At 40.8% G+C, this 144179-nt stretch overlaps 1 protein-coding gene across 1 annotated transcript; it reads left to right on the top strand.

Moving 5' to 3' along the window:
* The first annotated feature begins 29981 nt into the window (after positions 1–29981).
* On the top strand, positions 29982–132816 carry LOC119646404 (ras-related and estrogen-regulated growth inhibitor-like protein). Its single transcript, XM_038046848.1, has 5 exons — positions 29982–30947; positions 82347–82427; positions 116005–116162; positions 116375–116530; positions 129907–132816. The coding sequence occupies exons 2-5, from the start codon at positions 82352–82354 to the stop codon at positions 130216–130218; spliced, it is 702 nt and encodes a 233-aa protein (XP_037902776.1). The 5' UTR covers positions 29982–30947; positions 82347–82351; the 3' UTR covers positions 130219–132816.
* The last annotated feature ends 11363 nt before the right edge of the window (positions 132817–144179 follow it).

Genomic DNA, 144179 nt, shown 5'->3' with positions numbered 1-144179 from the left:
TCGGACTTCTGGTCTTATTTTGGCTTATACTCCCTACTTCACCAGGTCTCTATTAAGTAAGTCTTTATTAAGTAACTACCCTAACGGAGCAAGTGGCCTCAGACGCGTGAATGATGACTTTTTTGAGGTCTTCTGCCCCTGTTTCCAGTTCCGCCTCGTTGTCACATAGAAATGACATAGATTTACCTATTCCCCTAGGATTCCATGCATTCGCCTCTATTCAAAAGTTGTCTTCAACGTCGCATCTTATCGTAGGTCAGTGACCCGTGCCGCCTGATGTATGAAATCCTTCTTGATTTAGCGCTATCTGAAGTCAGCGGCTGTTAAGAAGATTCTACCCTTGTCCTCAGTGAGTTCCAACCTGCGTCCGTCGAGGAGCTGCTAAGAGCAGAGCCCCACCTTGGCCACCTTGGCAACTCAGGCGGCTTGCCCATTCTCCTCTAAGTTCCAATGACCCAGGACTCAGAGGAGGATGACCTTAAGCGTACTATTGTACTGCTCCGCCAGCCTGGAGGATATCGCCAATAAGTACGCATTCTTTCTTACGCTTGGGGTTGGGGTCTCCCCTGCTCAGCAAATTTCGTGTCTATCTGTATGGTCGTTTCTAAGAAAAGTGTGTGTGATAGACAGACAGACAGACATTGAACCGATTTTAATAAGGCTTTGTTTTACAAGGAAGGAAAGAGAGCTGGAAACTAGCAAAAGAGGTATGCTCAGAAGCTAGGCTAAGATGGGCAGCGGGAACTTTTCATCCAATGAAATCTCCCGGAGTAGATGGCATTTTCCCAGCACTTATCCAGAGAGGCCTAGGAATTATCTTAGAGTCTCTTCTGAGGGTGGTAAGGGGAAGCATAGCACTGGGTTACATACCAAGGGCATGGAGGCGGGCAAAAGTGGTCTTTATTCCGAAGGCGGGTAAAAAGGATCCTTTTCACCCTAAATCTTTCAGACCAATCTGCCTAACATCGTTCGTACTCAAAACGGTGGAGAAGCTCATAGACAACTATATTAGAACTAACGTTCTAAAGCGCAATCCCCTACATCACTGTCAACACGCTTACCGGGCAGGAAGGTCAACTGAAACTGCTCTGTATCAGCTGACAGAGGTACTACGGGACGCCATAGAAACAAAAGAACTGTGCGCGTTTTTGGATATCGAAGGAGCATTCGACAACACATCGCACACAGAGATACAGGATGCCCTGAGCCGCAAAGGAGTGGGAAACACCCTTGCACTCTGGATGGGCAAAATCCTAGAAAGCAGACAAATAGAGGTACAAACAGGTACAAATCCCATTATAATGAACACCACTCAAGGCTGTCCACAGGGTGGAGTACTATCGCCGCTGATGTGGAGTATGGTAGTGGATGAACTCCTGGACGTGTTAACTAATACTGGAATACAAGTCTAGGGCTACGCGGACGACATTGTTCTAATCTGTAAGGGCAAATATGAAGATACCCTATGTGATAGAACCCAAACTGGATCAAGGGTTACTAGTGCCTGGTGCAGGAAGGTGGGACTGCGGATCAACCCAACCAAAACCACCATAGTACCATTCACTAGGAGGCGTAAGCTGGATCACCTGAAAACCATAACATTACATGATATGGAGGTGAAACGAGAAACAGAGGTCAAATATTTGGGAATCACCCTAGACCAAAAATTATTCTGGAAAACACATGTCGGAAACACATGTCGAAAAGCCACGAGGGCTCTGATGACTTGCAGATCCATAGCAGGAAAAAAATGGGGTTGCAGCCCGAAGATACTACTTTGGATATATACTGCAATAGTAAGACCAATGATTACCTATGGAGCGGTAATCTGGGCAGAAAGAACCCAACTCAGCACACAAGCCAGGGAATTACATAAGCTCCAAAGGCTTGCGTGTGTATCAGTGGGACAATGAGGACATGCCCAACGGCATCCCAGGAGGTCCTTCTGGGATTAACCCCTCTCCATCTGCACATACAGATGCAGACAAGGAGATCAATATTCAGGATGGCCAGTAGTATGAGTGAGGCGGGAAGCTGCCTAAATCGAAGGAGGATTGATATCCTTTCTAGGTGGTATCCCGAATTACTGATACCGAGGGACAACATGACAACGAGGTTTCACTTCGATAAGAAGTTTGAAACACGTTGGAGTAACAAGGCAAACTGGGAGAGCGTGGCTGCGACATACGGCTTAAACCAGCAACTGATTACTTGGTACACTGATGGATCCCTCACAGCAGAGGGAGCGGGTGCCGGTGTCATTGGTCCAAGGAAAATGTACATTGAGCCAATGGGCAGGTACACTAGCATATTCGAGGCGGAAATTTACGCCATAGACAAATGTGCCTCCTTTAATCTGCAAAGGAACTACAGGGGGCAGAACATAGCTATTCTCACCGATAGCCAAGCAGCGATCAAGGCACTTAGGTCCAACCAGATGAACTCTAAACTGGTATGGGAATGCCTTGAGAGACTGAATACACTCGGCTCGTCCAACAAGGTCTGGATACTTTGGGTTCCAGGCCATGCTGGGTTGGAAGGCAATGAGGCAGCGGATGACCTGGCCAAGAAGGGAGCAGGGATGCCTTTACACGGGCCAGAACCCTTCTGTGGAATCGGAAACGGTTTCATGGCTATGAATCTAAGAAACGAAGAGAAACGGTTGAGAGAACTATATTGGGGGGACGTACCAGGGATGGAGCAGTCCAGGGTGCTTATTGGGGGATACGAACCCATGCGCACAAAGCATTGCTTAAACCTCACCAAAAAGAACCTCCGAATCATAGTGGGAATTCTCACTGGTCATTGTCGGCTGAACTATGACCTAGGGAAGCTAGGGATATCTACGGACACTGCCTGCAGGTTCTGTGAGGAGGAGGACGAAACCTCTATGCACGTCCTGGGACAGTGTCCGGCACTTGTGTAAAGTAGGTCGATACATCTGGGAGAACACTTAATACCAGATGCAAAGCTGAAACTTCTGGAAGTGGGGAACATACTAAAGTTCCTAACGGTTACAGGCCTGCTTGAGATACTATGATCAACAGGTACACTATAACCAGTAAAAGGGGCACAATAGTTCTTCAAGGACGCGGTGCGACTTTCCCTTAACAGAATAATAATAATAATACAAAACCTTAGAAACTGGTTTATCCTGGATACATACATATTTATATATGGTTCTTTTATTACGTGGATTCATATCTAGAATGCATCTCAAACGCTAAAGGTCACTGTTCGTGACTGTAAATCTGCATATATTCTCATCATTCCCAATGACTCATTAAAAGGGGGCTTGAATTATCGCTAAAGAATACACATACTACACATTTGTGTCCCAGGAAAGTTCGACGACTGCCATTAGCCAATTGTTGCTATAAATGCCACTCACCCACCACAATCATAACGCCACAATGTGTCCAAATTTAAATTGTAATTTATCAGCCATCCATCTTGAATGGTACGCATCATACTTAATGAACGAGTTCCCCGAAAAGATTTGAGCACTTAGCGCTCGTCACCTCGGATTGTCCAATTAATTAAGAAAGAAATATTACGGCTGAAGTAAGACAATACCAAAACAGAAAATTCCACGCATCCCCTGCAGAGCCAGATACATATAAAATGCTTATTTACCCCAACAATTTCGATCAATGCATATATCAATCGCCAAACTTTTCATCGACTGCCTCCAATAAGTGCATCCCGAACGAGGTTTTCGTGGTAAGCATTTCGCTTAAATATCATAATATGGAGCACTTGACGGCGCCCACCACTCGGAGAAATTGATTCAGATTCTCGCCCGTGAAAGTATCTGCGAGAAATGCAACGAAAATATTGAGGAACGTCGAGAAGGAAGTAATGCTCGTATCGTGACCTATTCAATGCTATCAACACTATTTGAAGGACATATTTTTACCGGGAACCATGCTATTTTTTCGAAAGCCCTGAAAATGTAAATTAAACGTGACAATTTCCCTGATTGGATTTATTATCAACTATGACTAATGATGGGACTAAAATGTCGACGGAAATTCCGAAGACTGCTCCTCTCAGCACTTTGACGAAAATATTCCGTGATGCCTTTTATAAAAACGGTGAAAGGGCGTGACGACGAGGAAAGCGATTTAATGTTTTTATTTATTCTGATTGGGACTCACAACAGATTTCGCATGTTTTGTAAACACAGAGTGAGTAGCTCCTCCAAGAGGACTAACTTAAGGGGCTGGCTAATGGTCCAATTCCAATGTACACAAATGAATATCGAAAAGAAGGAGGTCACTTTCTACGGGGAAATGGGTACAAACACCCAAAGTTAATCATGGCAATCTTCCGGTCGAAGATCCTTCGAGTTCACCCACAAACGAAATCAATTCAACTTTTTTATTGGGGTAGCACAAAAAGCCAAATATGCGTGAAATAGAAGAAGCTACCCCGACCCGATCTACCCTTTGTTTGGCATTATTACTTCCTTTTCGTTGAGACAATCGATTGGAAAATTTACTACAGCAAATAATATTTCGCTGTTTCCTCATGTTTCACTCGAATTGTATCCTAGTTTTTTAATGACATTCTGTACAGGATTGGCGACCCAGTTTCGAACTGTTTTGTGCAAGGAGCAGCTTTATTGTTGGCGCGTGAAGTATTGCAGTGGATAAACAAAGCCTGGGAGTGGAGGAGGTCAGTGGATACAGAAAAGGATGAGAGAAAATGTCAATTCAGGGTTGTTGGTAAATTGCTCATGAATTGTTAGGGAGTTTTTGCTAAGGTCAATGGATTCTATGTCGGAATTTTTTGGTTCTTTGTTGGGTGTAGAAACCAGTAAATTCCCAAACGCGAATGTCCTTTTGGTCGTTTTATTCTTTTTCGCAAGGAATTGAGAAATGCAACTTCTTTACTTTGGTATTTTTATTTTTTTCTTGGACTCCTGGATTCGGTACGTCGTCGGACTACCAAATTGCAAAACACACAATCCGGAGAACGCACCTTTCCAATCTTGTGCAGGTAAGACTGAAAACTTCCATGCCCACTTAAAAATTGGGTAAGGAAATAGTCATTCTCATCGTGCTTCCGATTCAGCCACGCACCTAAGTTGCCGATGAGCCGCGCAGTCCATCTGCCTCTAGTTTCATTTTGCCAAGAGAGCTGCCACTCGTCCCTTGGCTTATCTCCCTTGCGCTTGTATATGGCCTGACGCTCCTTAGCAAGAAGGGCAACGGGGATAACTCCCGCGATCATCATCACGGCCGGTTCAAAGACAGTGCGGTACGCAGACGCCACCCGTAAAGCTCCCCGTCTCTGTACTTGCGCGAGGCGTTTACGATATACCTCCTTGTTAAGAGCGCCAGCCCACACCTCTGCGCCGTAGAGCAGGACAGACTGCGTTGAGCTCATCAGGAGACGTCGCCTACTAGACGTAGGACCCCCAATGTTTGCCATTAGCCTACTTAATGCCGAAACTCCAGCCGCAGCCTTGTTCGCTGCTGCTTGGATTTACTCAGAAAAGGTCATCTTTGAGTCAACAGTCAACCCGAGGTACTTTACCGCTGATTTTCACTCGATTATCGACTCGCCGAACGATATGGGACGCAGGGTCGGAATTCTCTTTTTAGTCAGGATGACTACTTCGGTTTTTTCCAGTGCAATGTTAAAACCAAGAGTAGTCATCCATCCGCTTACCCGTCGCATCAATATGCCGAATCTGCTTTGCGCCTGTTCGACAGTGCGTCCAGCAAAAAGCGCTGCGACATCATCTGCGTAGCCGACCAGGCGTGACTCTTCTGGCATGTCGAGTTTAAGTAGACTGTTATAGGTAGCGTTCCAGAGGTCCGGCCCTAGGATGGATCCCTGTGCTACCCCCGACGTGACCTCCATCCACCTTTGACCCTCTAGTGTTTCATAGAGCAGGGAGCGGTTCCTCAGATAGTAGATATTGTCTAGTGTGCCTAGAATGTCTTTCCATCTTACGGGATTGAAGGCGTTTCTGACGTCAAGCGTTACGAGGAGCACCACCCGTCGAGTTCAGCGGCTATGTGCCTCTGCTTGTCGAACGGCGTCCACGACCTGCATGACAGCATCAATTGTCGATCTCCCTGCTCTAAAACCAAACTGCCGGGGAGATAAATTTCCGGCAGCGCGTATCGCTTCAGCTAGTCTACTTCTGATGAGCTTTTCGAGCACTTTCCCAGCAGTATCAAACATACATAGTGGGCGGTATGAAGATGGCAATTCGGGATCGCCTTTCCCTTTAGGGATCAGCGCAAGCCTCGCAACTTTCCAACGAGCAGGGAAAATGCCCTCTTTCAGGCAAGCGTTGAATGCGCCGAGCAATAGGTCTGGCCGGTGTTGGAATACCAGTTTGTATACCTCTGCTGGAATACCATCGGGTCCTGGCGCCTTCTTGTTTTTCATAGAGAGGAATGCCTGTTCCAACTCTTTTATAGAGAAAAGTGGACAGTCCTCTGCGCTCTCCGCGCCGACGTCACCATCCCATACGGGGTGTGCAGGGAAGAGTGCCCTCACAATGCGGTCCATCTGCTCGGCCTTAAGTCAACAGGGTTTCCGCAGAGCCCCGATTTTTCGGGTTACAAGTTTGTAACCGAGTCCTCACGGATCCCCATTCACCTCATCGACCAGATCTTGCCAGCAGCGAGCTATGCTCTTATTTATTGCGCTGCGGAGTCTCCTTTTGGCTGATTTGTACATGACTCCCCCCGGTCGCCTAGACGTTGTGTTAAGCGGCAGAGCCTGTGACACTCCTTCCGGAGCTCTGCGATTTCCACTGTCGACCAATACATGGAAGGTTTGCCGCGCCTCGATGTCTTCCTGGGCATGGAGGTTCCGCAGACCGTCGTTATCAGGTTCATAACTGAATTTACGACAATGTCAGCTGCGGGGCCACCGCCCCCAGAAATACCCTTTAGCGTGGCCCCACCTGTTCCCAGACTTTCGACAAACTTCCCGGTGTTCACTTTCGCGACGTTCCATGCACAGAAAGATCGCTGGTGTGGCGCACACCGAGAGTTTATGTCCACCACTTCGAAAGCAATGTATTGGTAGTCACTTGCCGAAAAGTCTTCCAGAACTCGCCACTCGTCCACCAGCGACACCAGTGATTCCGACGCAAAGGTTACGTCTGGAATGCTTCCTTCCGGTGTTTGGAACTACCAGTCCTGTTCTCGCCGCCATTTCCAGAATTCGTTTCCCTCTGGAATCTGTGTAAGGCATGCCCCATTCAAGTGCTATAGCATTGAAGTCACCCCCGACCAGGATCCGCCCATCCGTGCTTAAGATAGCGTCCTCCAAACCATCAAGCCTTCGACGAAAGTCCGACATGGTCTCATTCGGCGTAAGATAGACACTAAAAAACGTTATCCCTGAACACCGAATCCAGACAAAGCCGTCCCCTCGACCTTGGGCAAGAACCCCCAGGAGGGTGCCGTCCCGAACCCAGATGGACTTTACAAGGACTGAGGAGAACGAGACGGCTTGCCATATCATGTAGGAATGTCTTACACTTGCGCGTATCAGAGCAATATCAAACCCAGAAAAGAAGATTGAGCATGTGCACTTTGTCTTCGCGAATTATTTTACAGCAAACCAACCAATGTCTCAAAGTTATTTCATCTTATTTTTAAAGTTTCGGTGCAACTCGTTTCTCTCTCTTCTCACTCAGAAGTTGCATCATCATATCCAATTAAATTATTTCCAATTCCCAACTGAATCAGGTCCTGAAGTTTATATTTTGGTAAATTATCTAACAAGCCTTCACGTCCCGGTTCCTTTATTTTCGGAAAAGCTTTTTTCAATTGGGTTCAGTATTGGAGAGTATGGAGGCAAACGTAAGATCAACAAGCCGGCAGTACGCATAACTTCAGCGACTTCTCGGATTGTTGTGGATTGGACCAAGCTTTTCCATCAATCATCATCCCTTTTGAAGCAGTAGAGTCTTTCGACATTGCAGGTTTCCTTCGTTGATATTTTGTGCTGAATAATTTGGGTGTACCACTATTTCCAAAAAATCTCTGTTTCTATTTATTGAAACTCGGAAATCCATTGCCTGGTCTGCAATAATAAATAGTCCTGAATATATAGTATTAATTGTATTAATTGTTCTCTTGAACGACAACTTAAACCAGAAGAGAAAACCTATCAGACAACATGCTCATGACAGAATATGTTGACCCAGCATATTCACAATGTATATTCCAAGGAGTCCTACCACCAGACCTAGCATCCCCTTGTGACTGATGCAGATTCGCCGATTTACTTCAGAAGACGAAATACCGAGTTTTCGAATAGATAACAGTATGGAAGAAAAGCAATTTACAGGGGGATGGAAGGCTACAAATACTCAAGTGAATTGAGGAACAATGAGCGAAACGGATAGCTGAAACGCCACGTTTGTCAAGGCAACCTAATAAAATTGAGCAGAACATTCTATTCTCCCTCCCCACTAGCTAACTTGCCAATATTAGAAATTATCAGAACAAGCTAGAAATAATAACTAGCAACTTCGGAAAAATTCAGATAGAATTCCTCCTACCGAGGAAAATTTTCCTAGGGGATGAAACTGAATCAAGGACATTATTAAGGTGAATGCTTGTTTAGCCGCATTTACGTAATGCTGCTCTAGGCAGTTCATTTACGTAATTGTCATTCGATGGCGCATTTTCTATCTCAAACTCAGGAGGGAAATGCTTATCAAAGATTGATTGCTTTTCATTGAAATATGAAAGAAATGTTAGGAACAATAATTTCTCGGTTACCGCCAACAATAGTATCTTTTGCTCCTTCAATTTTCCTATAAATATGACCTTTTTCATTTCCTTATTTTCTCTCTCGTGCTTTTAATTCACGTGTAAATAAAACTAGTGCAGGCATTTATAAGAAATTAATTTTTCAATCCCCAAGAAATTGTTCTGTTATTAGTTGTTACTATTTCCAACCATAATTGCTTGCGACCTTCGACTAAAGTGGGTTCATTCATTTTTACGAAAATTAATTAAATAGGGGTATTTGTGGGGAAAATTGACACTGAGTCTCAGATATATCGTTGACTATAATGTATTTCGGGTAAACCTATTGGGGCTGATATATTATCAGAATTTCAGCTTAGACGATTTTCCATGGCTGACAATAAAAAAATTTAAAGCTTGAACGAAAAATATGTCTTTTGTGGATTGAATCTCAGAATGCGAATTTCAAGAGATTATCAAATTCATCCATGCGAGAAAAGGGAATAGGGTATTGATAAAAATGTGCATATTCACAAGGAATGGGTCCATGAATGTCCTCAATCAACTTGACCATCTGCAAAAAGGCCGAATGCGAACCATCTTCGATTGAAAAAAAAGGATGAAAGAATCAGCGTCACCACTCTTTATTTCCTTGCACATTCCCGTATGTCAAAACTGATGCTCATCACCCCGCGGTTGAATTTGAAGCGGAGCTCCCTCGTTCAAAACCCAAAACCAAGCGTAAACCCACTAAGTTCAACTTCCGCAAAGCCAATTTTGACGGTCTGAACTCAGGTTTAGCGTCTTTTAACTGGGTACATATATTAAGCAACTCATCGTGTGATCAAGCTCTTAACACCTTTTAGAATATCCTCTCTGATCTCCTCTTCCCTTCTTCCCCTCCCTATCTACGTCCGTACCCAACTTGCTTCACAACGGAAATTCTTATTAGCATTCGCTTGAAACATACACTGCAGAAGAAGTTTCGGGCTTCTATGAATGACGTCGACCTTGCTCGCTATACGCTCTACTGTGAAGTCAATGGTCAGAAAAGCGCGTAAAAGGTACCTATTGAGCGTCGAAGCCGCCCTTGCCCGCGGTAATTACAAACCCTTTTGATCTCGCGCTCGCAATTCTCGTACTCCAGCTCAATCTCGCTCTTCTTCTATCAGCTTCACTGACTCCACTGCCAATTCCCCACAACAATCCCGCGACCTTCTCTGCACCTACTTCTCTTCAGTGTTTCTTCCCTCGAGCCCTCCACCCTCTACACCTTTCATAACTACAGACTCCTCCGAATCTCTAGCCATTCCTCTCCTTCCGCCTTCCTTGGTTGAGTTCCCCATTGGTAATCTTGACCTTAATGTCGGACCTGGTCCCGATGGGCTTCCTAATCTCTTTCTCCTTAACAGAAGAAAATACATTTCCCTCACCCTGAGTATAATCTTCAACAAAAGTCTAGATGAATGCTACTTTCCCCGTCTCTGGAAAGAGGCCCTTATCATTCCTATCCTCAAAAGCGGAGACCCTTCTCTTGCTGTGAACTACCGCCCCATTTCTCGTCTCTCCTCTTACTCCAAAATCCTAGAAAGATACCTCAACGACTGGTTGACCGCGCACTTCGGTCACCTCATTGTCAAAGAGCAGCATGGTTTCGTGAAACATAGATCAACGGCTTCAAATCTTCTGGTCTTTACCAACTTTGTTGCAAATGCTTGAATTCACGACAGGAGGTACATGATATTTATACGGATTTCTCCAAAGCCTTTGATACCGTTGACAATAACATTCTCCTCTCCAAACTTTCATTACTAGACTTCCTTCCCTCAGTCATCTCCTGGCTTTCCTCCTATCTTTCATACCATTCCTGCCAAGTTTTTTTTCATAGTCACTCATCTGGTTCCTTCTCTCCATCCTCTGGTGTTCCCCAAGGCTCTATGCTTGACCCCCTACTCTTCCTGTTTTTTATCAATGACCTCGCCTCCATCCTCACCTGCCCGTAGTTGCTTTACGCAGACGACCTTAAATTATTTGCCTCTGTTTCGTCTCCGTTGGACTGTGCTCTCTTACAGTCCAACCTTGATAATTTAGTCCGTTGGTGTTCGGTCAACAAGCTAATACTGAATGTCAACAAGTGTCACTGGATGCGCTATTCCCTTAAACCCTCCCCAACATCCTTTTCGTATTCTCTCAGTGGACAACCCCTTTCACTACTAACCTCCTTCAAAGACCTGGTTGTAATATTCGACGATAAACTTCGTTTCAATTCCCGCTTCGTTGACATCATCAATAGAGCTTCCAAAATGTCTGGTTTTATCCTACGTTCCTCCTCCGACTTTACTTCAATCCAGCCCTCCTTAACACTCTTCAATTCCCTTGTCAGAAACATCCTTGGATATTGCTGTGTAGTCTGGTCCCCCTACCTCATCCGTGACTGCCGCGCTCTTGAAGCTGTACAACGCAAATTCACCCGGATCCTCCTTTACAAAAAGAACCTCCCACGGGTCGATTATCCGTCCCGACTCCGCACCCTCAATCTCCCCTCCCTACAGCAACGCCGTATCTTCCTTGATATGTGTACTCTTTTCAAACTTTGCAATTGTCTGATGGACTGTTCCGCCAACTCGGATATTACTTCCCGTATCGCCTCGTCTTATAACACACGTAATGCGGACATTTTTGATGTACCCTTCGCGGAGCTCGAGATTTACTTTCACTCTCCGATCCCGAGGTTTTGCCGGTCCTACAATGCCCTACAGCTTGGGTCCTTTGACTCTATTTCCCTCTCTAGCTTTAAGCGTAAAATAAGCCATTCACTTGCTCCTCCCTCTGAGGACAATATGTAATAAGGAATTTGCTTTCTGTGTATTGTCCTCATTAAATAAATAAATAAATCATTTGTCCAGTAAAAAATGTACTGGATCCATGCTCAAGCATGCTGTAAGTTTAAGATACATTATCGATTAAAGATAAAAAATAGTTTTTCAAATATATCTTAGTTAGTCCCCTAATTAAGGTCCTCAAACTTATTGCTTTTCCTACTAGACCTAAAATTAAGGGGTTAAGGTTAGCGCTCTGAGGTTAAGCAAACTGAAGCGATGAGATCCTTAAGAGCAGTCTTCTGAGAAAGTGTTGTACTCTGACAATGGATCGAATATCGAAGCACTACTAACTGCATCTGCAGCCGATATACTAACGTCAAGATTCACGGGTATCTATTATAACAGAGTGATTCCTCTTGCGAAAAACCAAGAGCTTGCATCATTCTTAAATGTAATTTCATTAAGACATGTCTTTTAGAGTTCCTGACTGGCGACCTTGTGCCTAGCCACGTCTCACTGGAAGCCAGGGGGGAGCACTTGAGAGACAGTTGTGGCATCGGGCTATTTCCCAGGAGACGATATCCGGATCCTACCGGATCGCTGGACTCGTGAAATACTGTGAGCAGAGCGCTTTATCACTTCTTCTCGGCTGCAATGCCAACGTCTATCACGAAGTCTGGGGAAGCAACGACACCAATCGAAGAGGTGAGTGCCTTCTTGAATTTATTCTTAGCAATAAGGCTCATATATATAACATAGAGGACACTCCAACGTTCGTGACCACCTTTAGACAAGAGGTACTAGATACAACTCTAGAAAATATTCTGATGAAGGGACTATTCAGGAATTGGGGATATATCAGATTCGACATTTTGGGCAACCCTGAAATAAAAGGAATAATAAGACATCCTAGGAGAACGGATTGGGATTCCTATGCAACGGACCTAAGCAAAAACATGGCTAATCTTTAAAGGGGCGGTGACATCAGGAGCGAACTGGAACAATCATAGAAACAATGGTGGAAAACCTGAACAAAGTCGTCATTGACGCATATGGAGCTAGCTGTCCGGCTAAGACAGTGAAGTCATCAACGGATGTACCCTGGTGGAATAGGAACCTAGCCAAAATGTCCGGCTAAGATAGTGAAGTCATCAGCGGATGTACCCTAGTGGAATAGGAACCTAGCAAGAATGAGAACAGAAGTACGAAAACTCTTCAACCGGGTAACACGAACCGGGGCTGGCCGAGGTACAAAAAAAAAACTGAATGCGTATACCAATCTGATCAGGAAAGCAAAACGGAACAGCAGCGGGGAATTTTGTGAAGGGATCGAACAGATCACAGAAGCAACCAGGCTATACAAGCCATAGTCTGTTTTAAGACAAGGATGGGACATTTGCGGAGAATGGGGAGTACAGAGTATACTTGCTTCTCAGAACTCATTTCTTGGGATCCTACTCCACGGCAGAAGGCTACAATATTCTGCCTGACACCCCAACAAAGAATAAAAGGGAAAGAAGCAAGACCTGAAAACTAGCAAAACAGGTATACTCGGAAGCTAATGTGAGGGAGGCGGTGGGAAATTTTAAGCCACTAAAATCACCCGGAGTAGATGGCATCTACTCTCCACTAATCCAGAGAGGCTTAACGATCACCTTAGAGTCTCTTTTGAGGGTGGTAAGGGGGAGCATTACCCTGGGATAAATACCAAGGGCATGGAAGCGGACAAAAGTGGTCTTTATTCCGAAAGTGGATAAATAGGATGCTTTCCACCCTTAATCTTTCATAGGAATTTGCCTAAGATCGTTCGTACTCAAAACAGTGGAGAAGGTTGTAGACAACTATATTAAGAGCTAACGTTCTAATGCGTAATCCCCTACGTCAGTGTCAACACGCTAACCGGGCAGGACGGGCAACCAAAACTGGTCTGTACCAGAGTGACGGATGCATTACGGGAAATAGAAACGAAAGAAATAGCACTGTATGCGTTTTTTGGATATTGGAGGAGCATTCAATAACACATCGCACACAGAGATACAAGATGCTGTTCTGATCTGCAAGGGAGCGGGAATCACCCTGGCTTTCTGGATGGGTTAACATTTGCCCAGTAGTTTATTGAAGTACCGACAGGTACAAATTCAATTGTCATGAGTACTACACAAGGTTACCCACAATCACAGCTTAAGTGGAGTATGGTAGTGGACGAACTCCTGGACGTGCTGACAAATACTGGAATACAGGTCCAACGTTACGTGGACAACATTGTTTTAATCTGTAGGAGCAAATATGAGGATACCATATGTGGTAGAATCCAAGCTGAATTAAGGGTTACTGGTGCCTGGTAAACGAAGGCAAGGCTGCGTATCATTCCAGCCACAACCACCATAGTACCATTCACCAGGAAACATAAGCTTAACCCTCTGAAGCCCATAAGGTAACATGGCCAAGAAAGTTACGAAGATACTACTTTGGATATACACTTCAAGAGTAAGACCAAAGTTTACTTATGGGAATGTAATCTGAGGAGAAAGAACTGAATTCAGCACACAAGACCCCTGGCTTGTATTACGCAAATTTTCACAAATTCCAATGACTGGCTTGTGTGTACATCAATGGGACAATGAAGATATACCTAACAGCATCCCTGGAAGTCGTTCTGCGATTAACTATTTTCCATCTGCACATACAGATGCAGGCGGGCAGGGCAATATTCAATATGGCCGAGAGTATCAGTGAGGCGAGAAGCTGCCTAAATCGAAGGAACATTGATATTCTCTCTAGGCTGTACCCCGAATTATTAAAACCAACGAAATATACGCAATAGACAGATGTGCCCCCTTTAATCTTCAAAGAAAGTATATGGGGCCGAACATTGTTATCCTGACTGACTGAACTCCAAACTGGTATGAGAATGCATTGAGAGACTGAATACGCTCGATTCGCACAGTAAGGTCTGGATACTCTGCGTCGCAGGCCATGTTGGCTTGGAAGGCAATGAGGCAGCGGACGAACTAGCCAAGAAGGGAGTAGGGATCCTTTTACATTTTTAACTCTTTTGGCGAATCGGGAACGGGTCCATGGCTGTAACACTAAAAAATGTAGAGGAATGGCTTAGGGGACTATGCTGGGCGATCCTACCAGGAACGGAGCAACCCTGGGGTTTATTGGGAGATACGAACCCAAGCGTTCAAAGGACTGTTTAAACCTCTCTAAGAGATTAGATTTTCGTCTGATATTTGTAGTATAGCCTAAAATTAATAGACAAGGGGTAGCTTTCTCCAAAAGGCAATTTTCCGTTTTAAATGTACATATTTTTGGAAACGACTTACCCCCATCTTCAGTAGAGAAAGCTACCCCCTGTCTATCAATGTTTAAATCTCACCAAAAAAGAACCTCCGAATCGGAGTATTAATTCTCACTGGTCACTGCCGACTAAACTATCTCCCAGGGAGACTAGGGATATCTAGGGACACTGTCTGCAGGTTCTGTGCGAAGGGGAATGAAACCTTTATATATGTTCGGGGACAGTGGTTGGCACTTATGCAAAGTAGATCGAGGCACCTGAGAGAATATTTAACACTCTATGCAAAGTTGAAAAATTTGGAAGTTGGGAATATATTAAAAATCCCAACGGTTATAGGCTTGCTTGACATACTATAGTTAATAGGTACACTATGGCCAATAAAACGGGCACAATGGTTCTTTAAGGAAGCAATGTAATTTCCCTTAACTGAATGAAAATAATAAAGCAAAGAAAGAGAGTTATCACATGATTCTAGGAATTAGCTTGAGAACATTCTATTCCTTCTTTAAGGGCTGGTTATAGATTTTTCTGAAATGATCAGGCAATCAACACGTATGTCTTCCAAACTTCCAAGGATATCGCAAGTAGTATAATAGTTCCTCATTATAACTAACCCTAACTAAGTAACTTCCTGGGATACTATTTTATCTTGGTGGAGGAACTTACAGTATTTCATTACTATACTGAGAACTTCCTAAATGGCAAAAAGTCACAGACTTCGAATCTATCCATGACTTTGAAGAATCAAATCACGACCAAAGTACGGATTTAGAAGGCTTCAACCGGTTAATGTTCCCCCCACGGAGAAATTTATGGAAGGCATGCATGGTGGGAAGCCTGTATTCAAGGTCAACGGCACGATCAGCCAGAAAGAAGAGTACAGAAACTCCCACAACGAGAGAAACTGGAAGGCTCTCATCCGACGACAGTAGAAAGCATTGCGAAATAAGGGGGAGCATTTTGGGAATGAAAACTTGGACACTGTCAGTGTAGTAATGTCCAACCACCAAGTCTGGCAATATCGAGAGGAACTGGATTCAAGTTTGCGAAATTAGTAACACCGGTGAGACCCACACTAGATGCAACAGGCTCTTAAGTTAGCAATGGTTTTCACATTGGACTGCACCTTTGTCTGCAACCATTAAAGTTAGCCAAATTAACTTATAGCATGACAATTGCAGGACTACCCTTATATATTATTGCTAGAGGAGCCATGGGTTCGTTTTGACGAAATCTGTGGAATTGAATTTTTCGACTAGACATCCTCAAGACCGAGAACCTATGCCCTGATGTAAAAATTTTGATAGACAATCATGCTGACGACCTAGTTGCGGTCATCTTACAATACTTGATTAGCGGCGGGAGGAAAAATGTTATAGATGTCTCTGCTTACTTACCATAAAATTGTTAGTACCCTCTGCTGACGCAAAAACTAAGGGATCTGGTGGTATGCGCAGAATCAAGTTGTCATGAACTCTTAATAGCTTGAGATGCGAACGCTCAACAAATTTGTGGGAGTGGTAGCAAATGCAATCCTAGAAGAGGGAAGCTATTTGATTTTACCACTTCAACTGGAAGGTTGAACCCTAAGTTCCTGACTCCAAGAAGAAGTGAAGTAATTCAGCTGACAATCTGCACTTGGAAGTTATCATAGTTCATTAGATACTGGCGGGTGCTAGAGAAGGTGTCACCCTTAGATCATCATAACTTAGAATGTAGTCTGATTATTGCAAGCGAGCAGACCACCGGAATCCTAGGCAAATGGATCGGACAAAGTTTAATAGACTTCATTGGAAACAAAGTGCAAGGTGCAAAAGACTAGCTTGTAGAGGTGCAGATGGAAGTTGCGGATTTTGAGACAAGAAGCGCGTGGTCACTCAGAGATCCTGGCAGAGGGAGAAAGGATCGGGATGTACCTGAAGCGCTCGCGATTAAAAGGATTTTCATTTTTTTGGGGTTTATACGAGCATTCTTCCAATCAGTGGGAAAATAGATGTCGAAGAGGTGGTGGTTGATCATTCAGGTCGAGGTACCTGGGAGAATATTTATTAGATGCAAAGTTGAAAGATTTGGAAGTAGAGAATAAAGAAATTCCTAACGATTACAGGCTTGCTTGACATACTATAGTTAATGGGTGCACTATAACCAGTAAAAGGGACACAATAGTTCTTTAAGGATGTAATGCGACTTGCCCTTAACAGAATAATAATATACTAGTTTCAGAGAGCAATAATTTAAGTCATATTTTTCTAGAATCAGAGCCAGTAACGTATCAACTGATGTCCCACTGTTAGTTGTGACTGAAGGGCTTACAAGATAGCGATTTAGTCTGACCACGGTGTGGGTTACATCATGGGCAATGCAAGGAAAATACGTTAATTTTCTTTGGCTGTCGTTCCCCGATAATGCACTGGAGCTCTTTTTGCTAGGATAAAGGATTTTATGTGCACCATCTATGAAAGTTAGAAATGTTGGACCATCCCGTTTTTGGCTGCATTGTGATGGGGTCGGAGTAATATATGAGTATAAGGCTGTGTATAGGGTGGTTTATTAGGATCATGAGGGCGGAAATCGCTATATTGCGATATGGACCACAAGAAGAGCTTCATATTTCTACTTACGACATGTATGTAAACCGGGAAGTTTTAACGGATCGCTATATTTAAGACAATAAGCCTGTCGTTCTGTTAGTTAAGAAGTCACTCTAGGTACGCTATTGGCGTTGTCATCCCCCATAATGTCAACATTAAGCGGGATTACACAGAACAAGTCGGGAAACCGGAAGATAGACGCTTCAGGTATGAAAGGCTTTGTGTATTTCTTTTATAAAGAGATTTGAGTGTGCATTTGTCCCATCAACATGTAGCACATAAAATATGCATATATTATGTGAAAATTTCCACTTTCAAGTGATATTGACATTCATAGTCTTGAATTTGCAGAGAAGCGACAGTTTTGACCTAGTGTAACCTTGTTAGTAATAGTGCGATTTTTACCAAATTTGGCAAGATCATGCTCTATGCTATAGTCTATATTGCTACAAAATTTTGTGATTCTAGGGTTAACTTATGGGGGGTTTTCCTGTCAATTACTAAAAATTATAGTAATGTACTATTATTAACTTTATTTGAATAGGTATCGGTATGGAGTGTATTTCGGAGCCTAGACACCATATAGTGGCAGCCCCCTGATTTTTTTCAGATTTTTCGGTTGAGTAGTGTCTGAGAATGGGTTGGTTAAAAGAATGATCACTTTCAACCCCTTGCACTCCCCACTTTTACAACAAATGTCAAAACTAAGACCGGCTTCTAAAAGTACTAACTGAGACCTTTCATATATTTGATGAAAAAAAAAATTACACCCCCCCCTTCTGCATGTATGGGGACCCTCCCTTTAATTCGACGTAAAAGGATGTAACTCACTAAATGCGTGAACGTTCACAGTTCCCACATTTCTACCAAATTTGGTGTCAACCGCTATAACCATCTCCGAGAAAAATGCATGCGACGGACAGACAGACAGACAGACAGACAGACAGACAGACAGACAGACGGACAGACAGATACCTTGACATTTCGCCAAGGTATGTACCAGTAGCATTGATCGATTCGATCGATGCAGAAGGTGTGACGAGAAGGGCCATATTGCCAGCGAGTGCAATAGGGATCCCAAATGTCTATTGTACGAGGTGAAAGAGGGACAGGATACCCGGCATATTGCCGGAAGTAGTAAGTGTCCGGAATTTAGGAAGGCGCTCACTGTAATAAGAAAATGAGGTTTATTCAAATAAACCCCAATCATTGCAGGGTCGCTCAGGATTTACTTGAGCAGACCACGTTCGAATCTAAGATGGAAATCGCCATCCTAAATGAGCAGTACAGAAACCGTCACGATGGTGTATGGGTCACAGATTCGACTGGTGGAGCGGTGATATGGGCTTGTGGTCGACAGGCCATACAATGTACTGCAAGTCAGGCAGCCAGTGGCTTTGTGTGGGCGAAAATAAGTGGTGTATATGTATACAGCTGCTACGCCCCACCGAGTTTGACACTGTCTGAATTCGAGCAAATGCTTGATAATCTTCTTCTCGACGCAAGGCGACGAAGTCCAAAGGTGGTGATGTCAATGCTTGGGCCCTAGATTGGGGGAGAATCAAATGCTAGAGGGCGCAGTTTAATAGAAGCTTTCGCGCAGATGGATATGGTTTTGGCTAACGTAGGTGCTGTAAACACCTTCCAGAAAGGGGGGTCAGGCTCGGTTGTAGACCTGACCTTTGTCAGCCCTTCGCTAGCGCGTGGTATGTCCTGGTGCGTCAGCGAACGCTACACACACAGCGATCACCAGGCAATCTTCTTTGAGACATGTGTCGAGCCTCAGGGCAAAGAGTTATCATGCCCGAAGCCGAAAAAGATTTCAGGCTTGTCTGCAAAATCTTTGGATGAGCAGACCTTCATAGAGGTGTGGTTAGATCAACCTAATAAAGCAGGCACCTCTACGGAAACAGCCGTCCATCTGGCTCAATGCATCTCCAAAGCGTGTGACGCGTCCATGCCTAGGAGGTGCTCATTCCCTCGTAGAAGACCAAACTACTGGTGGAATGATGAACTGACCGGTCTTCGATCAGCCTGCCATCAAGCCAGAAGAGCGGCTCAGAGGGCGGTAGGTAGAGTCGAACAAGGGCAGAAAGAGTGCGCCTGTAAGGCAGCCCGCAAAACCCTCAAGCTCGCCATCCAGCGAAGCAAGAGAAAATGCTTTAAGGAACTCTGCTCAGAAGCGGACGTAAGCCCTTGGGGGAGAGCTTATGGAATCGTAATGGGACGCTTCAGAGGCCGTTCCTCTCCGCAGATCACGTGCCCCACCCTCTTGCTGAAAAATCATCCAGGGGTTATTCCCCCATCAAGAGGAGAGCACCGACACATTTCAACCACCTCTGAATGTGACGGCAATCCCGCCAGTCACCAGAGACGAGCTGCTGGAGATCTGCGGTAGAATAGGAAACAATAAAGCGCCAGGCCTGGACGGAGTACCGAATAAGGCCCTTAAGCTTGCAGTGAAATCCAGGCCGGACATGTTCGCTGAGTTGCTCGAAGCGTGCATGTCCAAGGGAATATTTCCAGCGGCTCTGATCTGACGCTTGCGGAGGAAAAAACAGAAGCGGTCCTCATTACGAAGCGCCGGAGGAGAAATTGCGCCTGTGTTAGAATCGGGAATCATATCATCACATCCAAGCCAACCATCAAATACTTGGGGGTGATGATAAACAGGAAGCTCAGCTTTAAGCAACACGTACAGTATGTTTGTGATAAATCATCCATTGCTAGTATGGCCCTGGCGAGGATGATGCCGAACGTGGGAGGGCCACGGCATACCTCTAGGTTGCTTATAGCCAGGGTGGTGACCTCAATCATGCTCTATGCGACCCCAGTTTGGAGCGAGGCATTGCGGATGTCAGTTAATACTAGCAAACTGAATGCAGTCTACAGGAGGACAGCTCTGAGGGTATACTCTGCCTTCAGGACTGTCTCAGATGATGCAGCATTCGTCATCTCTGGAATGATGCCGATTGACATCTTGCCAGATGAGATGACGAATATATACCATGCGAAGTCAATCTCTCCCTTATTGCAAACGAAGAACGCTGAGAGGGAGAGATCCATAAATAGATGGCAAGAGCGGTCGAAACGCTCGGGAAAGGGTCGGTGGACTCACAGGCTCATTTCTGCCATCAACGAGTGGTTGGAGAGACGACACGGTGAGATTAACTATAATCTCACCCAGTTTCTCACGGGACATGGAGCATATCTCCAATACCTTCACAGGTTTAAATTGGAGGCCTCACCCGACTGCCCAAATTGTGATAGAGTCCCAGAGGACCCAGAGCATGTATTCTTCCACTGTCCGAGATTTGTGGAAGAAAGGAGGAATCTAGACGAGACTCTAGGAGAGGTGCTGGTACCAGAAAATCTGGTGCCGAAAATGCTAGCAGATCAAGAGAATTGGGATGCGGTCAACTCAATCGCATCTATTCAAGATAAATTGCGAAAGGTAGAGGAAAGGAGAAAAGCGCGGTCACGTGCGCATAGAAGAAATGGGATTAAGCTGGAGTGAGCTGACTCCACCCCGTGATGTAATACCTTATGGTGGTTCCGCGGGGCAGGGAGGGAGTCGAGGGTGGTTTTAGTGGGTAAAAATCCCACACGCTGGTGTGTCCAGACCAGTGTCTTTTGAAGATTTACACCTCCCCAAAAAAAAAAAAAAAAGACAGACAGTAAACCAATTTTAATAAGGTAATACCAATTATCAGCCTCGGACTCAATTCTTCTCAGTTCGTCAAGTCCGTCGTAAGGTGGGTGCGGACTTTTGACTTCCTAAATCAAAAACAAACTTAGCTTTACAAACAGTTCCGCATCTTTCTTTCTGTCCGTAGGAATAAGTCTATTGAAAAAAAAAACATATATGTGCGGAAAATCCTACCAATTTCGGTATCAGTATAACGTAACATACATTTCTTCCTAGAGTTGCACTAAATACGAAGCGGATTACGTTCCACACGTAAACAGAGCTAACTCAAGCAATAAAGTCATCAAGCTCAACATTCCTTTCCAGAGAGTATGATCCTATTGCCCTGAATGTGCTCTAACATAGCTTTCGCTATTATCTAGCATAATAAATTCATTAAAATATTTCTCTATTATAATTGTGAGGAGAATACTCAATAATACTAAATATACCATACACAATGGGACCGCAATACGAGTGAAACTATCTCAGAACTCGGAATATGGCCGCAGAGAATGGGAAAGTTCCAAAACTCCTCAGAGAAAATTTGCACAAGTATAAACTTTATTATTGGGGTAGATTTGGACTTATGTCCTTGTTGAAAATTTTCCCATTGCTCATGCACAGACGAAACGGCTGCTTATCAGCATAAGTCTTATCACTTGTTGGGATTTTTATCTAAAACGCTACAACGGGGAACATTTATTCACGTAAATTTTGCGGGTGAATAATAATAAATGTTGATAAGCGTAAGGTCACGACAAGTGTATGCAAACGACGTGTTTTCACGAAGTCCTCAGATAAAAGATATTTCAAGAGACACTTTACTTGTCTGAATGTTTATTTTGAAAAAAGAAACATCTAAAAGTGAAACATAGACAATCTGTCGACTATGAATACACGTAAGAAACGTTGATACATTGTTGCTTTGTGGAGAAATTATCAGTTTCCCAATAGCTCTGCAATTGTGTCACTGATTTAAAAATGGATTGCACACAATGAACCTTCCTCTTTCGTTTTCGTTGAACTTATCTCCTTGTGGAATTTGGATGGCAAACTGCATTATTCAGATCTATTCAACTCTGTAACGGAAAAATGCCATACCATCACGTGTACTAAGAACAATCGACTAACAAGACAGTAAATCATTGCAGTAGCTCAAGATAAGAAAGTGGAAATTCAAAAATTCCCGTAAAATATCTGCAGATTCTTTTGAAAAATAGACTCATTAAAGATGATATTTGCCTAAGAAATTCCTTACTAATCTAATCTCATAATTATTCAGCTTGGCTAACATAAAATCTTATAAATTTATCGTGTTTTTAGATAATTAGCTGGAGATATCAGCGGGGATTCAATTTTCCTTTGCGCGCAAAAGTAATGCGTAGAAAGATGCATCATGTTTTATTTTTTACGAAAAATAACTGCCATCAAAATGCTAATCCACTTTTGCTGGGGAAACTAGTCTAAAGATTTAATATTGACGATTAATTTTATCTATTATGCATTTCATATAACACTTCCTAGTAAATTGGAATTTTGCCATAATTTGAACTGATTTGCACAACAGGAAAATGCCTACATTAATTGCCTCTTTACTCATCCGATAAGAACATGGTGTAGATAAATGGGGCACAGCGCATCAACCTCGCCTAACCTCTTTGCTATAATACTATTAATTATCTTGCAGCCGGTCTATCAGAAAATCAATATGGGTTCGAAATGGTACAGTTCAAAGTCAAAGCAATCCGAACGATCGAAAATCTTGACAAAAATATCTTTATGAAGGTTCTGAAGAAATGGCACGCTCAGCAATTCAACCAGTTGGAACCAAGCAATGAAAATACTACATCAAATAATTATTATTATTCTGTTAAGGGAAAGTCGCACCGCGTCCTTGAAGAACTACTGTGCCCCTTTTACTGGTTATAGTGTATCTGTTGATCATAGTATCTCAAGCAGGCCTGTATCCCTTAGGAACTTTAGTATGTTCCCCACTTCCAGAAGTTTCAGCTTTGCATCTGGTATTAAGTGTTTTCCCAGATGTATCGACCTACTTTGCACAAGTGCCGGACACTGTCCCAGGACGTCCATAGAGGTTTCGTCCTCCTCCTCCTCACAGAACCTGCAGGCAGTGTCCGTAGATATCCCTACCTTCCCTAGGTGATAGTTCAGCCGACAATGACCAGTGAGAATTTCCACTATGATTCGGAGGTTCTTTTTGGTGAGGTTTAAGCAATGCTTTGTGCGCATGGGTTCGTATCCCCTAATAAGCACCCTGGACTGCTCCATCCCTGGTAGGCCCGCCCAATATAGTTCCCTCAACCGTTTTTCTTCGTTTCTTAGATTCATAGCCATGAAACCGTTTCCAATTCCACAGAAGGGTTCTGGCCCGTGTAAAGGCATCCCTGCTCCCTTCTTGGCTAGTTCATCCGCTGCCTCATTGCCTTCCAACTCAGCATGGCCTGGAACTCAAAGTATCCAGACCTTGTTGGACGAGCCGAGTGTATTCAGTCTCTCAAGGCATTCCCATACCAGTTTAGAGTTCATCTGGTTGGACCTAAGTGCCTTGATCGCTGCTTGGCTATCGGTGAGGATAGCTATGTTCTGCCCCCTGTAGTTCCTTTGCAGAGTAAAGGAGGCCTGCTAGTGTACCTGCCCATTGGCTCAAAGTACATTTTCCTTGGACCAATGACACCGGCACCCGCTCCCTCTGCTGTGAGGGATCTGTCAGTGTACCAAGTAATCAGTTGCTGGTTTAAGCCGTATGTCGCAGCCACGCTCTCCCAGTTTACCTTGTTACTCCAACGTGTTTCAAACTTCTTATTGAAGTAAAACCTCGTTGAGCCAGCACTATTCCAATGTTCTCCTTGGAACTTGCCCTTGTAATCACTGCAGATGCAGCTCTCGCATGGTGGAGGTTTATCTGGGCTATTTTAGTGCTGGCCATTGGCTCCGTTATTGTTTGGAGCTCTTCTCTACTGTCGGAGTGTCACCCTCCTCCTCCGACATGGCGCTTTCCTGCGCGTCGCTGTCCACCCCGAGCCCTAGGAGTACTAGGTCTAGGTCGTCCAGCTTCTGCTCTTCACTGGGCAGCAGGTCTATTTCCCTGGTTGATCCAGTTCTTTTCGCCTCTATGGCTTCCGCGACTTCTTCAGGGACCTCGGTAAGTTTTTCACCCGATGCCTCCTCCGAGGTCTCTTTCCTTGGATTTTCCTTGTGCACATGCACGGGTATGTTGCCAAATCGGTAGTTGATATGACAACTCCGACGTTTAATTGCCTCCAGGGATCGATCATCTACTCCGATCGTGAGGAGTTTACGCTTTCCCTCCACCTTGCTTCTAAAGACTCTCCGTAGTCGAGTATGGAGATCTTCATTCTGAGCAATTAGGAGTCTCATAAGGTCTTCCGTTTCTATTGCCGCGGCCTTTGGCAGAAAAGCTGTCACCATGTGGGCTCCTGGTATATCATCCCCAGCACATATTGACAGTTCTACCCCTTCCCAGCCTGGCAATCTAGGAGTTATGGTTCTAACTCATTCTGCGGTGCCTTCCGTCGCATAGTCCACCACTATAAGGCCTGGTCGAAAGCGTATCCCGGTGAACGCCAATTTCGACGTCCAACCCTTGATCATCTGCTTGATGACAAGTTCCTCAATGATTTCCTGTTCCTTCCGTGTGAGTATTTGCTCGGGAAACCTTTTTGGCAGTATGGCCAGTCAAATGCCCTTGACCGCACTAGCATAGCTAATGCCGGGCTTCCTGGGTCCTGCCTTCACTCCTGACCTGCCCGGGTTTTCTCCTTCCGTGGGTTCAGGTCTGGATTTTTTGGGAGCATTCCCTTCTTGCGGGCTGATCTCTGCTGCTCCCCGCTTCCTCGGCTCCGGTAGAGATGGCTTAGGTCTGTCCTGAGCCTTCTTAAGGGCCTCTTCTGGTTTCAGGCCTTCCTTCAGATAGCGCAGGTACCATTTAACCCCGGCGCCACTGAGACCTGTCTCCTTCCTGACGTCTGTTATATTTATCTCAGACGTGCTTTTGCTGGTCCCTGCTCTTTGAGCAGTGGTGTTCATTGGCTGTAGTCTACGCAGTATACCAATGCTCACCTTGGATCCACTGCTTGACGTCCCAACTTCTCCCTTCTTGGGTGTAGTCACCTGGCTCTAAGTAATTCGGAGACGTGCCTCCACCTGATGAACCAGTTTTGGTGCGGTACGGGGCCCCGCTTTTTTGGTTTTTGTTTTCTTTTCTAGTTTTGTACTCATTTGATTCTCACGAGTCTGGGGGTTAAGAGGTCCGCCGTGCCATAGCCCTCCGTAGCACGGTAACGTCTAACTTACTCACTGAGGCGACCAGGTATCAGTGAGGCTCCGTTCGAATACAGTCAGTTACCCCCGACTGCAAACTATCCAATGGGCACGGTTCGCATGACACTGTGGCGCGGCAGGATTCGCAGCATTCGAAATTTATTTCGAATGTTGCGAGTGCGAGCAAATAGATGGCGCGGATCTATCCACTTTGCGTGGCACGCCAAGGGAGTGGAAGATCTCAAAAAAGTGTGCGATGAATGATTTTGTTTTAGGAGACCTGTCACAAATTATAGATATCAAGTTGGGAATTGAACAGAGAAGTCTTTTTGAGTTCGTTGAATTAAAAAGTAATGTTAAGTGTACATTAATGAAAATAACATATGAATTGTTAATTTAAAAATATCTTAAATATTTATAAGGATTGTTGAAATGAGAAGTGGTGTTAATTACTTAACGGTAAAGAAATTATTAAAATAAAAAGTAATTGGATTACTTAATTGGTGACCCCGGAACTTCCCAAAAACACAACCACCAGTTCAGCTACCTCAAGTTCATCTAGCACTTCGACCACCTCAACTTCAACAACGCCAATTCCAAGAACCCCAACGACGCTTTGAAACAGAAGCCCGACAAAGCGTCCCCTCGTCAGCTTCGACACCTGAGCTTCATAAGCCAGTTTACGTCGGACATCCAGCACGTGTCCGGGAAGGACAACATTGTTGCTGACGCTTTGTCTCGTGTCTCCGAAGTTAACATCCCCGCCTCACTCGATTTCTCGGCTATTGCCAAGGCGCAAGTGGATGACGCAGCACTTCAGAGCCTCAAGTCCAACCCCAAATACAAATTTCGGGAGTTGCCCATCTTCGGCTCAAGCCTCTCGCTCTGCTGCGAAGACTCGGAAAAGGGACCTCGGCCATACATTCCGGCCACATTTCGCAAGGAAGTGTTCCACGCAGTTCACGACTTGGCGCACCCCGGCATCAGGACAACAAACCGGTTAGTCACCGGAAAATACTTCTGGCCCTCCATGAACAAGGATATTAATTCCTGGGCCAGAGAGTGCATCGCATGCCAAAAATGTAAGGTCTCCAGGCATGTTAGGAAAGAAGTGGGCTCATTCCCCCGCACTACCAAGCGTTTCCACACCATACACCTCGACATAATAGGGCCTTTGCGAGACTCGCACGGTTATAAGTATTGCCTCACAATCATCGACAGGTTCACGCGGTGGCCTGAGGCAATACCTCTGAAAGACATCACGGCGCAATCATGTGCTGAAGCCCTCTGTCGAGAGTGGATACCTCGCTTTGGCGTCCCTGCAGTGGTCATCACTGACCAGGGAATGCAATTTGAGTCCACCCTTTTCTCCGAGTTAGGCAAACTCCTTGGTTTTAAACGCCAGCGGACTACGGCATACCACCCACAATCCAATGGGATGTTGGAACGTTGGCACCGGACGCTGAAAGCCGCCATTATGGCACGCGACGACCCGTCCTGGACGCAAGTCTTGCCTCTCGTCCTACTCGGCCTTCGAACAACCCGCCGAGAGGAGTTTGCTGCCAGCCCCGCGGAGCTGGTTTACGGGGAGAACCCGAGACTCCCAAGCGATCCGGTCTTCGACAAGAGATCGGGTCTCACGGAGTCGGGGTTGGTGCGTCTGCTGAGAGACAATCTCCGACGCATCAAAGCGCCACCACCCACTCGACACTCATCCATACCTGCCTGTTCGCCCAAGGAGCTGGACACTTGCACGCACGTGCTGATCAGGACGGATGCCGTCCGGAAGCCGCTGCAGCCTCCATATGAGGGCCCGTACCGCGTTCTCGAGCGGGGAGAACATTTCTTCCAGCTCGAGATCAGTGGTCACAAAAAGGCGGTCTCTTTGTCCAGACTGAAACCCGCGTGCGCCCCGAAGCAACGTCGTGTCCGCTTTGTGGATTAACGGCGAACGAAGTTCGGGGATCAGTCGCTGAAACCCCTAGGTTTCATCTGGGGGCGGAGTGATGTGGCGCGGCAGGATTCGCAGCATTCGAAATTTATTTCGAATGTTGCGAGTGCGAGCAAATAGATGGCGCGGATCTATCCACTTTGCGTGGCACGCCAAGGGAGTGGAAGATCTCAAAAAAGTGTGCGATGAATGATTTTGTTTTAGGAGACCTGTCACAAATTATAGATATCAAGTTGGGAATTGAACAGAGAAGTCTTTTTGAGTTCGTTGAATTAAAAAGTAATGTTAAGTGTACATTAATGAAAATAACATATGAATTGTTAATTTAAAAATATCTTAAATATTTATAAGGATTGTTGAAATGAGAAGTGGTGTTAATTACTTAACGGTAAAGAAATTATTAAAATAAAAAGTAATTGGATTACTTAAACACCCTGGATTGGAGGCGGTGTTTTTTGACTCCCCAGTCCGTAGCGTTTTGTTAATAGTAGGGTCACCTCGTACAGGATGTGGCTATCACCACTCACTAACGGTCTTGGTAGACGAGAGGCTTGGCCCCTGAAAAGGCACACACCGTCCCAGAGGAGAGACAACTCATCCTTAGAGAGAGATAGGTTGGCCTCAGGGAGCTATGTTCCGCATCAGTCTATCCTGCAGTGCACTGCTTGACCCCTACATCAAATAAACAGGCCGCTCTCTTTGCTGTGAATCGAGCTAAGTTCAGACCTTCGAAGTTCGCCTTACGAAAGTTGAACTTGGTAGGCTTGCGAGCAACAGGAGGGTGAAGTCAGGATATCTGGACATCGAACTCGAGAGCAGGATGATAGGCGTCAGAAGCAACGTAAGACGGAGCAAGTAGGGATTGGGAAAGATAACGTACAGGAAGGTTAGAGAGGACAAGGTCAAGAGTGGGATCTAAGTGGTGTCTAGAAAGGTTAAACTGGAGGGCGCCACAGGTATACATGAAAGTGGATAGAGGAATGGAAGGGTGGGTGGAGTTATTAGGGTGGGAGAGAAGACCAGGAGTAATGGGCCAGAAGAGCATAGGAAGATTAAAGTCACCACAGAGGATGAAAGGAAGGACACGTATGGTAGCAGAATCGTAGGAGGAGGAAAAGATGATTTCGGCACGGAGAGGGGACTTAACAGCTATTAGAGCACCTCCGCCAGTTGTCTTGCCAAGCGCAACGCAGTCTCTGTCAGAACGAAAGACAGAGTAACCTTCGAGGAGCTCAGAATCTAAAATCCTGTCATCCAGCCAGGTTTCAGAAATGCAGATGACAGGATGTTGGAATGCTAAGGCAGACAGTTTGAAATCCGACAGCTTGGTCCTTTGATCCCTTACATTTTGATAAAATACCGTATAGTTATTGAAATCATTCAAGTTCGGCGAGGCAGGCGGGCGGCCCGGAAATTTTCACGAAGCTTAAACCTCTGATAAGGCTTAACGAAGACCCCCTGTGGCCAAAAGGAAGATTGGACGATAGCATCGAAGTCATGGGGATATGTCACTTTGAAGGAAGCTATCACTCGGTCAGGAGAGCCATCCTTCGTCAGCTTCACACAGAAAAATGAGGTGATAATTCACAGCACGAGAAGGATCACCACTCTTGAGGATAGTGATCATAAGGGCCTCATTCCAGAGACTTCTAAACTTTTGTTGTAGATTATACTTAAGGTGAGGGAAATGTGTTTTTTACAGTTGAAACAGAAGAGGTTAATGGGCCTATTGGGGTCAAGATTACCAATGAGAAACTCAACCAAAGAGGACGTAAGGAGAGGAATGACCAGGGATTCGGAGCAGTCAGCAGTAGAGAGTGGATGGGTCGAGGGAGAAAACACTGAAGGGAAGTAGGTGCAGAGAAAGTTTCAGGATTGTTGTGGGGAGTTCGCAGTGGAGCATAGAATAGAGATGAGTGGAATTACGAGAATTGTGGGTGTGAGACCAAAAGGGCTTCAAGGTATCCCGGAAGATGAGATGAGGTTAACCAGCATAGTCACCACTAAGATGACCTGACACATGATTTCTTCTATTCTTCCATAACTCCGGTGGATCTGCTTATAGGGTCTCGAAATTGATAAGGGCTGGATTCAATTAGGTTGTCAAGCTTTGCTGAATGACGGAAGTAGCAATTAGATCAAAGCATGGTTTCGTGGTCAAACTCCGTCAATGTCATTCCTCCTTACTCTGTCAAAAACAGAAAAATTCAACTTTAATACTGACTATATGCGAAAGGATGTGGTACTTTATCGCTGAAAATGTTGTGCATTTTCAGCCTACATTTCTTGGCTCCTTTTATGAACTTGACAAAATTTGGCTAAAGTGCTTAACTGCAGCAGAAAAGCAGATTTATCTAGGTACCCTGAATGACAAGAAACTTTCGCAAATATTCATAAAAAACACACCCTGTTCTGATTACAGTACTATTCATTGAATTACATATTATGATAGAACCGTGATAAAGCGACATTCCAACCTAGGTATAATCATTGAGCAAATACAGGCTGAAAACTCCCATTTGAAAATGATCAACGCAAAGCTTGAATTGAAAAATTCACCTTCAGTAAAGCGTGGAATTCTGAATAGATAATATCGCGTATTTTCCTCTTGAAGCAAATTTTTTGGAAAGTATCTGTTCAAAAATTTCCTTCCTAACTGAAAACTGCTTTTTTCGAAACAGACTGCTCTCTCCCACATACATCTCTTAAGGGGGGTTGTTTCTCTTCGTCCGAAACGTTCTAGTTCGCAGGCGCTAAATTATTTCCTACTCGGAAGCTCGGTTACGTAGCTGTTTTGTACTCAAAATATCCAAAGTTCGAGTAGAATTTTTTGAGATAAAATTTTACGTTTCCAACTCAATCTCTATGGTAACGGACGAAAATCTTTTTTCGGCCACGGGATATATATGAATTGGCCGGTAAATGTTTGCCATTCAGTCTGAAAACAGTATTCGTCCGGTAGATTTCGCTTTCACTGAAAAAGTGCCGAGAATCAGGTGGCCTATTAGTACAGGATCCCCGCTAAACGGTTTCCCTAGTTAAATCTTTTTTTTAAAAAAAAAGTAAAGTAGTCGTAAAAGATATATATCCAATTGTGAAGCGTCGCTTATCAGAGCATCGGTTCAGATAAAGTGCAGAGAAATTGCCTGTTGGAAGATACCGAGTTCATTTGGTTGATTCGTTTTTTACGTGCGAGACCTAGTTTAGTCTGCGATAGTGACGCGGGATTAGAAGAGGAGCTCCATCTTTTATAGATACATGGGATATCTACGCTTAGTGTGTAGAAAGATGCATTTCGAATGATGCAGTTTTTAGTGTGATTTCTCTGAATTTTCAAGTTGAACGAACTGTGCGTGTGCAATAAATTTAGTGCAACCATTCGGGACGAACTATACTGAAATTCGTGTGAACTGAAAGACTGACTGTACTGAATCTATTCGAGGTCGATTTGATAGTGTATTTTTTTTCTTGTTATTCGTTCGTTGGGCTTCAATTAAATTTTGAAGCAAGCTCTTTCAAAATAGGTCAATACAGGAATTTTATAAAAGGTGAGTAAGCAAATTGCATTCATAATGAATATTTGGTAGTTCAGGTTTTTCAATTAGTTGAACCCTTGATTTGGGTCAATTTCAAGACATGTGCAAGAAGATTCATCCCTAAACCTCGAAAAAAAACCCAAGTCAAAAAAGACAACTGGAAGTCACTCTTATCCTTGAAGATATAACCAGATTCTCACCTAATTACAAATGACACAGTTCATGCTCTCTGCCTCCAAACCGTTTTTTGTCAATGGCGAAAACAGGATTCCCGGCATTGGAGATTTTTTCTTCTTAGTAACAGAGCATGTACTGTAAATCTCTGAACAAGGAAATGCCGATGAAATTTCATGGCCTTATGTTCTAACATCCCCAAAAGAACTTTGACATTAACTTTCCAAGAAGGAAAGCGATTTCATGCCATTGTACAACCCACGTAAGGTAACTTTTTGGTAAGCTCCCTACAGGCCCACGGAAGCATGGTAGCGTGGATGCCAGCTCAGAGGAGTTCTTGGCACCAGGTTATATTAGCTATGAAGAGCAGTTTCCAGCTTGTGTGGAAAAAGCTAACCCCAGACAGGATAAGATGATACTTTGGCAATTTGTTTTGAGGGATTTGTAATTTTAATGGTGTTTCCCACCTATTCGCACGTCATTCAATTTTTCATATTCAGGAATGCTGGAGTTATTCTTGTTATTCTTGATATAATGAGTGTACCTTTGAAAGTTAACATAGAGAATGTCGTGCGTGGCTGATTCCCCTTTCGTATAACTAATCGGTTGAGTCAAGGTCGGAATCACCACGTGTTTGAAAATAGTAAATGAAGTTGGTAAGCTGGGTAGGCAGAAAACGAGCACAATTTTAACATACCTCGTTTGATTCAATGGAAAGTCGAAATTCAAGAAAAAGCGTACAAAAAAAAATTTTCATTGGCAAGGCTCACTAGTTTTGAAAAGGGATGGGTCTTAGAAATATAGAGGAAACAATTATTCGCTTAAGAACTACATGTTGTGTGATATCTTTGGAATAATGCCACAAACGGAACATTTGCCAAAGCGCAACTCGTGTAGGGAATTATTATATAAATTAGATGCGACGTTTTTCGTGGGAGACATTTTACAGGAAGTTCTTAGAAAAAAATATATTTTTCCAGACATTCCTTGGCATGTCCTCAAGGGAAGATTTATGGAAATATTTTTCTTAGAACTGTTACTGGAGGTAGTCAAATTATATCCAAATCAAGTTAAGAAGACTGCAAAGGGGAGGCAGTAAATAGGATATTAATTGGAATCAAATGGGAAGAAAAAAATACAATCAAATTAATTTAATTTCTGCACGATGGTCGAGGTGGTTGAACCCCAGCCTCTTGACCAAATGCCCCGGGTTCGAGTCCCGATGTTAGGAACTTGCATAGCTACAGTACCGTGATAATGTTGCAAATAAAATAGGAAAAAATGGCAAAAGCTAATGGAATGCATCACTTATATTCTACAAAAAAACTGAACGAAACTCATATACTCGCCATTTAACAATCTTTCTGCTCCATGATTACTTTGGAGGTTATATGTAAAAAGGAAGGAATGTGATTGTTTTGTCAAAACGTGAGATATCAGGATTTAGGCGCCTTAAAGTGTAACAGGTCTCGTTCTGTGAATTTGTCTAACCTAGCAGTCTGGAAAAAATTATAATATTATGCCTTTATTTAATCTAAATTTGCTATAGGTTATATATATAAGTTAAATATAGCTTGTTCTTGACTAATCACTCCAAAGTCTCACTCCAGTAAAATTTATTTATTGGGCAATGTTACGTACACTCAACATTACACTGCATTAACAATGAGATGAGGAAGCTCTACCTTGTCCAACTTGAAGGGTGGTCATCCAGGGTAAGCATCATAGAAAGTGGTTAGTTTTTGGATGGGGGCACTTTGTTTTTTTTTTTTTTTTTCAGTCGCAAAAGTTCTCACGTAGCACTTACTTTTCTGAAATGTTGGGGAATTTTTTGGAAAAAAAAACTCTATACATTTGTAATTAAAAACAGTTCATTACTGGACGATTTTTTCTCCCATTTTTCGAACTCCGTATTTATTGATTTTCCCATTTGAGAATTCAATTTAATTTTTAACTTCTTAATAAGACTCGAAGTTATGGTCATCTAGGATGTGTGTTGTTGGTCGGTACAACTGGTAGTCGTAGAGAACAATGTTCGGAGAATACACAGAGTGGGGTAGGACTTTCTATTTCAACCTTTCCAAGTTTGCCATGGTCTGTCCAATATGACACCTTACTGTATCCTTCATTGTATTATTTGTCTTTCAACGCTCTGTGTAAATATATCCATGGCATTCAAAACCGATGGTCTGTGATTGTTGAACTGGCGCCACCAATTACAGAGCATGGCATTGAAACTGCCAATATTCGGTTTTACCTCGCTCAAAGTCATTGGATTTAAACTTTCAACCACGAAGCCAAATTTCTTTGCTTCTTCTGCCCATTTTTTCTGCTGCTAAATCGTTTGTATTTAATGCGTGTGTAAATCACTTGCTAAATAATTTTTAATGGTCGTGCCAATTCTTATTGCTCCGTAGGAAGAAAAACAAGGCCGAGGGTGAAAATTATCCATGTCTCAATTGTTCCTTTTTCGTTGAAATTTATATTTCTGGTCCGGGGAACTTCCAGCTCTAGCTTGACTGCCAGAGTATATCCTCGAAAACAGCCAACGGGTTAAACCAAGAAACAATAAAAACAAGTTATAACCCGCATTACTGATAACCCCCACTGCTACCACTGCAGACAAGCCAACTGCACGTCTCACTCGAAATTATGGAATCAACGATTAAATCTAAATCAACCAAATCATCCTTAAGAACCCGAAAGAAAGCAGGGGTCCTTTCCTGTCAGAGCTTCCACTGCTGTCAACAATTTGAGGAGAAGAAATGGTGAATTTGTGATCGAATACTTTGCTCGATCGTTGGGGTCATATTCAGATTTTCCAGAAATTGCTTATTAATTTCAACTATGGCTAAGCTTTTCTAATAGCTCAGTGAAATATCTTTTTGAAACGTTCATTTCGCACATAGTTCCTAATCTATTATCTATCCTTGACGAGAAAGGGTCACACTGTCCCTTCACTCATCTTTTCTAGCTCTAAGCTTCTAAAAAATATTCAAAGGACCTGCTCTCATTGCAATGGTGCCCGGTTTTGTATTGTAATTTTCTGGGGATGAAGAAGGAATACAAGTGGGGGTGATTATTACGCCTATGTTTAAGTATATTACAGTGCATTTTCGTCAAGATATATGGGGTATTTTTTTAGCCAATAAAAAAATCGATTCCTGGGAAATTCTGCAATGGTGTTATCCCTTAAGACTAACCTATTATTTTAGCTCAATAAATATTCGCAATATTTTCAAGCAAACACGAGTTTTCTCATGCGACAGTTTCAAAAAAAAACGTTTTTTTTAACATTTTTTTTTAAGTTTAGGTATCTAAAAAAATAAGATACTGAGAGGATTTTGCTGGATTCAAAATGAAAAACTAGTTTTAAGGCAAGTTTTGGGACGCTCTTCACTAGGTTCCCACGAAACTTAAAACTTTGAACAAGTTTTTCTCAAAATCACGTTTTTCAAACTGGTTGGCGTCACTTCTACAGAACTGACAAACAGATTTGAGTCCACTTTAAAAAAAATATGTTTTATTGTTGTGGCTATCGTCTGGCAGCAATTTAGCCCCTTATTATAAATATTTATCCAATTTTTTGAACTCGTAAAAACGGCTAAAATTTTTTTTTTCTTTAAACCGCCATTTTAAAAATTGTCATGGTAATCATCTATAAAGTGATCGATATGATAATCACAAAAGTATACATAGATAGAAAAAAAATCTCTACTTGTGTTTCAGACCAACCGTATTTGCCATTTCAAGCGATTCAACATCGATCCACCTTTTTTTTGGAAGGGGATTTCTCGCAAGGATGCAGTGCCTAAATTGAGAATTTTTTTCCAACAAAATATTACTATTATTGGGGTTAATACAACAAAATACCGCATTGAAAAATATTGTATACTTGTCTCACAGTGAAATTCCAAAAAACGCCTCGAAAACGGCCATTATGAGAACACCCCCTTAAAACAGTATCCGGAAACTTCTGAAATTTTATAATGAGTCATTAAGAAAATCCTTCGTATGCTTTCAGAAAAGATAGATCTAGAATAAAATAAAGAGTTTATTTAGTTCCTATTTTTAACGGATTCTATTGTTCTATTAGCGACTAAGGTGAGGGGGGAACTTGCTCTAGGAGGTCCCAAAAAAAGCGTTTTTTCTAGATTTTTTGGTAAAGAAAAAAATAATTCAGCTTAGGAATTTTTTTTTGTGTTTTAACATATATTTGAAGCGATCAAAAAAATTTGTTTTCAATTAAAATATCTCATGATATTTGGTTGGCATGGAAAATTGTAGAACAGCGCATCGCTGAGGTTTCCCAATGACGTGAAAGATACAGCTGGCAACTTTTCTATGAAACGAAAAAAGCAGAACTAGATTTTCATTATTACCTTTCCTTCTTCTGGATGAACTAAAGAAACGAAAGAAATTCAAAAATTTCAAGTATTTGGCGGTTTGAAAGGAAAAATGTTTTTCTTTTTTAAAAAAAAGACTTCAACTTTGTGAAAAAATAAAAGAAAAATGTTATTTCAACAATCAACGTAATTAACATTTGTTTCAACAATTTTTTAGTACAAATTGAAGATAATTTAGTAGTGAAGAGAACATGCTATAAATCATTCCAAAGGTTGAATTAGCTTTTTTCCTATTACGCTCGCCAATTTAAAAAAATCATAAAAGTGAAAAGTTTAAAAACGAGCTGCAAAGGTTTCGGGTAGAAAAAAATTTCTAATAATTTCAGCATCCTTGATAAGCATATTTTGGTATAGCCTTGAGCTCTTCCAGCGATGAGTCCTTATCTCGTCAATCGTTGAAAATCTCCGCCTTGTCATAGGTCCCATCCCATACCCATGATTCATCACCAGATATGAACCTTTTGAGCATATCTGGATCGTCATTGACGTTATTCAGCAGCTCCTGAGCAATGTTTATGCGACGGTTCTTTACGGCAAAATTTAGCAGTTTTGGAGCAAACTTTGTTATTACAAAACTCATGACCAAATTATCAGAAAAAAATTGAATGGCAGGAGTCGACTGATATGCCAACATCCTCTTATGGTAATTCGAAGATTTTCTATAACAATTTTCTTCATATTTTCTTCGATGTTATCATCTGTTGTTGATGTGCTAGGGCGTCCATAGTGAGGTTTGTCATTGACATCTTTCCGGCCAACTTGAAGGAGCTTGTACCATTTGTAAACATTTTTTGTAGTTAGAGCGGACTCACTGTATGCCACTGTCAACATCTTAAATGTTTCAGAGCACTTGATTCCATTTCGAAGAATGGATTTTTGGACCTCTTAAATCAGCCTCCCACCTTAAGCCTATCTTTTTTTTTTCAAAAAATGGCATGTTACTTCACAATTGCTATTGAACTTAATCAGATAAAGTTTGGAGGGAGTACCAAAACCATGGAATGCTGTAAATGTAGTACCCTTGCGGGAAATATCTAATCTGAAGTTACCGGGATAGTCGAGTCATAAGAGGTTCGATTGGTATCCAATCAGGAGTTTGAGCTAGAACGATGAGAAAGGGGGGTAGTAAGTACCCTTGCAAATGTCCTTCTAGCGAAATTGAAATGTAGAATGCTTCTTGAAACATAACATTTTGAATAAGTGGAAAAACTAACATAAAACGCAGCTTGTATCCCCAGCAGGACTTCATATTCATGAATAAAAATTTATTTGCATTTAGATACAAATGAATGGTAATTAGGGAGCTCTTTAACCAACTGTTTTAACCAGTTCTCGATATTTAACATTCCTTGCATGCGCATGATTCTAATTTAAATCTATCTGTCTTTACTCCTTCATGCTTTTTTTTTTGTTAGATTCGGAACAAATTGTTACCTGAGAATGATTAATTCATTCACATTTTCCCATTGCGATATCATATTATTTTCCCAGTGTGATTTCAGATGCAAAATATCCAAATACCATTTCACTCAATTTATATTTCACAATTGCAATAGATCTTGAACTTGAGCGTGATCCTTACATTTGTTTATTTAGAATGTGCGAAGACTAAATAAACTACTTGAATTTTTTGAAAATTCTTTTATAATGGACTTCGAAAATAGTTGCTTAGAAGATATAAATTTTCGCAATCAAATATATAATTTTTTTTTGTTTAGAACTAACATTTTTTGTTTTTTTGCTTTTTAATAAAATTTCCTCACTTTTTATTAACAAAATGATGTAATAAATCAATCGAATCCAAAAAAAATATTGGCCGCCATCCCATTTTCATGAGCGCTGAGTGTTCTATGATATGTTTGCACTAGGGTGTAGCTTTTTATTTTCATAATACTTTCTCACATGCTATTTCCAATTACACTTTCCTGGGCAACATATGTTCGTACACACGTTCATTGTACTACAGACTAAATGGAAAATGCCAGACAACTACCGCCTACAACTATCTCAACATACAAGAATAACAATAGGTTCCATTACGCGGTGGAAAATTCAAATTCATTCATATAATTTTAAATCAAAGCGAATTTTGATTACCGGAGAAAATAGATGTATGTAATTGGATAGCTTTACTGGCTGGGTTCGAATTGGACTATTTCGTATGCAAGATTATTTTAATAGATTTTTATTTATTAGTTTGCTCAATCGAATTGAGCTTAATTACTCAAATCACCGCTTTGAAGAGCGAAGTGGAAATTTTTGGAAATCGTTCAGGCATCTGATATTTATTTTAATCCAATCCATCGAAGCAGAACAAAAAAATAAAGAGTTTGAAGGAGTAACGTCAGTTGAACAATTCAAAGTAATTAGAATCCATACCAGCATACAATTAGCAACTGAAATACCGTCAATCATAGCCAGCTTATCACGTTCCTCTACCAACCCTTTAATAATATATTTCGTTCCTTGCCACAAGCAAAAAAACACTTGAAAATTTATAATGTCAACCGCAGAACTCTCACCCCTATCCGACCTTGTCAGCAATTTAATCGTTTGACCTATTCAACTTGTTTTCGATGAAGGAAACCACGTTGTCTTTCCACATCAATTGCTCACCGTCATCACGTGGGTGGAAAATATCAACATTTGTCCCTCTACCTAAGAAGATTTTAAATAAAATTCAATAAGATTAAAACATCTTTGAAATTGGTCCTATCATTGATTGCTAGTGGTATTTATCCGTAGTCAAGTACTTGTTCTAGTCTTATGAAAACGTTTCAGTTAAATGAGGGACTTGTTGACTTTATTACGGACATAATTTAATACGAGAGGATATTCTCCTTGGGAAAGTTGTGTGTAGGCTGAGAATTCATACGTTTTTAAATGCCAATTGCTATTTCACAGTTTATCTGAAAAATCGCAAACAGGAATCGCATTGAAAATAGATGTGAACCCTAACCTTTAACCAAGACATTGCATTTGATAGTGATGTGATGTGATGTGATGTTTATAAATAATAAGTTCGGGTCAAAACCCACTATAATCCTGATACTATCGATACATTTTAAAAACATTTTTAACTTGCTGCACCTACGTATGTATATAACTTAGACTCAATTCCACTTCGACGCATCCTGAGAGACAAAGAATTGCAAGGAGAATGCACCATACTACAACGGGCATTCCCTTGCATTCAGCCAAGGAAGACCATCAAAAGAATATTGCACTCAGGTTCACGGGTTCACACAATTACCACCTCTCCGGCGTTCATTCCTTCCTTCCTGCATCTACTTGAATTGGTATTTTTCCCTGCAACGCAAAAGTGCATTGTACCATGGACAATTGAATGGAAACCATGGAAAATAGTACATCAACAATTGCTATACTTTCCCCCCCACAATTGAACTCTGTCGAAATGTTGACTTTACACTTGTCCGCATTAGTGTTGCTCACCTGCCATACTCGTATCTCATGCGATTTCGATAAAAATGGAAACCAGGGATTCAGACGCAATAAAATGGAAAATATAAATTGACCGTTGCATGGTTTTTCGGCACGTATACAAGTTTATTGTGAAATTCTAGAAATTACTTCGATTGCAGGGAGTGAAAGCTTTTTTTGATTGCCGAAATCTAAAGATGCGTACATTTCGGGCAATGAAAGTGAAAATGAGATTGCAAATGGGGCGATTAACAGCCTTTCAATTTTATGATCTATCTTTATGGGAGTATTTGGCGGGCATCAGATTTATAACTTTTATGCAAGCCAATTGCATTATTTGAAGCCATTTGTTTCATCATCAAGTACGAATACCTACGTCTTTTATGTATTTTCATTGAGAAATAATAAGAGAGAAAATCGTCCTGAATGGACCGCACGATGTCGGAAAATTAAATCATTTTAATGCTTCGAAATCAGTTATGGAAGCTGTTTTCCGCTTTGGATTCCTTTATTTCATCATAGGTATTATCTACTACGCAATTATGATGAATAAATTGGAATATTTCACCGTTAAATCACTCACATATAACACTTTCATAATCGTTTTCATCCTTAAATTGCCGTAGAGCGTGTTACACATCAATTATGGGCGCACACGTAACTATTCAGAAAAATATTATAAAATCACATGAAAATGGAAGACGGCAAAATGTATGTATGTAATCCCCCATTACCATTGGGACGAAATGCCACCCACATTACAAAAACATTTTATGCGTGAAATTAAATTGATTGAAATTTGATTGAAATCAATCAATTTCAAGGAAAGTAAGGATAATAAAAGATAATTTGAAACTATTTCTGCATATTCTGAAATCAACATGATTCCTACTGTTTTTCCATATGTTTTTTTAAACAATTCCTTCCGGTCTGTGTTTTCGACAAATATAATAGAGTCCTAAGCAGAATCTTTTGTTTTTTTTATGGGACTTCCTTTTGTAATAAAGTAAGCATTGTAAACTATAAACAACTCTTTAGCAATTAAGATAATCATAAATCAATTTTATTCTTTCGAGAGTGTTTTCGACGAGATATTGATACTGTTCTTGTCTTCATCCGTCCATTCATATAGAGGCAAAATTTTATTATCAAATCAGGAAGAGAAAATAGGAGGAAAGCAAAAGGAAGCATGTGAAATGAATTTCCTGTTTGTGTTGTGTAAAGTGAATTATGAAGATACAAAATGAAAATTCTAACCCCCTTTCTGAATTTTAAATGTTTGGTGGTTCGTACACAGCCAATAATATGGAAAGCGTATGACTTAGACAGATAGCTCTTACCCTGTCCGGCTCATCTAGATCGAATTCGTCTCTTCGTAGACTTCGTCGCTGGAAGGCGGAATCTTTTTACTAAACCAATTTTGGTTTCTGCAACGAATTTGATAGTCAGAAAACCATTCTGGGCTAGCACTACACTATGAGCGTAAATTTAAAACTCACATTTGCAAAGTGATGCAGAAGTGCCCATTGACACGCCTTTATACATTACTATGTTGACTAGTCCAGGTAAATGGCCCCCATCGTTCTTATACAAAGTTCCACAAATGTAGCGCTGTGTGTATGAGATCTGCAGAAAAGCGTCTTGAAGCTGACAACAAGCGAAACTGGATTTGACAAAATCCCCTCCATCGTCCTCAAGAAATGCGCCCCAAGCATTGCTCCCATTATGTCCTCCGTTCCTTCAGCTTCAGTTCCTTCTTCTGGTCCGACTCTTCCCCCTACCAAATCGAACGACTCCGTCTCAAAGAGCGCAGAACCCTACTTCACTATTCCAATATCTTCAAGAACGAAGACCACTCCAAGCACATCTCAACCAGATCCTCTACAACTTCTGTCAAACGCCCGCATTGGCGCCGTCCTAGCCCGTCATGCCCTCAAATTCCTAGAAAAAAGCATATCCCATCCAAATCCACTTATCTTCCAGGCCATGCAGATCGAGATCGTTGAAGAGAATCTTCTACGAATTCATCTGTTCCCTCAAATCCCCCTATCTCTCTAGTCCCGTAGCCTCCTTTTCGACCCCGGCGGTAGAGTAATCTTCTATAATACAACGGCATTTACTCCTCATCCAAGTTTTCAAAACCCACCCATCCTCAGCGCCACTCCTAGCTTCCTTTGCCAAACCCCTCCCGCATGCCCTCCTTCCCAACCCACATCCTAGCTCCTTCCCCCGCCCGCCCGCTTTTATAAAAAATTAACGAGTGGAGGTTTTTTCGACTTTTCCTCTAAAACACTTTCAAAATTTTTGTAATTTCTTCTCTAGTAATAAGTTAGTATAAGCCTTAGTTTTTACCTTAGATTAAGCTAGACTGTTAAGGTAGTGCATAAGTTAGGTTAATTTAGGTATGTAGTGTTATAGGTGAAATAAAAAATGTTGTTTTCGACAACAAACGAAACCTCGATTGCGCACTCAGTAGAACTGCAAGTTTCTGAAAATATGCGATCACGTAAATAAATCGGGATCACTCCAAAATCCTGGAACATTCAACTAATAGAGAAGTAACAACTACGAAAATCTGCCTGATTCACCCTATCTGCCTTAAATCACTTACCCATTCTAGCACCTGAAATATTCCTTTCTAAAAATTCTTCTTAAATGGCTAGGATGTAAGGGGTGGGTCCTTACTTTTAAATAGAATTTAGTGTTTGCAATTTCACGGGAGTTCCTTATTAAGACAGGACCAGACCACTAGTTCTTGTGATGTTGACGATGATCAAAAAATAATAAAGAAATAACAAAGATTGAAATGGGAATAACATATTCCCTTTATCAAGTTCCCCCCGAAATATCGAAATTTTCACCAAACTTAAATTTTCCTTAATGGGGTAAACTATCGAGAAGTAAATTTCCGATCGATGAAGTCAAAGATAATTTCGTCAAATTTTTTGACGTAAAATCCATGAACACCAACATTTGGAGAGATCTACTAAAAATCAAGCTCCTTTACAGCCTGCCCCTAACCTCCATAATTTTTCATGTACCATATGATCCCGCAACATATTACGTGATACCGAACCACTCACCTTTAAAATTGTTGAAAAAACCGCACTCGCTTCCGGGAACAGTAAGACACTATCTATCAAACTCCACTCCACCAAATTTGACGAGCCTAGCGATTGTTTATTTCCAAAGAAGAGAGAAATAGAAATAAATTTTGCAGTTTTAACCCCAATTCAGTTTCAAAAGGAGCAAACAAGTTGAAAAGGCTGAATACATCGAAATTGACGCCTCGCCTAATTACATGCAACAACCACGCGCAAAAACCCAGATTAAAGGGGAAGATCACATCTAGATTACCAGCTTTGACGGAAAAGTAAGAACAAGATTACGCTGGACATCGCACTTTTTCTCCCAGATCTGAGAGTGAATCAGATGCAAATTGCTAAAATCGACGACGAAGATCACCAGGTGCCCTTCATTAAACGGCGGATCTGGTTCATAGACAATAAGGGCAACCTCAGAACAGCTGAGGCCAGGACAGATTTTGTATTGCTTCGGGAGTCACATCCTTAAGCGTATGTTGTCTCGGTCAGTAAACACACTTAAACCCGGATTTGGAATGACTATTGGGCCAAGGGTGAAATTCTCTGCTTTTCACCCTGGGCCCAATAGTTCATCGCATATCAAACTTAAAAGAATTGCCCCGTAAAATTTGAGTCCTTTGGCAAGTGTTCAGTAGTCTGAAGAGGTGTTTCAACTGAACTGGGCACATGGATCTCTGCGGGCCATTCAGGGAAGGCTCAGAGAGCGAAGGTGGAGCAATCCAATCCTTCCCAGAAGCATATGTGAGACTAACGTATTCAGAATTTTCTCAAAATTCAAATTAGGAGAAAAATGAAAGTCCTGCAATCCGACAGCAGTAAAGAGTACGTAAATTCTGAGATACAGAAAATCTCCAAAGGATCATCCAACAATGCCTCACGGCTGATACACTCCACGGCAAAACTGCATTGCTAAGCAGAAGAACAGAACTCCGATCGTGGCAACTTAAGGTGCGCTCGTGCAGTCGGACTGGGGCAGTCCTTATGAGTGAAAACAGTTGCGATCGCGAGGTATGTTGGAAATCAAAACGGGCGTGTATATTCCGCCATCCTCCAATTACGCTTGAAGAGTCCGCATTTGACCGGCGGCCGTAACGTGGATGGTCTCCAGTTTTGACTGTTCAGGTGGATGGTGATTGAATGAGAAATTATTCGGCCAACCAGCCAAACATGTTTGTTTAGGCTGTGAGCGAGGATTTCATGTTTATTTAGGCTGTAATTGAAAATTTCATGGGCATCTTCCGGTGTAACTGGCGAGCCGAACTGAACGTGGATGACAGATTTAGGCCTCGAAAAAGGAATCCCTCATGAAGAGTCGATCGGAACGTCGGCTGCCTAGAAAGTGTTATCGAACTCGTTTTCCAGAAGCAAAGAAAATCGTCGGAAGATATTGAGGGTAATGAGGATACCCTGTTGGGAGTACTTAAAACAGGAATGATTCTCTTCTCATCAAAGATATTTCTCTACCACTCTTGGGAAAGGAGAAATTTGAAATAATCCAAACTTCATTCGATCACCAGCCGTCTGAATAGTTCAAACTGACAGATAACCCGCAACCCATCCACGTTCCGACCGTCGATCAAGTGCGGACTATTCAGGCCAAACTGAACGTCGATAGGGGCTTTAAGGAGTTGAGACCTTGTCGCAGACGATACTTGGGAAATCGTCAAACTTCTCGAAAGCTGGATGCCAAGACATTCTTAGGAACAAATATAAAACTAACTGAACCATCGAATTCCAAAAATCTCCATTGGTTGTAAAAGGATTCGGCCAGCGACTAGCGATAGGATTTTATGACACGTGCACGCCTACCATATAGTTTAGCTCATTAAGGTTTTCAATTGCTTTTTAACGAATTTGGCTAGTAATCACCACCATAGCCTTCCCCAATCAACTTCTAGACATGATCTTATGTGAGGAAATGCACAAATTGCTTGAAGAGATAATCATAAATCTTGCCGAACAAGAACGAGTCTCCACGGTAGGAGCACATGGAAAGAAAAGGACCGTGGATCTTTTGACTGCATATGCCTTGTCTCATCAAGGTCATTCTGAGTAGTGCGAAGTATGGCATCAATAATATGAGAGACTAAATCAAGCTCTCTGAGTCAGTGTTAGCTCATATTTCTATGAAATTCTTAGTAGTCCTAGGACTATTCTGGTCATCTAGATGAACGGCTTCATAACCATCTACATGAGTCTCTCGGAAATTGAGGACCCGATGCGCACAAGAACGCTCAATGGCTAGTGGCGGATTCGAAGATATTTACAGGGAGCCGCAACAGCAGGCTTCATTTTATCCAAAACGGAACAACAAATTCACTGATACATGAATGCAGACTGAGGGAATTACAAAAAGGACAAACGGTCGTGAATTTTCCCACAAATTAATTTATGATACCTGCTTGAAACACATCAATACCGTTCACCATTCCATTCGGTAGACATTATAGGATTATCATATAGTTTGTTTTCACGCCGATAGATTCATTGATAGCATAGAATCTTATGGATATAACGAATAGTTGGTTCCCGAAACACTGATCTACTTTTTCAACCTTTCATCAAACTGATTAGCTTTCCGATGAAATAACTTCAAGAGAAAAAAAAAACAAATGATTTCCCGGAGACGAGTCAAATGAAAAGGATGCATGTTAGTCGAACGTAATTCAAGCTATTAGATACAAGATACTCGTACATTATTCAATAAGTTTCTTAGGGTAATCGTCCTAGAAAATTTACAAGAAGTCAATGGAACTTAGCCCCGTTTTTACTGGACACGAGAATTTATCCTTAATGTGAGATATACCAGGACCTTTACTTTCATATTTTATTCATATTTGAGTTACTATACCGAATTAAGAAATATTTTATACGAATTCCCTACTTTTCGGGAGAAAAAGTTCTCTATGATTCTTCTTATCTGTAATATCTAACTAAGAATCGTCATTGCAGGCGGGAATTTTTCCGATTCTTCTAATTGTTAATAGCACTCTTAACTTTCCACTTGACAACAAGCACAATATTTGTACTAAGAAAGGCACATCCTTTCCTGCTAATTATATCGTAGTCTCCAAGCCCAACCAATCCTCCTCCATTCTTGGTAAGCGAACATCTATCTATCCGACATCACGCCTTTCACAATGGGACTTACTGCGGGCTACATTATCCTAGCTCCGGGTGGAGGGACAACTCTAGGAAAAACTGCTTGGAAGGAAGATTTCTAATTAATATCATTCTTCCATAGCTTTCTAAATTATCCTTATTAAATGTCCGTAATGACTTCCTACCCTAGATAATATTCCCGGCATGGATTTCCTCCTCTTTGTATTCCAATTATCAATCTCTTAAGAAAACGGATGTACAATTGATTGTTCTCGTATGTCTAGATGTATCTCAATTCTTGTAATTGTATTCCAATTTCATGATTAATGACTTCACTTAGTATATCGATTTATCATTTGACTTAAAATGGAAACGACGACCAGCGGTTCAAGCCATTATTCTGAATTTAAATTCAAACCAAATCGTATCTTCCACTGCCATTTTTATCCTAATTTCATTAGCTGAAAAGGGCATCGTTTCATCTAAATAAAATTCACTTTGTCTCGTGAGGAATTTCCACGTTTTATAGAGTAGTTGCGTAGAATAAGATACAATTTTAGATAAATCCTCTGAACAGAGTGTTCAGATGCATGTCTGTTGAGTGTATTGCATTTCACTATCTCACTATTTCGGAAACAGAGAAAATGCAGACGTGCATAAGCTTGTGTTGATCATTCTGCATTTATTTCTAGGTGAGATAGATATTTATCTTCGGAATTAAGTGATATCTTTATGGCTCTGCTAGTCATCATGATGGGGCCGCTTGTTTGTCTTGCCCTATTTGTCCCAGATTGCATGAACTGAATGCCAACAATTTATATGAAAAATGAAGAAATATTTGTTCGTTTTGCTTAGTGTGGATGTTGAGGAATTCCGTGGCGCTTCAGAACAAATTTAGGTAAACAAAAATTCCAATTAGGAAGGGAAAACTTTAAGGTTACAGAATAACCTGCCTTTGATGTTTGGGTCAAAATTTGATGATATTCTGCGATCAAAGAAATTTTAAATATAAGTGATGCAGTTGCTCTCATACAAAAATACTCATTTCGTGCTAACCTATCAAAAGATACATCCGTTTATAGTTTGGTATTTTATGTAAAAGATTTCGTAGATCACAATGTTGAAGAACAAGTACTCGTACCCAAGTTTTTCAATAAAGTTGAGTGACGGTTTCGTCCAGGGCAGAAGCAACTCATCAGATGCTGCCTCACCTTTGTCCGGGGAGCAGCGTAACCGAAAGTAGCGACAGGAAAAATGACGACCATATTCCAGGCGGAGACGAATGTCTTCGATAAAAATGAAGGGGTCGCACCATTCAAATTTGTTTCGACAGTCGGGCAGCATTATCAGCACTAAACAGCAACGACATATCAAGCCAGTTGGTGTGGAGTTGTCATCAGGTGCTGCTGAAACTTGGCCGACTGAACGAAACATTCCTAATTAGGGTGCCGGGGCACTCTAACATCGCTGGTAATGAGGAGGCTGACAGACTGCCTCTCCCAGTGCCTGGATCCACAATGGTCGGGCCAGAATCAGCTCTTGGAATCCGACCATCTACTGTCAAGTGTACTCTGAAGGGTGAAATTGCAAAGATTCACGCAGCCGAGTGGAGAAATTTGAACTCTTGCCGGCAAGCGAAAATCCTTGTAAAAGAGTCTAGGATCACTAGAGCGGCATTTTTGTTGTTTCTTAAGAAGTGGGACATGAAAACCCTAGCAGGGCTTTTAACAAGACACTGCCCCTTAAACTACCATATGGAAAAGACGGGGGTGGTGGTTTCGGCTATATGCAGTCACTGTGAGGAGGAGGAGGAGACGGCTCTGCACTTTTTATGCAGCTGCCCGGCTTCCTCAGATCTCAGACGAAGACACCTTGGCAAGGTTTTCTTCAATAAAGAATCTGCACACTCTCTGCCTCTAGAGAATATTCTCAAATTCACTAAAGCCCGCGAACGCCGTAGGCGAGAAACAATTGAATAGGCGATTTACGGGAAAAGTACAATGGGCCTAACAATGGTCTGAGTGTTCCCCCAGTAAACTAAACTAACTAACTTGTACAAGTGCCGAACATTATCCCATAATATGTTGGTTCTCATCAAGTAAACACCCTTTTCCCATTCCTCTTTATTTTATTACGGACACTGTCAGCTGAAACAACTAACGTCCAGCGCTCTACACATTGCTCTACGTAGATGTTATTTTCCTAGCGTCTCCTAATTAACCTGATCTCAAGCAACTTGCCTAAAGGTTGAATGATAATCTCATGCAGCATAATCTGCGAGTGGATGTGAATAAAACAGCTTTAAATAACCAACCCCAGTGAAACAGGCACCATGACTGTCAAGAATAGCGATTTAAGTATCTCGGATCGGTGCCCTCGGCCAATTGAGGTCAACGTTCGAGGTTTTGACGCCACATTGGTTCTACGTATAATGTGGGGTCAGATTTGGAAAAAGTGGTGGTGGCTGCCCCGGAGGTAGCGACTTTGTTGCGGAGCATGGCTGGTGGAAGTGGTGATCATTTTAATTAGTACACTTTTCTGTATTGACTCAGAAGTTGCCGTTCAGTTCTTGGCAACAATGATGGTATTCCGATAGGTACTGGCAAAAAAAAGAAATGTCAAGGAAGGTACTTTGTAGTCCCCAGGTTAGATTGCCTGTACTTTGACCCAGAGAAGATCGCCCAAATTCAAAGAATCCAAAAGATGTCCTGGCGGCGGTCGTTGGAATATCTTACTCCGCCAGTCTATAATCGACGGGCATTTTATACTCCAAGAAAATGCCTGGTGATTATCGAAAGAAGGCACTGATACGGTGTTGTGCATACGTTGCCTGTGACCACACAATACCGCCTGAAAGGACCTTTGAGTCTCCGAAGACGTTTACAAATGGGAGGGCAAGATAGTGGACGGCAGGATCAGGCAATTGGCCTCCTGAGCCGTTTGCTGAATTCCTGTAGAAAAAGGTCGGCTTGGTTGACCAAGGAGATGTTTGGTTGAATTCGTACCGAATACGTATAGTCAATTTTCCGCGGAATCCATGATTGCGCTCACTTCTAGTTTCTCTTTGGTCTAGATTGCAACGAAAAACACGAGGGATAATACTGTGACCGTGATTAACGTAGACACAACGGTATCAGTAAATCCTATTGTCAAAGCAAAAGCATTGGGAGGAGCGCTAACAATGCTGGTCTTCCTTCTGTTGATTGGAAAAGATGAATGAAGGCATGGAGATACAAATGGCTGCCATAATCTTCCGCAGATATTCAACCTGGAGAAGTTGGACCGGGGTGATGGTAATGACGATGCTGTGCTAAAGCCAATTTGACGATCAATGTAAGAGCGATGCCCAGGAGAAGGAGATCTAACCACTTGATCCGTTAATAATGGTGTATTCAGCCAGGTTCTTCATTCGATGAAGGAATTGGGATGGCTTGTCATCACCGAATTTGAGATCATTGAAATGCTTGTACAGCTGCTGGTTTGCAGAGTTTGGACACTTTAAAATATATGCCTTGAAGTAGTGGTATTTGCCGGTCTGTGGTAATTGCAGAAGTATGCCCAGGATATCTGGCAAACTTAAATCGAATTTGTTGGTGTCCGAGCGTATTTTGTGATTGATGTGTGATTCTTACAAACCACATTGTTTGGTTGGCATTCCGGAAAGGTGTTTCCTTTGCTGGGTGCTTTTCTTAAGTTAATCAATCCCGGACTTCCTTTTAAGGTTTCGTTTGCAAAACAAAACCTTATTAAAATCGGTTCAATGTCTTTCTGTCTGTCCGTCTGTCTGTCTGGCACAGACACTTTTCTCAGAAACGGCTATACCAATCAGCACGAAATTTGGTGAGAAGGTGGGAACTGTGGACCCCCAGACCGCCAGCTCTTACTCCAGGGATATCTTCACTCCTCCGAAATTTGAAGGCAATTTTCGAAGAAGACCCACTTCCGGTGGTGTTTCTCACTCCGATCACACTCTTTCATTGCATCCAGTCTTAAGTTGTATTGAGCTCGCCCCCGTTGTTTCGTTTGAGCATGGCTCGATTAATTTTCTCAATTGGACTGTTTTCAAGAATGGGACAACAAATGGGAAATTTTTGAAAATTCAATCGATATGAAATTTACAATAAGGAGGAAGTGACTTTCCTCAAAGTACTACCTTCATCCTCTTGAGTGCGTATTCATTGTCTCATCTAAGATTTCTTCAATAGCGTACCTGACCTTCTAATAATTCACCTGTAGCCAAGACCAACACAATATCTTATCTATAATCGTAATTTTCCCTTTCTTAATGGCGATGAAAAGATTTATGCTCGTTAGACGTTGATGGTCCTTAATGGAAAACTCTCGTCAACCGTAGAAATGGCCCAAGCAGGAAATTCAACCCGGCTTTCTCTTACTTACCGTGAATGCATCGCAATCAAACGTCCAGTATTCGTAATTTTGCCATTAATTTATTTCTGGATGTTCCTTTTGAAAGGCGATTTCCAATTTATACCAATACACCCTTCCATACTAGGATAGCGCTCTGATTCTCTTCCACTATTCTCTCAGATCTGAAGCTATGTTTCCCGCAATCTGCAATTAGTAGTAGTAGCTCTGATAGTAGTCTCATGCTACTATGAAGGAATACCCTTAACACCCGCCTGCATCCGTACTTTATATCATAAATGAATCGATATAATAAAAATATTTTATAAATGCCACTTTGAACGGAGCTTAGTATTTTGATTGTACTTTTGAGAGAAAACGTTTATTAAAATTTTTAGTCCATGGAGCCAAATAATAAACGTCACCAAAAAATGGATCTAGTTCGGAATTCGTGGAATTCTAAAAGAGGTATCTTAACTCAATGTTGCCTTCATAAAACATATGAGTAAAAAACGGCATTATAGAAGAGTCAATCTGGTCATAAAGAATATTTACAGGTGACGAACGACACGCTAGACTTTTGGGGAATTCCAAATCTTCCCAGTCACATTTGTAGATAAAAGATACATATACATTTGCATTGACATCACATACACAATTGGCCCATCTAAGCTTGTAGCTTCAATAAATAATATAACAAACCGCAACCACCACCTCAATGCCATCCTCAAGGCGAAACGTACTAATTAGAGTGTAATTGAAAAGAATGTGAAAAAGATACTTGTATCTCACACTTCTATACGTTTGCAACAGTAAAGTTTCGTCGAGTTCATCGTTTTAGCTGTTTTGTAATATTTTTGTCAATTTTCTTTCTCTATTTAGAAATTTCTATTTTCGTCACTGTATCAGAAATTCCAGACGAAAGATCAGAAAATAGAAAGTATCTAATGTATTACGAAACTCCCTGATGTCTCAGAACTGTAATTTCAGGCTACGCAGACTAGTCATTATAAATGAGCCTTCTACATTGGTATGTGCAATCAGACACAGATTTGTATCTGCATCTGATTGCAGTGAGGAATTCTATTCGAATAGATTGATAGAGAATACAGATGAGAAGCCTGAAAGTTCTGTTGGGATAATAATAGAACTACCTGAATACATATGTATGCGGTGTGATAATCGAATTCATGTCTAGTATGTAGGATAACATATGCATGAATAGATTGCAATAGAATTTATCCAATACATGCATGAATGGACTCCATTTATGCGAAAAGGAAACCATGTCAGATACGGTTTAGCATGAATTTATCTCCAATTTCAACTGTTCTGCTGAATGAACCCATAGAATACCTTCTGTGGTCGGTTTGATAGATATTATCGTCCTATGGTTTCTATTTTACGAACTATTGAGGGAAGGAATTATATCTAAAAATGTTGTAGTTCATTTTTTACAGTTTCAAGAGTTGAGACTTAGGTAGGTATCAGTGGGCGCTCCGAGGAGCCCAATTAGCGCTTTGGTGCGCCGTTTTGATGCCACAAACTCCTAAGACCGTGACTGTTTTTATGGGAACGGGGAGGCAGAGTCCAGCCGGCTCGGATCTTCAGAGCCAGCCCGTCGCATTCACGAAGGAAAGCAGCTCTCCCACCCTGCAGCTAGAAATCTCTCTGAGGTCCCCAAAGAATGGTTTACCCAGTGTCCGCAGCCTGACCCTAGCCAGAGCTGGGCAATCGCAGAGAAAGTGCATGAGAGTTTCCCTTCCTTTTCCGCAGCTTCGGCAATGCGAGGTGTAGGGTATGCCGAGCCTAGCGGCATGGTCCCTTATGGGCCAGTGCCCCGTGCAGACTGCCGTAATCTTGTCCGGCACAGGAGCTCTCGTGATCGGGCTATGTTATAAGCGGGCCAAATTCTCCTTGACTTGGCACAGCTTGTAAGCCTTCGCCATCTCAGGCCCGCGGCTGCTAGGTAGTGCAAGTAGACTCGGCCCTCGACAGCCACCAGCGGAACACCGACTGTATTCACCGAGGGACTGCCAAGAGCAGAGCCTTGCCTGGCCAATCCGTCAGCCCGCTCACTTGAAAATAATGTTAAATTTTTATTATTATTCCTAATTTAAAAATAGTTCGGCGTAAAACACACTTAGCCTGTTCTGAACCGGCTTTAAATTCAGTAGTTTTTGTGTTAACCAGTTGTTGGAAAACAATCGTGCATCCAACCGCAGCAATTCGAAGCTGATACTAGTTGGCAACAGGTCGACAACATGACGTTGCTACAGTTAATGTCGGCTGCATATGCAGTAACAAAAACTCTGCTGTTGAAAATAGATTGTACCAAACGTGGTACAGCTGAGAATGCCTAACCTGGTCCTTCCGAGAATTAGGTGCCAACCAAAAATCCTCAAATTAGAGAAATAATAACAGATACGAACTCTCCAACGTACAACATAGCCAAATGAGGAAGAATGGATCGAATAGTGCGATATTATTTCGAAGGAAGAGGTATTCCGGAGGGTAAAAGAAAGGCTACTGTACACCAAACTAACGATGACATCACTGAAAATGGATTTCGGCCGACTGCATGCAAGATACGAAGGAACAGAATCGCCTAGCAACTGTGTTTGAACAAGGAAGGACGAAGATGGACCCACAACGGGCCAGCATAACATACTCAACGGAAATGTTCCCAGCCCTGCGACGTATCTTGGCCAAAGAAAGCATCGAAGTAGTAGGACCAAGTAGGATTCACACGCTCAAAGCGCAATTAGGCAAAGAAGAAGACCCGAGGAAGTAAGAGGAAAAAATCAGTATCTACAGGATCTCTTACGAATATTGCCCATGTACCTACGTAGGGCAAACCAAACAGCTAGTCAGACCTCGCTGAGCTAATAAAACGGGGCAGAAAACCACATATCAATTCTGCAGCCGCATGGCATATTATAGAACATGACCATAAAATGAGGAGAGTAACGATGCTCAAAGAGGTCAAATCCAACAAATGGGTTGAATACCGGTATGGATAAGGCGCCCTCACATCTGTATTCACTGATATAGTCTAAGGTCCCACGGACCTCAGACTTACGTCATAGTATAAAACTTGAAATTTTGTCTGTGAAGAGTCCCCACGGGTTTAGGAACAATTGCGTATTATAGAGTTTGAGTCGTAGTTGATTCGGCGAATAATAGGTAACAAAGGTGATTAAAATTCTTATTTAATCACGTCATAATGTAAAGACTAATTTTTCTATACTTCCTTCGAGGTAATGTCAGAAATGAAGTTTTACAGTGCCAGACAGCTATCATGGTGGCACCCCCTCCCCAGACATCCCTAAAGTCTCATAGAATGTATCTACGTCATAGTATAAAGGTTGAATTTTATATATTTTATATATTTTACTCATGTAACTATAAAAACATGTTTCCTCGGCAGTCAGATACTTTGGATAGTGCCAACACCTGCAGAAATTGTATTTCTCAATTCGAAAATTTTATTGTTTAACTCATTTTCCCTCGAATTTACAAGAACAATGTGATAATTTTGTGGCAAAGGCATAATCGCCTTTTTGTTTTGATAAAAGTTTGGTAACATCATTTTATCCTGGGTAATTTGGTAATTTGTGGTAATAATAGTAGTCAAATTGGAAAAAAAACACTAAATCCCTCAACCCAAAGATATAAAACAGATGATAGAACTGCCAAAAATGTCTGACTGCAGAGGAGACCTATTCTGACAGATGGTAGAACTGGTCTGACAGATGATAGAACTGCCAAAAATATCTTGCTGCAGAGGAAACCTACTCTGACAGATGGTAGAACTGGTCTGACAGATGATAGAACTGCCAAAAATATCTGGGTGCAGAGGAAACCTATTCTGACAGATGGTAGAACTGGTCTGACAGATGATAGAACTGCCAAAAATGTGTGGCTGCAGAGGAGACCTATTCTGACAGATGGTAGAACTGGTCTGACAGATGATAGAACTGCCAAAAATGTCTGGCTGCAGAGGAGACATATTCTGACAGATGGTAGAACTGGTCTGACAGATGATAGAACTGCCAAAAATATCTGGCTGCAGGGGAAACCTATTCTACCAATAAGAATGATAAAATATCTAAAATTCAACCTTTATGCAATGACGTAGGTACATTTACATTTTATTGAACTTTTGACGGTGTCTAGCGAGGGGTTGTCACTATGGTAACTATTTGGCAATGTAAAATTTGATTTCTGACATTATCCCAAAGAAAATATAAAAAATTTACTTTTATACTATGACGTTGTCACCGTTGTTATCTATTACTTGCCGAAGCTACTACCACTCGAACTTTATAATAAGTGCATCCATAATGCTTTATAATTTCCCCATGAGAAGAGAAGTATCCTTGAGTATTGTTCCGTGATTTGGCCCCCCTTCCGTAATTGTGATTATCTTGCCCTAGAGAAGATGCAGCACAAATTCACCCGCTCGTTCTTGTTTAAGATGAACCTTCCCCGACTATCTCGCCCGCCTCAGTACCTTTCGTCTCCCTTAGAACACAGAATATTCCCCGACCTTTGCACACTCTTCAAACTCTCTACCGGCCCAATGGACTGGTCTGCCTCTGTTGATATCGTTTCTCATAACGCGTCATACAACACGACATTTTCGGCGCGTCTATTCTAGTCTATTTCCTTTCGCCGAATCCCCAGACTATGTCGGGGCTATAATGCACTACAGTTTGGTCCTGTGGCCTTCTTTTCGCACTTTAATTTTAAATGTGAAGTGTGAACTACGATTTTTGCTTTTTCCTCCTTCTAAGGGCAATATGTAATTGGAATTTTGTCTGTTTATTGTCCGTTTAATAAATAGATAAATATTGATATGTAAATTAAGATACTAGTGAAGCCTAGTCATTTAGATAATTAGATTAGAATTGTTAATATATATTTAGCCCAAGGACATTTCTGGGCTTATTCCGCGGAAGAAAGCAGCATGTGGCTGCCGAAATACGTAAAAGGAGATTTAAAGGATCATTGTTGACTGAAAAATTGGAATTTTACTGTTTATTTTTTCGGACATGAAGTTATGAACTAAACGCCGAATTATATAAAACTGTTTTTGTTTTCGGCTAAATTCAACTCTTTTTACTATTTTATCGTGTATGCAGTATTTGATGAAGACATTCCTTCATCAGTGCAAAATTTTGGGTATATATATTAATGCATATCCTAGTCACTCGTTTGAGGAGTGCATCTACAATCAAATGAGGTTGGTCTTCAGTTTCATTATCATCGCACTGAATGCTGTGTAAGTGATAAGCCTGGAGCACCAAGGCAAGCACAAAGAAGAACAGAAACACCCACAATTATTGGAATTCGAACCCAAGCCAATGGGTCAATCATCAGTCGTCCATTGTACAGTATCTCGGGGACCATTTGTGCGCAATAAAAAATTACAATTTTCCGGAAAACTGTAGAAAACAATTGGCTAACACACACTCCATGTTCAAGATTGCTTTACCTGGAAATGTTTGTATGTATTTGAACCAAAAACGAATATGCTTGTACCACGAATTAAATTGAGTAAAATTTATTGAGATTCATGTAACAATCAACGCATCATTAAATTGCCAATATTTTCCCCTTTTCAGATTTCATCTGTATCTAGGAAAGGATTATTAAATCCCACTCTCTCTAATGCAATAACGTGTCCCCTTTTTATAAAGGCTCAATTACTTAGGAAAAACCCTACGACAACCGCAAAATTTCCAGTTCAATAACCTCGGAATGTTAACGTTCTCGGGGACTAATTAAATTTCGTTCAAAAATTCTATCTTTCGACATCATCCCTATCTTTTTCTTGTCTAGATTCCATTAAATAAACATTTTATTATATTGAGTATTAAATGGTTGAGAGCAAAAATCTTGGCTGAATTTTTCATAGACCTACCTTGGATTTTATGGAATCCAATCTAAATTATTGTTGGAAGTTTCCCTAGGGGTAGCGAGTATCTGGTTGAAGCTGGAAATGTGGAGGTAATGAATTTGTCTTCTATAGTATATGAGATGCAACGGTGTGTAATGTTTACCTGCCTTGATTATGGAAATCGATTCATTGAGTTGAATGTACAATTATGTTAAGCAGCGGACGGAATTTTCAATTTCATAAACATCTTAACGCAGCTTGAGTGAGATAATTCTTTGCTTGTACATCTGCACTCGACTATCTGGAAAATTAATAAATCCGAACGGAATTTTCCTGTCATCAGTTATTAAACTATTTGCCTAGTATACTTGTTATTTACGGAAATGGATTCGCAAGATGGATTTTTAGGACCATTTCACGGCGCAAATAGAAGTCAGTTATTTAGCTTAATTTGGCCTTGACAAAACTGCAATGATGTTGGCAATCGTGTTTGAAAAACACACTGATAACATGTCCACTATCATTTAAGGGTCAAATTTGAAATTAGTGGTATGATCTGAAATTTTGTAATTGGGCTGCTTTTAGGGAGAATACTGATAATATAATTTATTCGAATTCACGTGCTCTTATTTTTCATCACTACTTGTTTCAAGGAAATTTTCCTTTTCAGACATTGTCTCCAACTATATCAATCCAAAGATCACGTCCTTTAATTTTGCCCGTCACGTGGTCAGCCCATTGCTATCTAAAGAATTTTATTATTCGCTGTAGGGTCATCAAAGATTTTGTATAGAGTCATGCCAGATTCTCCAGTTTGGTCTATTTTTTGGTGGTCAAAGTACACGACGATCAGAGCAGTATCAGAGGCCTTATCGTCTTGTATTTGCAAATTTGTGTTTCTTGTGTACTTTTCCGATGTTAATGTCTATAATTAAAAAATTAAGGATCACGCATTGAACATTGAACTTTAAGTCTTGAATTCGCGTAAAGTCTATCGTCAAACCAGCAAAAGTATGTCAAAGGGTCATTGCTATGAGCTGTTCCTGTAGTTTCTTTGATTGGTTAAACGACTTCATTCCTTGCTCCATCTGACCCAGGAAAGATACATCGATTCCAAAATTTAAAGCAGTTTGGCGAAATCATTTGTTTCTACCTCTTTCCTTCCGATTTTGGGAGCCATGCTGAATCCTTAAGTTCACCACGCTGTTTGGATCCTCGCTATATTTTTCGCCAAATACACTTCTCCTGCATTAATTGTCTTCAGATTTGATGAATCTGGTCTCTTTTAGGAAAGGAGTTTCTTACTATAAAGCATTATTTATTTTGACGGTTTGTTCCATTTTTTCAACTGCTGTCCGCTTTCCACTTACTTATGCAGAACTCAGATCACTTAGTGAATCCAAAACACAATTTTTTATTGTCGATTTTGCTTTTTTTCTCTACTTAATGTTATTTAAAAAAAAAAAAACCATTAACTTCCCTCCCGGTCTTCAAACCTTTCCTCAGCATTCAATAAGCAAATACCATTCTCCACAGTTTTTTCTTTATTTCTATTTTACATTAATTTATTTCCTTCAAAATTGTTTAGCTGGAACCGGAAGTACTACATTAAAATTCATTCTAAAACACTAGCCATGAATAATGATGAACTACCCGTTTTTCCGTCATCTTTCTGTCAATCTCATAAAACCGGCCGGTGTCCGGACAAGCAACCTCAAATGTCACAAGGGTACCTATTCTTTCCTTTGATGTTTCAATCGATTTGACTCAAGCTGACTCAATGTTATCCATCTAATTGTTCATAAAGCCGCAAAGACATAGCATTACAGCAATAGAGCAACGTCAATAAATATTTGAATAATGAAAATCAAAAAAGGGTCATCTCGAAATCTTTTCGAAATTTATCTTTGCTTTAAGCCTGCTAAGCCAAAGAAATTCAGAAGTTGGACCTTGGTTAATCGGACGCATACAGTGGTCAGGGAATATATCGAATTTTTGGTCGAAATATTCGCAAAAGAACAAGTGTATTATGAGGAGGTGCAATCTTGTGATACAAAGCCAGGCTTCTTAGGTGGTTTCTTGCGAATAGCTTCACGCAAATGACTCATAACATTCAAATAATAATCTTTGTTGATGATTTGACTGAATGGAATTAATTCTGAATGAAGGATACCACGATAATCCAAGAAAACTGTCAACATGACCTTTATTTTGGATCGACTTTGGACTGGAATGGTCTCTAGTTTCTGGAGAGTAAACATACATCCATGATTTATCTCTTTCAAAATGATACTGACAGATCCTTTGAAAATACCAACATAATTAGCAAACTCGGGTTGTTGTTTGACGATTGATAAGCAGTTCTTCGATTTTCTTGACGTGTTATTCATCGGTAGAGGTTGATGGTCGTCCGAAACGCTCTTCGTCTTTAACACTTGCATGGCCTGTTTCCAATTGTTTGTACCACTTGCAAACATTCCTCTGCAACAAAGCATGGTCTCGGAAGTCTTCCCTTCTCATCCTGAATGTTTCTTGGCCAGAAATTCCATTCCTCGGATAAAATTTAGCACAACTTCTTTGCTCAATATAATTAGACATTAGAAAAATTACCGAATGCACTTTTCGCATCGTAAATAATCAAGCATAGGACAAAAGGTAATAAAGTAACGGTAAAAGATAGAGTAGCAATTCCATTGTACAATATTCTTCAAACGAGTCGTGCTATCCACCATTAAAGTTGATACCATCGTAAACGGGACACCGTGTATAATAAATATTAGATTTTAAGTTTGGGAATTAGGGAGCCGAATATAGAAACTAGGAATTTGCGACAATGCTACACTATCGAAAAATGAAAGCAAGCAATTAGATGGACTCTTCATACCAGTCCAGAATAATCCAGTGTAAAGATGGTGGTCATCTGTGTGACGCGAGATCACTGAATACTAGGATCTCTCTAGCTCAGCGATCAAGGCACAGACAGGGCACCTTTTAAAAGTATGCTGGAAATAGGCCTGAAGTAAGCATGAAGAAAAATATTATTTCTTGTTATACATAGTAGAAAAAATGACAAATGCCTTCGTCAGACAACCTTTTTCTGCAGCAGACAAATGTCTGTATCTGTTTCACACATCAAACGGACGTTACTCGGACAAATGTCTGAGTGTAGCTCTGACATCAGACAAAAAAATTTTTGTGTCTTTGTCAGACAAATGTTTGCTTCAGCCAAACGTCGTGCTTCAGGCTGCCTGTTTTTGTTTCAGACAAACGTCTGGGTATGGCTCAGACATAACACACATGTCTATTTAATGTCTAATGCAGGTTTAGAAATTTGTCCGACTGATATCGGTCTGATGTTTGACAAAGATACAAATATTTGTTCGTTGCAAAAAAAGATTTTGTTTAAAACAGACATTTGTCTTGACGCAGACATTCGTCTGTCTGATGTCTTAAGAATTTTTGGCCCCCTACATGAGGATGGACGATTCCGTAGCCTACACAATGACGAAATCTATGAGCGATACCATGACCGTCCGGTTGTGGATAAAATCCGGCTCAATAGGTTACGGTGGGCGGGTCACTTAATCCGTATGGATGAGGATGATCCAGCCCGGAAAGTCTATAAGGGCAATATCTATGGTAGAAAAAGAAGACGAGGCACGTCTAAGATGGAGCGATGGCGTAGTTCAGGACGCCAGACAGTTTTTAGGGATATCGAATTGGTGGACCTCGGCGCAAAACCGGGATGTCTGGAGTTCCTTATTAAGGCAGGCCTAGACCGGATACCGGTTGTTGCGCCGTTGATGATGATGATGATGATGATGTCTGACGCAGGCTCAGATATTTATCTGATAAATACCTGTTCGATGCATGAGATAGACATGGATATTTGTCTGGTAGAGAAAAAGATTTTGTGCGGAACAGGCATTTGTCCGAAGCAGACATTGTCTCTCTGTTGTCTGAGGCAGCCGGAGGGATTTTTAATACGTTTACATTGCGTTTTCAATACGTTTACCTTGCAAATACGCTAGGCAATATTCTGTCGTGACGTGTCGTTCCCAGTGGGCGCTAAGGAAACTGTCGTGTCGTTCCCAGTGGGCGTTAGCAAAACTGGGTCCCTGGGGGGATAGTCAAAAAAAGTGTCATTCTTATAATAAAAGTAGGAAATGTTCTGAAAAGCCTTGACTCGTAAAGCTTTCTGAAATTTGGTTTCAGATGTTTCTATAACTTTACTCTAAGTAGATTATGTTATCTACTACTTTTTACTAGGGGTTTAACACCAAAATATTGACAAATATTTATCCAAGTCTGTGCTTTGTCCACAAATTGAAATATAAAAGTTATTTATGTTTTCCAACAGCTTAATCATTAATCCAAAAATCATTTTGCATAACATTTATTCAAGCTATTTTCAATTATTATATTTTTTGATTTATTTTTACAAATTAAATCTTTTTTTTTTCATATACAAGTACATGGATAATATTCATACTTTTTATGCCAATTGTTACTATTGCCATATGAATCTGCTAGATAAATGAATCTGTTGGATATCCAACTTCATTTGTTCAGCTTTGCAATATCATTTGTTGGATAATTCACTTAAATTACCCGGGTAAGAACTTTTAATTACAATTCTGTTCTGCTTTGTGATAACCTAATTGGAAAGCTTCCTATGTTATATAATGAAACCAAATAGCATGGTGGAATAAATGCAGCTTCCGTTATGCGTTTAATTTCACTGCAAGTATCTTTGATTATGTTTTATTTTTGGAATGTGAATTCTCAGTAATTTAAGCAAGTGAAATTATGGAACTATATCAACGACAAAGGAAGCATATTGTATCCATACTAATATTGCGAATTCTGGATGAAAGAGGGAAAATCTATTCGTTTCAGATTGTTTTTACGATTTTAAAATATCCGTATTATACTATGATTTTATATTATAGTAAAATGTCATACATAACCAAATATCATATATGATCTAATAAATATCAATAAGTGTTTATGGGTGATAGAATGGCCCCACGAAGCTTTCTTGTTGTACTCGTAATTATTGGTTACTTCCTATTCACTCGAACCTCTGCCGGGCCAGTGGCTAAATTGGGCGTCAACCTCTCATTTTTTTAGCCCCGAGTTCAACTCCAAGTTTGTCATGGATATTTGAGTTCATCTTTGTGTTGTCACTTGCCGGTCATGCCATGGATAGAGAAATCCTTATGTCATTACATAATATTTTATTATTAATTAGACTACACCTTATTATGTTGTCATGACCGGCAAGTGATAAAACAAAACATCCATGATCGAGACTTCAATTCAAAAACGGGGCACGAAATCGGGAGTATATTATACATGAAATGCACGCTATTCACATTCCCTATTTTTTTTAAAAGGAAGAAGGCCAAGCAAAACATAGATAATTTTACGATGTGTGATTATCCAAGGTTGTTTCATATCGTTCTTGAGAAGATACACATATGACATATTTTTCTTATCGGGAACCTATTTTTATGATATGCATTTCCATAGATTCCGTGACAGATACATTTCCATTTTCATATTCCACATTTGTTTGGAGCTTCTGTATTCCTGCTTTGTATATATGTATTCTGTTTGTCTTAATTAAACCAGTGGTAATCCTTATATATTGTAATGGCACTATTAGTTATTATAGTAGAACCATAAAGTAAACACCACTGGGGTAACCCAAGATTTTTGTTTGTACATCTTTTCTTTGGTCACAAGACAAGTCAATGACATCAATTTTATCTTTTCCATACAATTATACAATAGTGGAATATTCTATTACTTCACCATGAATCTAAATTTATTTCTTCAAGAGAATTTCTCTTTTTCTCTAATATGATCCATTTTTATAATAATTGCGTGTCACCAAAACTTTACTAACAATGAGGCAAACTTTGGAACCGCATCATCGACATTACTCAGCATCATACCAGGAATTCTAGCGCAATTATATGACTTGCTGTATTACTATCAATCTTATATCTTTTATGGGCAGTATTAAAATTGCTTAAGTAGTATTTTTTCATAATTGAAAGAAATCCAAATTTAAATTATGCATCACTTTGAAAAGCTTAAATTTAGTTAAGACTCTCGACACTTCCTTTTTTGTGCAACTCATTTTACTTACCATACTAAGAATTGTACATATTCGAAAAAGATGAATTTGGTTTGATTGGTTACAATTGAAAGTGTGAGAACTTGACTTTCAGGACTTTCACCTTTATAATTGTAAAGTGCTATTTGGAGTAGTTAAGTAGTATTTGACTAAGTTTGAGAATATTAATCCATGTTTCAAAATAGAATAGAATATGGGTACCACTTTTCCAATCCTTTAATATCCATTTGCAGTATTTTTTTCAAATAGTTATTGCCAAGTTATATATATTCAACACACTCCTTCATAGTGAATGTGTTTGATTTAAAAATTTAAAAAAGGCAAAGGTTAAAAGCATCTTTTGTCAATACTGACAGTATCTGTGATATTCGCCATTATGTATACAATTTGACCTATATTGAAGTGGTTTAATAACAAATCAAATATGCTGATAAGACAGCATTGCATTAGCGAAGATCATTGGAACAATGTTTATCTAATGTGATAGATAAAAAGGAATCAATCATACATATTGCACATTTGGTCGTGGGGCTTTATAATGTTGAACTATTAGTCAATTCAGTCCACTACTCATTTACTCAAGCCACGTCACACACCTAAGAACAAAAGATTGACTTATAGAGAACAAAAATGACCTTTACCAAAATATCCTGGACAGGAAGTTGGTCTCTCAATTCGGATCAATGACTCGGTCGAGGGTGGGCACAGTGAAGTAAATGAAAAAATTACCTCCCTTGAAGAAGTCTCAAAGTTCCTCACCTCCACCTTGCCCTGACATTGACCTGTGTGCATTCGATTTAGGTAGTTTGTTTTTCCAAAAGCTATTGTGCTAATTTTATTTTAAATCTTCTACTCGTCTCTCTTCTACGACGAGATTTTATTTGGTGTCAATGTAAGTTTTGGATTACACAAACTCTGGTTTGCTAAATCGTTCATGGTTTACTTCAACCTGCCACACCTTTCATGGTTTCATGCCTGAACAGTTACTACCTCAGTCCAACATCCATGCTACTTAGCTATTTCTATGCTACTTAAAGATTGGTAGACTCGGCTTTGCGTAAGCTACCAACATTTAAGCTTGATCGGTAGTCCAGCTGGTTTGGATTCAAACATCTTTTCTAATCAGTCAAAAACAGTCTAATAACTGCAGCCGCCATCATAAAGATTCCCCCTCCTCTGCATTCCGATACAACAGTCACTGGGAAATTAATTCCAATATCAGGATATACCAAGGGCCAACGAATCTGTAGAGGGTTTCTTCCCTTTTTAACCTTGGGATACAAAATTTCCCCAGATTAAGTGAGATTTTGTATAAATTAATATCAATAGGCTAAAAAAGGAAATTTTTGAAAATAAAAGTGATGATGGCATAGATGGGAGTGAGAAAAACAAAACTGATTCAAGGACACAAGAATCCTGACCATAAAAATCAGAGCTGCGCCCAAAAAGTCAGCACATTCCCTTCTAATATTCCGTGCTCATTTGCTTTCTCGGCGAAAAGCGCAGCAAAAATAGGAAATCACTACGGAGGAATAAACCATTCGTTAAGGAAATTAAGCATCGTAAATCAGAGGAAAAGGGTAAAGGGGGGTAATCCAACGTGTCTGAGACTTCCGAAAGCTAATTTCTCCGAAAATAATTTTGAAATGGATTTGTAATTTCTTATCCGACTAGCCATAATCTCGGCAGATCCCGGATTTTACCTAGTACTAACACTAAGTGCCAAGCTTTTAGGCTTGGACGACCCTACCTACTTAAAAGATAAAGGGGCCCAGGTGGTGTTGGTTGGTGGTAGATTATTGGGAGAATCCGGCGAGAACTCCCCTTATTGAGCACGTATGCAGAATTGTGCACTTCTGCATGGTTACAATACCTGTAGCTAACAATATTAAGGGAGCTACAACCATTTTCTCGAGACACCAAATTTCTAAAATAATAAAAAACTTGGTATTTCTTTTTCGTTGGTGTAGATACTTATTCTTGCAAAAACCTATATTTCGGGAACCACTTGTTCCCTTCATCAGTGCTAACAAGATGGCTTTACTCAGACCAAATTTCTTTGATTTCCCGAGCCAGTGGCTCATAGTTCACCTTCTTCTCCACATATTTCAATAATATACGCGGAGCGACCCATCTTGTCAACTCACAGCACGGCAGGTTTGCTGTGTGGAATGTGGCGATCAGTGAGAACTTGCGTGTCCCAATACATGTGGTACGCAGAACTATCAAATACTGTTTGCGTCTCATATCAGTAAACCGGACATGTTCCCGTGATCAGCCCGTACTTGTATGCAAGGTTTTGACGAATCACCTTACATACACCATTATGCGTGACGACCACACCGTCTTGAATGGCACACATAAATCCCTCCGTCTCAGCAATGAGCTCCCCAGAACACAGCTATCTGTTCGACAAATGCAAATTGACAAAAGGCTGTCAAGGACAATTCATGTGTTTACTGGTCTAACTTCACCTCACTCAGAGGATTGAAAGGTCGATCCTTCGAGTTAAGTGGAATAAGCCCACAATCTGCTTTACAAACAGCAGCTTGCAAGGGGCTCGCCTGCTCTTTGCTTTAAAAATAAGCGCGTACCGAGTCGACTTGACGATGATGTTGTGGTACCGCGTCAACTTCGTCCCTGCCTCCGCACAGTAGAGTATCCTTCAGATCTCCAACTCTGACATGGGTTCCTTGCAGAATTCCTAGATACTTGTAGAAATTTGTCTGGTCCATAGTTTCGATGTGGAGGTTACCAATGTTATGCTTGGCATGCGGCTCTTGATGACCTTTGCAGATGGTTTGGATTCGACCCTTGTCCGATCCAAATTTTATCCGAATATCATGGCTGAACACAGAATAAAACTTGATGTCATCTAAATACACCAAGTGTGCCAGCTCACCAGTTCACACTTGGCACGTTGGCCATATTTGATTGCAAAACCATAGCCTCTAGCATCATTCAGTAGCCATGAAAGGTTCAATGCCATGCAAAACCAGAGGAAACTCAACGAATCCCCCTGAAAGATGCCTCTCCATATATGGATAGGTTCTGATGTATTGGCACCCTCAGATGAATGCACTCCTAAGGTGGTATGCCACCATTTCTTCACTGCCGCTAAAAACTTTATTAGTAAGGGATCGATGCGATACAGACGTGGGACATCAATTAGACAGGTATGCGGGACGCTATCGAAAGCTAATTACTATTTTTAAGATTTTTTTTATTATTTCTACATTATTTCTACCGCTTTCCAAATGTGTAGCCATTTAAAGTAGAACAAAATAGCATATAAATAAGTGGATGAATATTAAAAATAATCCACAATATGTTTGTGATATAGCATCTCACATGGATGATAGGTTATAGAATCCGAAATTTATTCATTATATTATGGTCTGAGAATTACCCATACCCATTCTTGAACTTCGGGATAAACCGCTATACTTTCTCAAGGGGGACTAGGGGAACAACGTCGTCGCCATGGAAAAAACTAAGTATGACCAGGCTGTTTTTCGAAAATTGGAGAGTCGAAACTTCATCGAACTGAGGAACAACCCACTGCCCGAATCCATCAAAAGGGTCGATCGAGCGTTGAAGGGAGCTAGTGTGGTATTCCCCAATATTGGGCGACTCCGAATACCTAATCCTGCGCTTCCAAAAATCAGATGTCAACCGAAGATCCACAAGGAAGGAGATGAGATGCGAGAAATTATTGAGGACTCGAACTCACCGACGTAAAACATAGCCAAGTGGTTGATTAATGAGTGCCAGAACCTTGGGACGACGAATAGTAAGTACTCAGTTGCTAACTCCCATGAATTAATAGAGAAGCTGCAACGCATTGAGAGGATGGGTGATGACGAGGTGATGGTGTCGTTCGATGTAAAGGCATTGTTTCCCAACACACCAGTGAAAGAGTCAATTTTCGAACTCGAAAGATGACTAAACCAGTTTGGATCTGTCCCGGAATGGAGAAGAAAAGTTCGTATCTATGCTAACTTTGCCAGGCCCTGCATGAACGAAAACTATTTTATATTTCGGGACAGATTCTACAAAACTACTTCGGGAGTAGCGATGGGGAACTCCCTCTCGCCGTTACTCACTGAAAGGTTCATGTCATCAATCGAAGAAGAAATTGAATCGAGGGGAATAATGCCTAAAGTATGGTTTAGGTATGTAGACGACGTATTTGCGATCGTTAGAAGGGACGACATAGACATGGTCATCTCCGCTATAAACAAGATTCATAATAAAATCGAGTTTACACTAGAGGTAGAAAAGGATGGGGTTCTACCTGTCCTGGATCTAAATGTCGTCAACTCTAATGGAAAGCTTAAGTACGAGATATACCGTAAGCCTACAGCAACGCATACCGGTAACTTCACATCGCACATTTTCCCAAAAAATGGCTGCCTATAATTGCATGATTCACCGACTGATCACATACCCTCTTTCAGAATACGGTTTCAATAAGGAACGACAGTACATTATTGACACCGCTATTAAGAATGGGTATAGTTCTCAGACCATTGAGAAATTGATTGGAACCAAAGTCAGGCAACACAATAGGCATGCATATACAACACTATTTTCGCAGCAGAAGGAGGTAACCACCAGAGACGAATAAGTATCTCATATTCCTACCTATTTAACAACATCAGGAATTGGGTAAAGAAGTACCAACTGGAAATCGTAGGTTCGAGTCGATCGTCCACCTTGCGGAGTTTACTGGGAAGCGTTAAGGATCCTTTGGTAGCGGACGAAAAAAGCGGGATTTACCGAATAACGTGCAGCGACTGCAATAGAATATACATAGGACAAACGAAACGCCTGATAACGACGAGATTTAATGAGCACATCAAGGAAGCGGTAAATTGTGTTCGGAAACAAAAGCCGTCCATAAGGTCATCAGTGGCAGTGCACATACTCGAAGAAGCCCATATCATTCAACGCGATAACCTTGAACTCTTGCGGCATACAAACCGAACGACAACCTTGGACAATTTTTACAACGTCTTGCATATCGTTGGTGATGGCCAGGGCTCATTTTTGAACGAGTCAAACTGCGTTCCATGGATTATTTTTGCTGTCAGAAAAGAACACAAAAAAAAACTTCCAAATTATCGTATTCAAGGTGGCATTTCCATGGACTGATTGAGGTCGGACAACTGGCTGGCACCTGAAGAATTACTGTGGTAACCAACGAAATTCGATCCCAGGATAACCCAATTGACAGGTTCACGGTCAACCTTTTTTTGAAGAAAATTTAAAAACTAATAGCCGTTCTAAATCCTTTATCTTGGCGTTACCTAGAGGAAAATATTTGGGGCATCATCTGAAAGATTCTAGAAAGCGCCACCAAGAGACAATTTTATTCAGGGCTATGTCAACGCCAGGACATTTTTTCTAGGTGGACAATTCCTTACCAACTTAGAATACTCTATATAAGGGCGAATCTATGTAACGCCCCGCTTGTCATTAGACTCTTTAGATAGTTTGCCAGCCAGGCTAGAATTCTTGTCAACTTCAAGTTCAAGGATTCCACAAATTGCAAACTACCTACAACCAGCTTCAACACGTACTAAAGGAAATAGATAAAAAAAAGTCAAAATTGAAGGACTCACCAGTCCTTCAATTGAAATTTCTTCTTTGTATACTCCTACTCTGGTCGTGTAATATGCTTAAGTATATAAGGACATAAAACAAGTCAATTCGTTTAAAATAGAAGATTTAGTTTCACACCTACAGGACATAATCACATAATAAGATACACTCCAAAAAATGCGACCTTGTTATCAAAATCGACCAGTGAACGTTTCGCAATCACCAATTTCCCAACAACTTCCTTCTCTTCCTTTCCAAACTCTGATTATCTCGACTAATTGAATTTTCTTCCACTTTTTGCTTCTCATTTCCTGTGTTCCACCTTTGCCTTCACGTCCTCCTGCTTCTTATCTCCATCATGGTCGTAGAATTGGAACTGGCTTGGATCAACTATGCATATACGACCAAGTTTTATATCTGTAACTTCGTTATCCTGAATCATACTTCATTATCATTACCTTGGAAATCATCTTGCTTTTACAGCAGCTATCTGATACCCAGAATGAAGGACAAAGAAAATTTCGTCCTTGCTTCGAATCTGGATTACTCTAAATTCATCAAGATATCTTTTGCACGTATGAACACCGATGTCGACAGTATAGTCGCCGAATTATTAAAAATCTTAGGCAATACAATAGAAATTATGAAGAGAATATAGATCCAATTCGCATCTTAAGTGTAGGTTTTGTCGCCATGGAATCTCGTCCTTGGCGAAATATTGTTACTTGTATTAGCCTAGGCCTAGAATTGTATCTTTTGTCTTAGCAATATTGATGCCATTATAAGCGTTCAATGGGATAATTTGCTTTTCAATAGATATAAAAGGCATAGAATTTCGATAAGCGCTCCAAGACGATGGGAAGATTATGAATGAAAATTTCACAAGGCCAATTTTCAAGGACTCTGTACTCAGCGCATTTCACATTCCTGACGATATCCATTCAGATTTCACACTTTTCCAACACAGTTTCATCAATTATAAAAGAGACCGAGATAAATATTGACTGTGACATAACATAGCGTGAATTGTCGAATGGCCTTTTCCGGAAAATCAAACCTAATGTGTTCAGCCTTGCTTCCATCATTTTCACCGTCTGATGAGGATAATATATTTTTTCTGGGTCATTCATCATTTATTGATGACATATTTCGTCCTTGAATGGCTTTTTGCAATGTGACTTGAAGTCTCCTTCTCACTTGTGATTTTTACTAATACTTTTGGCACGTTAAATGGTCCATTAAGGATAATTAATAAAGTCTCCTGCATCATAACTGATATGTCAATGTCATTGGAGCCTACATAGCCATATTCAAGTAAAATATATTTGCGGTAATATCTGTGTTCCAAATATAACAATTATCGATGACCTTGCAGAAGTGTTTGTAGGCTCCTTAGTTTACTTTTCAGACAACCATCACACTGATTATGAGTCTTAGAAAGAGAATATTTTCCTTGTTCCTTTTTGGAGAAAAATTATTCACAATGCCCGATAGATAGTCGCCAATGCCAGGGAAAGCCTTCTCGAAGTGAGCTACTTAGAAAGCCCTCTTGTGGCCCAGTTATTAGTAGCAGACCTCCTTGAGTTTCGTGCTCAAAATTGCAGAAGAGAACCTCTTGAACTGGAAGAGGATTTCCACTTTCTTCCATCCGGAGGCTGACCATTTAGAGGAGTAGATGCCTACCTTTTCAAAGGTGGTGGAACTGAGCCCCTGGAGAGCTACATTGAAATGCCCATTCTTCTCTGGCTCTCTCCCTCTGTATTCTTGCCTAGTAAAATTTAAGTATATTATTCGTGACTTCGTGGTTTCTTTCACATAGGGTCCCATTAAAGAATAATTTCCATGACCTTGAACCAAAACCATTTTTCTAGTTCACTCAACGATAATTCCACTGTAAGTTGGATTAGTATTGTCATCACCTCATTTGGGGTAATCACTTATTAGGACATTGCTTGAGCTATTTTGGGCACGTTGAAGTGTTGACTAGAAAACACATAATTGGGTGTTATTAGTGAATAAAGTATTCACTGTCCAACAAACACAATAAAATGGAAAGCAAGCAGGCCGTCGAAGCTCCTTGTGACCATGTCCTATGTCAACATCCATTAATTTAAGTTGGCTTGCACACAAGATAGCCAGGACTCTTTCAAAGAAGTCACTGAGTCATAGAGCTGGCGTGTCAACAAGTTGATTGCTAGCTGCCATAGCACATTGAGACACACATAAGTACGTCTAAGGAAACGCGAGAACCATATAAAATTTATATCGCATCCGCCACCATTTCTTCATGTCCTCGCCCTGGAAACTTGGCCATATACTATCCTCGCTACATACAATTGTGCATCACGGTCAACTACGTGACTTTTGCGGATGACTTCATTTCCCATACATTACATATGGACGAGGGGATTATATAATCCGTATATATATATATATTCGTGCTCACAAGTTCGAAGAAAAATTCATTAAACTGAAGCCAAGCCGATATATAAGTCCCTGGGGGAGAGTCGTTATTACCCTTCGGTATGTCATTCAGCTCTTAGAAAAATTACATTTCAAGGAGGCGAAATAAAAATTCAACCTTGGAAGAACGCAAAATTTTTTTTTTTTCCAAATTTCCACTTAAAACGAGGACACGATTTCTACTTGCATTTTTCACTTGTGAAAATGGGTCAACCTTTAGCCTTTTTCGGGTCGCACGAGCGGTGTATGAAAAATGACCGGGCGGGAGACGAATAAGGGAAAATATTAAATTCAACATTTATTTGGAGCAGGCAAGAAAAATCCCTTGACATATTTTTGTGAGAAATAGAAATTGTAAAAGTTTACAATTCGATTTAGAAGAGATGTCCAGACATTCATCAAACGACGTTTGAAAGTTTTTTCAAAGATGCACCCACCCATATTGCAACACTTTTCAACACGGTGTCTGGTCACGTAGGACATAAAAATTTTTATGGCGACCTTCCATTGTGACTAGTCAAAGGATTATGTTGTGATAATGGACTTGAATACTTGTTAATGCGATTAAAGATGTTCAGAAACTTAAAGACGGAAGCGTAATATCGCTATATATATATTTTTGTATGACTACAAAAGAAGAGCCATCCTCACTGGACTACTGAGGTTAAGCGTTGTTGGGAGTTGCTGGTAGTTCGCTGGGGGCTCGCGTAGGCATAGATGAAGGTGCACAGAGTAGAACACTATAAAAAAAACCTAACGCGCAAGGAATGAACGCGGAAGGATCATCTCTGGGCGGACTCGGAGATCTACGCCACGAGCCGCCCCTGTCTTCCTTTCTTCTTCATGAGGGGGCTAGATGATACAGTAGCCCACTCCAACCTAATCGTTTGCCCCCTGCCGCTTTAAACATGATGGGGGGAGGGGAACCCTAAATAAATGGGAGGACCGACGCTTCCCGAGAGAAGGTTGGGGAGCAATAAGAAAACTTCTTTTTTTGGTGATTTATTTTAATATTCCTTATTTAAGGAGTCCATCCTCCTGTCAAACGATAGACTTGTGTTTTTCACTTGGCCAATTTTCGCCAATTGCAAACGGGTGTCTTTTCTAGCACTCATAAAACTTGAAATCCACACATTATACCTAAATGAATTCTGATCTTTTTCCCGAGCAGAAAAGACTTCAGTCTTTACAAGTTTCGACGTAACCCACTTCAAGGCCCGGGCACATACCGCACTTTTTCAACCTTCCTGTTCTCCTCTTCGTCTCCTATTTGTCTCCTCTTCTTTTCAAAAAGTCAATTCCCAGCCAGGTTGCGCGGCCAAGCAGAGCAGGGCGCCACGCGAATAAATTTCCCTTCCGTAACCGAAGTCGGTAGATTCAAATTTGAACTTTCGAAGTTTAATTTCAAATTGGAATATTCGAACCTCAAAAGCGGCCAGGAAAATTATGTCGGCGTAATAAGACATGTAACCATATTTTGGATAGAGGGTACTGAAATGATGGTAAGGATGGAATCTGTTATGGATTTCGGCCTCTGGGATTAGGACACGCGGCTTTCACAGACCCAACCGCACTATGACCAAAAAGATGGACTTATGTACTAGGCGAACCTAAAGAGCCACTTTTCGTCGTTTTTAAGATTGATGGGGTATAGCTCTAATAGAGGCAATCAGTCCAAATAGTCATTGTCAGCAGAGCCATTATAAATTCTGGAAACAGCTGCCTGTATCCACCAATAGCCTTTTCTGTCGAGGTACCCCAGAATCATACTCTATTATCCAGCCGGAAAAGTGCTCGAGAAGCTCATCAGGGGTAGACTCGCTGAAGCGATCTGTGCTGCCGGGGACTTATCCGCAAGGCAGTTCGGGTTTAGAACAGGAAAATCTACAGTGGATGCTGTTATGGAGGTCGTAGATGCGTTTAATCGAGCCGGGGCACATAGCCGCCGATCTCGACGGATAGTGCTCCTCATAACGCTTGATGTCAGAAATGCCTTCAATTCCGTAAGATGGACAGATATGCTAGGCACACTAGAAAACACCTTTCACGTGCCATGCCACCTCTTGCGGATATTGAGGGATTATCTGAAAGACCGCTCCCTGCTCTATGAGACACTAGAGGGCCAAAGGAGGATGGAAATCACGTCGGGAGTAGCGCAGGGATCCATCCTAGGGCCGGACCTCTGGAACGCTTGCTACGATAGTCAGCTGAGATTCGATATGCCCGAAGAGTCGCGCCTGGTCGGTTATGCAGACGACATTGCGGCACTTGTTGCCGGACGCACTGTTGAACAGGCGCAAAGCAGACTTGGCATGTTGATGCGACGGGTAAGCGGATGGATGACTGCTCACGGTTTCAATCTTGCGCTAGAAAAAATCGAAGTAGTCATCCTGACCAGAAGGAGAATCCCAACCTTGCGTCCCATATCAATCGGCGAGTTGACCATAGAGTCAAAACCAATGATTAAATACCTTGGTTTAATGCTCGATTCGAAGATGAGCTTCTTCGCGCAAATCAAAGCAGCCGCGGACAGGACTGCAGCAGGAGTCGCGGCCTTGAGTCGGCTAATGGCGAATGTCGGGGGCCCTATATCAACTAGGAGACGTCTCCTCATGGGAGCAACGCAGTCCGTCCTTCTCTATGGTGCGGAGGTATGGGCTGATGCCCTTGACAAGGAGGTGCATCGTAACCGCCTCGCTCAAGTGCAGAGGCGAGGAGCTTTCCGAGTGGCGTCTGCTTATCGCACCGTCTCCGAACCAGCTGTGATGGTGATTGCGGGAGTGATCCCCGTTGCCCTCCTTGCCAAGGAGCGCAAAGCTATCTATCGCCGTAAGGGCGAAAACTTAAGAGAAGTGGTTGCCCGTGAAGAACGTCAACGTATTCTTAGCGAGTGGCAACTTTCTTGGCAAAATGGGCCAAGGGGCAAGTGGACTGCGCGGCTCATCGACAAATTAGACCCATGGTTGAACAGAAAGCACGGTGAGATTGATTACTTCCTTACTCAACTTCTAAGTGGACATGGAGGTTTTCAGTGTTACCTGCACAGGGTTGGGAAGGCGTGATCTCCTGATTGTGTGTTCTGCAATAGAGTGGCAGATGACGCTGAACACACCTTTTTCTCTTGCGAGAGGTGGGACGGCCTCCGCCAGCAACTTTATGCAGACACAGGGGAGCTCTGGCAGCTGGAATCGTATTGCGCATTATGTTCGGGCTCTTCTTACTACGAAGAAGATTGAACTCGATCGGCAGAGGGATTGGACAGTAAGGGGTTCCCTGTACTAACAACAACTCCCTTCCTACCCTCCCCTCCCGTTGGTGAAAGCAATTCCCTGACTTGAAGGCTCCCAAAGCCGGGAGAGCGGTAGGGCTAGCCCGAAGTAATGTGTCAAACGGTTCCAGGCTAGTTCTCTGATGACAGGGAGGTGTTTAGTTGGTAGTCCGCCAGCGTGCTGTTGCGGGAGTGCCTCAATTGTGAATGTCATATAATTCAGGCATATTCTCAAAACAGAACCGCAAAACGTGCAAGGAAGCAAGCATCATTTATAACCCTGGCAACTGAAAATTTTCATCACATATCATTTCCTAAATCCACGTGCTTCTCATCCACGTGCTCTGCTATTCTTTTCCCATAATCCGCCAGATAATTTTAATTCCTTCAGATCAAAGTACGATTACATGAATTCCTTAAATTTCTCGTCCACTCGAATTTCACGAAACTCGTGAAATTATAAGCTTCTCGGTTATCACTCGTGCGTAAAGGCGGGAAAAATGTTTAAGAAAAGTTTAATATTTGTTGAATTCTTGTGGCAAATTTCTCTTGGCTTCTAAAAATCGGGGGGCAGTCACCCCCGCAATGCAAGCAGGCATCGAGTGATGACGTTGGTATTTTCTTACAGGTCTATATATATATATTTCGCTACCAAAAGAAACAGCCTCATATGTTCCAATTATGTTATTTTCACAGGGCTGTCAAGAAAATTTCCAATCAGAGGCAAATCACCCTCGCATTCCTCAGGGAGGGTTGCAATAAATACCGCGAGATAGCTAATGAAGTCGATTAGATATTCTGGTGAAGGTGAAGGTGAATTTACTTTCTACTTCCCAACACTGTTTTCTAGTCCAGTCTCTGCTCCCTAAAGCACCCTTCATTGCTGGGCTGTAATTGTACTTGTGACCTTACCACAGGTTCTTTTTAGGTTCTACTGAAGCCTTGAAGCTTTTTATAGATAATATTATAGCTTTTATTAATCTAAGGGACCGAATAGAAGGAACTTCGGGAAAATGATGTGTTAATATATTCTCGCCTTAATACGTCATAAAAGTGAAAATAGGCCTCAACCTTGCCTTGAAATCCTTTCACTTTTTCATAGGGTGTCTGAGATGATTTAATGAAAATATACCCATCTAATTAGGTCAACATGAACGGGAATATATGAATTTTATGGAGCACGTCTAACGCGGCCTCCCTTTACTTTCGCTTTTGTTCCTAAAAATTGCTTCGTTTCAAGGTTGCACGCGTACTATGGAGTTGCTTAGATTTCAAGGTGAAAATGATCACGTAGGTATCGTGTTACTTTCTCCCCTGAAATGGGAATAACAATATTGTCTTGGGATTTCCTCGTGTCGCGATGACTTGTGAAAATGTAGGCCAACTGGTATTATTTGAAGATGAAGATGATCTGTGGAAACACAAAACGGAATATTTAATGTCATTGTAGTCACGCAGCACTTGTTGCCGGTAAACTCCTGAATAATAATGTACGTAACCTTTCATTCAAGGACTCTTCTGAATGAATACTTATAGGCTTTGCGGTTTGATGCCTTGGATAGGTGAAAGTTTATCCTTTGATTTATGTTAAAATATAATTCGAAAGTAATTGGATGGTTTGAAATATTTACGTCTTATTTTTGCTAGCTGGCATTGAATAAATCGAATCAGCGCCATTTTGAATCCTACGATAATACTAATTATTCTGCAAGCGAGGGAATTGCCTTCAGATTGGTTTAGCGTGTAAGATTTATATGTAAATATTTTGGAAAAGTTTTTGTTTCATCCGAAATAAAGTGTATTGCAAGGATACATTTTTTAATTATTTTTTAATTTTATAATAAAAAAAATATTTAATTAATATTAAACTAAATTTCGGAGCAGACGGTTTTAATTCACAGAATCTCATAAAAAAATCAATCTGAAGTCGTTAAAGTATATTTAAAATGATATTATTTTTTTTAAACAAAACTCCAAACTTGTTAAAATGCTAATTTTATAAATAGACCCCAAGGAATTCCGCTCCTGAATTATAGCATTTATTGAAAACAAATGACCCTTTTATTCCAACTTAATTATTTGACACTCTGGTAAGATAAATTTAGAACCATTCCAATAAATCTGCTGCCCGCTATTCTCAAATAATGTTGATCGCAAGCCCATTTAGTGGGCGAGAATGAATAGTTTTCATGCTAAGGATTTTTCAAAAAAGCTGTTCTTAAATTTCCACACGAGAAGAATTCCATAAATTCCATCAGATTTGTACGCGTGTACATATCCAATCATCACCTCTTCCCCACAGTAGCGGATCTGACCGGTACGTCGACAAGCATTTAAATACCATCTCGTTCTAACTCCTCGACGACTGGGCGAAAATTATAACCATCACGAGGGCAAGACATTGTTGTCTCAAAGCCAGGGAACATAAAATTATACAAATAAAACTGACTTTCCACGATCATGCCGTACAGACTCTCCAATTTCCTCCAAAGCCATATATTCTAATCTAATCAGTCTTCATTCAAGTTAAAAATAATATTTTTCTAGATTCTTTCGCGGAGCCAGGCGCGACAAAATGGCAGTGTTGAGGTTAGAATAATGGCGCCATTTAAGCGTCGTCGACTGACGCCACAAACTTTCTGAGGGGATTCCGGATGATGACAATGATGATTTTTCAAAGTGATGAAAATTGGACGCTACATTTTGTGAAATTGAACGTTTTAATAATAAATTATATCATGACTTTGCTCCCTATTAGATTAGAGTGGGCACTGAATTCAGTTCTCATTTTTTATTTCCATTTTGAAATTTTTATTTTTTAATTTCCATTGGGTATGAGATAAAATAAAAATATTATTTTTAAATTGTAAACCTCTTCCTGTTTGATCTTATTTATGGTTGTCACAAAAAACACTAAAAGAAGAAATTATGAAATAGTTTCTAAATGATACAAGCTTCACAAATTTCATATAAAACAGAAGAAAAAAACGTGATATCACTAAAAATCAAAAATCCAAAGGCAAAAATCCCAATTAGTGTCTAGGAAGCGATTAAAGTATCTTTTCAAAAGAATCTCAAAGTTACGAGAATTCTGCCTTGACAGACATTTTCAAAACACTTGAAATATTTATATGATTCAGTGTTTCACGAAAAGGAAACACACCTGAAGCCGCTGAACCACGACAATAAAAGAATCTTCCCAGGAATCATAAAACTGGACTATTGCCAAAAAAGTTACTCAAAAGTAATAAAATAAAAATCCAACAGGCATGCTTCCTATCTAAATTATTATGTATTCCATTACATTGTTTACTATTTGTAATATTGATTGGAAATGTTTCTTCTTAATAACAAATCTCTTCTTTAATGTCCGCTTTTGATTCTAAAATTTCACATTTCTTAGTCATTGTTGCGTGGAATGATTAAACAAAGAATTGTGGAAAGTGTAGTGAATCATGATTCTGGTAAATGAAATTCTTTTTCTTATTCTTTTTATTTATTTCACTTTCCTTGAGTTTAGTGTTTTGTACGTTATTTTAGTGAAGAGACAAAAGATGTTTTCTTTTGCTGACATTTTGTTATGATTAGGGATGTGGTTAGTGGGCTGATGTCTGATGGGATTAAAAAGCATACGGGACCGAACTGCATTTTAGAGCTGAATGAATACGTCCGCATATTAGAAGTTATGAATTCGTTCATTTAATGAATCAAAAAATGAAATGTCCAGGGCAGAGACTACTCATCAGACGTTGTCTCACCTCCGCCCTGAGAGCAGCGTGAGCGAAAGAAGCGCCAGGTTGTAATCGTTCCATTTATATATAATCAAACAAACATATCCGCCGTCAGTTCAGACCTAAACCAGGTTGAAGTGGATTTTTTTTCCTGAGGATGCTGGACGTCCTGACTCCGCACCCACTTAATGACGAACCGAACAACTTGGGAAGCAACTTACGTACTCCCCTGTGGTCCACGGAATCCTCCAAGTTTCTCAAAAAGTTGATCGACAGTTTCATCCAGGGCAAAGGCAACTCATCACACGCTGCCTCACCTCTGTCCTGGGAGCAGCGTGACCAAAATGGGTTGTTTCTCAATTCTGAAATTAAATCTCTTCTCGTCAAAAGTCGTGATTTGAGGTATTTATATTCCCAAATATTGCAAACTTTCGAACAAATCAATTTCACATTTTTTCTCCATAACAAATAAAAAATTTGCAAATTTGAAATTTCGTAAAATTGTGCTAGAACCAGTTTTGTGGGGAATAGCAACCACACCTATGCCTCATTGTTTCCAGTTCACTGAAATGCGATTCAGGTCTCTTAGGACATCTCAAGATGCCCGCACTTCTCCTCCGCAGTCCTGTGCCAAGTGCTCTACACATCTACTCGTTACCCATCTGGCGTAACCAGCAATGAAATTGTTACCGCTCCTTAATGTATAACCTATACATTTCCCATCACATCGTGCCCGGGTGGCAGGCTTTTGTGCATTGTACGATGTCTAGTCAAATAAATTTACCTAATTTATTTAAAATAGTCAAAAACTTCACGCTAATTGAACACAGTTAAAATTTCAACAATGTTCTTAATTAATTTTTTAAGTAAGAATTTAGATATTCAAAATTTGCTGCCCAAAGGGACGAATAACAAGATTAGAGTGAGTGAGAAATGGCATCCTTGACATTTTTCAACCTGGTCTCCTGTCAGGGCGTCAGCTGTTTCCACGGCCGTTCAATGCGGCGCCAGAAGCGAATTCGCGGCGGCATTCAGGGTTCGCGCCTCCGTTGTGCCGCCACATCACTCCGTGCCCATCATAAACTAGGCGGATTCAGCGGAGCAAACCGACCACGTGATTCCGCCAATGGGGTCACTAAGTGAATCTGACGCTTTTCGAGCGCTTTTTTGCGACCACGGGCTCGTAGAAAGCTTTCAGCCTCGACAAGGAGAACCGCTTGGGTCCACCTCGGATGTCGAGCTTGAATGAATGCTCGCCTCGTCCCAGAACCCTAACGGGGCCCTCGTATGGTGCTTGCAGCTGCCTCCCAGAAGCGTTCACCCGAATGAGGACATGTGAACACGTCTCGAGGTACCTGGGGGTGTTGATCCCCGTTGTCGCGTATCGAAAAAGTGGAGTCGGTCTCAGCTTCAAAACCGCGTCTCTGAACAGACGTAGCATGCCAGGGTCGCTTAACTCCGCTCTGATGTCCAGCACAGGGTCGGCGGGGAAGCGCAGAATCTCCCCGTACAATATCTCCCGGGGGCTTTTGCCTTTATGGCACTTTATACAATTTGGAAATTTTTGCCATTGCCATTGGTTTCTTCTGATCTAATTTCATCTTTCTACTGAGGCTGACCAGACCAATGCTTTAATTCACCAACAGTTGTACGATCAACGGCGTTAGTTGAAAATTATAAAATTTACCAGGGGTTTTATACCTTGCAATAACTGACGATTGCCTTGTCTTGACCTGTCTTTCAAAATGATGCTCATAGTCTTATCTACTCCAATTCATTGGAATCTAACTGCCTGCCAATTCTTCTTCTTTTAAGGCGTTACAGTTCGATATCGGCCTTTGGCCTTCTGAAGTCGCCGCTTCCACTTTTCTTGACAAGCCATAGCGTCCTCCAATTTCGATATCCGAACAGGGTATAACTTGCGTTTCTTTTAACTCGCTCCCCACCCCCCCCCCCACTCCCCCCAATATTTCACCCCCTTCCCTTTGGCACTATAGTCTCATCTAGGTCAATTGGCAGGAGCGCAGTTTCCTTCATCGTGATTTAAGGTTATCTGGTTCCCTTCTTTGATGATGCATATACTTTCCCCTCTATCCGAAAGGTGTGTTTTTCGCCTCCGTTTTATAATATCCACGTTGTCCATCGTTACGGTATGTCCCTCTTCCACCATGTGCCTTGCTACCATTGACTTAATGTTTCGATGGTCGTCGCTTTTTCTTTTAATGTATTCTCTAATATGTTCCTCGAATGTTGTGGTCACTAACCTTTTAGTCTGCCCAATATACACTTTTTCACATTCTGGGCAGCTGACCGTGTAAATTCTGCTCTTCTCTTCTTTTTAAAGTTTTGTGTAAAACAAAACCTTATTAAGATTGATTCCCTGTCTGTCTGTCTGTCTACCACATGCATTTTTCTCCAAAATGGCTAAACCGATTCGAACAAAATTTGGTTGATAGATGGAAACTATAAAATTCCACGTATACAGCGAGTGACATAAATTTAGGTGGAATTTAAAGGGGGCTCCCCATACATGCAAAGGCGGGATTCAAAAAAATTTTTCACTGAATATAGTCGTGTAGGGTATCAAATGATATTAGTTGCAACTGATATTAGTTTCGCCGTGAATTGCAAAGTGCTCGAGTGAGGAGTCAAAATGTACACATTTAAAGTCAGACAGGGCTCATTTTCGGAAACTACGCAACCTAAAAATCCGAAAATCAGAGTGGTGCGCTAAGATGAAATCTAGGCCTCAAAATATGTCCTATTCCGATATCTGCTCAAATAAACTTACTAATAGCATAATGCCAACTTTTAGAAACCCCCTTAAATTCACTCCAGGACTTCCAAATTGTGTACCACCATAGAAGACAATATTTCCTATATACGTGCCAATGAATCGCCACTTCATCTAGGTCGCATTAATGCGTGAAGCAATTTCAAAACGCAGTTCTTCACTAGCTGTTAACATTAACACGAAATATTTAATTCGCTCAGTTCTGGGCAGGTTATTGAAGCTGACAGCACTGAGCTATTTAAATATCTGGAGTCAATGCTGTCAGCCAATGGAGAACTGCGTTATGCTTCTCACATATGGAAACACAAAACCTTTTATACGTAAAGCGTCAGGCTTCCGGTTTCCCGACTTATCTATGGTAAAACCTAGTTTAGTCCTCAGTTGTCTGTTTGCGCTTTTACCAACTACTTCGATGATGTTTTTTAAAAATGGATTTCTTATTTTGTTCGTTAAGGATAATAATATAATACTCATTCTGATAAGTGGATTATACCTTTTTTTTCTGTTCGAAAAGTGTTGTGAGTTGGTCCGAATTCATTCTACTATATCCATTTTTCACCGCAGTGTCTTTTATGTAGGTTATTTCCTTTTTGAAGCGCTCCTCCGTCAATGATATCACTAGTAATCTGTCTACCATACTGTGGTAAGCCGCGATTTTCTGCCATATGTGTGAGGTCCACGGTATGATAAGCTGTGTCTGAGTTTTCTTTCTGAATATATCGAACATGAGTTTATTGTTGTTTCTTATTATTGATAGGTTCGGAAACGCTATTCGTTGCTCAATAAAAAATATACAGAGTAAGGAAAAAAATCTAGTGCTTTTCTTAATCTATAACTTTCAGGTTAACCAACAAATTCTAAACTGGCGATTTCCGTCAATTCCACAAAAGTGTTAAAACTTCTTCCAACAATATTCCATCCTATTTTAAGTTCGAAAAATCTAAACTTTCTTTAAACTCGATAATTGCATCCAAAACTTTCAATTTCGATTTCAGTAAGTAAACTGGTACTATACGTTTTGATCGAGGCGTTAAAGTTTCGGTTGTTACCAGTTGACACTACTTGTGAGCCCTCTATCTATTATTCCAACTTTCTATCTATTATTCTAACGAATGAAAATCTGTTTTGAGGTCATTATGTATTATTTTGTTTTATTTACACAGTTTGGTGCAAATATAATCAAATACTTCAGCTTTTTATTCTTCCTCTAATCTTCGTAGGAACTTTTATAAGATAGCGCCCAATGTGGGTACCAGTCCCTTACATTCACTTTTATACATTTATGCTTTAGTAATATAGCAAAATTATTTACACATCTAAGATTCATAACAGACATCTGAAAAAAATAACCCCCTAAGTTTCGAGGAGTTAAAAACTGCTTCCCTTCTCAAATATCAAAGTCAAATCTTTTCCCTAAAATTCTCCTCATAGAACGGTAACAATTTCCACACTTGAGTGAGTGATGAATCCCCATCGACTTCATTCTTAATTGAAAATCAATTATCGATTTAGCATCGCGTTGATAATTCCACAACGCATTATCTAATACAACGAAAAATTCAAGGAAAATCTAAGCATGCTTTTACTGCTATCCCCATTCATTGAATGTTGGGGGCACTAGTCCCAGAATTAATAAATATTTATATTCTCTTAAATAATTTCTTTCCATTCCCGGGCTATTTACAATGAAATATATGTATATGACTCACCTCAAAGTAACATTTAATAAATATTCAAGGTTAATAATCTCACACTAGAAAATTACAACACAGATTTTCAGCTTCTTTCCGTTCAATGAATTCTCGCAGATATCCATATAGTATACAATATCGTTGCTATGCTATGCTATTAAACCACATGCTTTACACCTGATTCTTTTAGCCTTGGTGATCTTACATATGTGATCCGCACTAGCAGCAGATGGAGAAAATAGCGAACCGAAAATATGTATATCAAAAGATTTAAATGAAGAAGCCACAATAAGAACCCATACATCACCCGAAATATTCCAACCCCCAGAAATTAATTATAAACAATACAATCATATATTTTTCATGTTTTCAAGGAGGTCTTTTATATTTTGTCTATGAGTACCTTTTGGTTTTTGTTTGTAGTAATATTATTTGTTTACTTTCCACTGGAATCTAATATGTATCTACGACATACGAGTATACAATATATTCAATTATAAATAAGATGGGAGGATAAAAATTAAGGCACTTCAAATGGTTTTGAATCGTCTAAACTCTAAAGAATTCCTTCAAGTTCATTTCGATAGATTTGGCCAATCCTGGGGGCCATAAACAATCTTCACCTTATCGTTTCATTAACAAATTTTAATGGAACAATCGCACCGTTCTTTGACCTGAAATTAAAAAGCTAATTCTATGCATTAATCCTGCCAGATCAATCTCGTTCCACCCACATTCCCATTGTAGTAGGAATTTGCATATATTGTCCATGAACAATGCAAATTTTCGATAAACACATCCCATCTCCATGATCAAATTTGGTGAATGGATAAGATTTTCATGACCACAAGTGTCGATTGTTATGATTACTCAAGGAAAACCATTAAAATTACTCAAAGCATATGTGCTTGTAAATTCCGCAGGCATATGGTTTATTTGTTTGTTTAAGATCGCGTTTTGATACATATGCATATCTACATGCTATACATCAGTTTGATGACGATATATATATATATATATTAGTGAATTTCCTTTTACTGTATCATTAATAATATCCCAACAAACAAAAATGGCATAACTTCAAAAGAAGTATAACTGGGTTAATTGGTTGAATATGCATTATTTTCGTAACCATGAAATAAATCAATGACAAATTTCCAATATTTTTTAAAAAGATTTTGTTACTAAAACATGTTTTTATGCTTTTTACAGTTACGATGAAAACGGACGACAAAAACACAGTACCAAAAGTACGGATCGCCGTACTAGGCAACGTAAATGTTGGAAAATCAGGTAATTAAAATACAAATTAACACCAGATAAATATATAAACACTTGGAAAATCCGAAATATGTAGGGAAAAGCAATCTTGTTAAAAATGGATTTATATGCATCTTCTTGTTCTTAAAAATAGTACTAATTAAACAATTTCTTTTTCGCATAATATTTATTTTAAATTTGCCCCAATTTTTCTATAAAAAAGAAATAATGTTTTCTGCAGCAAATATCAATTTACATCAACATTTTGCCCACTTTTAATTAACACTAATGTGGAACCTTGGTCCTTATTTGAGGTTTATATAAGCGAATGACGAGATTTCTTTGTTTCAAACAGAAACGTGATCTCTGACACGAAGATTTGCTTGAGATTTCAATTTTATTAGCAAATAAAATAAATACAAAATTGAGCAAATATCTTTCTATTCAGATGTGAGAATTATAAATGGTTTGTAGCTCAGATAATTATTTTGAAATACAAACAATTATCATGTGCTCAGATCTTACTATATCGGATTGAAACAAAAATAGGCAATAGGTAGGGGGAGCATACTCGGATATTTTAGTCACTCGGGATTTTACCTTGAAATTAATTATTTGTATCTAATATCATCTGACATCATGAACTTTAAGATTTGATATTTTTAACCGTCGAAGGAAGGAAGTTGAATAGGAACTTGACCCCATACGTAAATGTTGCATGCTTCCATACTTAGATATCCAACCCACCATGCAAATGCACACCACATAAATTCTCCTGGTGAAGTTTACGCACTTGCGTTAGTCCATACACACCCGTATATATGTAGATACTAGATACAGTACTATATTCAATCATAACTGAATTACATGAATCCTTGAATAATTTCCATTATACTGACTTAGTTGGGTACTACCTTCCCGGCCTACGCACCTTTGTATTATGGTATTTATAGGACCGAGCTGTGGTAGGTTTCCTTACAATGCGAATGAGGTAAATTCAATCTTTACGGTGCAATCTGGTGGAAGCCTGGGGAGTGCGACGAAATAATAATGCTATATGACCTCATACTGACCTTTCCGTTCAATATAAGGAAATTCTAAAGAAAAAATACAAGGATCCACAGTAGTAAAGAGAATGAAAATTAGGCGACAGTTCGATCCGCTTATGTGTCGATTCGTTTAAATGTGGAGTCTTGCGTAGTTTTGATTTTACTGAGGTAAACGTATAAGAAAAGTTTTGTTCTTAGTAATTTGATTGGAGGCGGACAATTGAGATTTTATTATTGCAGTTTTATGGTTTATTCAATGAGAATATCGATTATGAAGCTTGGGTATATTTTCGAATTGTAAGGTTGAGGTTCACTTTGCATGGAGTGGAAAGCCGAACCCCATTTTTGAAACGGTGGTATGCTTTTAAGATGGATAATTATTTGGTATAGTAAAAACGATACTATTCATTAAATAAGGAGTCCGGCAAAATAAAGCAAAAACAAATCGGAAAGAGGATTGAAAGGGTGGCGAAGACAACTATAGTTTCCATGGGAGAGGCAACTCATCTGACGCTGCCTCACCTTTGCCCTGAGAGCAGTGTGACCAAAGCGGCTCGGAAGATGCGAATTATATTCAACGTAAATCCGCCCACAATTCAGGCCAAAACTTGGCCGGAGCTACACAATTTCTGTTTGATTGGGGTGCTACAAACCCGAAGTCGTCTTCGCCCCTCTTTTAATTTTTGAACCTTGGGTGTTAAACCCAAAAAGGAGGAAGCCGTGGACCATAAAGAGTGGGAGCAAGTTGCACTCCATTTGGTCCGGCCCGGCATCAAGTGGATGCGGAGTTAGGACTCCCCAATCCATAAACAAAAACCAAAAAAGAAATCTCGGAATTCCAGACAAAAAATGTTTTCAATGATACGAAAAGATTGGTTTTTTGATTCGGAACAACCTTATTGTTCGATTTTATACGCAGCCAGTTGCTCCCTTCTTCAGTGCTTACAAGTTAAGCGGGGGGTTACGGCTTGTACGGCGGAAAAAAGAGACTTCTTCAAAAATTTTTTTACAAGGTACAGGCAATGCATATCAAATGAAACGTAAATATATATTTCGGGAGCGACTTATCCAATTCATCAGTACAAAGCTAGGAACAGTCGCTCCCGAAATATATTTATTACCCTTTAAAACCAAAAATTGTAGCTTAGAGAAAGGTACCGTGTTAAGCTTATAAAAAAACTCCACATCGCTTTCTGATGAATTATGCATTATCATGACAGGATCCGTGCAACCGATTTTAAACTATAACCGTCATCGTCTTTGAAAACTTGAAGTGTGAGAAAATCGCTTTAAAGTTCAACAGTTCAGACGGAACGACCCAGATTTTCGAATGGTTAAAATTTCTTTAGTTTTGCTTCAATCGCTCTAAAAATTTGGCACAAAAAAGTAAAAAAATATGGGAGAAAAAATTCCAAGACCATAACCACCCCGCGCCCCCTCCCCCCCCCCTTAAAGCAGCCTTTGCGGCTATTTTTATTTGAAAAATTGTCCAGATTATATTGCAAAATAATTAGTCTGTCAATTTAAATATATATTTAAATATCCCAAGAAATTAGGCTCCATTTAATCCTATTTTCCATCGGTAGCCCGGAGATTTCTGAACTTTCTATGTAATGGTTCCTGCTTACCATATGCTTGGCTACTACGGATTTTATTCCGCCCGCGGCTCGTCCTTCCTTCAATGCAACCCGTGCTTCCCTTATATGTTCTCTGATCCTGGTAGCCGCCAATCTTTTAGTTTGTCCAACGTAAACCTGGTCGCATTCCGGACAATCGATTTTGTCGATCCCACTCCTGTCAGTCTTTTGGGGAATCCAGTTTTGTATTTGCTATTGTTTCGTGCTTGTAGGCATCGGCATTAAGCTGTTTTTTCCATTAATTTTTTAATGTCACGCGTTGTCCTTGAGTAAATGTAGAGGAATCGATTTCTGTCTGTTGCCTTGCCTTTCATCTCGTTAAATGCTTCACTGTTTTTTCCTTGTATCTGCTAATCTTAGCGGTGCTGAGGATATATTCTTCTTTCTTTTTCGAAGTGTTGCTCACTTAGCGGGGCCGCATACATTCAATAGATCATGGAGTTGAAGAAGGTCATTTTGTGACCCCATGAATAGTTAGAAATTATCGGGATGGTTTGTTGAGTGATTTTATGAGGATATCAAACCCTACCTTCCTGTCCCTGTTTATTATTTTAACATCTAAAAAAGCAAGCTGTGATCCACTTTCGTCTATATTGTGAAACAAATCTCTCTCTCTTTTTGATGTTGTTGAGATTTGCCAACACGAACTTTGCGTCTGTCTCTTGACCAGGGCAAGGGCATCATCCACATATCTTACCCAATAAAGAAGGACTTCCATTTTTTCATGAAGATTTCGCTGAGTAGTGAGCACTGAAGGGGGGGGGGGGGATTACCCATTGTACCTCCTGAGGCTGTATAAACTACCTCTATACATCTTGGCGGACTTCCTTCCTCCAATTAGGCGAACCTTCTCTCTTCAGAAGGACCTCTTACAGGTAGCAAAAGCATCTCTTTTATATTGATGCTAGGGAACAAAAGTTTCACATTGAAGGAAACTAATATTTGGCGGTTCGCAATTTCCTTCAGATTTTCTCGGCTCCGAAAGATGAGCTCTTCCCTGCCTTTCACGCGTAATTGCTTTTGAGCTCCAAACTGCTTAGACTCGAAACCAGCCATTTTACTAGTTTCTGAGGTGCCGTATTTCTTGTTTCATTTCCAGGTTTGTGAACTTTAGTTAAGCCCTTGATCCTTGAAAAAGTTAGGTTGGACACACGCAACATCGTTAGGTTTCCAATGACACCTTGACATGAGGATATAGTCTTAACATTTTTTTCCATATTTTTTTTTTTTTAATTTTGTTTTTAAATGCTCAACCAATTTCTATAACGACTGGAGCAGTCATGAGTTGCAGCCACTACCTCAAAACAACTTGTTTTGGAGAGGGGAGATTTGCTACCAACGGCTCAAATTTTAATATTTGTCGCTGAAATTTTCAGCAAATATTCGTATCATTTTATTCTATAAAATTTACAACATCCGGGCATTTTTTTTTAAAGAGTGTCTGTTTGACACCGTATAGACCGTATCGCCCCCCACTTCCAACCTTGTTCGCTTTTTCCACTTGTTTAATCGATTCTGATAGTGGGTCTTTCTTTAGTTCATGGAAGTTATCATTGTTCAACTTTTCCATGACTGCTTCATCGTACTACTCCTTGTCCATTACTATAATCGCATCTCCCTTGTCTGTTTCTATGTGAAAACTGGTTTTTCCTTGAGACGACTGACGATGCTGGCTCCTTGGTTCCCCTTGTGGCCTGTTGGGCGGTACTGAATGACCACTTAGATGCCCACTATTATGTCTTGTATTGGGAATCTGCCTTCCTTGAGAGGGTACTTCAACCCCTTGTTGAGGAGGGCTAGTTCTTCCTCTGAGCAGTTTTCTTTGGACCTGTTTATAATAAAGTTCTTTATATGCTCGATATTATTATTTCCCATCTAAGTTTTTTGCCATGTTGAAGAGTTGTATGACCTTTAGTTTCTTTTTAAGTACGGCTCGTTTCCATTTCTTCTCGCATTGAAAAACCCTGTTTGCCTTGGCTGTAATCTCCACAACGGTGCCTTTACGTTTTTTCCCTTCATCAGTACCACAAGGAGACTTGTTCCCTTCATGAGTGCTACAAATCTCCTACAAGGAAATAAGGCACGGAACAAGTGGTTCCCGAAATATTGGTATTTTCAAAATTGATAAATATTACTAGCGAAAAGAAAAGGCAAGTCTTAATTATTTCAAAGGATTGATTCTGTTTTTGCAGTTTTTGTTTGACAATTTCATCTTAACGAAAGATGAGCTCATCAACAAACTGCTCCCGAGCATCTCTGGAGATTTTTGGTTTTTTTTTATTTCGATAACAACTATTATCCGTTCAAATCACGATGCTTCCTTCCACAAGGGGTAGGTAGGTATCAGTGGCCGCTCCGAGGAGCCCAATTAGCGCTTTGGTGCGCCGTTTTGATGCCACAAACTCCTAAGATCGTAACTGTTGTTATGAGAGCAGGGAAGCAGAGTCCAGCCGGCTCGGATGTTCAGAGCCAGATCGTAGCATTCACGAAGGAAAGCAGCTCTCCGACCCTGCAGCTAGAAATCTCTCTGAGGTCCCCAAAGAATGGTTTACCCAGTGTCCGCAGCCTGACTCTAGCCAGAGCTGGGCAATCGCAGAGAAAGTGCATGAGGATTTCCCTTCCTTCTCCGCAGCTTCGGCAATGCGAGTTGTAGGGTAAGCTGAGCTAACGGTATGGTAATCTTGAATGCATTTGCACGCGTCTGCCACAGGAGCTCTCGTGATCGGGCTATGTTATAAGTGGGCCAAATTCTCCTTGACTTGGCACAACTTGTAAGCCTTCGCCATCTCAGGCCCGCGACTGCTAGGTAGTGCGAGTAGACTCGGCCCCCGACAGCCGCCAGCGGTACACCGACTGTATTCGTCGAGGGACTGCCAAGAGCAGAGCCTTGCCTGGGCAATCCGTCAGCCCGCTCATTCCCCTCTATGTTCCTATGCCCGGGAACCCAGAGGAGAGTGACCTTGAGCGTGCCGCCCAGATGGTTGAGCGCGTCTCTGCACTGCCCCACCAGCCGGGAAGATGTCGTCGTTGAGTACAAGGCCTTGATGGCTTGGCTGTCGGTCAGAATGGCTATGTTACGCTTGGGGCTCGAATCACGCTCCAACCATCGACAGACTCCACAAGTTTTTTTTTAATTTTTTGATTCTGCCTCGAATTGATTAAATTTCCGTAAATATATAATATGTATGACAATTTTTTTAATAAGTCTACCAAGTGTCATATCCCCTTAAAGTTTACCCAAAATCATTCTCCCACGATTCATGTAGAAATTCACAGTCTCGACAGTTCCAACAAACCTTCCTTCCCTTCCTTGGGGAAACCACGAGTATTCTTAAGGCAAATCAATTGTTTCTGCCACTATGACGTTGAGTCAGTTTTAAAAATATTTCTGTCACAATGCATTGAAAATTTTCCACTAAGGATAGAAAATAAAAAAGATTGGATTGGCCTAGATCGAAAATCGTCTTGTGCATTTTCATTCCAGACAGAACACAAGAAAAAAATTTACAGAATCTACGGAGCAATGGGGCAATAATCTTATTGTTTACCCAAAAAAATTGGTTCAGCATTTGTTCAAATTAAGGTGCTTTAAACTCGTAAAGAGTGGGTTAGAAAGGTGAGAAAATATTATTTTAATTTTTTTTCTGCACCGGACTAAAATTCCATACCGATTTCCTCCACTTTCTCCGCATTATGATCATCATTTCTCCTGTTATGATAATTCAAATATAAACCAATTAAATAGCACATCATTTGCTCTACAATTGATGTATCAATTAAATGGAATTTCAAGGCCGAACAGATTGACCAACATACCTAATAATTTTCCCAAGAAATTAGGCCGAATGAACATTTTTATCCAAACGTTTATTTCTCTCATTTTAAATTGCGTATCCCTCAGGCCAGAGCTAGATTAATCTGTGGTGTACTTAGGAAGTGGTACCAATTCAATAGTGGAAAAGAACGATACGCAATTTCGTGTACCACTACAAGTACAAACTGGATAAAAAGTCGATAATATAAACTTAGAATTGTAAAAAATATTTAATATAAACTGCAATCAACAGTCAACATGTTGATCAAGTTTTTTACTTTTCTAAGGAAAACGAATGTTTACTGATTTTCAATCTTTCACTGGATTTTCGGGTTTTCTTGAAAAACTACTTTCATCAGTTTTCTTGATTTGTTGGTAAATATTATCGGAGGCTTATAAACAATAACAAACTCAACATGGTCACTGCAAGGCTTGTTGTATATTTTCAGCTTTTTTTCTGCAATTTTATTGGTTCGGGTAAAAACAGGCGATTGAAACGACAAAATTTAATACCAGAACCAATAAATACTGATCAAAAAAATTGATATAAAACCATGCAATGGGGATAACCATTTACTTTCCGGGAGGATAAATATCTGGAAAAATTCGTCTTGAAAAGTAGTTTCGCATTTTCTAGTGAAAGTCATTTCTCTTTGCCAGGATAACATTTCCAAGAATCCTATGATGACGGATGATAGGTATCTTTTATAACAAAGATAATTTCATCAGAATATTGCGACTTCTCCTATTGTATTCGTATCGTGTTGAGTTCAAATACGCGGAAATTTTCAAGATTTGTGGGTTCTATTGCAGACTGATAGCACGAATTCTGGGAAATATCAAGACTTCCGGGAAATTATGTTGCACCTTGAATTTAGTTTGGGTATTTGCAATTATGGAATGTCGTCGCAGACCATACGACAAGCAAACACTGAGCCCATATTGCTTGGTTTCCACACATGAAATATTATACTTAAAAGCACTTAAGAGAAACCATTGCGTACTGGAATGGAAATGGGAATATTCTTCAAAAATTATCTACGTCGAGGATGAAAGGACATTATTCGAGGTAGAAGTACTTGATTCTTGCGTGTAGTTCACTATTTAAATCGATGTTTGAAAAATTCTCGACTCTATCTACACAAGGCCTGTGACTGAGAAAAATAACGAGGATAATGGACACGAGCTCTCTGCTGAGGCAAAGGCTAAGGAAGAAAAGAAATTGTCCATTGTGTTGTTCTGTCTTGAAATGGTGAATCCATCTTAATGATCATTCGCTTTCTTTTCCTTACAGCATAGCAATTTAATAATTCCCATAATCTCAAATTTGTAGTTTCTCTTCTCTTCCTGGAACTACAAGATATACTCCAATCTTTCACTAGCGATTCAGAGTCCCAATCGTTTTGGAAAATTGTTGCCGCATTCATTTAACTCTTGCTACCAGATTCCGTCCCACTGCCAACCTAGCAATCGCTTGAGCCACTCTGAACTTTTATGGGCCTTATCATCAGTAGTCTGTGGTCTGTCATATTGAAATCCAGCGAGTAAAGATTACTTACTTCGAAAATATTATCAAGCCAGGCCTGACGAAGCGGGTGTGGAAAGGGGTGATTCTCCGGAGTTTTCTTGGTGGCTTGAAGCGGAATGAACAGCTCCTAACTGTAGGAATAGTAGCGTATCTCCCTATATGACTGTGTTCTGGATTAAAATCCCAGTGGACGCCAAGTACCACTGAGAAGCTCCTCCCCTCAAGGGCTGTGCAGATAGTAGTTTTGGAAGTATCTGTTGCCAAGGCTATCAGGGCGTTCGACTTCAGTTTTCTGTTGTCAAAATGCAGTTTTGGTCTTGTGCCTCTTGTTTTTGCCGGGAGACCCTTTGAGAAATCTGTTCTGCAAATCTAATACACGCGCAGCGGTTGAAAGACAATGGCGGTAAAAGTTAAGCATTCCTACAAATCTTCGGAGCTTGGCGAACATTTCCGGCTTCGAATAATCTTTGATAGCTTCGGTATTGCGTAATGGATGCCTGAAACGTTATAACGAGGTATTCTACTCCTCTGCTGCCACTCTTCAAATTCCACGCTAAGTAATACTTGGCGAATTTACAGAACGAATTAACTGAGCTGCGTTGCGTATTCCTATCGGTGACCAACTTAACATAAATGAGGTGGAATAGGTTGGAGCACTGATTAGGTGGTGGACAAATGATTCCTTGGTGGCTTCGACGCAGGGACTGACGAGACTGCGTGGATCGTCAAAGGTTTGCAAGAGGTCCAGTTGTATGGGTCTCGTAATACACTGGCAGACCGTTGTCCCGTCTTGAAAATTGACAACCTTGACTAGTAGTAGCAGGGAACAGTAATGATGTTTGAGTTCCTCCTCCTCTTAAAATTATGAAAATGCTGTGAGTCGATAACCTTTTTGACTTGGATGTCGATGAGAAGATTATACTGGGAGAGGAAAGTCCGTACGATGATAGGTGATCTGGTGATACCAGCACCAACAGGATAATTGAGGCGGCTACTTTGTGGACTGACATTAGTTCAACGACTACCTACCCAGTGAGTGCAAGTGGGCTACGCTGGGTTTAGCCGCTATCAATTTCTTCACAATCGGATTCAATCCTGAAGAGGCAATGATTCTAGGGCTCGGCTGCCGCTTACCGACAACTGCAGCGGAAACATCTGGGGGTCGGCTCGGGTTCAAGATTTGCCTGCTCATCTAGATTGAATGCCTTGAGTGCCCTTGGCAATCTGCTCATTTTCGGAGGCAGTAGAACCACATGTAGCGCGTGTGATGGACGTTCCTGTCAGTGATTATCTGCCTGAGGAGCTTTGAGTTCCAGTTCCGTGAGAAGCTTGTATTGTCGGTAGAGTCTATAAGGCAGTCCAGTTCCGTTCTTTTCAAATGAGCTTATCTATCAATCAGTGTCAAGTATAACAAAATATTTGTCATTTTCTGTATGAATTTTTCCTGTCAGAATGAATCCATGGCATATTAAATGCCAATTCATCCTCCGGAAACCACAGAAGGTTAGTGGGTGGCAAAGCAACACCACTTCGAAACTTACTTGATGGGGTTCCGCACCATGCCCAACCGGATGCTGGCCACTATTGATCAAAAATGGAATGATCGCCTCATGCAACACGGTCTCAGATTGAATTTAACCAAAACTGAATTTTTGACGACCGATCCCCATGAAACAGGCACTATCACTGTCAGCGGCAGTGGTCTGCCCAGAACTGAGCGATTTAAATACCTCGGGTCAACGCTATCAGCCAATGGAGAACTGCGTTATGAAATTGCTTCACGCATTAACGCAACCTGGATGAAGTGGCGTTCCACAACTGGTGTCCTTTGTGATCGACGTATCAACGAACGTCTCAAATCTAAAATTTACCGCAATGTCGTCCGTTCAGTCGCTCTCTATGGTTCTGAGTGTTGGCCGACCATAAAAGACAATGAACGGCGTCTTGCGGTAATGGAGACGAACATGCTACGTTGGACTAGTGGCGCCACACGTTTAGATCACATCCGAAATGAGGATATCCGCGATCGTTATGGGGTTGCACCGATCGTGGAAAAGTTGCGAGAGAGGCGTCTTCGATGGTATGGTCACGCAATTCGTGCAATCGAGAATTCACTTGCCAAGACTGGTCTGAACATCGAAGTCGATGGTAAACGACCAAAAGGCGGACCTAAGCAACGGTGGCTTGATACGCTGGATGGAGATTTAAAAGCCTTGAGATTGCACCCAGATCAGGCATTCGATAGAGCCAAATGGCGAAGCCGATCACGACGAGCCGACAGATAGATAGATTATTAGTTTTAGTGTAATGCTAACATCCCAACTGCAGTAAAGTTGTACAAAAATGACAACTTTAACCAGGCCTGAAGAGAGGAGGCGGCAAGAGCGGGATTCTTCCCGGCCCCGAGTTTTCTCGGGAGCTGGAAAAAAAATGTCATTGAAAAGAAGGAATAATAGATCGGTGTAATTTTCACCCAGGGTCCCATTTACCACATAATTTTCCCCTGGATCCGGATTTTATTTCTGCGGTCCTGTACCCAGCCCAAAAGGACGCAATAATTGAGGGAGTAGAACCCTATCTGCTACTGTGAGCTTATCACTTGCACAGCATGTAAGATGATAATGAAACTGAATCACGATCTCACTGAAAATGAAAATAAAAAAACAAAGAGACTGTGTGGGTGTCCTATACTCCTTAAAGAAGTGAACAGAAGGCATATAAAGTGGCACTCGCCCATGAAAGTATGGGGACTTCAAGAATGTCACGGCAATACACTTCCTGACTGATCTTGACTGATCTTTTGTGGAGCAGAAAACCTCGTCGTCTATGAAACCGTAAAACATAAAAATATGCACTATTCAAGTTTGTACGGCAGCTTAGTTCCATGCTAAAAATTCGAGCACGTTTTCCTCCCCCTTCCTGGACGCCAGTCATGGTGATCACTATCCAATTCATGGTGGATCTTTCGTCTTTTGATCGCGGCATAGGATGAACTGCAACTTTTTATTCCTTTTTCATTGTCCGTTTCGCAACTTTTCACGACTTCCCAGATATATGGGGATATTAAGGTGCGAGCCCTGAAGCCATCAGGTTTTAAAACAAATTAACTTTTATACAGAATATGTAAGGGCCCGAATCGTTTAAATAACAGGATCTACTTTCCTGTGTGCCTGTGTTGATGGGATTTGCATCGTGAACCTGCATGATTTTGATTTGATTTTTGGTGCTTAGCGATCGCGATATCAGCCTAAGAAAAATTGCTGGTGGTCAGACCCCCATGTTGATGCTGATGAAAAGTGAAGCCCATGGTGTTTTACGTAGGCACCTGTCGTGATACTTAATCCTACGGTCCTCTTCAGACACGGATTGATTTTGTGACCACAATCAGAGCCCCGCTGAGACAAGCAACAACGCATGGCTTAGCATTCATACTGGTGGGTGCAAGAATTACCTAAATCTCTACCGAACAACACGGCACCCGTGTTGATACGCAACACCACGTCGAGGCCCGAAGGTCTCTTCTCGCTTGAGCATAACCACAACCACCATCAAACTCCCACTAGGGGGGGCCAACCGCAAATAACCGGGATGTCCTCACATACAACAGGAGTTCACCCGAAGTATGTGAGTCCAGGGGCTTTCCCGGTTCCCATGGTACCAGTATACCCCTAGTAAGGTTTCGTGATCAATTTGCCACTTCAGATGAGTCCCCGTGCAGACTCGGGTCTGATCGCCCTGATTAGACCTTTGGAGCATTCGCCTACTGAATCACGGCCGGCAAACCAAAGTGATTACAGCGTCTCCCGGTGCCACTACTATGGAGGTTCTCCTCGGCCACTTGGTTTTGGTTTGGCCGATAGGGTTGCCGCCCCATTTTCCTCGCCGCCACCTCTGAGCACCGGTGTTGATGAAAAGGCGGAAGTGACAGTAGACAGGTCATACATTAAGGAAGCATGACAGCGACAATCAACAATTGTTCGAGTGGTGCTTTGAAGACGAGCCGAATCCTACCAGCGGTGCATGGACGAATAGAGGAAATGCTGGCACACGTGTGTTGCTTCAGATGGATGTTATCTCCTGTGGTTAATTCCTGGTACTTTTTGATCAAAGGTGCATCGATAGTTGTCTGATTCTATCGACGCTAAACTCGGCGGTCTCGACTACTCACCCAAATAAAAAGCTTCCTGCTGCTTCTACCAAAGCTACTTCCCAATCCTTTGGGATTTGAATGATTTCAATCCCGAAAAGGTGAGCAAACTACCTACAATTTTAAGGCAGCCGCTGAAATTTCAAATGAAACCAATATTTCACCCAACTTCCCCCAGACACAATAAACATTGCTTTGACCCAATTCATAGTTCAATCACACTCCCCGCAACAGCCTTTCTAGCAAGAAAAATCGACAAATCCTTCAACTTAACTTTGAAAATTCATTATTGCTCCCCAGAAATTATTTCCTGATTTCTTAAGAAAAAAATCGACCACATAAAAAATTGGCTCCTGAAAATACTTTACTGAAAATATAAACAGTGATTTAAAGAAAATTCAAAGAAAATTGCTAGCCTATATTTTCAGCAACTTCCCCCCAAATCCGACACCAGGAAATAGAACTAGGTCTCGCACCCTGCAAATGAAAGATGCTTGCAATTTCTCCAACAATCTTCTGAAGTCACCAGAAAAACCACATCACTTAACTTCTAGGACAAAATAAAGTAGCAATGAAAACACAAGAGGGAAATTGAAAATTACTTTGGTGCAATAGACGAAATTTTTGGCAGGGACGACTATGGGTTCCCGGTTTCTAGGTCATATTCCGTGACACGCGAGACCAATATCTTATTTTCATAAGTGCGTGGAAGATGATTTATTTATTTCAAATTAAGATGAAAGTTTTGGAGTTGAATGGAACAAATGTTGTTGTTTTTCGCGAAAAACATTTGACCCCCGGGTGATTTTCTACTCAGCATTATGGAATTATTTATATGTGTTTGTGTATTCGAGTCTATGATGGAAATTCTATAATAGTTATTCAGTTGTCCCTCTGAGTGACAAGTGACCTTAAATTTACCATTGACTATAGAACGTGTGGTAACACGCTGTGGAAACTCTGCATATATTTTTGATTCAAATTATCAACATTTAAATTAATTTAATTTGATTATCAAAATCAGTAATTAAATTGCTAATGTTCTAATCAATGGAATTTCCGATGGCAGCATTTATTGTTAAATAGCACAATAGTGAATTATGTCAATAGATATATAACTACAATTTGAGCAAAATATTTCTGTAACATATCCTTGAAATCAATTTTTTTTATTCATTTGAAGCGTAAAGTACACCCACAAAGTATATATTCGAAATACACAGTACCGCAACCTTGATCTGTTTCGGTATATTAGACACAATAACGGACTAAACAATAACATTAACCTAAATATCTTTCCACATATTTATCGAATAGCAAATTATATGTTTTTTCGCTTTTCCCCACTTCATGACAATTCTTCATTCTAGCAGTAAATAACGTGAAATAAAAATTGTACACCTGGGAGGTAAAAAAAAAATGGATTTTCCGACGTCATTGAACATTTTTACGAGAGTAGCAAAAAACTTGCGGTATCTTTTCTGTGATCAGATAAAAAAATAGTAAATTTGTGGTATTTATATGATACATAGATTGAGTTTGCTTTTATTGTTTTGGTTCAGTATCCTTAAGTTTATGATAATTAGTAAATGGAATGGCAATAATGCTTAACAGTAGGAGGTTAATGGATCTGCAGAATTCTAAATATAAAGCAACGCCTTCAATTTTCAATATCCATAAAAATAGATTGTATATTATAATTAATGGTATCTCCGAATAGTAAGATGACTTATCAATAATGATGGTGATAATTCATTATAAAAAGGTGAGGAGAATTGGTAGGCCAAAAATGGGAATAAAATCTTTTTATAATATCTTTTATATATATACATGATAATTCCGATCGTATTGTTTATTTTGCCTATTTAATTGGGATACTTTTAGTTTTTGATGGTTTCTTTTAGTTCGGGAAAAATTTATTTTTTTATTTTTTTTTTGCTTAAGAAATCTATAAACAATTTTGAAATAATTAATATAAGAAGAAAGGAGGTTCTGTGAAGGAGGACGTTACTAAACAATATTTACTTCAAAATCCGGGAACATATACAATATGAAGTATGATTCGAGGCGTGATTATCATAAACAATCCAGAAAAACACTGAACCAAACAGGGGAATTTTGTTAAATAGAGGCCTTTTACCGAAACCCATTAGATTGCACTTCTAAGTACCACACACAACTATTTTTAATTAATTAATATTTTAAAAATAATTTAGTTATTTTTTTTTAATTAATTAATTTAATTTTTTTCATTCAATCGGCTATTTGTCTATCTGTAACAATCACCCATAATGTTCTCGGAAATGGCTTCACGTGTTAGGATGAAGTTTTTTGGAGATATGTCGTGAGTGGTATGGTTTCGTATGGGGTAGGGTTAATTACGTTTGTAAAACGGTAGGTAAAAGACTCCTCTATAGCAATCTGGGCATGCGGAAGGCAAGCCATACAAGAAACAATAACATTCCCCGAAGCCGGCTTTGTAAGGGCAAAAGTCAACGGCATCCATATCTATAGTTCCTACACTCCTTACGGGGTGTCTGGAGTTCCTTATTAAGGCAGGCCTAGACTGGATACCGGTTGTTGTGCCGTTGATGATGATGATTTCAATGCATGGGCTTTGGACTGAAGTATCCGAGGGGCAAACACCAGGGGCCAAATCCTGTTTGAAACCGTGCTAAAATCAGGCCTATTTGGTTCATAAGCACATTTAATTCTTGTCTGGTGGAAGGAGTGTTTCCTGACCAAGTGTACTATGGCTAGTATTCACTAAACCTACTTTAATGAGGCAGCTTTGCTTGCGGAAACTACCAACTATAACATCGATTCCTCTGTGTCTGGATTTTGATAAGTTTGGGATAGAGTGTGTACACCCAAGTAAAGGTGCCTTCGATATTTGAAGTTAGCGTTCTAAGGTTTCGTATGGGGTAGGGTTAATTCGCTGCAAAAATGGATACATATAGTGCCAACTTATTTAGTCAATTTCCATATAATAATGAAACAATCCAACAATATTTCCCGAAATTTCTATTGCAAAAAATTTAAAATTGAACAAGTGACAGTGAATCTCCAGAGCCAATCCAGGAAACTATTGTTCTGCGATGTGTACAGTATCTCACGATAGAATCATCAGAAACACAAAAGTCAAAATGTATTCGTTAAAGGAGATGTTGCTCGAGGTAATTCTGGAAGGATTTTTGTTTATGGTTGATTTTTCAATTTTTCGTAACACTTGGAAGCCAAAAACTCGATTTTTGGTAGAAAATCGACTAATTTAAACAAATTTAAAATTATTGGATATTAAAAAAAAAGCTCCCAAGGATACTCGGAAAATTAAGTGAAGAACCATTTCAAAACGATTGGCCCAGTATATTTTGACTTATGGCATACACGGACTTCAAAAACAGCAAGTTTCAAAAAAGTGATATAAAGTTTTGCACACACCACACAAAAGACCCCACCTAGAGCAGCATAGGTTCAAATATTCACAAATTCGTCAATTTCACTCTGATTTGACCAAACGAAATTTTGACAAAATATTCTTGAGATGTTCTGGATTCATTTAAAAACAAACAAACAGGAAAACACAAAGAAAACACTTTAAATTTCCTACCTTGACCACCCCCCCACCCCCTCACCATTAACAGGATACAAGCGAGAATGGAATGAAATTTTTTTTTTCCAAATATATCCATGTGGGGTATCAAATGAAAGGCCTCGATTATTAGTTTACGAAGTGGGGCCCAATTTTAACATAGGATCAGAAATGAGGAAGTTATGGGTTAAAATGTACATTAAGGCCCAGAAGCGTGAAATGATGACTACTTATGTGTGAGCTGCTCCTCGAACAACAAAGTCGGGAAGGTTTTTTTTTGCATTGTATTGGTGACGAATCGTCAAAAAAGCCAAATATCCATTCCCTGAAACTCGTGCCCTGCACTTGATGTCATCAGCTATTGAAAACCAACGAGCCCACCACTGGGGATCTACATCAACTGCAAATGATGAGAGCGACGAGAATAGATTGAAAAACGACGATACGAACACAAAGACGCCAAAACTATCCTTCAACATGGTAGCGCTTGACTGCATGTTGCAATTCCTGTCAAAATTCTTGGAAATACTGAAATGGAAGTCCTACTCTACCCGATGTTTTCACCGATGCCTGATGAAAACTCCTTTTGATCTGTATCTATCGATGGCGCATGACCTATTTTGGCAGCAGTTCTATTCATATAAACAACCGAAAGTTTAGATCTATTCAAGGATACCTTTAAAGAACCAAGCTACAAAAATAGGAAAAGGATGTAGCTGGCGATGGAAACTACTTTGAGTAAATATAACAATGATTTCCTCAAGACACTTTGTAATGACAAAATAGAATGGATGATGGTCCAATGACCATTTTAAGTGGCCGGAGACGACCAAGAAGAGAGAGCTATCCCAAAAACCTAAATTGACCATGAAGGTCCGCCCGCAAATATTAAAGCTCTGTCGAAGGGTTTAGAGGAGGAGGAGGTTTTGGGATTATAGGAATAAAAGAAGTTGAAGGACCAGATGAACACGGAGAAGATTATCTTCAGCGTTCTCAATCTGCATGGCCGGGACGATAAGAGGATTGGAGTGTGTCTGACATTTAACTAAGAAATTGATAGCGTGACAGACGAAGACAGCGTCGATGCGGGGAGTTTGACAAGATTCGGTTGGAGATATATTTGGAAAGGTCTTCCGTCTTGTAGATCTTGGAGCACTGGCGGAGGATCTTCCATTCTCTCAGGCAGGGCCTCTCTATTTAGGACGGTGAACTATCGGAGCAAAAGATGAAGCCAAAAGTAAGGAGAGGTCTGATAAGCTTTTTGTAACAGAACAGCTTAATTTTTTGCGGCGTTGAGCCACTGTATTTTAAGACGAGATACAGGGTTTTGCAGCCACCAGTTGCACAGTTCAAACTTCAAAATATGGGATACGTGAAAGAGGGGGAGTTCATGGCTAATCCTAGCTAGGTGACTTCGTTCATGGTCACTCCTAGCTAGGTGACTTCGTTCACAGTGGGAATGGGTGTGTCATGAACTTTGGGAGAAAGGGTGTCAATTTCTCTCGTTATTTTTGATCCTTTGGGGATTAAGGGGTAATTTCCAACGTGTCTAGTGTCTATAAAGCTCGTTCAAATAAGAATTCAGGCGAAATTCGTCGTGGGAAATATGTTTAGGGGTCCTGTAAAGGATCAGGTCATCCCCGTATTGTACGATTTAGATGAAGGATAAAAGAGATACGGATGGAATGAGAGAGAACTTCAGAAAGCTTAAAAGCGACATCGTACTACGATACGGAGTCAAAATCTTTTCTTCTTCTGCTCACTACCGAGAACTAAAGTCCGTTTTAAAGGCAAGAAGCTTATGCTCGACTGTGTGGTTAGGTCGGGAAGTGTGCAATTGGAGTTACCGTGCTTATCAATTATGGACTTAATTGTCCGCCCGAAGATCTTGGCGGAGGAGGGAAGGATGGAGCTGCAGGCTTACAGCTATCAGGATAAGCGGCTTACAGTTTTTTAGGATAGGAATTATACGAGCACTCTTAAAATCAGGGAGAAAATTGGCTTGAGGAGGCAGTGGTTGATAATTGAGGAAAGGAAGGTGAGAATGTTTAGAGCACATGTTTTTAGGACTATAGATGGGATTTAGTCAGCAGCTACCGATTTCTTGTTTTTCAACGTCACGATCGATTCCGTGACCATGCTCGGTGTAACAAAATGGATGGATGAGGGTGTTCCCTCGGTGATCCGCTTGATTGAAGGGATGGGTAAAGAGGTTTTGGGTAGTTTGGGTGCCGTCGAAAGATGGGATTGGTTGAAGTCAGGATATTGATCCGTTGCTTTGCTAGAATGTTAGCCTTCTCAGGTAGAGAAATGGTTTGGGGTAGGATTGGGGTTTGTTAGGATGTTTTGCCCAGGCGAGGACCATTTTCTCTGATTTCCCTGAACGTGCCAGGGTTCAATTTGATTTTGAAAAGGCTTTCGTGGAGGTAGTCGTTATATAAGGCTAAAATTCGTTGGCGGATTGACCGGTCAAGTTTGCGAATTTCTTCACTGAAGTGAAAGGACTGCGGGGAACATATATTTCAAAATAGTCTTTGCCCAAGGATCTTTTTCAATTTGATATCAACGAGGATATCATTGGAAAGAGTCATCTCTCAGTAGTTGAGGGGACGAGTTAAAATCAGTTCATTGCATACTCGCTGAATTACTTCAGTGTGCTAGCAAACTATTCGGCGGATGGTGTTATTAAAGGCATAACTTAAATAAGGGTCAAAAAATCCAAAATGCCGTAATTTTTCCTTTTTTTTTCAACCAAAAATTTGAGTCCTAGTACGGGTTATATTTCTATTTTGAATTTTTTTTCGTCAGAATTGTCAGAGCTGGAACATTGTGTTAACCAGTTGAAAAGTGACTTCTTGAAGCGGCATTACTGAAGCCAAAAAAAAGTACTTTTTTCTGTATAATTCATTTCAATTTCTTATGTGAAAAGGATATAATATATAACTAAACCTTCCTAGGAAGCAATCCTAATACCTTTTTTAAATGTCCACGCTAAGCCTCATGTTACTAACCCACAGATGATAGTCTTGTAAGTTAATTAACATTAAAGGGGGTTTACCAAAGGGTTTCTTTGTTTTAGTTGTGACATGTTGGTCCTACCCACATGAACACCCACCAAGATTGCATGGGTGTCCTCAATTAATTTCCAATATTCTGATGCATAGCTCAATCTATTGAAAAACAAGGGGATGTCGTGGGCCATATCACGCCTTCTTTCAAAAAGTGAATTTTTAAAATTTCACTAAAATAAATAAATACAAACTAAATATAGATTCATGCTATTTTTGTAAGAGTCCATTTCCAATTTTTGCTTTCTCCTGCGTTGCAGAAAAAAAAACTTTTCGGATGGCTTACGTATGTGCTCCTCAGCGAGTTTCAATCTATGAAAAGTAAATAAAACAAAAATTAAAAGTGTCTCAAATTCACATTAACGGTGTCTACTAAATGAAAATTCGAAGAGAAACATTGTGTAGGTACAAGCAATATATATATGTATTGGAAAAAAGAAAATCTGGTTTTAAAAAAAAACTACATTCTCTGCTCAACTTTACGTAGAAGCGGACATAGTTGTATAGAAAGCAAATGGTATCTTATTCATATGTGATTCTTTGGCTAGATACAGCAGGCAGCGAAGAGTTCATGTTCAAGGAAGGAGGGCGTACAAAACGAAGGTGCCGCCAGCAGTTTTGGCAAATGTCGAGGAACCATCGTCCCAGTGAATTTTGCTGTTCTTAGCTTCGCCAATGTTTACATTTTTCCTATATCTTTCACTTTTTTATGAAAATAGATTTTCAAAATTGACGTGAAGTTTGTCTTGAAAATCATATGAGCTGAAGCTGTTCCCTGGTTTGACGTATTTGTTTAAAAAAAATATGCGCCTATTAGTAGTAGACATGAACATTAGATGAATCAGGTGTTTATAATTAAAGGAATATTGATCATTACGGAACGTAGTAGGTTGAATCTCTTACGTAGAATGTAATATGTTTATGCAAAACATAATTTAGGACTAAAAATAACTCGTTAGTAGAACCTCCCGTGGAATAAGATTGAATTTTTGCATAGTACAACTATCAGGGTCTCTTAATACTGTCTGACTAATGCTTGCACAGTGTTAACTGCAAAAGTAACCAAGTTGAAGCAAAACAAAAAGATACCATTCAAATATACATTTACGTATGATGATGATGATCAGAGGCAATAACAATGAAATTATATCAAATCAAGCAATTCTAACCAATCTTATACAGAGTCCGATCCAGGCTACACCCATAAAGCTTGATAGATTAAATGTTTGTCACTTAACAGATTTCCGTATTTTTAATGAACACATCAACCTTATTTTTCGCTGTGCCAACCAATTCCTTCTGAAATATTATGATTGGCCATCATTGACTCTATAACATGAGCATCCACTAAAACAAATAAATATTTAAAGCTTACAAGTTGCTAATTATGATTCTCAATTTAGATTAGGAGACAATTAGATATCTACATAGTATTTGTATCTTAAAATCTTTTATAGAACGATGAACGGATTGATATTAGCAGTCTTCGGCATTTCCAATGAATTTACTGTTTCAAAGCAATTTAAAACTCGGAATTTACAGAGGCCATAAACGATGGAATGGATAGTGTCCTCTAAAATTCATAATGTGAATTTTAGAAGCAGCTGTTGAAAGTTTTCAAAATTGTTATAAAATTCTATTTTCATAGATAATGCGATATTCATTGCAGTGAGGGTTTTTATGGACATCGAAGAATATGAATTCAAAAAAAAAAATTCGAAATGATTCCTCAAAACGAGATTGAGGAAACTTTAAAAGTTTTTAGTTCGATATTTTCTGATCTATCTGAATTTCAAATTATGATTCTAATAAAATATAACCACATAACATTCATGCCACTTAAGGGGGTCATCCCGTGTGAAGGCCGTTTTTTTCGGCTTTTTTTAGAAATTTTTTGTGAAGAACTGGATAAAGATGGAAATACGAATTTTTCACCATAGATTTATTGATACCTTGGGCGTGCGATCACATAGTTCGTTATTGAAATACAGAGCAATTTAGACACCCATCTCCAAAAAAAATGTTTTTTCTGCTGCCACGCTAGATGGCGCTGTTATCGCCTTAAAGAAAAAAAAGTGAACGGTATTTTAACGTCAAACTAGGATTATTAAAACATATTAAAAACTAAATTTTCAGCACCGTGTTAAACTTATTTTTGTGAATTTTGGTGTTTTTTGGAGGCTTCTTTATTGAAAAAAAAAGCTACTCAATGAATCGCAATTATCCTAGTTTGCGGACCGTATACTATATACTATGTTCTGAATAAGTTGTGAAAATTTCAAAGAATTTGGTTTGATAGATTTTGGGCTATAGTGGCAGCGGATTTTCAACATGCAGTTTCGAGAGAAACGCAATTAAAAAAGTAGAATGTGACTTTTAGCCATACAATATTAACTGATCATTAATCTGCTATACCTAGTCCGTAAATCTTAGGTTTCTTGAAGAAACACATGCACAGCCTAGGCTTCAATTCCTGTCCAATTCCGGATTCCGCGGATCTGACGCACGGGATGACCCCCTTAACATCCGTTTAGACACACAGGATGACCCCCTTAACATCCGTTTAACCACATTAATAATAAATTCGTGGCACATGCATTCCCTTGACTTCCATTGAGAAGCAACGGCACTGACCTAAAACCAAAACTATCGATTCAATCTAATACCCTTCAATCAAATTTAGTGTTCGCCAAAAAACATGCGAAAATTCGATGGATCTAAAAATATTTGCCTTCGTTCCCATAAAATTCTATTAATAAGTAAAATAGATAAATAGATAAATTACATGAAGCTATATATTATGTTATATTTTCGGACATTTGCAAAATATCAAAATAAATCAATCGAGAAAAATGAATAGCTGGTCCCGAAGCAATCTATCCCTCACTAAATATTATTTTGAAATATTACAAGCACACTTTCGTGCAAGCTCACTCTGGTGATAAAATTGCGGTGAACGGTGTTCCATTCTATCTTTTTCTCTTCCGCATAATCTTTTTTAATTATTACAACTGAAATTAACAATATGATTTAAGGATGCTTTGAACTTTTGCTGATGACCAAATCCAGATTTGTGAATAAAGAATTTCCGGGGTCGATTTATGTTTATAGCTTGCAACTACGCAAGTGCACTGAATTTTTAAACTGGGGATGTATCTTGCAATCAGTTGGACAGATAAACATACAATTTGACTTGAATGAAATATGGAAGGCGTCTTTGTAAATAAATTGTAGCAAAATTCATTAAAATAATTTATCGTCGATAATTTAAACTGTAATTACTTTATTAATGAGTCAATCCGGCTTAATATAAATAGTGTGGGGTAAATGAATATATAAAAGGCATGGAGCAAGTTTTGTAGTACTAATCGGAGCTGATTGGCTTTCCAGCGAGCCTCCAACGATTCCCCGTGTTGAGGATATTGGCAACCATATATCCTTTCTGAGAAAAAGAGGCGAAACCGACAACTGTGGTTTTTTTTTATGAAAGGAATGAATACAAAATGAATTAATCACTTGTTGGTATGATAACTCGACACAACAAAAAAAGAATAGAAATTAAAAAAAAAACCTAAATAAATAAATATTTATTTTAAATAAAATGCATCACGAAAGATCACAAAGGTTCATGACCCTAAAATCTTTGTTTGTATACTCCTTTCTGAAATCTCAAATACCATTTTTTTTCAAATCTTATTTTTCCTTAATTTTTTATTTAACTTTATCAAATTATTAAAAAAGAAACTAATTCCTTTTTAATAATTTGTTGTTAAAACTTTTTCTTCAACTCTAAATCCTTTGATCTTCAAGTTTCCCAATTAAAAATATTTATTTATTTAAGGGGAGGGTATGGTTATTTCGGTAGAAAACTTCTTACTTCGGTAGGTTTCGCATACACCAATGGCTAGAGCCATGCACTCAGTATATACTGATACCATTGCTGCTTGTCACAAAATCAATCCGTGTCTTAAAAAGACCGTGGGGTTAGCTCCAAACGACGGGTACTCAGATAGGTTTATTTCGGTGAAAAAAAGAGAAACAGCTATTTTGCGTTGTATTTTTCTCGTGATAGAAACATTTGAAGCAAAACACAACGATGACGTCCTACAGCTTAGGTCCTTTGGTTCTGACCTTAAGCCTGCCATTAACGTACAGTTCGGTCTATCGGTTACGCCGGAAGAGCTCGCAATGCACCCGGCAGCCAGTTGAACTGAAAGCAGCACCCACATAGCGGAAAGCCGTAACATCAGTAGTTCAACTCTGAACCCGAAAGGCGTTGAGATATAAATTTGAGATAATTTTATGCATGAGCATTTATTAAAAATGTTTATTAGTGATAAAGACGCCCATAAAATTCAATCGCTGAACAGTCATAACGGACATACCAAATGCATCCCATCTACGTTATGGCTGCCAGTCAAATGGGGACTATTTAGACGTAACTGAAAGGCCAAACTGCACCTTGATGGCGGGCTTTAATTTTAAGCGTAAATTAAACCACTTATTTGCTCTTCCCTTTGAGGACATATTATCCTGTAGCTAGGAATTTACTTTCGTTGGTTTGTCATTAATTAAATAAATAAATAAATAATACAATGAGAGAAAGTGAAACCGGAAAAAACGATTCAAATGTCCTGCAGAGACATAACTACTCATCATTAGACTTCCTAAGAAATAAATGAAAAAGAAATCGCGACTTATACGAGCGTCTCCTTCACGAACTATCTAAATGCTCATATTTTTCTGCAGAAAATTATCAAGATAAAATGATAAGCCCCAAATTTATCTTTTTATCTCATGTTAATATTATCTACTATTCTTGGTTTAACTTTTGTCAAAACCATTGATATAAATATGAAGAACGTCAAATTTATCACTTTCGTGTTGGCTAGTACCCGTTTTATAGTAATAAGTTTATCAAAGTTTATCATTCTGGTATGAGTTTAATAATATTCAGATTATAAATTATAACAATTACTATCACAGCATTTTTGTTTGACGATTCATATTATCATCATACTCGTAACATTTGATAAGGTAGACAATTTGGGGTGACAAATGAACAGCTTGTAACGATGTCATATTTTTGTGATAAGGAAATTAATATATAAACAAAGCCCTGGCTTTGATAAATACACTATCTTCAGACATTCGATAGATATTGTCCCTTTTTCATTAAAATTTCCATTCAGGGCCCATGAAAAAAACTCTCGGCCCGAAGCGAATCCCCCCTTTTCAATCCCTTCTCGTCAGGCCTGCCGTTGCGAAGTGTCCTCCCCAGGTACTCGAGAAGAACGACAAAATCCGAGTCGGCAACGGACTCATCTGAAATGGCTCCCACCACGAAGCCTCACCGGAGGTTATCTGGTACCGAGGTGACCCTCTGAGCTCATATGTTGCAGGAGAATTCCTGGAGGATGTGTTCCCGGTCCGGTTATGTGCGGCCCTCTTGATTAAGTTTCGTGGTTGCGGTGGTTGTGTCCATATTGCGGGCAGAGCTTCTTACGGGCTTAAGTGTGGAGTTGCGCTGAATAATTTGGGGTCCCCCCTTAAAAATGTTCAAAGTAACCTTGAATCTTAACGCTAATTATATGATGACAATACTGTAGACGATATTTAACTGTTAACAGGAAATATATAGTGGGAAAAAATATGCATAAACATATATTTGCGGGTAAATACAAGCCTTTCAATATAGGCTAGAAACGAGGATTGTTTCTCCGCAGTTGTAAAGATAAGTACGCAATACCTTCACGGTACGCATTGTTTCATGATAAAATCTTTAAAATTGAAATGGTTCTTTGTTGCTTATCTTCAGATTGCAGAAAAAATAGCTTTTATTTTGTCTCTGAATTAATGCAAATAGCTTAGCAAGTGTAGGTACTTGGATTAAGATGTTTTTCATATAAAAATTCCATGATTACTACAGTTTATCTGGAAGATATTTGGTGTTAATATCTTATTCAGTCCGTTTTTCTACAAATGAATATATTAAGTAAAAATTTTACTGCAGTATCCTTTTTATGGTAGATTACTTGTGTTTGAGGCCTGGGTTAGCTCTAAGTCCCCATAAATAAATGAAGAACTGCACCAGTTAGAGAGAAACTGTGTCCTACACTTAAACGCACGAACCCTCGTTCGCAGACTTCAGGGCGAAGGCAACTCATCAGTCGCTGCCTCACCTCTGCCCTGGGAGCAACATGGCTGAAAGTGGCAACAGGTGGAAAACGCTCTTTTATATAATCGCAAGAACACAACAAGCTAGATTAAAGCTAGATTTTTGTTTGGGATAACGCGACGGCTGTCCTGATGTATGGCGATAGCTGCCGTTCATGGGAAATTCATTAATTTCTTTGAAATTTCGGTCATGCCCGCGCTACCCGACCCGACTATCAGACCGAGTGACAAAGTTCCCAAGCTATTGAGTGAACACGAAGTCTTTTAACTTCTCAATACATTATCTACATCCGGCCAATGATACGGTCCGCCCAACACTCGTTCGTAAGCAATATTTCTTCGGAATCGTGCACAATTCACCAAAAATCAAAGACAAAACCAACAAAAACACTTGGAATCGAAAACTAGCCAAGCATCTCCTCTACGCTAAACGTAAAACTCTTCCCAAACTATGAGTAATTTTTCAAGGACCCCACATGATTTCACACAATTTTAAGCAAAACTGTTGCAGGAAAGCAACTCAACACTTGTTCACGCTCGGTGGCTAGTTTTGCGCGTTTTAGGCCATTCAATCCCCGAAAATTCAAACAAACCTGCACGAAGCAATTAAATACGGATAATTCTCCGAACTATAAGGCCTATAAATAAGTTCTGTCGGTTTTCACAATAGATGGCGTAGCTTGTTTTTTATTCCATTGATCCACATTTCCAAACATTCATCGGAAAGCTGTCAATAAGCACAAACGTCAGTATAAACTATTTAATTGAAGTGTAAACAACAATACTTTTTTCATCAACGAAAATGGCCAATTTTGTACCAAATAATATGTTTTTGCGGGGAGTTCTACTTCATTATTTCAATATGAACAAAAAAGCAACCGAAAGTCATCGCATTTTGGTGGAAGTTTATGGTGACCATGCTCTATCTGAGCAAACGTGTCAGAGGTGGTTTGGACGGTTTAAAAGTGGCATTTTTGACTTGGAAGACGAAGAGGGCGCCAGACGGCCAACAATTTTTGAAGATGAAGAATTAGAGGCATTGCTCGACCAAGATCCATCGCAAACGCAAGAAGAACTTGGAAAAACACTTGGAGTCACTCAGCAAGCCATTTCCCACCATTTAAAAGCAATGGGAAAGATCCGAAAGGTCGGAAATTGGGTTCCGTATGAACTGAAGCCAGGAGATGTCGAACGCCGTTTTTTCACGTGCGAACAACTGCTCCAACGACAAGAAAGGAAGGGTTTTCTGCATCGAATAGTTACTGACGATGAAAAGTGGATCCATTACGATAATCCCAAGCGTCGGGCAACGTGGGGATACCCCGGCCATGCCACATCATCGACGGCCAAAGCGAATATTCATGGTGAGAAGATCATGCTGTGTATATGGTGGGACCAGCTGGGTGTGGTATACTATGAGCTGCTAAAACGATCACGGGCAAACTCTACCGACGTCAAATGATGCGTTTGAGCCGCGAACTCAAGAAAAAACGGCCGCAATACCAGCAAAGGCATGATAAATTTATTTTGCAACATGGCAATGCTCGTCCACATGTTGCACAGCCCGTTAAAACATATCTAGAAACGTTGAAATGGGAAGTCCTATCCCACCCGCCGTACTCTCCAGACATTGCTCCTTCTGATTACTATTTGTTCCGGTCGATGCAACATGGCCTGGCTGACCAGCACTTCTCCAATTACGACGAACTCAAAAAGTGGCTCGATGAGTGGATAGCGACCAAGCCGGCCAATTTTTGGCGCGATGGTATCTATGAATTGCCTGAAAGATGGAAGAAAGTTGTGGCTAGCGTTGGGCAGTAGTTTGAATAATGAATGTATAACCAATTTTTCACAATAAAGCTTCACTATTAAAAAAAACCGACAGAACTTATTTATATTTATTTTTCTTGTTTTAAGATAAATCCTCGTTGATTAAAAAAAAACGAAAATCGCGGGAAAACATAGGCATTCCTCCCATTCGATTGGAATCCGTTTTTACCGTACGTGAGCGGCTCCGATCCAGCCGAATATCGTTCACCAGAAGCAACCCTTCCACCTAGTAAAAATCAGAGCGTATCTCCTGGAAGAAAAATCATCGGACTATCGGAAGGGGGGGGGGGGGTGGTCTCTTGTCAGAGCCCATTTTTTTTACTGAGCAAGAAATCAATCTGTATTCTTGAAGACAAATTATAAAGACTTTAACCACCTCACGACTCCTTGTCCTACGAAACACTAACACCTACGGAACTGGTCTGCACCAGGCCTCAATTCTCCTCAAAAACAAGTAATACACTTAACATCAGACATCACAAAGTTGTCCTTCTTTTGATCCTCACAGTGCACCAACATCGTACTTGGAACTACAATTATACACCACCGTCCGACAGCAAATACCACTCAAAAAAAAATGATCAGTTTTTCTACTGTCATTTCCCGAACTGTATCCAAAGTTCATGCCCTTTCAGTCGCCTCTATCGAGGCAACCTAACGCTTTCTGAAATATAGTAATCTTCTATTATTAACTTTATTTGAGCCGATATGGGATAGTTGTTTAGGATATGCGGGATCCTAAGTCCACATCCACATGATGGTGGACCGGACTCCACCTGTTGGCACTTTCGGTCACGCTGCTCCCAGGGCAGAGGTGAGGCAGCGTCTGATGAGTTGCCTCTGCCCTGGACGAAACCGTCAGTAATTTTTTGATTTTTTAAGATATAGGATGTATTTTGTGGCCAAGATTTTCGACAGGTGCATCACTGCAATTTTTTTTCAGATTGGACGGTTGAGTTGGGGTACACATTTTAAGTTCTCACTCCCAATACCAAAAATAAGATCATTTTCGAAAAGTTCTAACTGAACCCTTTCATTGGATACCCCTCATGACTATATTCTGCGAAAAAAACACCCTTAATCCCCATACAAAATGATGCCACTTGTTGCCTGTAAAGGGACACACAGGCAACAATGTTCTCACTAAATTTCGTGACAATCGGTTCAGCCGTTTCCGAGTAAAACGGGTCTGACAGACAGATAGACAGGCAGACAGACATTGAATCGGTTTTAATAGAGTTTTTTTTGTCACAAAAAACTTTAAAAAGGTCGCAAATTGGACCCTTCGCTGTGGAGGGTTTTGTGTATATGTATATCAAGATATCAAATTATGGAACCAACAATAAATAGGAAAGTCCTTCCCAATTCTTCCTGATTCCTTACTGATGATTCTTCGCCCCCAGCTGAGAATAATAATAAGATGTCACATATTGTACTCGTGAAGCTCGTATTTTTCCCTTAGACTTTTGTGAAACGAAGAAAAAACCTTCGTTCGCTTTTATAATAAAATATATTCAAATAATTCTTAATTGGCCATTATGCTCCCAAAACGGATGCTCTAAAAAATGTTTTAAATTTGTCGAAAATTACACACACAGTTTCCCTATCTTAAAAATATCACAAAGGATACATCCGAGCTAAAAATGTATGCATACACTAAGCCCTCTAAACTGTCGATATCAGGGATATGTCGAAGTCGATGTCCTTTGCAATAACACACATATAATATGTGGGCTATACTCATATGTACATGTCATACCTACAGCATTTAAGATACATTTTTGTTCTTCCATCATAGAGTGTCATAACAAAAAGACACCAATTTGATGTCGTTGTATCCAATAGTGTGAAAATCTGTGATCTGTTTGAAGAAAAAGATGAAAGTTCAATGCACTAGCCCTAAAGGAATGTTTCGGGGAATTTGTTTAAAGAAAAGGACGTGTACGCACACAAAGGATTTTCATAGAAGTGAAATATGATGGTTTAAGGGAAACTTGCTCTATCCTTGAAATTTTATTTTAATATCGCATCATATGCTGTTATTCGGGTTTTGTGGAAGAAAATCTAAACAAAAAGGGACGATTTTACTGAATATGATTCTTCCCTAAATATTGCACGTATAAACAAAGTATGCAAATTTTAGGTATGCCATGGGTTTCGGGAGATTTTCAATACTCTCACGTAGACAGTCCTTTATGTCGGAATTGAATAAATAAAGTAATAGGAGGGAAATAACCGTATAAATATGTATTTAGATTAGCTTGTGGCGCAGCAAGATTCGCGGTATTCGAAATTTATTTCGAATGTTGCAAATACGAGCGGATAGATGGCGCACGGAACTCTCCACGCCTTCAGAACTCGCCACGGGAGTGAAGAGTTAGCGGTGACAATGTGCCATTGGTTGGGAGCAGAAAAGAACCGCGTGGAGACGAACCGATCTCTTCTGCCTCCAGCCTTGACCGCAGACAAGCGCGTGGTTTTCTCGTGGTAATAAAAGGATGAGTGTCCGGATAGCTGAGTGGTTAGAGTGCAAGGCTGTCGTACGGAAGGTCGCGGTTCAAATCTCACTGGTGGCAGTGGAACTTGTATCGTGATTTGGCGTCGGACACCAGTCGACACAGCTGTGATTGAGAGTACCTGAGTCAAATCAGGGTAATAATCTCAGTCGAGCGCAATGCTGACCACATTGCCTCCTAGTGTACCGTTTCGGTTTTGAATGAAGTGCTCTAACAAACTTCAAGGCCCTGATCCAACATGGATTGTTGCGCCAACGATTATTATTATTATATACAAAATTTGGAGGATTTTATTCTGTGTGGCAGCTAGTCAAGAGGGCATAACTAAGTCGTCTAGCTAAAGTGGTGACCCCGAAGAACAGGACCCTTGGGAATCCCAAATAAATCGTTCCCACCAGTTGTTCCGCAACAAACAACAAAGAAAGGATCGCAGTGTTTTCCCAAAATCTCGGTCTTCAGCCCAGTGCACGTAGCACATTCATCGAATTTGCACTTTTCTCGCCCGAAAACGAGTCTTGCCTTTCGCTACTTCGCTACAACGTCGTCCTCGTTGCTCGGCCGGTCAAGTCAATCAACTGTCGAATTGCGGAACTGGGAACTCACAGGACATCTGACGGGAAGGAAACGGCAGGTAGAGCCACGTAGCAGGGACAGGAGTAGCCGCGGCAACGATCAGCAGTAGCCCGGGGATATCAAGTTTAAGCCTCCGCCCCGGTGAATCGAATCACCCGCGACGGCCGCTCACATTCACGCCAGCCCGAGCCGGGACTCAACCGAGCGCAACAACACCTGCTTAATTTATCTTTGTTTAGGAAAATAGTTTAAATATTTAAAAGAAAAAAATCAATAAAAGTTATACCCGTTGCCGGAGACGGCGTCGAGGTGTTTGACATACTCATCATCGCGGGTTCTCCACTCTCTTGGCGAGGTTCTCCATAGTTTCGGTCTGCGCTTAAGGGCGTCCGCTTCGGGGTATTGTCTTCTCTGTTCGCGCGGACATTTGTAGGTGTGGCCTGCCGTATCGATTAGAGCAGTTTTACCGCGTTTTCGTTACAAGCTCGTACCGCAACAGTAGTTTTTTTTTGTCAGAATGTCGGTCGACAACAAAGACGCGGCAGGCTCATCGGACCCGCAAGTGAGCGCCCTCGCCATGCGCGTTCCTCCGTTTTGGCGGCGGAACCCGGAACTGTGATTCGTGCATTTGGAAGCACAGTTCCAGATGTCCGGGATCACAGCGGATGCGACCCGCTTCAATTACGCGGTGGTCGGCCTGGACGAGGAGTCCATTCTTTTGGTTTTCGATGTGGTGAAGTCCGCTTCGTGCACGCAGTTGAAGACCGAATTGATCAGGCGCCTGTCAGTAAGTGAGTCGGCAAAACTAGACCACTTGCTGGCGGGTTTAACGTTGGGAGATCGAACTCCCAGCCAATTGCTGCGTGAAATGAGGCAATTGGGTGGGAGAAGATCGGCGACGACCTGATCAAGTCGCTCTGGCTGCGGCGGCTCCCGGAGGGCACCCAGGAGGACCTCGCTTGCGTCTCCGGTTCCTTAAAGGAACTGGCAGCTGCGGCCGATAAAGTGCATGAAGTGCACGTACGCCCGACCATAGCGGCAGTTCAACCGCCGTCGGACAAGGTGGGCGACTTGAGGCGCGAGATAGCCGCCTTAACAGCCAGTGTGGCTGAGATGCGGGCGACGCTGGACGCTCAGCGTTCGGGCGCCAGATCGCGAGCTGGCTCACGGTCTGCCACTCGAAAAGAGCGTTCGGATAGCAGGTCGTCAGAACAGCCTACGGACAAAGGCATTTGCTGGTACCATCTTAGATTCGGTGATAAAGCGACCAGATGTACGCTCCCGTGTAAATTCGCGCCTACCGCAAAAAAACTAGGTCCGCGGGGAGTCCTGGCGACGTCCACCCAGAACGCAGTGCCACGTCGCCTAACTATTTTCGACCCCCTCAACAGGTGCAACTACCTCGTGGATACTGGTGCGGAGGTTTCGGTTCTTCCCGTACCCCGGCACCATCGATTTTTTCCACAACCGCTCAAACTGACGGCAGCAAATTCCTCCCGCATAAACACATACGGATATAGGCAAGGGGACGTGAGTCTTGGCTTGCGTAGGACGTTTCCGTGGCGTTTCGTCCTGGCGGATGTCAGCTTTCCCATACTAGGCGCAGACTTCTTGTGTCACTATGGGTTGCTGGTGGACTTGCAAAATAAGTCCCTTATAGATCCCATTATTATTATTAAATGGCATCTCACCCACACAATAACCTTTCCGTTCTTTTAAAAGGCATTAACCGACTCTCGTGTTCGGACATTTCTCCAAAAGTTCAGCCAGATCACTGCCGAGTGTAGTCTCTCAAAACCAGTGAAGCACAATGTGCAGCACCACATTAACACTACTGGTTCCTCGATCTTCTCGAAGGTGCATCCTCTACCACCCCAGAAACTGGCTATTGCGCGGAAAGAATTTGAACAACTTGTTCAACAGGGTATCTGCAGGCCTTCAAACAGCTGTTGGTCTTCCCCACTGCATATTGTCCCTAAGCCAAACGGCGAATGGTGCCCCTGTGGGGATTACAGAAGGTTAAATGCACTCATCCACGACTTTGCTCATCATCTCGCGAATTGCCGCATCTTTTCGACCTTGGACTTAGCGAAGGCTTATCATTAAATCCCTTTAGCTCCAGAAGACATACCAAAGACGGAAATATGCACACCCTTTGGACTCTTCGAGTTTACCCGGATGACTTTCGGATTGTGCAATGCGGCGCAAACTTTTCAAAGGTTCATTCACTCAGTCCTGCGAAACCTCGATTTCTGTTTCGTATAGTTGGATGATGTTTTGGTCGCTTCTCCCACTGAGTCTGAGCACTTAGCCCACCTCGAGTGCATCTTTCAACGTCTCATTGATGCCGGTTTAGTCCTAAACGTTGACAAATGCAAGTTCCTTCAAAAACAGGTGAGATTCCTCGGCCACTTCATTTCCCCTGAAGGAATAAGGCCCCAGACAAGGTGCAAGCGATTACAAGCTTCCCGCATCCGAAGACAGGTTCTTGGGCATGCTAAACTTCTACCGACGTTTCCTGCCGAAGGCCGCCCAACAACAGTCTGTTTTGAACGCGTACTTGTCTGGCCCCAAAACTAAGGACACACGAGAGATCATGTGGTTTGAAGAGGCTATCGGCGCGTTTGACAAATCCCGTCAACAACTGGCATTTCCTCTGCAAGATGCACCCCTAGCCGTTTTTGTTGATGCCTCTGACATCGCTGTAGGTGCTGCTCTACACCAAAAGGTGGTTCAAGTCTGGCAGCCGTTGAGCTTCTTCTCCAAGCAGTTGAACTCCGCTCAACGGGACTACAGTACCTACCCCCCAAAAGAGGAGTAGAAAATGAAGGCGTCAATTTTTTTCTGTAATTTTCGATTTTGCAAAATCGTTCTGCGTACATGATATCCTCGAATATTTTCACACCGGATATGAGACGAAATGAAATGATAAAAATAAAACGTGTGAAAAGACATTGAAACATAGAACTGTCTGTTGCCCAAATGAAACGTAATGTGATCAGGAACAAGTGACCACTTATTCTAGATACCCCAGTTATTGTTAGGCACGCGTATTATCTACAAAAAACCAGGACAATTGTCCCAGACGTGTTGAAAGCCTACCCAGTAAAATGAGCCTAAATTTAGAAGAGAAACACAGCAAACACTTCAAAACTACTCAATCTCGAAACTGCCTGGTGTATAAATTACTTACATAGCCCCCAACCCACCTGCGTCATTCTGCGTAAAATCCCTCCCAGTACGTCGCATTTCCTATATTCCAATTTGTTTTCTGCAAAGGCCATTTTAAATAAAATAAAGTAAAGAATATATAATGGTTCGCGACCGCTGAGAGAATGATCAAAGAAATTACGACTTTCTGTCTCCTTCACTGTTTTGTTATGTAAAAAAACGTCCAATTTTCACGAATATCTTTGCATAAATCTATTAAATATAATACACACAATTTTTGGCAAACTCATCACGAAAATTTCATCTGATCGGGTGTGAGGTTTGCCCAGAATATTTACGTCTTTTAAACGTCACTTATAAATATTGAGAAAATAACACTCATGTCAGTTTTATGTATATTTTTCTATCTTTATTTATAGAAATATTCATTTAAATGATATTCTTGTTTGTGCAAGGGATGGGCATGGTTTTAAATTAATCTTTTTTCCGATGTTCTTTTTCATTGCAGCGTTGACAGTACGTTACCTCACCAGGCGCTTTATTGGCGAATATCGATCAAACACAGATCTCCTCTACAAACAAATCATATCTTTAGATAGTGGACTTTTAGACGTTGAAATTGTTGATATATCGGCGGAGAATGAGAGTGATTTTCCTATGGAACAGGTAAAGATTTTTGTCAATTCTTTTTAAGATGAATTTCCAACACGTTTTCACTGAAAACTTTGCGCCAACATGAGCCATTCATAAATGTTCAGTGAAAACAACGAAAATTCTATCTTTTCTTTGTTTACAAAATTTTATCTACGAAACATTTTTAACATTTCCTCTGTCTTCACCTACTCTATTTTCATACAAACAACGTTCAAACCAAACAGATACAATGGGCAGATGCTTGTATGATTGTTTATAGTATAACAAACCGTGCCAGTTTCGAGTATGCATCAAGATCATTAGCTGAACTGAAATCCCTGCAAAATCCACCGTCAGCGTATCTAGTAGGCAATAAAGCAGATTTGGATCACTTACGAGAGGTATGTACTGAAGCATCTTTTTACGATCACCAAATTTAGACACTATTGTTTCTAAATTATAAAATTTGCACACGTTTTCAACACGGCATACTTAAGATTCTTTCTCGCTAGGCTAGATACATTTTTAAAGAGTCCATTGGAGAAGAGTTAATCCAAAATAGTTGCATGTGACTCAAATACGCTTTGCATACAACTCAGCAGCTTTCACTTAAAAAATTTTCAGTAATTTGTATCCATCAAATATCTATTTTTAACGAAGGAATCCTAACAGGGATAAACGCCTCAGAAATAAATCTCAAAACTTAAATAATTGGTGGTTTGTTGTTCCGCATATATTTTAGTCAATAAAAAATTTTAAAATGGAAGCTAGGGAAACTGAAGTTTTAAGCCATAATAAACTGGACATGGTTAAAAGAGGGTGACGAGCACGAACAGATGACGAACAAGCATTTTTTGAATACCATCTCAGATACTTTTCCTATGCACAAGATTGGCGAAAGTTCAAAATAAGCGCCAAGAATGAATCGTAAAGTGATCCCGGTTTAGCACTTGTATAATGCTCGTATAAACAAAAGACATTTTACATTTCCCTTTCACATTATTTTGCGGAAGAAATTTGGTTGACAAAACATCAAAACGGTCATCCGAAAACTTTACATTAAAGCAAAAGATGGTGTTTTTGGATAAAAACAATGAATAAATATATCTGCGTGTATATATGGGAACACCATGTCGGACATTGAAATTACACTACCGAAATTAAAAATAAAACAAAAAAAAATGGATATTAAGATGAAATAGCTACGTTTCAAAAGATATATCATCGCAGATATTTAATATATGACGATTATATTGAAGACAGAAGTCTTGTATTTTTAGAGAAATGAATAAACCTCAGCAATCTTGTCTAGCTAATGAAAATTTATTTTTAATTCTATGAGAGAAACACTTAAATATTTTGAGTTTATGGCAGGCGCCATAACAAGATTTTTTTGGAGTTTTTGATCGGAGGAACATATGAAGGACAATTTTCTCGAATGCTAAATCTTAGATAGATTTCAGCTTTCCCTCAGCTATCATACCCTTAACCTTCTTTATTTTAAAAACAGACAAGTGTAGCTTCCGCGTTCATGCACTTCTTAAGCCTATTATTCTATTCCCACCAGACAATCACAATCATCCATGACGGTGGTGCAAAATCTTAGATGGTTTTCAGCTTTCCCTCAGCTTTCACACAGTTAACCGTCTTTATTTTAAAAGCAGACAAATGTAGCTTCCGCGTTCATGCACTTGGTGAACCTATTATACTATCCCCTCCAGACAATCACAATCATCCATGACAGTGGTACCAAATCTTAGATGGCTCTCAGCTTTCCATCAGCTTTCATACCCTTAACCTTCTTTATTTTAAAATCGGACAAATGTAGGTTCGGCGTTCATGCACTTGTTAAACTCATTTTACTATCAACTCCAGACAATCACAATCATCCATGACGGTGATCGAGGTTTGAACCGGGGTCTAAACACAAATTTCATGTTTGACAGTTCCCTAATTTTTGTTTCAATGGATCATTTTTAACACACGAATATCTAGAGATCGTAGGTCACCTTTTTCAGCTCGAAATTTTCTGAAGATAACCTGTTAGCTTCATGAATACTCCTGGAACCTGACAGCGTATTATGTAGCATTCCACGGAGATACTTTTTGAGACCTCCTTAGTCACTTCGAATTGTTGACTCTTTAGTTACATGTATCCAACATAACGTCGGTTTAATTTGCAAATCGGCTCCTAACGCGCGTTAATAAAGTCACCTCTAGAAACATGCCTTCTCGAACGGGGAGAATTATGAAGCAAGCTTCAAGGAAGCGCGCAAGCAAACTACCATTTTTTTTAAAATGCAGTAAATTTAGAGGAATTCTGATGATATTCAAGGATAATCCTGAAATGGATGCACTTCTACCACTAAGCTCCGCAGGAAGTAGTTGTTTACCTGAACAGATTTCTACAGGCAAACATACAAATCAAATTGAATTAACTTCGCTTAACCAAAGGGACTGACACCGTACAGGTGCAATTGGTGCCCTATTCCGATCATTCTGATTCAGAGGAAGGGTCTCTGCTTTAAATGAGATTGATGAAAATGTAACTAATAAACCAAAGAGGCAAATGCGATATTACGTTGACAGAAGTGCTTGGGACAGCTAAAAAAATGTTACAAATCCTGAAAAAGAGAAGCTATTTTTTGGAAGGAACAAAGGAGGAGGGTAATGGCAATATGTTTCTAGGGAAAAAAGAAGAATGAAATCAAGGACGAATTCTGTTACGTTTGGAGTGAGACTAAAGGAGGCGTTAATGCAGAGGAGTGTGCCTTCCTTTCACTCCTTTCACTCTTTTCAGTTGAGAATCAAAAGATGATTATCTATAGCGATGACTATACAACTCAAAATCGGAACATTACATCGTCATATGCATTGCTGAATCTTTTCATGACTCGAAATATTACCTTTGAGCAAAAATATTTTAAAGTTGGACATTCTCAAATAGAATGCACTCGGTAATTGAGAAAAAGTCAGACTAAGAGATATAAATGTAACAAAAGGTTGTGGCGATATCTGTAAATAGGCAGGAAGCTCCCAACCATACGATCCTTCCTCACAAACATACTTTTGTTGAAAGTTTCAAAGAATTAGAACTCATAAAGACGATATGTCTAAAGATCTTTTTCTATTTTTATTTGACACGTTTTTCACCGCTAACTGCATACCTTTTTAGGTAACAGACGTACGGGGTTCGCAGAGTTTGTGTAAAACAAAACCTTATTAAAATCTATTTACTGTCTCTCTTTCCGTCTGTCTGTCTGTCATACACATTTTTCTCGGAAATGTTTATAGCGATTGACACGAAATTTAGTGAAAAGTTGGGAACTTTGAACGCTCCCGCATACATATATTCAAAGGAAGGGTGTAAATGTTTTTTCACCAAATATAGTCATGGGACACATCACCCCCAAATGAAAGGCAGCCACATTCTGAAGCCGGTTTTAGTTTTGACATTTGTTAGAAAGTTGTGGAGAGGAGGGGGAGGGGGTCGAAAGTAACCATCTTTTTAACGGACCCATTCTCAGACACTACCCAACACAAAAATCTAAAAAAAAATCTCTCTCTCTTCATTAACCTTTTTCAAATATAATAAAAAAAACCTGTTTTATCTTCCTATCATTCGACTCTCCAGCTTCCAAACACCAGATAATTGCTGCTTTTTCGGCGATTGCCAATGCTTTTCTCCTCGCCATGTCGGCCTTGTTTTGGCTGTTTGTAATTAAATGAAACTGAATATTACACCACGGAAAAGATTTATGGTAGGAATTGCATCACCCAAGGCCGTTACAGGTCACCATCCCAGCAAAAAAAGAGGCTGTCTACTAGCCGCGATATGATGCGGAACACGGTCTAGGGTAACAAAATGGCCAGAAGCTCCGTCTGCATGGTCGACCTGATCTGACGATTCCAGCAGTGACTTTACTTCGTTGACGATATATTCACTTTTTCATTCTCTTTCATTATTTGTGTGTGTTAAAACAACAAACGGTGAACGGTGTTTCCCGATTTGATTTTCTTAAAACGTCAACCCGAATCAAAACAAAATTTTCACTCTCCAAAGTACCCACCGAAACCAAGGAAATTGGTGCCAAACTGACCACTGAACACAACACTGAATTCGTTGCATACATTCTGTTTTGCGCTGGCTTTTTATAACTCGGTAGTTCCCCTAATTTGATGATTCCTTGGGGTTTACTTACTACGCTCATGAGTCCGTCAATATAAGATTCAAATTCAACCAACCATTATAAACAATATATACTTTATATTACTATAATTTTTAGTAATTGACTATAAAAACCCCCCTTAAGTTCACCCTAGAACCACACATAATTTTACAGCAATGTAGAATAAAATATACGGCATAATTCTACCAAGTTTGGTGGAAATCGCACCATTACTAATAAAGTTATAATATGTCAAATTTGTCACTCTTTGCAAATTCAAGGCTTTGAATGTCAATATCGCGTGCAAGTGGCTATTTTTACATAATATGTGCATATATTACGTGCTAGGTACTAGTCGGACAAATGCACGCCCAAATGTCCTTATAAAAGAAATACACAAAACCTTTCATACCTTAAGCGTTTACCTTCCGGTTTGACGCCTTGTTTTTTTTTGTTTTTTCATTAGCACTATCGAGAAAGAGTCATGCGATTTAGTTGCCATGGTTTCGTATTTTTTTGGGGCAACCTGAAGGTCGTTTTCCTTCGGCTTGGATTTTGAGGTTAATTTTAGTCAAGCAGGGGTAGCATGACTGTGCCCATAAAGGCGTTGCTCTTGTAAATTTTCATCGATAGATGCGACGTCATATCAGTCGCAGATGTTTTGATTTTAGTCAGTAACTTAAATATTTTAATTATTTATTTTGCTTGAGTAAAAACTGGTAGCCTAAAAAAGGCTAGCTTCAGGACTAGCTGGCCCTAAGAGCGTGAAGTTTTTACCCATTAAAAGCATCTCTCGCAATGCTGCGACTCACAGTTTCGCTGTTCAGCACAAGGACTCCGTTTCCATCTCTCTTATTTTTTTGGATAGATTATGGCATATTGAGGCAGTCCTCTAATCATTTTGCCTCCTATGAAATTGTAACCAGGTGCCCTTTTGGGGCTGATGTGATTCCACTCAACCGTCTGAGTAACTTTCAAATGAAACTGTTTGAAAGCTCCCCGTTTAGCAACATATGGTAGTTTATCATCTCTTAACTTAGGTGAAACATATCTTTTGAGTGCTGAGTTCAAATATAGCCTTTTCTAGCATCACTGCGAGCATACCCACTCATGCAGCAACCGAATTGGTGGCTCACAGAATATTGATTTGTTACGCTTCTTTGCGGCTCTCCTTTGATGTCGAGGTAGACATGTTTCCATAGTAGTATAAGAGTTCTGTTTGAGGGCCTACAGATACCCTGTTGAACGACTTGTTCAAACTCTTTCCGTGCAATAGCCAGTTTCTGGGATGGCAGAGGACGCACCTTCGAGAAGATCGGGGAACCAGTAGTGATAATGTAGTGCTGCACATTGTGCTTCACTGGTTTGGAGAGACTACATTCGGTACTAATCTGGCTGAACTTTTGGAGAAGTGCCCGAACACGGGAGTCGGTAATGTTTTCTAAACGAACGGAAAGATTATTCTCTGGGTGAGATACCATTTGTCCCGACGAATTAAGGTTGTTCGTGGAATCTATAAGAGACTTGTTTTGCAAGTCTACCAGCAATCCATAGTGACACAGGAAGTCTGCGCCTAGTATGGGGAAGCTGACATCCGCCAGGATGAAACGCCACGAAAACGTCCTACGCAAGCCAAGACTCATGTCCACTTGCCTATACCCGTATGTGTTTATGCGGGAGGAATTTGCTGCCGCCAGTTTTAGCGGTTGTGGAAATAGTTGATGTTGCCGAGGTACGGGAAGAACCGAAAACCTCCGCACCAGTATCGATTAGGTAGTTGCGCCTGCTGAGAGGGTCGTAAATTGTTAGGCGACGTGGCGCTGCATTCTGGGTGACCGTCGCTAGGACTCCCCGCAGACCTAGTTTTTTGCGGCAGGCGTGAATTTGCAAGGGATTGTACACTTGGTGGCTTTATCGCCGAATCTGCGGTGGTACTAGCAAATCCCTCGGTCCGTGGACTGTCCTGACGACCTGCTACCTGATCGCCCTTTTCGGGTGGCAGACCGCGAGTGAGCTCGTGATCTGGCGCGCGTCGCCCGCATCTCAGCCGCACTGGCTGTTAAGGCGGCTATTTGGCGCCTTAATTCAACAACCTCGTCCGATGGCTGTTGAACCGCCGCTATGGTCGGGCGTACGTGCACCTCGTGCACTTTGTCGGCCGCAGCTGCCAGTGTCTCCAAGGAACCTGAGACACACGCGAGGACCGCCTGGATGCCTTCCGGGAGCCGACGCAGCCAAAGGGACTTCATCAACTCGTCGTCGATCTTACCCCCACCCAATTGCTTCATTTCGCACAGCAATTGGCTGGGAGTCTGATCTCCCAACGTTAGGCCTATCAGCAAGTGATCCAGTTTTGCTGACTCACTTACTGAAAGGCGCCTGATTAATTCAGTCTTGAGCAGTGAATATGAAGCCGACTTCACTACGTCAGACACGAACACGATGGACTCCTCGTCCAGGCCGACCACCGCGTGATTAAAACGGGTCGTGTCCGCTGTAATCCCGGACATCTGGAACTGTGCTTCCAAATGCACGAACCACAGTTCGGGGTTCCGCCGCCAAAACGGAGGGACGCGCACGGCGAGGGCGGTCACTTGCGGGTCCGATGGGCCTGCCGCGTCTTAGTTGTCGATCGACATCTTGACTAATAAAAAGAAAACTTCTTTTCGACGCAAGTGTTAAAGCGAAGACGCAGTGTAACTGATCTAGTCGACACAGCAGGCCGAACCCACAAATGCACGTACGAGCGAAAAAATAAGACGACACCAACGACGCACCCTAAAGCAAAAAAAAACTCGCTAAAAGAGCGGAGAGCCAGTGAAAAGATGACGATGCAAACGCCTCGACGCCGTCTCTTGCGGCGATTTTGTTTTTATTGTTGCCACTTTTTTAAAACAACAAAATTTTAATAAAATTATAAATAATAATAACGCGCCGTTGTTGATGGTCTGGTCTTGACGGCGGCGGCTTCGAATCCCGCGGCGATGACGCTGATCTTGAGGGCGGCGGCTTCGAATCCCGCGGCGATGACGCTGGTCTTTAGGGCGAAGGCTGCGGTGGCTTCTCGCGCACTTTGGCGCATGTTCACGGGATCTTGCTGGCACCGTTTCCTCTTAAAGCTGCACTTCTTCCTCCATCTTCGATAGACTTTCCATTTGAGAATTTATTCTGCGCTTTGTTCCTCGGTGGAATCTGGGACAGTTTGGTTCTAAACGTATTTTAATGCGGCGATGTTCGCTCCGGGGTCACCAACACAAGAGTTCTCAGTCAAATTTAGGGGCTTGTATTTAACCTTTTACTCTTTTATTATTTGAAATAGGTTTTTGACATATTTCTCGTATGTTGCAAAGTTCAATACGCAATTTCAAGAAATTACTCTTATTATAAATTACTCTTATTATAACTCCGAGATATTAGAAATAATACTGATTTCCGTATGTAACTGTTTTCTTTCTGCACGAAAATCTTTTCTTTCACCGTGACTGCCAACCAACTATTATTTTTTCTATCTGACGTTTTTCGTCACCTACTCTGTTCTTCACTCTTGTAACGAGTTCTGAACTGAGTAGCGCGCCGGTGACGTCATCTGTCCGCTGGTATTCGCGACATTCGAAATAAATTTCAAATGCCGCGAATCCTGCCCGCGCCGCAGTAGTCTTCCAAAATTTCCTCATCAAGAAAGGTTATATGCTACTGTTTGTCTTCATTTCTGATTTTTCAACAGATTTCATAGGCATATTCCTCACCATATTGACTTTAACTTAATTCCGGTATTGAAACTAGTCGGTTTGCCATGTTGCTCATTTAAAGCTCTCTCAAACTCAGAATGTTTTTTTTTATATCACTTCACTTCACTTCACTATCATTTTTTAACCGTCCCTCAAACGAGGCATTTGCGATGTTGTAGCCATGTGAAGTAATTCAACGGTCGACCAAAACAGCGATGGTTCGAAATGCTGGGTGGTCGTTTAAGAACTTTTCAACTCCATCCGGACAAGATAAGGACTGAGAAAAGTGGTGGATCCCCCCAGATGAGCAGACTCTCTTGGTAAACAAGACAAAGGCTATAAAAAAGAAAAAAACGGAGGACCTTCTGGACAACTTCAGTTTCAGTTTTCAGTAGCATTTTCGCTTAGATTGAATTGACCACATTTTCCAGTCATAGGTTTGGCTTTTGTTTACAGGTCATTGTTTTACATGCCTCAAATGGCCCTTTGGTTGTTCTTTATCGACTTAAAGACTAATTTCAACTAGGAATTAATGCAGATGACGTGGCAGTCTTCTCTCACGAGATTTCCACGATAGAAGTGACACCACACTGGACAAAATCCCGAACTTACCATGTCCTAAAGAATATCATTCCCCCACGGAAATATTGCATTACCTTTGAACTTTACACCCACGAAACCCCATACCAATAAGGTCAATGTTATCAACGAGTAATCCGCATTGAGTTATAATCCATACATTTTCCTGTTGACTTTATATTCATCCAATTATTTTCCCATTTAAAATTGATATCATCTATCATCTGATGGATATTCTCTTCCATTTCCTCAAGTCACTCAGGGCAACATTCAATTTGCATTAAGTACTTTCGAAATCAAAATCGAAGGGAGTGGAAATTCCTCGGAAGGATGATGAGATCTTCATTGTGTATACTCACTGTGGGAGTGAAGTCACAAAGTTTCATTAGAGTATGGTTAATAATTTTCTAAAAATATCCGGGTTTTATGTGGATGCAGAATAGAAAATTTCACTTGAGATAGGCCAGATTGACATGACTAATTGTATTTAGATCAAGACCTATTTAATTATCCATTCCAAGTTGCATGAAAAACAAATCTATTACTAATAACCCAATTTTTCGGTTGACTTGTTTAATACTCCGCCGATGATCAAGATTTTCCTCGCATCTATCTTCTGTCCGAAATTTGGAGATGCATCCAATCTAGTGAAAAACAAAACGCCAACTGCTTTCAAGTAGGCTTCAGTTTTCTTGGATTTTCTCAGAAAAAATCGATCATAGCATAATAAATATATAAAAATTAAGAAATAGTATCTACTTATGAACAAATGCTCAATTCGGCATCCTAAAACTCGCCTTTTTGAGATCGCCCGGCAATTGGGGCGTTCTAAGTGATTAGCATCACTTGTGTGTTTTCTTTCGAGGCTTTCCCAATGTTTGTTGATATAAAAAATTCCAAAACTCATAGTAGTGCCCTTGGCCGGGATTTCGTACTATCTGCAGTTCTTTGGCATGAATTTATTCTGGCTTGCGTACAGTAACGCGAGCATTAGCCCCAGTGGGATTCCCGCAATTCTTCTTCCGGCACTTTTTTCAACCCCGTTGGATTCTCGGCGCGGATGTGATTCATCTGTATACGGTGTCGCTATGATTGCCGTGCCATCAGATGTTGACCTTTAGATTAAGCAAGTAAGATACTTGGGAATTTTCCTAGAAATTTTAGACAAAAACGTGGCACCGACCAAACACAAAAGAAAATTCGTAATTCCATCTCTAATCGCACTTGGAATTACTCCACAAGGCAATCAACAAGGAAGAATTTTGAACTTTGACGGGATATTTGGTGGCGAATCGAAGTCGATTATGTCTTATTACAAAATAAATAAACAACAGCGAAAACAAATGTTTAGGAGGTAATTATGAAGTTTCCTCTGGTGAAAGACGTATTTTCCTGTTCATCGTCGTGATAGCCAAGCTGTGGATTACACGAGTTGGGAAATCCACTTGGGCATTCTCTAAGGTCATTAACAATAATATATTGGCAGTTGGGAGCTCATATTTTTGGCTGAAAGTTGAACAGCACAGCAAAAAATTGGCTATTAGACACCTAGTCTTTGGGGTATTTAATAGGGTGCGGATTTTTCTGGTTTTTACGGAATAGGCGTCGTTGTGATCATGATTTTTTAGAATTTCCAACATCTTCTGAAAAATAAAAAAATGAACCAAATGGCATTCGTTTTATGGACAAAATTTATGATGCATAATGAATTTATAATGGATGTGACCTTATTAATTAAGGAAATGATTGAGCGAAAAGAAACAACATTCCTAATATTTACGAGAAAGGAGCGCTTGTGGTTTAGGCTTTTCGGGAGAGGTCATCAATTAGGCAAAAAATTTTGAAAAATCTAGAAAACTGGGTATGACCCCCTATTCTCATTTGGTACTCATTCTATCTGTCAACTTGATTTTCTTCTGGCCGGACCCAATTTCTCATGTACACATGTTTTCAAATATCTGGTGTTATTTCAGACAAGCTGAAACTATTCCCAACTTACCCGGTCGCTATACCCCAACAAATATTTTTCTCGTTAACAAATTAGAGTATCATCGAAACGCCTGTTCTGATCTATCAAATTAAGAATTTCTGAGCATAAGAAGTATGTATGAGTCGCATCTATGCAAATAGTAGATAGATGTACACCAATAGATACTTGGTCTTCCTAAAATTAGCCACACCCAGGCATGCTTATGAATTCAGTTTATGTGGACCAGCTTAATCGTTGCGAACTCATGAATTGTACTATGATACATCCTGGCATTGTTTCATTCAGAAAATTTCCACACTTTACGGATTTCCAAATATTTATATTTCGAGACGTATTGAGGATGTTGTGGAAATTTGAGAGAGATATTCATACGAAGTGCTCCCAGTACTTTTTGAATTTGCAAGTTTCCGACACGTCTTGCTGTTGGAAAAGAAAACAATTAAATATTTAGATCACTCATTTAGCTGGCAACAAGTGCCAAGTTTCATGCTATATATGTATAGGGGATGATCATAGTAGGAATGGTTGATATCTTATTTAGAAGACAAGATAGGCGGGGGAGTACTTTCAAGTGCTGTTCACGTAGGAGGCAACGAAATTTTTTTATTAATAATCTTTATTAGTTTATGAGGATAAGGGGGCTGACAGACTGCCTCGCCGAGGGTCTGGATCCACAATGGTGGGGCCAGAACCAGCTCTTGCAATCCGACCATCTACTGTCAAGTCTACTCTGAAGGGTGAAACTGCAAGGAGTCACGCATCCGAGTGGAGAAATTTGGACTCTTGCCGGCAGGCGAAAATCCTTGTGAGAGAGCCTACGGCCACTAGAGCGGCATTTTTGTTGTCCCTTAAGAAGTGGGACATGAAAACCCTAGTTGGACTTTTGACGGGACACTGCTTCTTAAACTACCATATGGAAAAGATTGGGGTAATGGTTTGGGCTATGTGCAACCAATGTGAGGAGGAGGAGGAGGCGGCCCGGCATCCTCAGATCTCAGACGAAGACACCTTGGCAAGGTTTTCTTCAATGAAGAATCTGCACACTCTCTACCTCTGGAGAATGTTCTCAGATTCACTAAAGCCTGCGAACACCGTAGGCGGGAAGGCATTGAATAGGCAACTTACGGGGATAGTACAATGGACCTAATAATGGCGTGAGTGCTCGGAGCTGCGGCTCCCCCCAGTTAACTAAACTAACTAACTAACTTTTTTAGTTTATGGAGCATTCATATTTGCCTTATATTGTCGGGTGAGAACTTACGCTAAGGGAAGTACTGTAAATTCATTGAAAGAGGAATTAAGTCCTTCTTGTGATGACTATTCTGAAGTAAATCGAGGCAGTGCCTGCAAAATAGGAAGGACGTTGAAATGCAAGTTGGAAATCAATCATCTTCAAACTTAAGAGAAAGTTCGACAGCAACTTACATCGGGAAATTATCGCATGGCATCATTCATTAAACTAGGAACAGTGCTCCCACCAAAATTTTACTCGAGTACTTCACCCACATTGGGCGCCTTTCTGAAAAAGTTATTTTTATCTTTGAACTATACACAAGGTAAAAGTACAGCAATTAAAACTTTAAGAAACGCCTTTTAAAACTGTCAGAGGATATCTGGGAGCATAAACAATACAGTAAAGTAGATTTAATTGAAGTAATTTGACGTTATTTTAGAGCGGTTAGGTCGGTGAGCAAAAGAACTGGAGAAACATTTTGCAGCTCGAAAGTTTTGTAATCAAAAGGAACTCGAAAAAAAGAGCAAACCGACAGCTGTAAATAAGGAAATTATAAATAAACGGCATAAAACCGATTTTTATAACAAAAACCAAACAGAAAAAATGCAAAAGGTTGACCTGCAATTGAGTTTTCCTAACCATCAATGAATTTTTTTCCAGAAATATGCTATCCCACGTTGGGCGCCGTTTGGTTAAAGTGTGTCTATGTGATTATTATTCACATAAAAAACATAAAATAACTTGGCTTTTACTCTTTGACTTTTTCTCTAATAGAAAACGTTATAAGGAGAAATTCACAAAGGCTTTAATACAGAATAAATTCCATAGATACAGCTCCCCTGCTATGGGGCATCTTCTAATTCCTACCGCACCAGAGTTGAGTTGGAACGAAATACTTTAAAAATGACAAGTTATCCGTACCTAGAAATGTTCTTGTGGTGGTAGTTTTGGTGGAAAACAACCTTGAATTTCCAGTAGATACACATGGAAGCGACCATCACTGTTATTTCATCAATTCATATCTAGGCCGTGTCATCGGGCCAATCTAGCCCAAGACAATATAAAACGATGAACTTTGCTAGAGTCTTTTTCTTCTTTTTCTTCAGCCTTTGTCCCATTCACAAGCGGGGTCGGCTCGTCGTGATCTGTTTCGCCATCCAGCGCACGAAGCCACCATTTTTTCGGCCAGCCTTCTAGTCGTTTACCATCGACTTCGATGTTCAGACCAACCTTGGCAAGTGAATTCTCGTTAGCTCGTTGGGTGACCATACCATCGAAGACGCCTCACGCAATTTTTCCACGATCGGTGCAACCCCATAACGATCGCGGATATTCTCAATTCGAATGTGATCAAAACGTGTCACGCAACTAATCTAACTCAACATCTTCGTTTCCATTACCGCAAGACGCCGTGCATTGTCTTTTATAGACGGCCAACACTCAGAACCATAGAAGACGACAGGACGGACGACATTCGAGTCAACTTTAGATTTGAGACGTTCATTGATACGTCGATCTCAAAGAACACCAGGTGTGGAACGCCACTTCGTCCAGGTTGCGTTAAGACGTGAAGCAATTTCATGAACTTTGCTAGAGTATGGGTCATATACTCGACGGTAAATACGTCACACATTGAAAGAAGGAACAGCTCTATTGTAGGTTAAGCCATGAAATTGATACGATATCCCAGAATAACGGACAACTGGCTAACATTAAAGTTACTTACTGCCGAACAGTGATAGAAGAGTACAAGCTTCTTGCAAAATCCTAGGGGAAGACTAACAAACTTTAGCAATGCGTTTTCCACTTTGTAGGTAGTCTTGTTTCTCTGCAGGGCAGGGCTCAACTCCGAGAAATTCTCTGAGGCTTTCTGAAGCACTTTTTTGCAATAATACCGTCCCCAACTTGAGAATAATGTCACAAAATGCTTTAAACTGCCGTGTTCGGCCAGTAATAAAACGTGTTAGGATAATTTAGAATATCGAATGTACATATAAAATGTTATGTCACCAATTTAAATTCAATCCTCTTTTTTACGAAAATAATCTAATAACCCTCTTTTCACGATTTTTTCCAGGTATCCGAACAAGAAGGCGCCTCACTAGCCGCATCACATGCTATTGGATTTTGCGAAGTTTCCGTGGCAGAGAATACTCCCAGCTTATACAAAGCCTTTGAACGACTTCTAATTGATTCGCGAGGACGACCGGTCAAACAGCGTAAATTCTCTGTGAGTAAGATGATTGGAACATTAATTGGCAACAACAATGGAACAACCAAACAAATCCCCATCAACCAGGGAACAGTGGTTCCATGCAACAAGGGTGAATTACACAAATCACGTGTCCTGAAAAGACGCCAAGCATTCACGGCCACAGCGTCCCTGTGACCAGCCGTTGCATCAGCTCCAAATCTGATGGCCGGATTAGAGAATAATTAGATAGAGAGAGAAAAAGATGAAGATTCTGATCAAAATGGAAGTGCAATATGTACCGCGGGGCTACGAAGTGGATGCGGATTGTAAGCCGTCAATTTTTTTTTTACGTTCATCATGCAATTATAGTCTATAAGAGCATTTTATTACAAATATATATTTTTAAATATACCGAGGCCAACGCGAACAAGGTAGTTTATTGCCAAATAAATGTTGGTACTCTCAGAACAGTTATATGTTCCGAATGCGCTAGAATTTGAATATTATGATATACACATCTTGGTTTTCCATCAACAGGAAAATGAGTATTTCATTCTGATCGATCTGGTCCAATTTGATCTGGTCAAGAAATCGTGATAAATCTACTCTTAAAGGATTATGCTATATGACTGAAATATGCACAAATTTTTAAGTAGATGAAAATTGAAAATGTTCCCAAACAATACTTTGGAGAGAAAGAAACTATTCGAATGTTTACATTTGTGCAGAAAATGGTTTTTGTAGTGTTAACGAACTAACAAACCATAAATTTGCAATCATAAAGTAGTTCATGAAAGAAAATGAATCGAATACAATTTTTCTGACAAAGTATTTATGTTCATCAATTTCAATAAATTTCGATTGATTTCAATCAAGCAGCTGATGATATTAAATTAGGTAAAAAGTGTTGAATAAATTCGCAGAAATTTTTTTAAGAACGGAGTAAATTCTTTAATAAAGAAATCTAGATAGAATTTAGACCAAGAATTAGGAACTAATTGCTTCTATCCTATATATATAATATAAAATTTTGCTACGCTCGAAATAAGGGAAATGAGAAATAAGAGCGAACATAAGGATTTAAATGTATTTTAACATTTTAAACTATGCGAGAATTATCCACTTGTTCATTTGCTCATGATGAGAACAGCGAATCCCTAGCCTTTCTAATATTCTGCAATAATTCGTTTAAATTCAATCTGATATACAAAGTAACTATGTATACTTCATAATGAGGTCCTATCATCTTTAAGATTTCCATGAAAAATTACAAATCCAAGACACGAAATCGCATTCTTCCTATAATCCATCTTCAATGACCGAACATTCGACACCCCAAGTTTTATGAGCTGTTTATTTTTATGAATTTTCAGATAAAATTGTAATAAGCTCGTAAAACTTTGCTCCCATAATGCTTTTTTGTTACGTTTGCTTTTTTATGTAAAAAAAATTAAATGTAAACTTGAATGAAGTGGTATTAGTGGTATTAATGCAAAATTAAAGTGCTCGTAAATTATGCCTCATATATTATATAATATAGAATTTAAAAGCCAGTTTAAAATATTCTTATGAATGTTCTAAGAATATTATAATATTTCTTATGATTTTTTGGAAAAAAAATGTTTTATTGCAATTTTGAGCTAACCATGCCAAGCATTCTGTCCTGTTTGAATCATGAGCGAATTATCCCAAAATAGATGGAAATTCTCAATATTACAAACTTCGAAACTAAAATTTCTGCTCAATTATAATGGAAATAATCTTCTTCAAATAGAACCAATTAGAAGGAAAATATTCAACATCAATTTCTATCTAAACTTCTATAAATTATCCAAATTTCAAATAAAAAAAAACTGAAAAAAATGAATATCATTTAAAATTCGAAAAAAAATTGCCCAACATTTATTGAAAATAAATTCAGTATGGCTGTGATATGAAAAATAAATTTTAAGTATAAACCAAATAAAATACTTAAGAATTTTGTGTTACCAAAGGAATGAAGTAAAAATGAATGCAACACTTTATGAAAAAAATAAAATTTACTTCTTCAAAGTGGTCATTTATTACTGGAAACAATATTAGTCAAGTTATAATAATTAAAATATTGTAATCACTAAACAACTGAGATGTAATCCATTTTCATTTTTTTAGTAATAAATGCTGATCTTATGGAATTTACCCACTTTCAATAGATTTAATTGTTTTCCCCAATCAAATTGTTTATTTTTATATCTAAATCAAACCTGGAAGGACAATATGTTTTCATCTGCTACAAACATTAATTCACATTCATTAATCGTCCAGAAAAATCAAAAGCTTTGGAAGTATCTATTATAAACCATGAAAATTTCATAGACTTAAAGCTGATATGCATGTATCCGTAAACTTTTAAAACCAACTTTTTCTGACATGAATAATAATGCTAATTCACTCTTACAATAAAGAAAGAAATATTTATTCTATATTCTATAAAATATATGCATGATTAATTATTTATTATACCTCAACTGTTTGAATGAATAACACAATATGCCATAACAGAGAAAATGAATTTGTAAACTTTTGCTGTACAGACACCTCTATTAGTAAAAATGAGTCAGTTCCATGTACAAATCAACAAATACACTTTAGAAGAAGAATGAAAAAAAAAAAGATAAATGTGCAACCCTACAATACAAAACTATGAATATATCCACCACTGATTACTATTGTTATTATACTTTAACTTTTTCCAATGGAGAACAAAATAATAATAATAATAGAAAATAAACTGTTAATTATAAACAATTTAAATCTGTTCTTTTATTTTTTAACAAAAGAAACATAAAATGGAACCTTGGTTCAGAAAGGGACTTTTCAGTTCTACGTCTCCGAAAGATTGATACTAAGTGTGAAAGAAAATGTTCAAATTTTTTTGCAGGCGTCAATGGATTTTACTCCAGCGAAAAGTTGTACTTGCCCTGGAGGCTCGGAGTAGAGACTGAAAAGTCTCTCAGAATTTGCATCTCTAAACCACATACGAAGTAGGTTTCCTTCAATTTCGGAATCCTTTCGTTAGTGCTGTTTTGATGCACACATATCTTAGCACTGTAATAAAGATTATCTCCAGACCAATAACCAGCAAATTTCAAAGCTCATCGCAAACCTGCAAGACTAAAATAAGGGAAGACTATCGAACTGGCCAACGGAGACGGTAGTCCAGCAAACTTTTGCAGAGGTATGATTTAATCCGATATCCGCATGTGTTGATGCTGCGCCTTTCTGATTTTTCATGATCTGATCACCACGCTGGATCGGCATGTCCAGGGAAAATCTACAGCGAACCGAGATTCATGGCTTTTGCGACGCATCGGAACACAATTATGTCGCGGTTGTTTACCTAAAGACCTTCCCAATGGAAAGACGATCTTGCTAGTTCCCTTTCATCTCTAATCATCTTTGTTGATTTGGTCATTGATCTCGGACGAAAACCAACCTACTCTCTTTCAATTTTTCTCGATATTTGGCCTTTCTTTAGAATCTTGACGATCAACGCTTTATTCCACTCTCTGGCAAAAGACTCGAATTTCTGGGATCTCCGTATAAATGGAAATAGAAACTCCAGAAGAAGCAATGAATACCCCTGTGAAAGGACCGTCAAGCACCTTATCTGTATCTACATCTTACGGTGACAAGCCATTTCCTCCACAAGAGCTTGAACTTTCTCAGGTGTCATATCGTTAAAGACCGTTGAAAAGTGCCGGTTTCTGTTGAGCTGCCTGTCATCGTGAATGAGAGGTCGACCGTCAACGTCCTTCACAAGACCACCGAAGCATTTGCGAACACATGCAAACTCTTTTAATATACACTTCTGAAACCATTGCGTCCTGCGGAATATTCTGCTTCCCTGACCAGCGCAATAACAAATCCCCTTTTGTCACGCACATATCACGCTGATCCTCCCAGGAATCCACTCGATATTGCTGTTCGAGTGCGTTACACCCGCTGTCACTCGCAGCAATCAATAGAGCTCTATGATCTCCATCTCTCCCTTTCAGTATTCTTCGTCTACGATAAAGAAGAGATATGTATATGTTCGTCATCTCATCGGCCAAAATGACAATTTCCTCAAACTGGAGCGGCATAGAACACAACCGAGCTTACTACCCTAGCTATAAACAACCTGGAAGCATGCCGTTGCCCTCAACATACGGCATCATCCTTGCCAGGGCCACACTCGTGGTGGATGCTTTATCAAAAGCATACTGCAAGTGTTGTTTATAGCTGAGCTTTGCGGCTATCATCACTCCCAAGTATTTGATGGAGGCTGCTGATGATATGATTCCAAATTTAAATACGGGCATAATTTCTTTTACGGTGCTTGGTGATAAGGACCGCTTCCGTTCTTTTCCTCCACAAGTGTCAAACTAGAACTCTCTAGCCAACCTTTAAGAACACTGATCCTTTGCTACTGCAAACAGCGCTATATGGTCAGTGTAACCCACCACCGTGGCTTCCTCCGGAACCGGAAGATTTAGAACATCGTTTTACATGATGTTCCACAGCAGTGGGCACAGTACGGAGCCCTGTGGGACACCCGCCGAGGCAACGTACTGTCTGTCCGTCCGTCTGTCTGTCCGTGGGACCGAGTATAGTCATGTGGAATATCAAATGAAAGGTCTCTCCGATATTAGTTTTGACATTGGTTCCAAAGAGGAGAAGTTCGGGGACGCGAAAATGGTCAATTACTCCAAGGACCCGTTCCCAGAAATTACTCAGCCCAAATATCTGCAAACGAATATGGTGATCCATGCACATGGTTTGACTTTTGAGTGGCCCTTCTTGCACTTGCACTGTGCGCGTTTTGGAATATCGAAGGAGCATTCACAACACATCGCACACCGAGATACAGGATACCCTGAGCCGCAAAGGAGTGGGAAACACCCTGGTATCTCTGAATGGGCAAAATGCTAGAAGGCAGACAAATAGAGGTACAAACAGGTACAAATTCTATTATCATGAACACCACTCAAGGCTGTCCACAGGGTGGAGTACTATCGCCGCTGATGTGGAGTATGGTAGTGGATGAACTCCTGCACGTGCTAACTAATATTGGAATACAAGTCCAGGGCTACGCGGACGACATTGTTCTAATCTGTAGGGGCAAATATGAAAATACCCTATGTGATAAAATCCAAACTGGATTAACGGTTACTAGTGCCTGGTGCAGGAAGGTGGGACTGCGGATCAACCCAACCAAAACCACCATAGTACCATTCACTAGGAGGCGTAAGCTGGATCACCTGAAAGCCAGAACATTACATGATATGGAGGTGAAACGAGAAACGGAGGTCAAATATTTGGGAATCACGCTAGACCAAAAATTGCAGCCCGACGATACTATTTTGGATATATACTGCAATAGTAAGGCCAATGATTACCTATGGAGCGGTAATCTGGGCAGAAAGAACCCAACTCAGCACACAAGCCAGGGAATTACATAAGCTCCAAAGGCTGGCTTACGTGATACACACGAGCAATGAGGACATGCCCAACGGCATCCCTGGGGGTCCTTCTGGGATTAACCCCTCTCCATCTGCACATACAGATGCAGGCCAGGAGATCAATATTCAGGATGGCCGGTAGTATGAGTGAGGCGGGGAGCTGCCTAAATCGAAGGAAGATTGATATCCTTTCTAGGCGGTATCCCGAATTACTGATACCGAGGGACAACATGACAACAAGGTTTCACTTCGATAAGAAGTTTGAAACACGTTGGAGTAACAAGGCAAACTGGGAGAGCGTGGCTGCGACATACGGCTTAAACCAGCAACTGATTACTTGGTACACTGACGAATCCCTCCCAGCAGAGGGAGCGGGTGCCGGTGTCATTGGTCCAAGGAAAATGTACTTTGAGCCAATGGGCAGGTACACTAGCATATTCCAGGCGGAAATTTACGCCATAGACAAATGTGCCTCCTTTAATCTGCAAAGGAACTACAGGGGGCAGAACATAGCTATTCTCACCGGTAGCCAAGCAGCGATCAAGGCACTTAGGTCCAACCAGGTGAACTCTAAACTGGGAATGCCTTGAGAGACTGAATTCACTCGGCTCGTCCAACAAGGTCTGGATACTTTGGGTTCCAGGCCATGCTGGGTTGGAAGGCAACGAGGCAGCGCACGAACTAGCCAAGAAGGGAGTAGGGATGCCTTTACACGGGCCAGAACCCTTCTGGGGAATCGGAAACGGTTTCATGGCTATGAATCTAAGAAATGAAGAGGAACGATTGAGCGAACTATACTGGACGGACCTACCAGGGATGGAGCAGTCCAGGGTGCCTATTCGGGGATACGAACCCATGCGTACAAAGGATTGCTTAAACCTCACCAAAAAGAACCTCCGAATTATAGTAGGAATTCTCACTGGTCACTGTCGGGTGAACTATCACCTAGGGAAGCTAGGGATAGCAGGCCTGACAGTTTCGACGGTTTAAGCGGCCAGTGATCGATTGAAAAACGATTCGGCCATCCGACTGACCTGAAAGGAAATCAGGCAGGGAGATGAAGTGATGGTGCTGTTCGGCTTACTGGTACGTGCATGGTGTTATCAGTTCAAGAGGTGGCCAGATGAACCATGGATTGTGTATGGCAGGCTTTAGGCTCGATGACACTGAATGGCTGCTTGAAATTCCACAGTTATAGCCTCTGTTAGCAATTTTGTGTTCGAAAATGTAGTTTAAATATTAATTAAATAGTACCAACCCCTCCTCTAAACAATTCTTCCTGCACCTGTTGTCGAGGAAGTTGGAGGTGGTCTACACCTTATTAGCGTTCTTTTCGGTATTTCAGTTAATTAAAATGACTCTTCTCGATTTGTTGTTTTATTTTTTTATATTGATATATTTATGTACCAATATTTTGAGAGCCATATCCTTTCTTCTTCAGTGCGTTTTACGTCTGAGATTTTTCCTCTCACGGTTGCATTTGTCCTGGTTCATGCTAGGCTATGATTCATCATATTTGAGTAATTCGTTATTGCTTCTTTTTTAGTTGATCCCACGCTTTTCCCGGCTTCTCCATATTTATAGTGAGGCTTTTCCCACCCCACGCCTACTTCATATTAGGAATCCTTGACTAATTCGTGATCAAATTCGTAATGAACACATTCAATATGAACAAATGAATAAATTCAAAAGTCAAAAACGCAAACCACGACCGTTGTCCTTCCACCATTTCTGTCACGTGCTCCGAAGCACACAACCAAATCCGCTAAATATAGTAAATTTTCACAGCCAATGAAATATGGCGTTATTTTCAATCCGCCTGCATGTTATTTTCGATATAATGCATGACCATAATATTAAAAACAAAACGAATTTATAACACGCAGCAAACAATAAACGAGATATGTAGGTGACAACGAGATAGTGAAAATTAATTTCGTCAAATATACGAGGATCCTCCTGGTTTTTCGCCATAATTTCACATCGTATACAATAAACATTTTCGCAGCACGTAACAAACGATGGAGCATTCTAGATGGAACGACCAGAAAATTAGTTTATTGAGGCTAGTCAATCTCGAAGATGCCTTTATATTGTAATTTCGGAATATAAGATATTCTCCCCAAGGACTTATCTGGCGCCGTGTGCCGAAAGCGCAAAATTAATGTTTGTATTTTTAAAATATAAACGAATTCCTAAACTCATCGCATTATTTGTATTTCATTAGATTTCTTGGCGGCGGTTCATCTATTTGACCCCGAATTCTGTTAATTTGATAAGTGGATGACAAATATTTTGTTGCTGCTGATAAATTTATTAAATTGACAAATTGCTGAATGTTGGTCACTAAAATCAGGGAAAACAGGAAGGCCAAATACACACACGATTAAGTAATAAAATGAAAATCGCCTCTACCGCATTCAGTTGCCGACAATGTCAAAAATGGTGAAACGGGAGAAACAGGCACAGGCGGCTAAAGAAAAGTACCTCTTTTTGACGGTAAAGACATGTCTAAGACGGGACAATATCCGCAGCCTCCTCAGCAAGTTTCGAATCGGAACACAGCCGCCCCACTTTCTGATATCGTTCCTGTCGCCAACGAAGCTCCGCTTCCCGCTACCGCCATATATCCTGGCACATCATCCATCCATACTAGTGGCCCCAAATTAAAGGTGGCGCCCCCACCTAAGCCGCTCTTCATCTCCAGGCTAGCGTTCACAACTTCTACGGACGATGTTCTGGAGTATATAAGGAGCAAAGTTGGTTTACTCTCTCCTCTGTCCTGCATCAAACTCACAAAAAACAACAACATCGACCGTCAGAACGTCAGGGGTTTAAGAACCAAGCAGGGGGCCTTCAATTTATCCGCGCTGGCTCAGCAACACCATGCCGTCTGTATCTCCGAAACCTGGCTAGACGATGCCATATTATACTCCGAGCTCCCCGAAAGATACTCCACTTTCCGCTGTGACAGGGACCGGGATGCTTCTCGTAAGTCCACTGGCGGTGGAGTCCTAATTGCTATAAAAGATTCACTCCCCGCTGAACTCGTCTTCTCCTCCTCTGGTTTTCCTTTTGATTGTGCTGCTCTTCGTGCCTCCCCGCCCAACTTCCTCCCGTTCATTGTTTCTTGTGTATATGTCCCCTGTGCTAGCCCTTCTCACCTGTATGAAGAATTGTTTGTCTGAACTCCTTACCGTCAGATTCCCTTCCCTCCCTTTCTTCCTTTGTGGAGATTTCAACCTCCCATGCTCAACTGGCCTAATCATCCTAGCCTTCCAATTCCTTCCAACAACCTCTCCCATTCTTCCCTCCCACTTTCTTCCTTTATGTATACTTGCTCTGCCCTGAATTTCAATACCACCAAAAACTCCTTGGGCCGCACTCTCGATCTCTTCCTTTCCAACCTCCCCGAGCGCCACCTCTCTTTATTTCCTGGCACATCTCCGTATGTAAAAACCGACGCTCACCATCCCGGATGGAAAGGAGAGTGTGGGCCATCGGCACATTGCGGGCAGCAGCAGGTGCCCGGAGTACAGGAGAGCCCTTAGCACAAATCGCAGATGAGGTTGATACAAATCAACCTCAACCACTGCGAGGCGGCGCAGGATCTACTTGCGTAAACCATCCGCGAGAAAAACATCGATGTGGCCATACTAAGTGAACCATACCGAAACCGCGATGGTAGCGTTTGGGTCAAAGACCAAACGAGCCTTCCAGGAAATAATGGAGCACCCGGAGGAGGGCTTCATCAGAGCGAAGGTGAAGGGCATCCACATCTACAGCTGCTATGCTCCACCCAGCGCTGCACTCGTCGAGTATGAGCGGATGCTTGCTGCTCTTGTTTTGGATGCAAGAAGACGTTGGCCGATCATAATAGGAGGCGATTTCAATGCGTGGGCTCTTGAATGAGACAGCCGGATAACTAATGTCAGGGGACGTGTTCTCCTCGAAGCATTCGCGGAGCTGGACGTGGTACTGGCGAATGTTGGGTCTTCGTACACTTTCCGGGGAAGGGGCCTGGGGTCTATAGTGGACCTGACATACGTGAATGCCACTTTAGCCAGTAGAATCGCTTGGCATGTCAGTGAGGACTATACTCACAGCGACCACCAGGCAATCTGCATAGAGATCAAGGGCGAATCGAGCTCGAAAGAGAGTTTTCGCAGAATGCCGGGTGGTATGCTTGGCTGGACAATGAAAGCTTTCGAGGGGGACACATTTTCCGCGGTGCTCAAATCCGACATATCCCTGAATGGTACGGCTGGAGAGAAAGCCACCCAGATCACTCGATGGGTGACGGAAGCATGCGATGCTACTATGCCCAGAAGGCGATTGCTCCCCACTAGGCAACGCAACTACAACAACGGAACAACGAAATCGCAAGTTTGCGAGCCGAATGTTTTCGGGCAAGGAGGCTTTGCCAGAGACTCAGGGGAAAACCCGGTGGCGACGGTCGAGAGGAGGCACACAAGCAATTGTGTGGCCGCCTAAAGGAAGCCATTCGGAGGAGCAAAAAGAACTGCTTCAAACAACTGTGCGACCATGCCGACATAAACCCTTGGGGCGAAGCTTACAGAGTGGTGATGAAAAGGCTGCGGAAATCACCCCAGGTGACCTGTCCGCGCCTCCTGAAACAGATTGTTACCACTCTGTTCTCTCACCACGAAAATAGGCGAAGGCAAATTTTTGTCCAGCTAAATGACGGCATAATACCGCCTGTAACTGTGGAGGAGCTGCGGGAAATATGTGGTGGGTTCGATGACAACAAGACCCCAGGTTTGGATGGCATCCCCAACCGAGCTTTGAAACTGGCAGTGAAGACTAGGCCCGACCTTTTCGCCAACACCTTCGAGGCGTGCCTAAAAGAAGGAATATTCCCTGCCCAGTGGAAAAAGCAAAAGTTGGTGTTGCTTCCGAAGCCTGGCAAGCCACCTGGAAACCCAGCGTCTTATCGTCCTATCTGCCTGTTGGATACAATGGGGAAGATGATGGAGAGAGTCATCTACAACAGACTCCTGCCCATCGTCGAAGCCAGCAATGGTTTGTCGGAACGCCAGTTTGGTTTCCGACGCGCCCACTCTACGGTGGACGCAATTGGCACTGATTTCTGGCGGCTGCTGTGCCGTGGTGGCGTTGGATGTCAAAAACGCATTCAACTCGGCCAACTGGAATAGAATTAAACGGGCGTTGGCTGAGATAGGTGCCCCCGGATACTTAGCGAATTTGGTGGAAAACTACCTCTCAGAGAGGACTCTCTGGTGCGGGACGGATGAGGGCCCTAAAGAGTACATTGTCACAACCGGGGTACCACAGGGATCGGTACTTGGTCCCCTGTTGTGGAATATCGTGTATAATGGGGTGCTTGCTCTTCCCGTCCCAGAGGGGACTACGATTGACGGCTTTGGTGATGACCTAGCTGTGGTTGTTGCAGCAAAACACCCAGAAGATGTGGAGGTTTACGCAACAGAAACAGTGAGAGCGGTAAAGTCCTGGCTAGAAAAGGCCGGGCTGACCTTGGCGGACGCGAAAACGGAAGCGGTCTTAACAACGAAACGCAGGAAAAATAACACTGTAAAAGTGGAGGTCGGTGGACATACGGTCGTATCAAAGCCAGCTATCAAATACCTGGGGGTAATAATTGACACCAAATTGAGTTTTAGGGAACACCTAGAGTATGCATGTCAAAAGGCAGCCAGTGCCACCACGGCACTTGCAAAAATGTTGCCAAATATTGGTGGACCGAAACATTGCCGGAGGTTGATGCTAGCCGGAGTGGTGCGCTCCATCCTGCTCTACTCGTCGCCTGTGTGGGCAGAGGCGCTTGCAAACTCTCAGAGACGGAAGCAGATGAACTCGGTTTACCGGCGGATGCTTTGAGGGTTTGCAGTGCTTTTAGAACCACATCAGATGAGGTAGTATTGGTGGTGGCAGGCATGATCCCGGTTGACATTCTGGCCAAAGAAATTAGTGCCCTGTACAATACAAGACATATGGAGGGGCATGCACAGCGTATAAATGCGGCAAGGTCAGAGTCGCTTGATCTCTGGCAACGCAGATGGGACGAGTCTGCGAAAGGTCGGTGGACGCACAGGCTCATTCCCAACATTAGGGTGTGGCTTGAGCGAAAACATGGGGAGACCAATTACCACATTACCCAATTCCTCAAGGGACACGGTGGTTGCTACAGGCAGTATCTGCACCGCTTTGGGTTGGATGATTCTCCGAACTGTCCCAGATGCGATGGCATACCGGAGGATCCAGCGCATGTGATGTTTCACTGCCCCCGATTTGCGATGGAGAGAAGGAGCTTACACCAGGTGCTGGGCAGGAGCGGGACCCCGAAGAGCTTGGTTACTGAGATGCTGGAGTCCGAGGAGAAGTGGCTTGCGGTTGGCTCCGCAATCATCCAAATGCAGGAGGAGTTGCTGAAGGAACAAAGAAGGAGGAAAGCCGCAAATAGGAGAAGGATGAGTGCCTAAGAGCAAACCTACCTCGCGAAGCAATACCTCAATGGTGGCCCCGCGGGGCTGGAGCTGGGGCTGGAGAGACCGGGGGTGGTTTTTAGTGGGTGTGAATCCCACACGCGCCCGCTGTAGTTCCGCCGTTCGGGCGGCGGACGTGTCTTTCTAAGATTTTCCACCTCCGTGTACGCACAAAAAAAAAATATACCTGGGAAAGCTTTAAGTGTTTGCAGTGTTCATGTTGCTGACTTGAGTAGGAGGAAATTTCCAAGTTATGTGCCCTTCACTAAGGCTCCATTTCCTAGCAATAGATAAAGCGCTTTCTCCCATATTTAGCACAGCTTTCTACCCAATCCTTAATGTCTGATTACCTCTCAATATTACAGCCATGATATCATTCAATGCTTCCATCGACGACAGATTCCTCAAATCTCTCCACGTGAATGATTCTAAAGCCACCCATTGTTGACTAATTAATTAGATTCGCATGGGCTATGCAGGGTTGCGACTTCGTATGTTCATACGTCGTATCATTTCTGTTCACCCCACGCTCCAAAAATCTCAGCCGAATCTGCTGATTCGCAGTAGAAGGACTCCGCACGCTTCACGTTTTAGTGACTATTACGACCATGTGCATAATCGAGTTCCATCGCCTCCACTAGCCAATTTGGCTGAAAAGGATTTCTGCACCAGCAGACATGATGATGAAATTATGTGGTTGAGCATTAACTGGAGTGGTTTGTTTGCACGTCAATTGGTCGTTGGGGATGGGGTATCAGAAGGAATCCATTGCGGCCATGCTCACGTGAAACCGAATTATTTGGATAATTGATGTCTGCTTTCATGTTAGATTTTAATTTAGGATTGGGGCGGCAAGTCACATGTTTCCGGTGAGCTGAAAATGAATACAATGAGTAGCTATTTACTCAACCATTTTTCCAAGGCAGGATAAGATAAACATCTTGCACATATCGGATATTGGATTCACTCCTCCATTTGACCCACATGTCTCCTTTGCGATTTCTGCATTTTTCACAGCAACAAGCCCGCTCCCAACCACAAATCGTTGGGCCGCACCGAGACAGCACTTTCTTTTAGTACACAATTGATATCCACCCATTAGTATGGATTACCTTAAGACAGGATGTTCGTGGATAGCAAATTTTCTTTAGAAGGCATCTATAGATTGCCTTATATGTGTGCGTCCATTTGTTCGGCTGGGATATGACTGCGAAACAGACGACGCCCTAGCTTCGCGCTAGGGGAACGGCACGTGTTTGTAACGGCCAATTGACGGTTTATCAACTTCTTAGAAGCAAGTTGGCCTTGGCAAGTTATACATTTTCGTCCTCGTCGACAGATATTCGAATTGATTAATTGTATGAAGTTATCCGACGTTTTATGGACGGTAGGGAATACATAGATATTCGCGTATTGTCCTATGCCTTGAATTTAGCTTTCTAGCAGGAGATATTGGAGGAAGAGATGTTAGATATTTCCTGACTATGCTGTAGCGATATTTCTGCCTTTTTCGCCTGATTTGCTTTTACGACATGGACATAGACCGCAAGCTGTTTTTTATTTGACTTTTCAATTACCCTCAGTTTGATGACGGACTGGTTGAGCCTTTTGTTAGATCTCAAAAAGGAAAATCAGGATAAAGTTTTGGAATTATTTAAGGCTAATTTTCGGTACCAATAGAACTTCCTTTTTTTTGGCTTTTGTAGTCATACTTTAGTGATGTCCTTTTTTGAAGAACATACTCTGATTAGGGTAAAATTAAATACTGACAGTATGGCGAAGCGTTGTGAATCGATGTATACACGATAATCGCCATATCTGATTTTTTTTGGGTTGGTTGGACTGTCGCAACGTCATACCGTCGGACTACCAAGTAAACACCTCGCCGTTTCCAGAGAACAAGCCTGGAACCCGTTCTCCCGCTTGGGGAGTCTTCAAGTCAGGTAACTCCTTTCATCGACGGGAGGAGGACGGGAACTCTTAGTTCGAGTGATTTCTTCCATCCGGCCCCTTGGTCGGTTGAGATCTGCCTTCTTTGCAACAAGAAGAACCTTGCACAAAGCGCTTACAATATACGTCCTCGCCAAGAACATCAGCCCATACCTCCGCACCGTAGAGTAGAACAGACTACGTGGCACTCATTAGAAGGCCCTGTCTGCTAGATGTAGGAAACGCAATGTTTGCCGGC

The sequence above is a fragment of the Hermetia illucens genome, chromosome 1, assembly GCF_905115235.1.
Source record: "Hermetia illucens chromosome 1, iHerIll2.2.curated.20191125, whole genome shotgun sequence".
NCBI classification, from domain to species: Eukaryota; Metazoa; Arthropoda; class Insecta; order Diptera; family Stratiomyidae; genus Hermetia; species Hermetia illucens.
The sequence above is the reverse complement of the archived record's forward strand: the minus strand, read 5'-3'. Positions and strand labels throughout refer to the sequence as shown.

Excerpts from the sequence above, each read along its gene's own strand:
- LOC119646404 (XM_038046848.1), top strand. The coding sequence starts at position 82,352 with ATGAAAACGGACGACAAAAACACAGTACCAAAAGTACGGATCGCCGTA. Across the intron at positions 116,163-116,374 it reads GTGATTTTCCTATGGAACAG|ATACAATGGGCAGATGCTTG; the intron begins GTAAAGATTTTT and ends CAAACCAAACAG. Across the intron at positions 116,531-129,906 it reads ATTTGGATCACTTACGAGAG|GTATCCGAACAAGAAGGCGC; the intron begins GTATGTACTGAA and ends GATTTTTTCCAG.